General features: G+C 36.7%; 4 protein-coding genes, 2 long non-coding RNA genes, 1 other non-coding gene and 5 pseudogenes across 36 annotated transcripts; 6 read left to right on the forward strand and 6 right to left on the reverse strand.

Moving 5' to 3' along the window:
- The first annotated feature begins 270 nt into the window (after positions 1-270).
- On the forward strand, positions 271-4,035 carry LOC114284922 (thioredoxin-like fold domain-containing protein MRL7L, chloroplastic). Of its 6 annotated transcripts, none has more exons than XM_082865865.1 (6): positions 271-405; positions 1,540-1,755; positions 1,854-2,389; positions 3,270-3,351; positions 3,431-3,542; positions 3,637-4,035. In XM_082865865.1, exons 3-6 carry the CDS (start codon positions 1,986-1,988, stop codon positions 3,660-3,662), a joined length of 624 nt encoding a protein of 207 aa, XP_082721991.1. In that variant the 5' UTR covers positions 271-405; positions 1,540-1,755; positions 1,854-1,985; the 3' UTR covers positions 3,663-4,035. The 6 variants fall into 6 exon arrangements, with proteins under 6 accessions (XP_082721991.1, XP_082721993.1, XP_082721994.1 ...); XM_082865867.1 differs by having other exon boundaries at positions 1,600-1,755; positions 1,850-2,389; XM_082865866.1 differs by having other exon boundaries at positions 272-405; positions 1,600-1,755.
- A 659-nt stretch (positions 4,036-4,694) lies between these two features.
- LOC114302396 (putative disease resistance protein RGA1 pseudogene) lies at positions 4,695-9,975 on the reverse strand (annotated as a pseudogene).
- Positions 9,976-12,961: 2,986 nt separating this feature from the next.
- LOC145789423 (uncharacterized) lies at positions 12,962-25,665 on the reverse strand. The gene is made up of 4 exons (XR_014327252.1): positions 25,536-25,665; positions 16,283-16,450; positions 14,259-15,655; positions 12,962-14,126 (listed from the first exon to the last, which is right to left on the reverse strand). It is a non-coding gene; the product is annotated as an uncharacterized LOC145789423 (long non-coding RNA).
- Positions 17,565-18,402, forward strand: LOC114302676 (thioredoxin-like fold domain-containing protein MRL7L, chloroplastic). Its single transcript, XM_082865869.1, has 2 exons — positions 17,565-17,947; positions 18,218-18,402. Exons 1-2 carry the CDS (start codon positions 17,580-17,582, stop codon positions 18,231-18,233), a joined length of 384 nt encoding a protein of 127 aa, XP_082721995.1. The 5' UTR covers positions 17,565-17,579; the 3' UTR covers positions 18,234-18,402.
- LOC114321760 (uncharacterized) lies at positions 24,071-24,862 on the forward strand. Its single transcript, XR_014327251.1, has 2 exons — positions 24,071-24,193; positions 24,273-24,862. It is a non-coding gene; the product is annotated as an uncharacterized LOC114321760 (transcript).
- Positions 25,666-25,725: 60 nt separating the features above from the next.
- Positions 25,726-42,335, reverse strand: LOC145823954 (putative disease resistance protein RGA1; annotated as a pseudogene).
- A 5,550-nt stretch (positions 42,336-47,885) lies between these two features.
- On the forward strand, positions 47,886-48,409 carry LOC145823955 (thioredoxin-like fold domain-containing protein MRL7L, chloroplastic pseudogene; annotated as a pseudogene).
- Positions 48,410-49,217: 808 nt separating this feature from the next.
- Positions 49,218-49,870, forward strand: LOC114313971 (uncharacterized). The gene is made up of 2 exons (XR_014327253.1): positions 49,218-49,382; positions 49,477-49,870. It is a non-coding gene; the product is annotated as an uncharacterized LOC114313971 (long non-coding RNA).
- An 8,149-nt stretch (positions 49,871-58,019) lies between these two features.
- LOC114284932 (putative disease resistance protein RGA4 pseudogene) lies at positions 58,020-60,149 on the reverse strand (annotated as a pseudogene). The gene has a single exon (XR_014327254.1). The product of XR_014327254.1 is annotated as a putative disease resistance protein RGA4 pseudogene (transcript).
- An 11,184-nt stretch (positions 60,150-71,333) lies between these two features.
- Positions 71,334-75,897, reverse strand: LOC114284917 (kinesin-like protein KIN-12E). 4 transcript variants are annotated; one of them, XR_014327255.1, is made up of 7 exons: positions 75,822-75,897; positions 74,275-74,442; positions 73,462-73,647; positions 72,550-72,614; positions 72,272-72,389; positions 72,072-72,143; positions 71,334-71,788 (listed from the first exon to the last, which is right to left on the reverse strand). XR_014327255.1 is itself a non-coding variant. In XM_082865872.1 (7 exons), the coding sequence occupies exons 4-7, from the start codon at positions 72,571-72,573 to the stop codon at positions 71,758-71,760; spliced, it is 327 nt and encodes a 108-aa protein (XP_082721998.1). In that variant the 5' UTR covers positions 72,574-72,614; positions 73,462-73,647; positions 74,275-74,442; positions 75,822-75,897; the 3' UTR covers positions 71,334-71,757. The 4 variants fall into 4 exon arrangements, 3 of the variants coding, with proteins under 3 accessions (XP_082721998.1, XP_082721996.1, XP_082721997.1); XM_082865872.1 differs by having other exon boundaries at positions 72,272-72,342; positions 72,421-72,614; XM_082865870.1 differs by lacking the exon at positions 72,550-72,614 and adding an exon at positions 72,421-72,510 and having other exon boundaries at positions 71,334-72,143; positions 72,272-72,342.
- A 10,360-nt stretch (positions 75,898-86,257) lies between these two features.
- On the forward strand, positions 86,258-99,124 carry LOC114284921 (protein ENHANCED DISEASE RESISTANCE 2-like; annotated as a pseudogene).
- LOC145789426 (uncharacterized) lies at positions 97,136-105,733 on the reverse strand. Of its 21 annotated transcripts, none has more exons than XM_082865881.1 (7): positions 105,544-105,733; positions 105,136-105,268; positions 104,130-104,188; positions 103,938-104,026; positions 100,504-100,603; positions 100,354-100,415; positions 97,136-97,573 (listed from the first exon to the last, which is right to left on the reverse strand). In XM_082865881.1, exons 1-6 carry the CDS (start codon positions 105,598-105,600, stop codon positions 100,371-100,373), a joined length of 483 nt encoding a protein of 160 aa, XP_082722007.1. In that variant the 5' UTR covers positions 105,601-105,733; the 3' UTR covers positions 97,136-97,573; positions 100,354-100,370. The 21 variants fall into 21 exon arrangements, 5 of the variants coding, with proteins under 5 accessions (XP_082722007.1, XP_082722006.1, XP_082722008.1 ...); XM_082865880.1 differs by lacking the exon at positions 97,136-97,573 and adding an exon at positions 98,788-99,137 and having other exon boundaries at positions 105,544-105,732; XM_082865882.1 differs by lacking the exon at positions 97,136-97,573 and adding an exon at positions 99,639-99,915.
- Between the last annotated feature and the right edge of the window lie 38,446 nt (positions 105,734-144,179).

Consider the following 144,179-nt stretch of genomic DNA (forward strand, 5'->3'; position numbering starts at 1 on the left):
TGAAAATAAATAAATAAAAAATTAATATTTAAATTAATAAAATTAAAAATTTGGAATTTATTTTTTTATAAAATTATTTTTTTTAAAAATATTTTCTGTAATTTCTCATAAAATAAAAGAATTTATTTCTCACAATTTATTATTATTATTATTATTATTATTATTATTTTATTTTATTTTATTTCTTAACCAAACCTAATATTATTATAGAGATTATTATTATTATTATTTTATTTAATTTCTTAACCAAACCTAATATTATTATAGAGATTTTTATCATTTTCTCACCAACTTTAACCCCATGCAAACAGAGTCACTTCCCCCGTTGCTTCCCTCGAGCAGCTCTCTGCGTCGTTCCCCACCGCCTCCACTTTTAGAAGCCAAGCATTCATTCAGTGGTCTCAGGTCTCTTCTTCTCTCTGTTAATGGTTTAGGGTTGTTTGATTTTGTTTCTGCTGTTTAGGGTTTATGTGTATTAACCCAGTAGATGAGCACCAGCCGTTCATGATTCAGTTGGTTTTCATAGATGCAATTATTACTGTACACATTGATCATTGGTTGATATATGTTTTTGTTTTGCTGAATTTTTGGAACAACCCCTCATTCTGGGGATAGTTTTGCCTTGACTTTTATTCAGTTTTGCTGAGTTTTTAGGGGGATCATTTCAATTGAAAGGCACTGAATTTTTCTGATTCTTTGCTTTTCTGTTTGGGGGGTATGAAAGTTAAGTTGTAGGGTCATGTGTGTTTGGAGCCAAGCTGTGCTTTGTTTGCCCTTTTTGCCAACTAAACCAGTTTTCCTAGTGAAATTCAATGCCTAGCTACCTTGGTATTTAGTTCAAAAGGCAAGTAAATAGTCGTGCACAATTGTGTATGTGAAATAAGAGTAGTGATATACAAATCGAAAGCTATGCTGAAAGGTTATACTGAATGATTTGGCAGGGTTTTGAGCTATCGTCTCAAAAGAAGGAACTCATGGAGATGTCTTTAATTACCCAAAATAACACTGCCACGTCATTATGGTTACAAAATTCTGTATATAAATTCTGGTGGAATAGCATTTTCCGTGGAATAAACCTGTTCATTTTACTTTTTAACATTAGAGATGAGTTTTGATTTCTGTTGCATTTGTGATTAGCACATTCATATATTTGTGGGATCATTGTTGTTATCATAAATTTTATCCCTTGCGTGTTTTGTAATTTCTTGATTGTAATGTAATAGAAATGTATTGCTTTTATGTAGCATTTTTAACACCTCATTTCCTTCACCTATGATAATACTATAGCGGTTCTCATAATTAGGATAACAAACAAAAAATAAGTCATAGAGCTCAAAAAATGGATTGGAATGCAATAGGAAAGAAGCGAGTTTAAGAGTTAGAATTTTGGAATTTTTACCGATGCAGTTGCTGAAAACTCATTTGTTTATTCCTTTTTTTTTTTTTTGAATTTATACTTCTCTCTCTCTCTCTCTATATATATATATATATGTATAACTTTGTAGTCTTCATATATTCTTGCTTTGTGTTGTTATACAGAAATGGCACTACAACATATGATTGGGTTCGGACATTTTTTTTTCTCTTATCCGCTGAAAGAGAAAAATTTTAAAGATTCCCCTTATTCTTCCGTTGCTGCTACCACTACTAATCAGTTTAAGGAAAAAGGGTGGAAAACTGGTGTGCTTTCCTCAAGGATGGACAATTCTACCCCTGTCAATATCATCACCAAACTTTCTGAAGTCACCTTCCTGAGTGCGCCCCTTTATGTTATAATATCAATTGCTATAAAGATTATTTTAGCTTGCATATTCCTGACGTATATTTCCTGTGAATTTGATTATGAAAGGCAGGCTGGTGGTTTCACATTAAGCAAATTAAGAGCTACTAGAATAGCTGAAAGACTCAAGCCTGATGATGACGGGGGGGAAAAGGATGGAGAAGCATCTAGTGGGAGTGATGGGGAGGATGATGATCCCTTACTTATGGATGAGGAACAGAGGCAAGAATGGAGCAGGAAGATTAGAGAAGTGATTGATATGAACCCGGATGTCGAAGAGGAAGTAGACCCTGTCAAGAGGAGGAAGAAGATGCAGAAGCTTTTGGCTGATTATCCACTTGTTGTGGAGGAGGATGATCCTGATTGGCCCGAAGATTCTGATGGGTGGGGTTTCAGCTTGGGTCCATTCTTCGACAAGATTACTATAAAAAATGTCAAGAAGGACGATGATGATGAGAATTATGATAGTGAAATGAATTGGTGTGGCAAGATGACAGTTACATTCGTCCAATCAAAGACATCACCACCAGAGAATGGGAAGAGATGGGAAGAGACTGTGTTCAAGGACTTCAGTCCTTTGATTGTCTTTGTGCATAATCAATATAGAAGGTTAGTTTTCAGTGTTTTTTTATTTTTTTTCCAGGTTGCTCCATTTTCCCTCTAATTTCTCATTCCAGTTACTTTTTTTTTTTGCCCTGAACATCTTGGTTCTGAATTCTGACTGGATAAACATTCATCAGCCATTTGATATAAAGTATGAGTTGTCTTAGCAGTCTTGGGCAACGTTGCTTCATGTTCTTTTTGTTTCCTAGTATGGTTTGTAATTCTCATTTCCATTTGATGCCTGTGCATTGATGGATCTGATTCTCATTTTCCAGATTGGAAGTGATGTGATCTTCTGAAGTTCTAGTTGCTTCTGCAATGCTATGATCTTCTTCTTTTGGTGCCTTATACTGTATCTAATTACAAATTCATGGAGTTTCTCCTGTTAGTCTTGGTGAACCCGTGACTTTTCTATATATATTCCTTGGTAACAGCTATCCTTCTTGTGTACCAATTTTCAATTTATGTGATTGATGGCTATCTGGTTTACACATTGAATCTGTGTCCAATCTTCTCATTCTACTTATAGAAGTTCACTTCCAATGGGTCAATGCACATGGATTAATTGGTCTTCCGACCTTTCACACTTTTCTATATTGCTACTTTCGACCACTCAAGTCGAGTGTTCTTTCACAATTTCTTGTATGCTTACAGCAATCACTGTCTAATGAGGGAAAGAAAAATTCTGTTTGTTATCTGATTTCTAAAGGCTTGAGTCAATTAATTGGCGATGTTTATTGATGTTGATTTTCCATGGTGCATTGGAAGCTATCGGAATATTTTTAATGAGATGTCAAACTTTCACGATTGATTTTATAGCAAAAAATGCTAGATTTATTATGGAGTATATTTTTATTATTTAATGAAAACTTATGAATCTCTGCAGACCACTGGAAAATGAAAGGATGCGGGATGAATTGGAGAAAGCTGTAAATATCATATGGAACTGTCGGCTACCATCGCCAAGAGTAAGTAAAGCCATTTACTTATTTGTTATTCTCATCATCCCACCTTTTAACATTTATTTTATTTTCAACTACCAAACAGTGTGTTGCAATAGATGCTGTTGTTGAGCTTGATTTGGTCTTTGCTCTACAAGTGTCCATCTTCCCAGAGCTTTTCTTCACTAAAGCTGGAAAGATCTTATACTGTGAGAAGGGTAAATTTTCTAGTAAATAAATTATATTCTTGACACAGCCTCCGCCTTGAATCATAATGATTGTATTATATTTGATTTTTTTCCTGGTATTCAGCGATTCAAACAGCAGATGAGTCGTAAAAAATAATGGCATTCTTTTATTACGGAGCAGCCAAACTGCCTAGCTTGAATACCGTTGGAAAGAGTGAAGAACCAATCCCTACCATTTGAATCAATTGCGAATAGTGTCAGAAAGTTGTACATAACTATATATATATGTATGCTATGGTTTAGAGAATGAGGTTCTGGGTTAGCGATGCTGTGTTTACCATGTTGTTCCCCATACAGATCAATGGACACCATGAAAATTTAGCTGATATGTACATTCTAGGGGAGATTTATAACTACATTTAGCAATTGTTTGTTAATTTCAGTTTGAAAACTGAAATTTTTGTTATTTATGAACAAGATGAATAAAGAGTTTCTGTTTTTTTTTTTTATTTTCTCCCTCAAATAGTTTGTGTCCTGTTCTTTAATCCTTGATTTTGGTACCAATATAAATACTAGCTTGTTGCATTCATTACACAACCAATTGGTGTATGGAGAGGGCTCACATAAAAGGAAATTTCTCAGGGCCCGTGTATTCCTTGATTTTAGACATTTTCAATATGCTGTGCAGAGTTTCTAGTACCCTTTGAGAGACACAAGGGCTTATGAGTTCATGTCAATTTAGGCATTTGTAGCTTTGAAAATCCAAGAGGGGATTCGTATTTTAGCTACCAACTTAGCATTGGAACATTGGCGGTCGCCCCCCAATGAACACTTCATCAAGTGTGACCTGTGCAAATGTGTTCCACGTGGAGTTCCATACACAGTGACAATTAATTTGTAGAGTTTATGCAAGCTATAATCCACAGAACTCATGACACAAGTAAAAAGACTTCAAAAGTAACATTCTCACAAATAATTATCCGCAGAAATTGAATTTCAAATCATCTCAAACAATAAAAGGCACAAAAACCGGTCATATGGCATGCTAGAGCCCCCAATATCCACCGCGATGAACATTATTACACACTGACAAATATGGTCTACATTTAATCTTTATTTTGCAGAAAAGAAACTAACATAGCAGAGTTGGATAACAGAACAATTGACTTGATCCACCTCCTATTAGATAATCTCATGCCCATGAACAACCCAAAACCTTCCCACCAACAAAGCATCCGATGCCACAGCCACTTCAATACTAGCAGCAGCCATCGTGACCCAAAGAGCATGGCAGCACCTGCTGTTACAAAAGCAATAACATTACCTCCAATGACACAGAAAAACAAAAGAAAACAAAAACCTATAACGATGAAACATACCATCTTTGAATCATGGAGGACTCAATGAGCTCTGAAGTTCTTGGGTGAAGGTACTTGTCACGCTGTCATAGGTAACCACAAATTCATACCATTAGCAGTATAGAAAGTAAACTTTAGACATTTATGGCCATTTTGAAGCAAAACCAATCTGAATAGACCATCTTAGATAGGTCAGGTTAAAAATAAATAAATGATTTATGTTCTTCAAACATAATCAGGTTCAGAAAAACAAATGATTTGCCTTCTTCAAATAATTTGTTACATTAATTTGTCCTGCTTGTATATGAACTAGCTGAAGGTTAGATATGCTGACCACCATTTTGTAACGATTGTTCTCACAAATTATGTATGTATGCATCATTGATGAAACATAGGTAAGACGATGAGAGCTGTAAAAAAGCAAAAGCAACAGTCGACCATATTGATGGAAAGGAGCTTGGAAGAAGAAAATTTAGCTCAGATTTTGCTATTGTAAGGCCAGGTTTAAAACTGAATAAAGCAACCATTAGATGAATTCTTTTAATTCAAGTAGTTCGGATACACTTGAATGTGAAAATTTTCTTTGGGCAAGCTTTCTTTAAAAAACACAAAAAACAATTCAAAGAAAATATGTAACTATTTTTAACCAATAATTGTGATTGACAATGAAAATTGAAGTTCAATTATGAATCATGCAAAACATGTCAAGCTTGATCAATTTTATGACAAATGTTTGTCATAAGAGGTACTATTCATCACACAAGTCTTGGTGCATGATTACACCCAATGTCTTAGGATAGGTTTATTTCGCCATAAAATATCATGGTTAATACTATTTGAGATATATATCAAGTCTCATTATTTTCATACACATTGAATATTTTTGTTCTCTTTCTCTCTCTACATACACCTATACATATATATTCCTATATATATATATATATATATATTATGGTTGAGCAATTGATCAAAATTAAGGCTTGGGGTTATTTTTTTTGTTATATTCAATCCTTGTCTTCTTTTATTTTTGAATAAGGATAAAAGACAATTTAGTCCCTAAAGTATGCGATGTTTTTTTTTTAATCCCTTAAGTTTCAATTTTGTCATTTTGGTCCTTAAAATTGTCAATTTAGTCATAGGTCTAACGTCCATCTACATTGATAACAGGAATATGAATAAAATATAGTTTTGGTCCTTAAAATATTCATTTATTGTCATTCTAGTCCCTCAAGTTTTAAATTTTTTCATTTTAGTTATCAAAGTTGTCAATTTGATTATAGCTTAAATTAACAATTTTGAGAACCAAAATGACAAAATTTAAAACTTGATAAACTAATATGATAAGAAATGGATACTTTAGGGACCAAAGTTATCTTTTACCAAAAGATAAAATATTTTTCCAATTATCAATGTAAACAAACGTTAGAGATAGAACTAAATTGACTCAAATTGACAACTTTGAAGATCAAAATGACAAAATTGAAGGTTGAGAGACTAAAACTGTCTTTTATCCCTTGAATAATGATATACAAACATAATTTATATACAAAAAATCTATATATAATGGTATATTACATTTATATCCACTCATTAAAAACAAAATTTCATTATTATAATTCATAATTGTAAGAGTATTGTTGTCACATCATTTATGTTTAATCTTATACGAAAATTATATATATGAATATTATCTTTCTATATTTTTTTCTTTTTAAAGTTTACTCTATAATTAGTTCTTTATTAATATTTTTGTTGGAGAAAATATTTTAGTGATAACCAAACATCCATAAATAAAAAATAAAAAAAAAATTTGGACAAAATTACCTTACATGAAAAATATTTTATAACAAAACAAACGGAGCCTTATTGTTGAAATCTCAATCAATTTGAGATTAATTTGTTTAACAACTTCTACAAATTGCAAAAAATATATAAATTCAAATTTAGATACTGAACAAATTAAGGTGAATTTATTATTTGGTGAATTTTTTTTTTTAAAATTATTTATTTATAAATGGGTTACCCCTTGACTATTTATTTAATATAGTGTGTTACAGTTGTAAACCAACTAGTAATACAATGAGCAAAAGAAGAATCATATACCGTAATAATAGTGATTTCGGTATGTGCGCAATCTTATACCAATCCTCCCCCTTGCCCTTCTCACATCGCCTTTCCAGTTCATAGCAGTTGATAATGAGCAACGATTGAAGGCCTCGTAGCCCTTCCTCTGGCAAAGACTCGAGCTTTGGACAGTCTATGATCTTCAATGACTTCAATGTGACAAGGCTTGCAAGGTCTCCAGGCAACACTTTAAGCTCATAATAATTCTCAATCACTAGTGACTCAAGAAGAGTAAGGTTCCTCAGAAACTCTTTTGGAAAACAAACCGTCTTGCCATCATAACCAATAGTGAGGGAAGTGAGACCATTAAGATTTGATATTGAATTTAGTCCCGTGGTGCACTCGCCAACCAACGACAATTCTTTGGGAGCCGAAAGATGCGGGAAGCTCAATTTAGGACAATAAGCAATAATTATCTTACGAAGACGAGGGAACAACTCTCTTCCCTCCTCCCTTGACAAACCTTCCAATTTCGGACAATCGCGAACTGTGAGTTCTTCCAAAGATGGGAATCCTCCACCGCCAGGATATTCGTTTTCAATACACCCCACTACTTTCATTCCAGAAATTTCAAGGCTTTGTAGCAAAGGTAGTTGTCCAAGCGGTGGAAGTTGTAAGCAGTTGTTGCACCGGGAGAGCCGGATATTAACTACATTTTGAAGATCTGAACCCCTCATCCAGAGCGGGAATTGAGTACCTATGTACCCGCTTATGTCCAACTTCTTTAGGTTTGGATGAGGTTGAAGGGCTTCAAGTACTAGCTGAGATTTAACATTTTCCTGTGATTCACATTCAGCAAAACCACATGCCCAATTTAGTTGCAACTGACTAAGATTTTGCATTCCCACTAAATTGGCTTCTTTTGCATCCATCGGATTTCTCACTCTCTCAAGGTGCCAGATACAAAGTTCTCCTTGAAGGTTTAAGCATTTCAATTCAGCTAGGAGACTACAATCAGTGCTCTTACCCACAACAAATTCACTTAATGTCTTCAGGTTAGTTAGCTGCCCAATTTTTGGGGGCATCTCAATTAACCGACACCCTGACAGAAAAAGATGCCGGAGACTTCTCAGGTACATCATGTTCTGGGGCAATCTCTCAAGATTGTGACAGCGTTCTAGGATTAATGTTTGCAAATTCAAGAGATTACAAATTGAATCAGGAAGTCGCAAGAAACTAGAACGGGAAAGGTTCAAATACCTCAAATGTTTTGAGTTGCCAATTGAAGGTGGCAACGCTCCCACTCTGTCCGGTGCATCAAAAGCTCGCAGTGAACCAAACATTCTGAAATCACACAAAAATAAGTCATCTAGGAATAACCAATTTGAACGTTGTTGTCGTAATGTCCGTAAGGATACAACTTTGTGAAATGTGGTATGAAAATTTTCCTTACGCCCGTCAACCAATGTTAGATGATGAGCTTTTCCGTTGTATATATCACTTGAACTGTTAAACTCGATCATTTGACATTCACCCTTCATAATTGATTGGGCAAGATCGTGCACAAGATCATGCATCTTGAAATATACATGATTTCCGCCGTCCTTCACCTCTTGGAAAAAAGATACCAAACATAATTCATTCCAAATCTGATCACCAATATCTTCCGGTTCCCATCCTCCTTTGCATGAAATATAGCCATTAGCCATCCAAAGACGAATTAGGTCTCTCTTTCGAATTTGAGAACCCTTTGGGAAAATGGCACAATAAGCAAAACATTGTCTTGATTCCAATGGAAGATAAGAGTAACTTAATCTTAAGGCAGGCAAGATGGAATTTTTGTCCTGGGGTAATTTCCAAATTTCACTTTCCTTAACATGAAGCCACTCTTTTTCCTCACTTTTGAATCGCATTAGCCCTCCGAGGGCCTTCGCAGCTAAAGGCACACCCCCGCACTTCTTCACTATCTCCTTCCCAATGGCGACAAAGTTTGGGCGTTCTTCATTTCCAAGTCCAAATGCTCGTTGCCTGAACAACAACCAACAATCTTCTTTGGATAAAACTGACAAGCGATGAGGTGAAATAGTTCCCATGATTGATGCAACCTTATCAACACGAGTAGTGACAATAACGGAAGCACCTTTTGATCCACATGCTAGTGAATACTTGAATGCATCCCACTTGTCTGGATCTTCGTCCCACACATCATCTAATACAATCAGGTATCTTTTCCCATTCAGCATGTCGCGAAGCTTTCTCTGCAGTGAGTCTAGGTCAACTGCCTCACAAGCTTTTTCATTTGCAGATTCTATTGTTGCTTTGATCACCCTTTTCACATCAAAATCTTGAGAAACATAAACCCAAATTTTAGGATCGAAGTGGGGTTTGACCCTCTCATCATTGAAGGCCATTTGCGCGAGGGTTGTCTTTCCAAGACCGCCTATACCGAGTATAGGATACACAGAAACATCCTCAATATCACATACATCCTCGACCAGAAATTTGACAATCTTTTCTTTATCTTCATCTCTTCCGTAGAGTTGTGGTTCAGTGATAACGGAGCTGGTTTCACGGCTTACATCATATTCAACTCGTGTCACCACCACAACTCCCTCGGTCAATTGAAATTTACTGTGATTAGCAGCAATTGCATCTAACTTCTGTGTAATCTCTTTTATTCTGTTCCCTATTTTGTGACGAAACAAAACATTCTGAACAGGATAACAAGTTAACAAAGAAGTGCTTACCTTCTTGAGAGAACCATAACCTTGGCCTTTTAATTCACATCTGAGGGCTTCGGTTGCGCACTCATCCAAGATGTCATCTGCCTCGTAGGCTGCATCATTGAGCTCTTTCAACCAATTCTGTATAGCTTTGTCTTGCAGTTGCTTTTGCTCTGCATCTTCAAGGACAGCCTGGATGGTGAAGAGAGTGCTTGAAAGCTTTTTCATCTCCTTGTTTACTCCACAGAGCAATCCCACCTCATTTTGGATCAAGGAGTTGAGATTTTTAAGCACAAACGGAAGAAATGGAACAGCCATGGTCACTTGCTTTCTGGATTCAAGGTGTTAGGCTCAAAAATGAAATTGCAAATGCTTTGCCAAACTGAATGACCAATTTTTTTTTTTTACAAAGGTTTAGCTTTGGAAAATTCGCATGCGTGCCTATAAAGAAGTGTACATATATGTTTATGTTTCCAACATTGCTTTGTTAGTTGTAAGGACATGTGCATCCCACTGGTTTCATGGTAAGACTGTCCTACTCCTGCAGCAGTTCATTTTCGCTTGTCTAGCCAAGAAATAAACAATCTTTTATTTCTTTGAGGGGAATCTTGATATAAAAATCGTTGAATTTACACGCATATCAAAATTGAATTAACCAATAACATTTTCAATTCAAAATGGGTGCCATTTACTGCATTTGCTACCTAACTCCCGAGTAGAACCAGTGCTACTGTTAAGTTAATTATATTGGATTGTTTAGGCACAAGCAAGCGTCCAAAATTGCTTTGGTTCTTTGGACATGTGGTGTCTTTTACCGAGACAGTTGGACCTTACTTTTTCAACATGATCGACTCCTTTTTTAAAAAAAAAATTGATTTATAAATAGTATTTTTATGCATAAAATTTATCCAAAATAAACTGGCATTGATATTTTTGTAATTATAAATCATAATAGCCGGTGTGTTTGTCTCAAGAAAAATTTATTTTTTTTGCAAGAGCGCGACTTCATAATGTTTGCATCCCACATTGGTGGTAGATGATGCCCAAGATAATGGTACAAAATATTTCTGTTATGAAGAGGCATTTTGAGTTGGAGCTCAAAGGAACAAATTCGAAAAATTGATTGTAAGTTAGATCATAGCAAACAATAGTCTGGAAATGGAGAACTTTCTTTGTTAATTTTGTGCACCCTATATTGGCATTTTGGCAATCAGTGAGTATATTAATAGGTGAGTCAATCTTTCAACATTGCTTTGTTAATTTAGCATGAAAACTGCATCCCATTGGTTTCATGTGCACTACCCTAGCATCTTGGCAGTGTCAGTAATTATATTAATAGATGAGTCCATGTTTCAACCGTTAAACAAAAATAAATGATTTCTCATAAATAAATTAATTAATAAAAATAAAAATTAAATCAATAACGGTATAAGAATTTTTATATTATTTTCTCAATGTGAGATACGTTCACAGAATTGAAATCCGATTCCACTATCAACTAAGAGTTTTCAAATAATTACAAATGAGACACGAATGGTCTCACAAATCACTCTTAAATAAATTTCAAATAATTACAAATAAATAGAGCAAAGACCTCACCAAAGTAGATGAACCAATTATCTTCGAAACAAAGTATAGAGGACCCAAAATAATAGACCCAAATCAATCTCCACAACAAAACCTTCGAAGTTGCACTGAAAGTTCGCCCTACACAAATAAGATCGAACCAAGTTCGTTTCTTCCAGCCAAAATACACTCACAGTACTTGACAAATCAAACCACTGAATTGGTCCTTCTCACAAGCACACATCCACCGAAATATATCCATCAGCCGCTGCACTTTTTCGGAAAAACAAATACAATATCAAAAAAATAATGTTGATTCTTGGGCTTTCTATCAAAGTCTTAATTGTTACCAAACAGATTATTAAATATTTATTGGGGTTCCAAAAGTCAAATATAATTTACATCAAACCAAATTAAATATTTTTAATAAACTAATTGAGTCTCATACTCCACTCAGAAGATATCCCCAACAATTCTCCCTTTACCGATTTAGGTGGAACTATCAACCACATCTGCCAAAGTTTGACACTTCAAATGTTCATCTCTCGACAAAGTCTTAGTCAATATATCTGAAATATTATCATTCGTGCAAATCTTTTCGAGTTGTAACAATTTTAAATCTAACACATCACGAATCTAATGGTATCTCACATTAATGTATTTCGATCTTGGATAAAAAGTAGATTTTTTTACTCAAATGAATAGCACTTTAACTATTACAATAAAACACATACATTTCTTGCTTCAAACCCAATTCTTGCAAAAATTTCTTCAACCATAACTCTTCCTTGCAAGCTTCTGCAATGGCAATAAATTCAATTTTTGTAGTTGAAAGAGTAACACATTTTTGCAATTTAGATTGCCATGCCACAGCTCCCTTGCAAAATTCATTAAATACCCCGAAGTAGATTTCCTAGAGTCAACATCACCGGCCATGTAGGGATTTGTGAACCCATCAAGCAACGGCTTACCATTCCCAAAACACAAACACACCTTCAAAATCCCTCGAAGATACCTTAGAATCTATTTCACTGCTGCCCAGTGTTCTTTACCGAGGATTAGAGAGAAAACGACTCACTACACCAATGGCATGAGCAATATTCGACCTTGTACAAACCATGGCATACATCAAAGAACCAACCGTTGAAGCATAAGAAATTTTCAGCATCTCTTCTTTGTCTTTTTCACTTGTAGGATATTGATTTGAAATAAGCTTGAAATAACCTACAAGTGGACAACCAACCGGCTTTACTTTATTCATGTTAAACCTCTCAAGAACCTTCTCAATGTAGCTTTCTTGAGACAATCAAATCAGTCCCTTCCTTCGATCACGAACAATCTTCATACCAAATATTTATTTTACCGGCCCCAAATCTTTCATCACTACAACAAAAAAGGATTTTTACGGCACCAAATGCATGTCGTGGAAATGATTCTACGACGCGCAAGGTAAAGCCATATTATGACCAATCATGGAAAGTCATTCACTTTCAACAGCATGCCATAGTATGCCATTAAAACTTTTAACAGCGCATCTTACATGTCATGTTTAATTTTTCTACGACTACTTTTGAACGCCGTTAATTCAAGAGACAAATTACAACACTCATTACTAGTCATTAAATATTTAATACAACGGCCTATTCTGCCCGTTGTAGATTGTGTTTTTTTTTTCAACACGCTCTATTCTACCTGTTTTGTACAATCTAAAAAAATATTACAAACAAGTTTCATAAACATATGTATATATAAGTATCAATCAACCACCAAAATATTATTTCAAGCATCAAAAAAACTATTTATAAGTTTCGAACATCCAAAAACTGTCTGTACATTACAAACCATCCAAAAACTATGTTTCTAAACATCAAAAACTGTCCTCAACTTCAAAACCGTCCAAAAAGCTCTAAATCATCCCCCCCCCCCCCAAAAAAAAAAAAAACACAACTAATAGGGTATGTTTGGTTTGAGTTTTAGAGATGGGTTTTAGAAAAAAATTTCCAAAAAATTGTTTGGTTTGAGGTTTTTCTCAAAAAATTTTCAAAATCACTTTCTCTCTCTTACACATCAATCAATCACTTTTTCTCTCTCCTCTCTCCTTCTCAATCACTTTTTCTCTCACACACATCTACTCAATTACAACAAAATATCAAATCATCCCAAAGTCCCAAACTCCAAAACTACTTTCAAAATATACAACCAAACAAACCAAAAAATTTTCTAAAACAACTCTCTCAAATTTTTTTCAAAAACAACTCTCCAAAAAACAAACCGAACAAGCCCTATCTTTAAGTTCTAAACGGTAAAAAATATACCCAAATATCTTCCTGCGAGTGTACCATCATGGATTGATTCAATTGCATCAACACCGGGCTTGTGCCGCCCATATCTTTATATTAGAAAATTCCTAGTATCTTGAATTTCGTCTTCAGAAGCTTCCCTTCTTAGAGCAACCAAGCTTGAAACAACATCAGTAGAAAGAGTATATATTGGATCATAACTATGGATAAAATAATCCCACCTAATAAAATAAGATAGCAGCTCATACCTGCATGAATTAAACTGATTTTATTACTTCATAATAACAATTATAAAGTTAGCACTTAGTACTAATTTTTGCCTAGGATAGCTCTAATTCCAACTCCTACAAAAATTTTAGAGGTTGCCTCTTTGCCACATAGCAAGAAAGACATTTTATATTATTATCTACCAATCTCCTCCTGATCCTATGTAAATGTTTCCAAATTAGTTAACATAATTAAACCAAGAAAAATCATGTTGAAGAGGGAAGCAAAATGAGGCTCAAGACAAGAAAAGGAGGGAGAACAAACCCTAATGTTGAAAGAGACTTGATATTAGTAGCTTCCTTCAAACGTTCACCTTTAGCACTAGAAATCTTCTGCCTGTGATAAAAACAAAAACAAAAAAAGATAATAAATTAGTTGATAAAATTTTAGGTACATGATTTAATCCTGTTATCAAACAGGAGGGCTCCACTTTCTAATTATTCAGCAAACTTTATTCAATGATGTTACCTTTCAGAACCTGCTAAATCTACAAGATTAAGTTGAGCGAACAGGTGACGAGTTACCCCTTGGGATTCCCACTAAACACGAACCACCGATTAGAATTTAAACACCCAAATAAAAGCCACTGAAATAACAAAAACAACAAGACTGCTCACCTTACTTTCAATGATGCATGTAAACACACTGTGAGAACGGCAACTTGCTAGATTCATATTAGTGGCAGCTACGTTTCTGTTTGCTGCTCCCTGAAGCATGATTACATTAATGGAAAATAGGATAGGTACGTTTGTTCTTTGAAAGACAGACATGCACCAACAACATGTAGATCATCCATTAGTAAGCATATATTCTGAATACCAAAGCAAAATAAACTAGAAATTATTAAAGTTTTATAAACTTGAGCAGGAGATTGAGGAAATCAAAATTTATTGTGAACATATTAAATCTAAATCAGTATTGATGCCCAAATTACCAATTTTAGCTCACTGTTTTCTGAATTCCATTTTCGCTATTTTACCAAAAACAAATGATATGCTGCCAACAAAAGCCAAATTTTGCATCTTTATACTTGTAAAGGTTGGAAACCAATTTTCTTGCTTCATTCCATTCCTTCTCATTTCCAAAACAAGCAACTAAAGGCAACTATCAAACCTAATTATTCCAATTAACCATCACTACCATTTCAATAAAGAAACAGATCTAGATAGATGATCAATGACCTCTGACCAAGTCGAATTGCTGCAAGTCATTTAAAATATCAGATTCAATTCTATCATAACAAACTGAGTAAGTAGTTCTATACATTTGTATACATAAAATTTACTGACTTGCTGAGGTTGAGGATCAAGAATAAACAAGAAAATTAAGTGAAGCTAAATGCATACATGCACAAGCTGTTGAATAACATCCCGAATGCATTAGCTTGGTGAGTATCATACAAGAAAGCCTGCAATAGTTATTCATCTCCACAGTACGTGCAATATGAAATCACTTTAACAAATAATGACAGAACATAAATTTAACAACCTTGATTTCAATTAAACTTTCAACTTAAATTCATGGGATAAGAATACAACTAACTGCATTAGAATATGTAACAAAACAACCAAGAAAGTTCAGTTGGAGGTACATTTTACATAAGTCCCACATAAAGTTTGTGCTAACATAATTGGTGAGCATAGAAGAAATTGAAGACATGTATGAGTGAATAAAAATACCTTTAGATTTTTATATATGAATCCCTTAGTGTTCTGTAGGTGGTCAAGAAGTCTACCAGGGGTTGTTACTAACAGATTTACTCCTTTCACAATACGTTTTGCTTCTCCCCTGTGAGCTGCACCACCAACAACCATGCCAAGAGTCTGTGAATGATGATTAAGAAGGTCCTTTGCCATTGCATGTGTCTGCATAATTTCATTGGAAGATTAGTCCAGGTCGTTACTTAGAAAAAATGACAATCCATTATAATTGAATGCAACTAATTTGGAAGATGTATATATATACAGAAAGCAACAAGACCCCCAAAACAAAAGAAGTGTTATTAGAAAAGATGAAGTGGATTATCTTTCTTTTCTTAACGATTCAAACCAAATGGAATTAAAATCAGTGGAAGGTAAAACACGATTTTCAAAATTAGTAGAAAATGATGAAAAATAATTCTTGAGAAGAGCTTAGAAGATGATCTAACACAGACAACAAGAAGTAACTACCAAAAAATAATATTCTAAATGCGCTTTAAGATTGAGAAAGAGTTGAATTGATGAAGGAAAAATACTTCTATAATCAATATTAACCTTCTAGATTTATTATCTTCGCAGAAAGAAGGATAAAATAGGGATGGCTTTATTCTATAATGATTTTGTCTTTTCAATTTGCTTGTTTAGAAAGTACAAATATCACAAAAAGAGTTGTAATTGAGAGGATTATAGTGTAGGATTAATAATTGGAATCACATCACAGGCTATCTTGGGAAAAAGATTGATATTGATACGTAAAAAAAATAAAAATAAAATAAAAACCAGAATATTTACCTATATGGCAAGTTCCCTAGTTGGGCAGTTGACAATTAACCCCGCTCAGATTTGATGTAACAACTCCACAGCAGATATCAGAAAAGCAAGGGTCTTTCCAGAACATGTCCTTGCAGCTCCAAGAACATTTTTGCCTTCCAAAAGTGGCGGAATAGATCTGGCTTGGATCTGCAATTGGAATCAGAAGTTAACTCAGGGATATATGTTCTATCTAAGGATATCCATATAAGGTAAACAGTTATGACAATAAAAATATAACAATCAGCATATCAAATTTACATACAAATAATTCATGCTCTCTGTTTATAAAGAGATAGGTAATTCATTATGTTAAGAGCAAATTATGTTAACAACAATGATCAAACTTAAATATTCATTTACATACAGGAAATGTGTAATAACATCATGGAGTGCTAGAAAATTCAGTGAACTAGGTTTTTTTGTTTTCTGTCAATGACAATAGGTGAATAATGGTATGCCTCTTTTATAATACATGAGAACTAGGATTCCATTAATAGGTTGAGACTTAGAAAAAAGCATTTCAAATCTTTTCCATCACCTCCAGGCATATAATTTGGGCACATATATTTTCTGGATTTTAATTATTAATTCTCTAGTTACTACTAGAATGGGGACAAATGGAAAACAAACATTCATATATTTGTTTTTTTCCTTTGAAAACTGCAAGAATGTGAATATCTAGTTAGTAAACCATGTTAGTAGTATCTCAGGATATTCTTTCAGTCTCAAAATACAATGAATATGAGCTATGCGTCCTCTACAACCAACAGAGTACAGCATAAGGGCATTCAACAAGGAATGTCCCAGAACAGCAAATAGGGATCAAAACCAATCACAATGCTTCATTCAGCAACCAAATTTAGTTGCCACTTGACCTTAAGATATGTGACAAACAACCAAATCCAGCGTTCCTACCTTGCACAAGAAAACCAACACATTACATGGATTTAATAGATGGGAATCAACAGTATTCTGGCAATGGCAGTAGTTATTATTATTATGATTATGCAAGAAAATCTTGAAAATTAAGAGAAGTAGTCAACTTTAGTGTTGCAGAGAATGGAAGCATTTGTTTTGGGGTTGCTGTTTCTTTTACTCCAAAAATTGTTGACACGGAGATTTCTACCAATCAAGCCACTTTTTTTTTTTTTTGAACTAGGAAATGCCCTCAAGCTAGAAAGGAATGGGCAACTCGGTTACAATCAAGCCACCTTGAACTAGAAAATAGGCTAAAAAAAAAACCCCCCACAAAAATAGGGTTCCAAACACCATAAAAATGAGGTCAAACAGAGAAGTGATTTATATGAATCCGGATGTCGAAGAGGAAGTAGACCCTGTCAAGAGGAGGAAGAAGATGCAGAAGCTTTTGGCTGATTATCCACTTGTTGTGGAGGAGGAGGATCCTGATTGGCCCGAAGATTCTGGTGGGTGGGGTTTCAGCTTGGGTCAATTCTTCGACAAGATTACTATAAAAAATGTCAAGAAGGACGATGACGATGAGAATTATGATGGTGAAAATGAATTGGTGTGGCAAGATGACAATTACATTCGTCCAATCAAAGACATCACCACCAGAGAATGGGAAGGGACTGTGTTCAAGGACTTCAGTCCTTTGATTGTCTTTGTGCTTAATCGATATAGAAGGTTAGTTTTCAGTGTTTTTTTATTTTTTTTCCAGGTTGCTCCATTTTCCCTCTAAATTCTCATTTCAGTTGCTTTTTTTTTTTTCCCCTGAACATCTTGTTTCTGAATTCTGATTGGATAAACATTCATCAGCCATTTGATATAAAGTACTAGTTGTCATAGCAGTCTTGGGCAACGTTGCTTCATGTTCTTTTTGTTTGCTAGTATGGTTCGTAATTCTCATTTCCATTTGATGCCTGTGCATTGATGGATCTGATTCTCATTTTCCAGATTGGAAGTGATGTGATGTTCTGAAGTTCTAGTTGCTTCTGCAATTCTATGATCTTCTTCTTTTGGTGCCTTATACTGTATCTAATTACAAATTCATGGAGTTTCTCCTGTTAGTCTTGGTGAACCCGTGACTTTTCTATATATTCCTTGGTAACAGCTATCCTTCTTGTGTACGAATTTTCAATTTATGTGATTTGTAAGATTGGTAAAGAAAGAGAGAGAAAAGCGAGAGATTGAATGACTGATATATTCAATGTCTGTAATTGTACTTGTGATTTACAAGAGAATGAGCTCTCTCTCTTTATAGAGAGGAGAAAGAGACAATGGAGCACCGAAAGCATAAAGGCTCTGTTAAAACAATATAAAAACTATTGCTAAAGTTGAACGTGTGTGGTAGTGGGTGTTTGCCCTTTACAGCTACAAATGCACTATAGTACTATAGTGTGATGTATATTATATATTAACAGCCCCTTACAAACTCAAGGAGGGTAGGCATTGACCAAGTTGAGTTTGGAAACAAGATCACGGAAGTGCCCAGGAGGATGAGCCTTGGTGAAAATATCAGCAGGTTGATCGGCAGAAGCAATAGGGAGAAGATGAATAGTACCACGTGTAACATGCTGTCGAATGAAATGACAATCAATCTCAATATGCTTGGTGCGATCATGAAAAACATCATTGTGAGCAATCTGAATGGCACTCTGATTGTCACAATAAAGAGAGGTAGCGCCAGAAGAGGAAACACCCATATCAATGAGGAGCCAGCGAAGCCAGAGAAGTTCCTGAGTAGTATCAGCAAGAGCTCGGTATTCAGCTTCGGTGCTAGAACGGGCAGTGAGTGATTGTTTCTTGCTACGCCAAGTAAGAAGAGAATCCCCTAAGAAGAAACAGAATGCCGTGGTGGAGCGTCGATTCGTAGGATCCTTAGCCCAATCAGCATCAGAAAAGGCACGCTGTTCAAGAGAGGAGGAAGCAGAGTAGTGAAGGCCATGGAACAGAGTGCCTTTGAGGTATCGAAGGATGTGGAGTAGAGTAGTATAGTGGGGAGTGCGAGGAGCCGACATGTACTGACTAACAATGTCAACAGCATAGGCAATGTCAGGACGAGTCACTGTGAGATAGACAAGACTACCGACAAGCTGGCGATAAAGAGTAACATCATTGAGGAGAGCCCCATCGAGAGGAGTGAGACGAATCTGAGGATCAACTGGAGTAGATGTAGTTTTGCAATCAGTAAGACCAGTACGAGCCAGAAGATCGGATGCATATTTGGCCTGAGATAAATAAGAACCAGTAGAATCATGAGAGACTTCAAGGCCCAAAAAGTAGTTAAGAGTACCAAGGTCCTTCATCTCAAACTGACGGTGGAGAAAACGTTTGAGGTGGAGAATACCAGCTGCATCATTACCAGTGATAATCATATCATCCACATACAGAAGGAGAAGAGTGGTACCATGAGGAGTAGTCCATATAAAAAGAGCAGAGTCATAGGAGCTAGAGGTGAACCCAAAATCATGAATGGTAGAACTAAACTTAGCAAACCAAGCGCGGGGTGCTTGCTTGAGGCCATAGAGGGCACGCTGTAGTTTGCAAACCTTATGAGGTGGAAAAGTGGACCCGAGTGGAGGTTGCATGTAGACCTCCTTAAGAAGATTACAATTGAGGAAAGCATTTTTGACATCCATTTGAAAGAGCTCCCAGTGGCGAGCAGCAGCAACAGCCAGTAAACTGCGAACAGAGGTAAGCTGAGCAACAGGGGAGAAGGCTTCCTCATAATCAATCCCATATTCTTGGTTGAAACCCTTGGCAACAAGACGAGCTTTGTAGCGTTCAATAGAGCCATCAGAATGAGTCTTGATTTTGTAAACCCATTTGCAGCCAATCGCAGTTTTGCCAGGAGGAAGATCAACAAGATCCCAAGTATGAGTTTTGTCCAAAGCTTGGAGTTCATCAGTCATAGCTTGCTGCCAAAGAGGATTAGTACAAGCCTCACGATAGGAGGTAGGTTCATAAGTAGAAAAGGCAGCAGACCCAACAATATAATCATGAAGGTGGATAGGAGGTTGAGTTACCCGGTGTGGTCGACTCGTAGGAGGATCGGTGGGAAGAAGAATCGGTGGAGAAGGAGGTGGTGCAGGGAGAGGTGGACCGTCAGGGAGAGCAGTCTGGTCGGGAGCAGGAGTGAGCAAGGGCGTCTCAATGAAGGAGGAACCTGTAACAAAATCATCAGAGAAGAGATCTATGGAAGGATTAGTAAACAGTACATTAGTGGAAAGTGCGGGTAAGTGAAAGGAGGATAGGGAGGAAAACATTTGGTGCTCCTAAAAAACGACATGGCGGGAGATACGAAGACGTTTAGAGGGAGGGTCCCAACAGCGAAAACCTTTATGTTCAATTCCATACCCAAGAAAACAACAAAGACGAGAATGAGGTTCAAGCTTGGTGTGTTCATGAGATTGAAGGAGAACAAAGCAGGCAGAGCCAAAAACCCGAAGATTAGTATAGGGAGGGGGAGTGCCATGCAGACGTTCAAAGGGAGTTTGATTATGGATGATAGGGGTAGGAGCACAATTGATAGTGTAGACAGCAGTGAGGGTAGCTTCCCCCCAAAAGTTTTCAGGGCAGGAAGAAGAGAGAAGGAGAGTGCGAGTAGTGTCAAGAATATGCCTATGTTTCCGTTCAGCACGGCCATTTTGCTGGGACGTGCCAGCACAGGAACGATGAGGCAGTGTACCATGACTCTGAAGAAAAGAAAGGAAATCTGAATCCCGATATTCCATAGCATTGTCAGAGCAAAAAAGTTTGATGGATTTGGAAAATTGGGTGTGGATCATTTGTGCAAATCGATAATAAAGGGTTTTGAGTTCAGACCGAGTTTTCATGAGAAAAATCCAAGTAAACCGTGAAAAATCATCAATAAAAACAACAAAATAACGAGATCCCCCCATAGTAGTAGTAGGGGAGGAGCCCCAAATATCCGAATGTATAAGATCAAAAGGTGCACAGGAAACAGAAGTACTTTTATTGAATGATAAAGCAGGTTGTTTGGCAAGTTGACAGGGTATACAATCGAAAGTATCTGGAATTACATGACCCAATTGTCCACTAGAAACTAAAGACTTTAAGCGATTAACAGAAATATGCCCTAAGCGACAATGCCAAAGATGAAAAGAAGATAATGAGGAAGCAGATGCAGGAGCAGGGATCTGAGGAGAGTCAGGAACATGAAGGTGAATGAGCTCATAGAGACGTCCGTGCTTACAGCCGATCCCAATAGTCTGCCCCATCTGAGGGTCCTGCACCAAACAATGAGCAGCAGAAAATGTGACAGTGAGACCAAGTTCACATAATTGACCAATAGAAATAAGGTTTAAAGTGAGAGCAGGGATATGATAAACTTGAGGTAAAGATAAAGAAGATGTGGAAACAGCACCAATATGACGGACAGTCATGAGAGAACCATCAGCAGTTTGAATTGAGGGAATATGAGGAGATGAAGAGATGGAAGAAAATATAGTTGAACTGGAGGTCATATGATTACAACAGGCAGAGTCAAAATACCAAGAAGAGTTACCTGGAATCATAGACAAAGCAGTAGGAGGAGGTGTACCAGAGGGGGAGAGAAGGTGTTTGAACATGGCCTCTACATCCGTTGCAGAAAAGAGAGGGGTAGACGGAGCAGGAGACTCAGAAAAACCCTCAGCGGCAGCAGCAGCAGTGTGATGAGACTGATTCCCGGAATGAGACTGATTCCCGAAACAATGAAAGCTCTCCCGGGAAGAACCACCGCGAGAAGAGTGGCTGTTGGAGGATGAACGGGATGGATTGCGAAAACAATCCTGTTGCAGATGACCAGGACTAAGTTTGTTGTCGTAACGGCAGGTTCTGACGGGGCAATTGACCAGGAGATGTGTTGAAGAAAGGCCCCAATTCTGACAGTAGAGACAGACAGTGGTCTGCTGGGTGAATGATGGCCGGTACGGAGGAGTGGCAAGAACAGAGTCCACATGATGAGTTTGGAGAGTACCAAGACGAGGCTCCTCTGATAGCAGCTCAGAAATAGCTTGTTCCAGAGTGGGCAAGGGATGACGATGAAGAAGAGAGGCACGTACGGGCTCAAAAGATGAAGTGAGAGCCATGAGAAAGTGCACCAACCTTTGCTGATTACGATAAGCAGTAAATAAGACAGCATCTTCTCGGTGAGGCCAAGTCCGTTCGGAAAGAGCAAGCTGGTCCCAAACGGAGTACATTTGAGAAAGGAAGTCATTGATGGACTGACTAGATTCTTGGCGCATCCGATGAAGTTGGCTCTAAAGTTGATATTGATGAGTAAGACCAGTAGTCTGGTATCGTTCTTTCAAAAAATCCCAGATGTCTTTTGCAGGAGTAGTGACAGAGTCAAGCTGAAAGCGACCAAACTGAAGACTGATAGAGGTAACAGAAGTATTTCGAAACCAGGTAGTGATTTGGTAATTCTTACTGTCCCATTCCTCAAGTCGGTCTTCATATGTAGGAGTAGCAGTAGAAACAGTAGTTTCAGCAGTGTCTTTCACCGGTTGGGTCATATCCCTGGTGATAATTCGCCAGAGCTTCTTTCCTTTGAGGAAGGAAGACATGGCTTGGGCCCATAGAACATAGTTGGAACCATTCAAAATAACGGAGATGGGATGAGAGGCATCATGATGATCCATAATAATAGTTGAATAGGGCTAATTTGATAGGAATAGACCTGTAGGAGCAAAATTAGGTAAAACAGAGTGTACCAGTGAGTCCGGAAGGTCGAAAATAGCTAGGAAAGATGGGCTGTGCAGAGATGATGTCAACAGGATGGAAAATGATGTCAGCGGCGCACGTTAGCAGAGAGGGCGTGCGGCGTACAGTAGCAGAATGGCGCACGTGGGTGCACAATAGCGGAACGGCGCACACGCGACTCACGGTAGATGAATGGCGCATACGGGTGCACGGTAGCAGGCGCGGCGCACGAAAGAGCAGAGTGGAAGGCGCGTGTGAGCGTGGCAACGGAAGCAGAGACGCGCCGAGCAAAAAGGCGGCGCGTGGGAGCACGTGAGAGCATTTCTGGTGACGGGCTTGGTGCCGTTAGAATCGTAAGGAGATTCTGAGCTGTTTGGTGTAGTTCCACTGTGTACGGGACTAAGCACCAAAATTAAAGAATGCCAAAATTGTATTACTGTGCTCTAATACCATGTAAGATTGGTAAAGAGAGAGAGAGAAAAGAGAGAGACTGAATGACTGATATATTCAATGTCTGTAATTGTACTTGTGATTTACAAGAGAATGAGCTCTCTCTCTTTATAGAGAGGAGAAAGAGACAATGGAGCACCGAAAGCATAAAGGCTCTGTTAAAACAATATAAAAGCTACTGCTAAAGCTGAACGTGTGTGGTAGTGGGTGTTTGCCCTTTACAGCTACAAATGCACTATAGTACTATAGTGTGATGTATATTATATATTAACATGATTGATGGCTATCTGGTTTACACATTGAATCTGTGTTCAATCTTCTCATTCTACTCATAGAAGTTCACTTCCAATGGGTCAATGCACATGGATTAATTGGTCTTCTGACCTTTCACACTTTTCTATATTGCTACTTTTGACTACTCAAGTCGAGTGTTCTTTCACAATTTCTTGTATGCTTACAACAATCACTGTCTAATAAGGGAAAGAAAAATTCTGTTTGTTATTTGATTTCTAAAGGCTTGGGTCAATTAATTGGCGATGTTTATTGATGTTGATTTTCCGTGGTGCATTGGAAGCTATCAGAATGTTTTTAATGAAATGTCAAACTTTCATGATTGATTTTATAGCAAAAAATGCTAGATTCATTATAGAGTATATTTTTAGTATTTAATGAAAACTTATGAATCTCTGCAGACCACTGAAAAATGAAAGGACGCGGGATGAATTGGAGAAAGCTGTAAATATCATATGGAACTGTCGGCTACCATCACCAAGAGTAAGTAAAGCCATTTACTTATTTTTTATTCTCATCATCCCACCTTTTAACATTTATTTTATTTTCAACTACCAAATAGTGTGTTGCAATAGATGCTGTTGTTGAGCTTGATTTGGTCTCTGCTCTACAAGTGTCCATCTTCCCAGAGCTTATCTTCACTAAAGCTGGAAAGATCTTATACTGTGAGAAAGGGAAATTTTCTAGTAAATAAATTATATTCTTGACACAGCCTCAGCATTGAATCATAATAATTGTGTTATATTTGATTTTTCTCCTGGTATTCAGCGATTCAAACAGCAGATGAGTTGTCAAAAATAATGGCATTCTTTTATTACGGGGCAGCCAAACTGCCTAGCTTGAATACCGTTGGAAAGAGTGAAGAACCAATCCCTACCATTTGAATCAACAGCGAATAGTGTCAGAATAAAAGTTGCACATAACTATATATATATGTATGCTATGGTTTAGAGAATGAGTTTTTGGGTTAGCGATGCTGTGTTTACCATGCTGTTCCCCATACAGATCAATGGACACATGAAAATTTAGCTCATATGTACATTCTAGGTGAGATTTATAACTACATTAAGCAATTGTTTGTTAATTTCAGTGTGAAAACTGAAAATTTTGTTATTTATGAACAAGATGAATATGGAGTTTCTTTTTTTTTTCTCTCAAATAGTTTGTGTCCTGTTCTTTAATCCTTGATTTTGGTACCAATATAAATACTAGCTTGTTGCATTCATTACACAACCAATTGGTGTATGGAGAGGGCTCACATGAAAGGAAATTTCTTAGGGCCTGTGTATTCCCTGATTTTAGACATTTTCAATATGCTGTGCTGAGTTTCTAGTACCCTTTGAGAGACACGGGGGATTATGAGTTCATGACAATTTAGGCATTTATAACTTTGAAAGTTCAAGAGGGGATTCGTATTTTAGCTACCAACTTGGCATTGGAACACTGGCAGTCGCCCCCCTAATAAACACTTCATACCTGTGCAAATGTGTTCCACGTGGAGTTCCATACACAGTGACAATTAATTTGTAGAGTTTATGCAAGCTATAATCCACACAACTCATAACACAAGTAAAAAGACTTCAAAATTAACATTCTCACAAATAATTATCCGCAGAAATTGAATTTCAAATCATCTCAAACAATAAAAGGCACAAAAATTGGTCATATGGCATGCTAGAGCTCCCAATATCCACCGCAATGAACATTATTACACTGACAAATATGGTCTACATTTAATCTTTATTTTGTAGAAAAGAAACTAACATAGCAGAGTTGGATAACAGAACAATTGACTTGATCCACCACCTATTAGATAATCTTATACCCATGAACAACCCAAAACCTTCCCACCAACAAAGCATCCGATGCCACAGCCACTTCAATACTAGCAGCAGCCATCGTGACCCTAAGAGCATGGCAGCACCTGCTATTACAAAAGCAATAATATTACCTCCAATGACACAAAAACAAAAGAAAACAAAAACTTATAAAAGATGAAACGTACAATCTCTGAATCATGGAGGACTCAATGAGCTCTCAAGTTCCTGGGTGTACTTGTCCTATCATAGGTAACCACAAATTCATACCATCAGCAGTATAGAAAGTAAACTTTAGACATTTATGGCCATTTTGAAGCAAACCAATCCGAATAGACCATCTTAGATAGGTCAGGTTAAAAATAAATAAATGATTTATGTTCTTCAAACATAATCAGGTTCAAAAAAACAAATTATTTTCCTTCTTCAAATAATTTGTTACATTAATTTGTCCTGCTTGTATATGAACTAGCTGCTGACCACCATTTCGTAATGATTGTTCTCACAAATTATGTATGTATGCATCATTGATGAAACATAGGTAAGACGATGAGAGCTATAAAAAAAGCTAAAGAAGTAGTCGGCCATATTGATGGAAAGGAGCATGGAAGAACATTTAGCTCCGATTTTGCTATTATAAGACCAGGTTTAGAACTAAATAAACCAACCATTAGATGAATTCTTTCATTTCAAGTAGTTCAGATACACTTGAATTTGAAAATTTTCTTTGGGCAAGCTTTCTTTAAAAAACACAAAAAACAATTCAAAGAAAATATGTAACTATTTTAAACCAGTAATTGTGATTGACAATGAAAATTGAAGTTCAAATTATGAATCATGCAAAACATGTCAGGCCTGATCAATTTTATGACAAATGTTTGTCATGAGAGGTACTATTCATCACACAAGTCCTAGTGCATGATTACACCCAATGTCTTAGGATAGGTTTATTTGGCCATAAAATATCATGATTAATACTATTTGATGTATATATATCAAACCTCATTATTTTCATACACATTGAATATTTTTGTTCTCTTTCTCTCTCTAAATACATATATGTATATATATACCTATATATATATAGTTGAGCAATTGATCAAAATTAAGGTTCAAAGTTAAGGTTTGGGGTTATTATTTTTGTTATATTCAATCCTCGTCTTCTTTTATTCTTGAATAAGGATAAAAGACAATTTAGTCCCTAAAATATGCGATGTTTTTTATTTTAATCCCTTAAGTTTTAATTTTGTCATTTTGGTCCTTAAAATTGTCAATTTGAGTCAATTAGTCATAGGTCTAACGTGAGTCTACATTGATAATAGGAATATGAATAAAATATAGTTTTGGTCCCTAAAATATTCGTTTATTGTCATTCTAGTCCCTCAAGTTTTAAATTTTGTCATTTTAGTTATCAAAGTTGTCAATTTGGTTATAGCTTAAATTAATAACTTTGAGAACCGAAATGACAAAATTTAATAGTTGAGAGACTAATATGACAAGAAATGGATACTTTAAGGACCAAAGTTATCTTTTACCAAAAGATAAAATATTTTTCCCGTTATCAATGTACACAAACGTTAGAGATATAACTAAATTGACTCAAATTGACAACTTTGAAGACCAAAATGACAAAATGGAAGGTTGAGGGACTAAAACTATCTTTTATCCCTTGAATAATGATATACAAACATAATTTGTATACAAAAAATCTATATATAATGGTATATTACATTTATATCCACTCATTAAAAACAAAATTTTCATTATTATAATTCATAATTGTAAGAGTATTGTCGTCACATCATTTATTTTTAATCTTATACGAAAATTATATATATGAATATTATCTTTCTGTGTTTTTTTTTTCTTTTTAAAGTTTACTCTATAATTAATTCTTTATTAATATTTTTGTTGGAGAAAATATTTTAGTGATAACCAAACATCCAAAAATAAAAATAAATTTTTTTTTTGGACAAAATTACCTTACATGAAAAATATTTTATAACAAAACAAACGGAGCCTTATTGTTGAAATCTCAATCATTTTTGGAGAAAATATACAAATTCAAATTTAGATACTGAACAAATTAAGGTGAATGTTAATTTATTATTTGGTGAATTTTTTTTTTTTAAAATTATTTATTTATAAATGGGTTTCCCCTTGGCTATTTATTTAATATAGTGTAAACCAACTAGTAATACAATGAGCAAAAGAAGAATCATATACCTTAACAGTGATTTCTGGTATGTGCGCAATCTTATACCAATCCTCCCCCTTTCCCTTCTCACATCGCCTTTCCAATTCACGGCAGTCGATAATGTGCAACGATTGGAGAAATTCAAGGCCTCGTAGCCCTTCCTCTGGCAAAGACTCGAGCTTTGGACAGTCTTTGATCTTCAATGACTTCAATGTCACAAGGCTTGCAATGTCTGCAGGCAACACTTTAAGCTCACAACAATACTCAATCTATAGCGATCCCGGGTTTACCCTTGTTGTACAGTGATCCGGACATGTGTCCGTGGATGTTGGTAGTTGTTTATTATCTTGTTTACATCCCTCTTTACTCTGTATTTTGAGTTATAGGATGTGTTGGGCAGGTTTGTTGCTGGTTGGTTGAGTTTGGAAACCAAAACTAGTTGCCCAGATTTTGGCCTGTCCGCTCGAGCGGGGGTTTGGGCGCTCGAGCGGGGAATACACCCATCCAGTATTTCCTGTGCAGTGTTGGACGCTCGAGCGTGGGATTGGCCGCTCGAGCGGGGTTGTGTGAGTTCCGCTCGAGCGGGAAGTTGGAAGCTCGAGCGGAGACCTGGCTCTGTAAAAGTGCTGGGAGAGTGCATTTGGCGCTCGAGCGGGAGTTTGGCCGCTCGAGCGGGGTGTTTTACGCTCGAGCGGGAGACTGGGTTTAAGACCCGAAATTGTGACTTTTTCAAATCACTTTTTACTTTCTCTTCTCTCTCTTACTTTTCCAAAAACACCATTGTTGAGCCTCTCACTCTAGAACTCTACCTTCTCTCTAGGTTTTGATCTAGTAGGAGTGATTTGCTCATCTTTGGCCTTTACAAAAAAGTTGTTGATCGTCGAGGGCTTCATTTTAATCTGAAAATTTCGGGTTTTGGAGCACGTTGGGTTTTGTCATCTTCTTCTTTGGGGCTCCGAATTTGAGGTAGGGATATCCTACTCCTCTCTATGGATTTTGTCTTTAAATTTTAGTATTTTGAGATGTTGGAGTTGGTTTGGTAATTTTGTGAAAGTTTGGGGCTTTTGTGCTATTTTACAAAAGTTGGGATTTTATTTATAATAAACCTAGATGCATGTTTGGCATAGAGAAATGGAAAGAATGTTGAATTATTGATGAAAATGGGACCTAAGGGTTGAAATGTTAATTATGGGAATTGGCCTAATTACATTGTTTAATTAATTGGGATAATTAATTGAGAAGAATGAGGAAATGAAATGTTGATTAAATATCCATTGTGCATTTATTTTCTGTTTAGAAATAATTGCTTTGGGCTATCGGTGGAGGATAGTCGTGATTGTTGTAGACAATGCATGATGATTAGGCAAACTGAAACTAATCAATGGAATGTGTCATGGAATTTGACGGTTGAGATAGAATACATTATCTGTATGAATTGTGTGATGGTATATAGAACCAATGTGTTTGTATACGTTATGTGTAGAGGAGGAGATGGGGGATGTACTCCGCGGTTTAGGGGAAGATAGGGGATGTACATCTAAACCGGATAGTGTTGGGAGAAGATAGGGGATGAACTCCGTAGATACAGCTCATATGCTTGTCTAGAGAAGTGAAGATAGAGCTCATATGCTTATCTTTGTGAAGTGTGGATATAGCTTATATGCTTATCTGTGGATATTGTTGTTATACATATCTGTTGTAGAATGTGGATATAGCTTATTTGCTTATCTGAGAATGTGGATATTGTTGTTATACATATCTGTTGAGAATGTGGGTAGAGCTTATATGCCTACCTGTTGAAAAAGAGAAAATGAAAGGTAACTTGGACTCATAAGTCGTATGGCATAAATGTGTAATTTATGTGAATGTATCAGTGTTGGCCATCTATCAATTGCTAATGTTTTAGTCAATGTTCATGGTTGGTTTAGTGTATTTCTACTGGGCTGTGGCTCACCCTATATGGGAATATTATTTTCAGGTACAGGAAGCATGCCACCTCCAAGGACATAGCTTGGGAGGCTAGAGGCGGACATAATGTTGTCGTTTTACTTTTTGATGTATTACATGTAAATACAAGCCAAGGGCTTAATGTGTATGAGTTAGTACTCTTTTGTTGTAACCAAGTGTTAACTTGGAAAGCTGTAAGCCTGTAGGGCATTTGCTTTTGTTGTTAACATGTAATACTTTTTGTAATGAAACTCTCATGAATAGAAGAATGTGGAACTTTTGAATATCAACGCATGTCTTATTTAAGGGGTTTAATGCTATTATTTTGAGGGCGTTACAACTTGGTATCAGAGCGTACCGGGTTCGAATACTTTGGGTACGTGGGAAGTGATTAGGATCACAATGGGTTTGTCTCGCTTGATAGAGACTTAGATGTAGTATCATATGCTATGTGCTTACTTGATAACATGCTTATGTGACTATGTGGGTATGGGATTTAATTTCTAGAATGTTGATTGGATCCTTGGGTTTCTGGGAGTCTTGTTGGAAAAGCACTTGATCAATGCTATTTCTAACCGGAACTCTAGTAACGCCTCGGGACTATCATTATCCGGAAATGAAATTCGTAAGTGCTTATGTGTTTATGTGCTTACGTGGAGTGAATTACAGTTGTCCATGCATTAGGACGGGAGTGTTTAGTTTCGGCACAATTATGAGTGTGCTAATGTTTTGTGTTACCTTTATTAGGATGTCAGGACGAGGAAGAGGTGCTAGGCGTGGTAGACCTGCAAGGCAGGAAGTACCGTTACAGGGTGAGGTTCCGGCAGTGCAGGAGGGAGTTGGTCAGGCCAATGTGGCCGAGCCAGTGGGTCAGCAGGCCATGGGTGCCTTGGCCAGAGAGATAGCTGGAGCTTTGGGTATTCTTAGAGCTGGGAATCAGGCCGCTGAGGCAGGGCCTTCTTTCTTGAAGAGGGAGTTCTTCCGGTCTAATCCGGATGAGTTTATCGGGGATCCGAAGGAGCCACTGAAGGCTGATGAGTGGCTAGAGCAAATGAGTAAGACGTTCGAGATGCTTGGCATCGAAGATGGAGCACTGAAAGTGACCTTGGCATCCTTCCAACTGAAGGGAGATGCGGGTCAGTGGTGGAAGTACGAGAAGGCTCGTGTTGGTGGTACTTGGGAGGCGTTTGTAAATGCTTTTCAGGAGAGGTTTTTGTCTGCAGCAGCTAGGGAGAAGCTGAGGGATCAGTTTAGCCGGCTTAATCAGCAGGACTTGTCAGTGGCCGAGTTTGAGGCTACCTTTACTAGTCTGTCCAGGTTTGCACCTGAACTGGTGGCGTTTGAGGAACGCCGTTGCTATGAGTTTGAGCGGAAGTTGAGGCGGGGCCTCAAGTTGAGGGTTGGTGGGTCTTACATCCGAGAGTATAGACACCTAGTGGACGCTGCAGCTCATATGGAGCTCATGATGCAGGAGGAGGATGAGGCGCAGAGAGGCTCCAAGAGGAGCCAAGATGGTCAGGGTGATGGCAGGAGGCAGAGGGGTTCTAACCCTCAGCAGTCGCAGGGTGGTGTTGCTAGATCGACCTTTCCAGTGCCGAGTGCAGGCTCCGGGAGAGGTGGGCAGGGGGATTTCACCTGTTACAAGTGTGGCCAGTTGGGTCACAAGGTTTCTGTTTGCCCGCAGAAGGGTGGGGGTCAGAGAGCTGCTTCTTCTTCAGCTAGACCGCAGAGTCAGAGTTTGGGTAGGGGGCAGCCCTTGTCTTGTTATCAGTGTGGATAGCCTGGGCACCTGAAGAGGTTTTGCCCGCAGTTGAGTGCCACTTCGGGGACGTCTGGTTCTAGGCAGACGCAGGGTTTTCAGCCAGCTCAGTCTGTGCAGGCCTCGAGGGCCAATCCGGGAGCTTCGTCATCCCAGTCTGTGCAGCAGTCTTTTGCTCCGAGAGGTGAGCAGGTAGACCAGGGGCCTACGGGGCGCGTGTATGCTGTTACCGCGCAGGATTTAGTACCAGCTCCATCAGTAGTAAGAGGTACTTTTCTGTTTTGCAACTCGGTTGCTAATGTGTTGATAGACACGGGTGCATCTCATTCTTTTGTATCTGCTGCATTTGCATCTGTTTTGGAATTGGAGTTAGCACAGTTAGCATCTCCTATTTGTGTGGTATCGCCTTTGGGTGGTGAGTTGATCCTGAAACAGGGTGTTAGAGGATGTGATATAGAGGTCGCCGACTATAGGCTTCCTTTTCCGTTTGTTGTCATGCCTATGAAGGGTTTTGATGTTATTTTGGGTATGGACTGGCTATCGTCATACCGGGCTGTTATCGATTGCTACCGCCAGAGGGTTACGTTATGTACCTTGAGCGGGGAGTGGTTCCATTTCTTGGGAGACCGGGTGGGTAGTGTTTTGCCACCGGGGTATGATTCGCGAAGGCGAAGTGAGCTTAGTGGTCTACTTGCTAGCTTTGAGAGTAGTGAGTGTGATGAGACCCAGATTGTGTTGCCGAGGGTGGTTTGTGAGTATTCGGATGTCTTTCCCGAAGATCTTGTTAGTTTGCCACCTCACCGAGAGATAGAGTTCTCTATTGATTTAGTGCCCGGCACGGCGCCGATTTCTATGGCACCTTACCGTTTTGCTCCAGCAGAGTTGGTTGAGTTGAAAGTTCAGCTCCAGGAATTGCTCGATAAGGGCTTTGTTCGCCCTAGTGTTTCGCCGTGGGGTGCGCCGGCCCTCTTTGTTAAAAAGAAAGATGGTGCCTTGAGATTGTGTATTGACTACCGGAAGTTGAATCGGGCTACGGTTAAGAATAAGTATCCTATGCCCCGTATAGATGATTTGTTTGACCAGTTGAAGGGTTCCCGTTGTTTCTCTAAGATAGACTTGAGATCGGGTTACCACCAGTTGAGGGTCAGGGAAGAGGATATTCCGAAAACGGCATTCCGTACGCGGTATGGCCATTACGAGTTTCTGGTGATGCCATTCGGGCTTACCAATGCACCGGCAGTCTTTATGGACTTGATGAACCGGATTTTCCGGGAGTTCTTAGACCGATTTGTGGTCGTCTTTGTGGACGACATTCTTCCAAAGATGGGAATCCTCCACCGCCAGGATATTCGTTTTCAATACACTCCACTACTTCTTCCATTTCATCAATTTTAAGACTTTGTAGTAAAGGTAGTTGTCTAACTGGTGGAAGTTGTAAGCAGTTGTTGTTGGTTTTCTTTTTCACTGTATTTAAAAGATTTAATTCTATTGTGTACAAAACAACAACTAGAATTTAAAGAAATAAAGAAAATGAGAGAATTTGTTTGATTACAAAAATCAAACTTGAAATAATAAATAAATAAATAAAAACAATTTTATTTTGTTACAAAAACAAAATTAAAATCTGATTTAAATAAATAACAATAACACAAAAATTAATTAAATAACTTACTTGATTTAATTTCTTCGAATTATAATCTAATCAAGTCCAGTGTTTGACACTGTGTCCTTAAGACAGATTCGTCCTCTCTACGGTGCTTTCAGAATGTGGACGTCTATCTCCCAGGATAAAATGATCTACTACAAACAATAGCAGCACTACAAATTGTTTGTCTAACGAACACACAAAGTGTTTATACTCTCTCTGACAATAAAATAATGCAGCAAAATGAAGAGGATGTTTGCAGAATTATGAAGGACGAAAATTAGAGTTATCAAAATCCAAATGAGGGCTGTCCTATTTATAGATGGAATGGTGGCTCTAGGTTTTTGAATTGAACAGGTATGATACCTGTTGGTTTTGAATTTAAACAGATTTGAATCTGTTGGGTTACAATTCAAGCAGATAACAAAAACGGGAAGGGCCTTGTTTGGGTGTACAATAAATCCGGATCAGATTATTTCCGGTTTAATACGGGAAGGGCCCTGTTTGGATGTACAGAAAAACCAAACCAGTTTAATTTGAATTCTGAATTTTATTTTACCAAAAATAAAATTAAATTCAAATGTTTTTGACCCAAAAAGATTAGTATTGGGCCGGACAAGCCCAACCCAACCACACACCACGCACCCGTGCCCAAGCCCAGCCCAGCCTGCCCGCCCGCCCAACCGGACGGGCGGCGGCGGCGGCGGCGCGCGCGCGCGTGTGGTGGTTTTTTTGGTCCAATGGGTCTAGCCCATTTTGCCCATAACCTCTCCCTCTAAAACACTTGGGTACCCCTTGGGACACACCCCAAGTACCAAACTCATGCCTTATAAACCCTTTCAAAACCTCCCACCAAATCAATGTGGGACAAGCCTTATTCAAACCTTTAAGAAATTTCCACCAAAACTCCATTTCTATGGTGCACACTTTGGCTTCAATTTCCCATTCACTCGGTAATGGTTTTGAGCAACCAAATATACCACGTGAATCACAACGCGGCATAGAACGCGTTACCACTTTGACCCGTGAAAATTGACACACGGGGCCCACCTAAAAAATAGACCGAACTTAGGATAAAATTCTGGTTTTACCCAGAATTTATAACCATTTCCAACAATCCTCCACATGAATGGAATTTGATGACAACGGAAATGCAACAATATGCAGATTCATCAAAAGAGTATAAGTCGAAAATATCTTGCATCAGGATAGGTAGTTTTCGGCCTTGAACCTTCCCTAGTGATAACCTATCGGACTTACTGGCTAACCAATGGATGCGATACCTTGAATTGTTCAGCCGTTTGTGTAAGCCAAGACAATAGATTTCATACAAAATATCTTCTAACACATCGTGGTTCTCACTATTGTGTTCATTTTGGCCTTGAACGCACCTGGTTTTCATAAGTGTTTCTAGAGAATTTAGCCACTTCATTCTCATAGAACCGGCCCCAGTTCAACACTCATATAGGTGATTCTTATTGTGAGTATCTCCTTATACTCATCTTGATTTTATGCCTTAATCAAGATATAAGTAATCATTAAAAGCAAAGCTTATCCTTATACCCCTGCAGACAACATATGTTGCAGATATCACTCTCACCATAGGAATGGGTAGGAAATTTTAATCCCTTGGTGATTTCTGGCGAGCCATACATAACTTAGTTGTTCCTTTGAACTTAGTTCTTGGGATCTCCAGTCATATAAGTAGGGTTACCATTATGACGACTCTTATGTAATAGGCTTTAATCCCATCCCCTTCGATGAACTATACACTAACTCTTTTGTCAAACCTTTTGTTAATGGATCCGCAATATTCTCTTTAGATTTTATATAATCTATTGAGATTATTCCGTTTGACAACAATTGCCTTACGGTATTATGTCGACGGCGAATATGTCGTGACTTACCGTTATACATGTGATTTTGTGCCCTGCCTATTGTAGATTGACTATCACAATGAATGCAAATAGCTGGCATAGGTTTTGGCCACATTGGTATGTCTTCTAAGAAGTGACGAAGCCATTCTGCTTCTTCTCCTGCTTTGTCCAAAGCAATGAACTCGGATTCCATTGTGGATCGTGCGATGCATGTTAGTTTCGTGGATTTCCAAGAAACAGCAGCGCCTCCTAGAGTAAAGACATATCCACTTGTGGATTTTGAATCTTTAGTATCCGATATCCAATTTGCATCACAATAACCTTCAAGTACTGCTGGATATCGAGTAAAGTTCAAACCATGATCACGGGTGAATCTTAGATATCTAAGAACCCGAATGATCGCTTTCTAATGGTCTTCTCCGGGGTTACTAGTGTACCTACTCAATTTATTGATAGCATAAGCTATATCAGGACGAGTAATATTCATTAGGTACATTAGGCTTCCAATGATTTGGGAGTATTTTAACTGAGACACTGCATCACCTTTATTTTTCGATAAATAAAGACTGATATCTACAGGTGTTCTAGCTAAATTCAAATTATCCTTGATAAATTTATCAAGAATTTTCTCAATATAATGAGATTGAGATAATGCATATCCGTCAGATGTTTTAGTAATTTTCATTCCTAATATAACATCTGCGACCCCCATATCTTTCATATCAAATCTTTTGTTAAGCATTTGCTTAGTTGATTTGATCATGTTTTGACTGCTTCCAATGATAAGCATGTCATCCACATAAAGACAAACTATGACATATCCTTGGTCAGTGTTTTTAACATAGACACATTTGTCACATTCGTTTATCTGAAACCCATTAGTAAGCATTGCATGATCAAATTTTTCATGCCATTGCTTAGGTGCTTGTTTTAATCCATAAAGGGATTTTACAAGTCGACAAACTTTCTTTTCTTGCCCCGACACTACAAACCCTTCGGGTTGCTCCATATAGATCACTGCATTTAGATCACCTTTTAAGAAAGCTGTCTTAACATCCATTTGATGTATTTCTAAATTAAACAACGCTACTATAGAAATAAGCATGTGAATGAATGTTATTCTTGTCACAAGGGAATATGTGTCAAAAAAGTCCAGACCTTTCTTTTGTCTGTAACCTTTAACTACAAGTCGTGCTTTATACTTGTCAATTGAACCATCTGCTTTCATTTTTCTCTTGAATATCCATTTATATCCAAGAGGTTTAGAACCTGGTGGAAGATCCACCAATTCCCATGATTTTGCATAATGGATTCAATTTCATTATTAACAGCCTCTTTCCACAAAGGTGCTTCAGGACCTGTCATTGCTGCCTTAAAGCTTTGAGGTTCATTTTCTAACAGGTATGTCAGAAAATCTGGACCAAAGGATTTTGATGTTCTCGCTCTCTTACTTCGTCTTGGTTCATCATCAGTTAAATCCTGTTGGTCGAGACTATTACTAGTCTCTTGTGTTTGATTGTCATTAGTCTCTTGACTTTGTGTACAATCATAAGTTCTTTTCCCTGAACTTGATTCCTGTCCTTTCTTGTAAGGAAAGACATGTTCAAAAAACACAGCATTCCTTAACTCTATAATAGTGTTCACATTTATATCAGGTATTTCTGATTTATAAGTCAGAAACCGATATGCACTACTGTTCTGAGCATAACCAATAAACACACAGTCTACTGTTTTTGGTCCAATCTTAGTCTTTTTAGGAACAGGAACTTCAACTTTTGCCAAACACCCCTACACTTTTAAGTATTTGTAGGAAGGCGGTCGACCTTTCCACAATTCATAAGGAGTGTTGTTGGTTTTCTTGTGGGATATTCTATTAAGAACATAATTAGCAGACAATATTGCTTTCCCCCACAAGTTCTGTGGTAAGTCTGAACTTAGTAACATGGGTGCTGTAGTTTGGTGAATAATGTCATGTTGTGCACAAAATACATTTAATGGTGCATCATATTCACCACCCCTATCACTTCTAATATAAATCAATGAATTTTAAAACAAATTCAAGAAAAAACCAAAATAATTATGACTACTCAAGTCAGAATTAATGTTTTGACAAAATCATATCCTCATAAAAAATTTTGCCTAAGAATCAAACAATTCAAAAACCCATTTGATTGTATACATTCTTGCAACTCAATAACAAATAAATGTCACTGTCATAAAAATATTTGTGACAGAAGAAAATTAAATTATCTCAACTAATGCAAGAGATACACACCCATATTAATAAAATGGTTCATGGTTTAACAAATTCTACTACGCAAGTAAAATAATTATTAATGACATCTCATGTCACATAATTCAATAATCAACATAAAAGATTTCTTAAATTACTTCCCAATTAAACGGACCGATATAATTACATACATCTTCATGTTTAAATTTCTCTGGTATTTAAACACCCATTCAAAATTGATTAGTAATATTCAAATTAACCTGCTTATGTCCAAAGTCGACATAACAATTTATCATTCCAAATCACTTGAAATTATTGTGAAGAAATAACTTGAGTTGATATCATACATGCATATCAAACGCATCAACTAAAAATAATGAATTAACAAAATAAATTAATCATGCACGATCCCATCACTTGCATCATGAAATAAAAGGATTCTCAACTCATAAATAAAATCCAACGCATTTAAACTTTAAACTTCAAAATGACAAAACATACCTTCATTTAATAAGTTTGATTTGTACATAAATAAACAAATTAAATATGCATTAAAATGTTCTTGTGAATATATATATATATATATATATTTTCCGACTCAAGTGCAGAAACAATTCAAGACTATGAATCCACATTGTAATAAAAATAAAATTAGTTTGAAAAACTAATATTTTACTCTAGAAACAAATTCTTCCATGTATACTCACGATGAACTGTGATAAAGTCAAAATAATTAACACCTTTTCACAAAGGGTTCAAAAATAAGTGATCTACCAAACGAAACCATAAGTTACTTACAAAATTAACAGATTGTGACCGAGTCACAAAGTTACATGATTGATTAACAAAATTAATTTTATAGTTACTAAACCCAGAAAATAAATTACAATACAAAATAATTTTATATTCCTTGTTACTAAAACTAGTAAAATAAAATACCAAAATAATATCTGATTACAAAAATCAGAAAACCGAACCACAAATTAATTTTCTAGTTACTTAAACCAGAAAATAAATTATAACACAAAATCATTTTATTTTTCTTGTTACTAAAACTAGAAAATACTGTAATTTTATTTTCCTTGTTACTGAAAGTAGAAAATAAAATACCACAAAACTATTTGATTACAAAAATCAGAACAAACACAAAATAATTTTCTAGTTACCAAAATCAGAAAATAAATTAAAACACAAAATAATTTTATTTTCTTTGTTACTAAAACTAGAAAATAATATAATTTTATTTTCCTTGTTACTAAAACTAGAAAAATAAAATACCAAAATAATTTTCTGTAACACCAAATAATATTCTGCAATTGTTAATGACACAAGTATATTACTACTAGTTGTCAAATAAAAGAGACAGTATATTACTACTATCTGTCAAATAGCATAAATCACTATTTGTTTTTCCAACCAGAATATTAGTTTGAAAACACAGAAAATTAAATACAATGAAGATACCAAAAAGGAGTCTGTCTTAAGATTGTTGGTTTTCTTTTTCACTGTATTTAAAAGATTTAATTCTATTGTGTACAAAACAACAACTAGAATTTAAAGAAATAAAGAAAATGAGAGAATTTGTTTGATTACAAAAATCAAACTTGAAATAATAAATAAATAAATAAAAACAAATTTTATTTTGTTACAAAAACAAAATTAAAATCTGATTTAAATAAATAACAATAACACAAAAATTAATTAAATAACTTACTTGATTTAATTTCTTCGAATTATAATCTGATCAAGTCCAGTGTTTGACATTGTGTCCTTAAGACAGATTCGTCCTCTCTACGGTGCTTTCAGAATGTGGACGTCTATCTCCCAGGATAAAATGATCTACTACAAACAATAGCAGCACTACAAATTGTTTGTCTAACGAACACACAAAGTGTTTATACTCTCTCTGACAAGAAAATAATGCAGCAAAATGAAGAGGATGTTTGCAGAACTATGAAGGACGAAAATTAGAGTTATCAAAATCCAAATGAGGGCTGTCCTATTTATAGATGGAATGGTGGCTCTAGGTTTTTGAATTGAACAGGTATGATACCTGTTGGTTTTGAATTTAAACAGATTTGAATCTGTTGGGTTGCAATTCAAACAGATAACAAAAACGGGAAGGGCCTTGTTTGGGTGTACAGTAAATCCGGATCAGATTATTTCCGGTTTAATACGGGAAGGGCCCTGTTTGGATGTACAGAAAAACCAAACCAGTTTAATTTGAATTCTGAATTTTATTTTACCAAAAATAAAATTAAATTCAAATGTTTTTGACCCAAAAAGATTAGTATTGGGCCGGACAAGCCCAACCCAACCACACACCACGCACCCGCGCCCAAGCCCAGCCCAGCCCAGCCCGCCCGGGCGTGGTGGTTTTTTTAGTCCAATGGGTCTAGCCCATTTTGCCCATAACCTCTCCCTTTAAAACACTTGGGTACCCCTTGGGACACACCCCAAGTATCAACCTCATGCCTTATAAACCCTTTCAAAACCTCCCACCAAATCAATGTGGGACAAGCCTTATTCAAACCTTTAAGAAATTTCTGCCAAAACTCCATTTCCATGGTGCACACTTTGGCTTCAATTTCCCATTCACTCGGTAATGGTTTTGAGCAACCAAATATACCACGTGAATCACAACGCGGCATAGAACGCGTTACCACTTTGACCCATGAAAATCGACACACGGGGCCCACCTAAAAAATAGACCGAACTTAGGATAAAATTCTGGTTTTACCCAGAATTTATAACCATTTCCAACAGTTGCCGCACCTGGAGAGCTGGATATTAACTACATTTTGAAGATGTGAACCCCTCATCTAGAGCGGGAATTGAGTACCTTTGTACCTGCTTACGGCCAACTTCTTTAGGTTTGGATGAGGTTGAAGGGCTTCAAGTACTAGCTTAGATTTAATATTTTCCTGTGATTCACATTCAGCCAAATCATATGTCCAATTTAGATTCAACTGACTAAGATTTTGCATTCCCACTAAATTGGCTTCTTTTGCATCCATCGGATTTCTCACTCTCTTAAGGTGCCAGATACAAAGTTCTCCTTGAAGGTTTAAGCATTTCAATTCAGCTAGGAGACTACAATCAGTGCTCATACCCACAACAAATTCATTTAATGTCTTCAGGTTAGTCAGCTGCCCAATTTTTTGGGGCATCTCAATTAACAGACACCCTGACAGAAAAAGATGTCGTAGACTTCTCAGGTACATCATGTTCTGGGGCAATCTCTCAAGTTCGACACAGTATTCTAGAATTAATGTTTGCAAATTCAAGAGATTACAAATTGAATCAAGAAGTTGCTTGAAACGAGAATACGAAAGGTTCAAATACCTCAGATGTTTTGAGTTGCCAATTGAAGGTGGCAACTCTTTCACTCTGCCCCATGCATCAAAAGCTCGCAGTGAACCAAACTTTCTGAAACCACACAAAAATAAGTCATCTACTAAGAAGTAATTTGAACGTCGTAGTCGTAATGTCCGTAAGGATACAACTTTGTGAAATGTGTTATGAAAATTTTCCTTAAGCCCGACAACCAATGTTACATGCCGTTGTATATATTACTTGAATTGTTAAACTCGATCATTTGACATTCACCCTTCGTAATTGATTGGGCAAGATCGTGCACAAGATCATGCATCTCAAAACATATATCACTTATGTAGTCCTTCACCTCTTGGAAAAAAGATATCAAACATAATTCATTCCAAATCTGATCACCAATATCTTTCGGTTCCCATCCTCCTTTGCATCAAAATATAGCCATTAACCATCCAAAGATGAATTAGGTCTCTCTTTTGAATTTTAGAACCCTTTGGGAAAACGGCACAATAAGCAAAACATTGTCTTGATTCCAATGGAAGATAAGAGTAACTTAATCTTAAGGCAGGCAAGATGGAATTTTTGTCCTGGGGTAATTTCCAAATTTCACTTTCCTTAACATGAAGCCACTCTTTTTCCTCACTTTTGAAGCGCATTAGCCCTCTGAGGGACTTCGCAGCTAAAGGCACACCCCCGCACTTCTTCACTATCTCCTTCCCAATGGCAACAATGTTTGGGCATTCTTCATTTCCAAGTCCAAAGGCTCGTTGCCTGAACAACAACCAACAATCTTCTTTGGATAAAACTGACAAGCGATGAGGTGAAATAGTTCCCATGATTGATGCAACCTTATCAACACGAGTAGTGACGATAACGGAAGCACCTTTTGATCCACATGCTAGTGAATACTTCAACGCATCCCACTTGTCTGGATCTTCGTCCCACACATCATCTAATACAATCAGGTATCTTTTCCCATTCAGCATGTCGTGAAGCTTTCTCTGCAGTGGGTCTAGGTCAACTGCCTCACAAGCTTTTTCATTTGCAGATTCTATTGTTGCTTTGATCACCCTTTTCACATCAAAATCTTGAGAAACATAAACCCAAATTTTAGGATCGAAGTGGGGTTTGACCCTCTCATCATTGAAGGCCATTTGCGCGAGGGTTGTCTTTCCAAGACCGCCTATACCAAGTATAGGATACACAGAAACATCCTCAACATCACATACATCCTCGACCAGAAATTTGACAATCTTTTCTTTATCTTCATCTCTTCCGTAGAGTTGTGGTTCAGTGATAACGGAGTTGGTTTCATGGCTTACATCATATTCAACTCGTGTCACCACCACAACTCCCTCGGTCAAGTGAAATTTACTACGATTAGCAGCAATTGTATCTATCTTCTGTGTAATCTCTTTTATTGTGTTCCCTATTTTGTGACGAAACAGAAGATTCTGAACAGGATAACAAGTTAACAAAGAAGTGCTTACCTTCTTGAGAGAACCATAACCTTGGCCTTTTAATTCACATCGGAGGGCTTCGGTTGCGCACTCATCCAAGATGTCATCTGCCTCGTAGGCTGCATCATTGAGCTCTTTCAACCAATTCTGTATAGCTTTGTCTTGCAGTTGCTTTTGCTCTGCATCTTCAAGGACAGCCTGGATGGTGGAGAGAGTGCTTGAAAGCTTTTTCATCTCCATGTTTACTCGACAGAGCAATCCCACCTCATTTTGGATCAAGGAGTTGAGATTTTTAAGCACAAACGGAAGAAATGGAACAGCCATGGTCACTTGCTTTCTGGGTTCAAGGTGTTAGGCTCAAAAATGAAAGTGCAAATGCTTTGCCACATCTGCCAAAGTTTGACACTTCAAATGTTCGTCCCTTGACAAAGTCTTAGTCAATTTATCCAAAATATTATCATTCGTGGAAACCTTTTCGAGTTGTAACAATTTTAAATCTAACACATCACGAATCTAATGGTATCTCACATCAATGTATTTCGATCTTGAATAAAAAGTTGATTTTTTTACTCAAATGAATAGCATTTTGACTATTACAATAAAACACATACATTTCTTGCTTCAAACCCAATTCTTGCAAAAATTTCTTCAACCATAACTCTTCCTTGCAAGCTTCTGCAATGGCAATAAATTCAACTTTTGTAGTTGAAAGAGCAACACATTTTTGCAATTTAGATTGCCATGCCACAGCTCCCTTTCAAAAGTCATTAAATATCCCGAAGTAGATTTCCTAGAGTCAACATCACCGGCCATGTAGGGATTTGTGAACCCATCAAGCATCGGCTTACCATTCCCAAAACACAAACACACCTTCAAAATCCCTCGAAGATACCTTAGAATCTATTTCACTGCTGGCCATTGTTCTTTACCGGGGATTAGAGAGAAAACGACTCACTACACCAACGGCATGAGCAATATTCGACCTTGTACAAACCATGGCATACATCAAAGAACCAACCGTTGAAGCATAAGGAATTTTCAGCATCTCTTCTTTGTCTTTTTCACTTGTAGGATATTGATTTGAAATAAGCTTGAAATAACCTACAAGTGGACAACCAACCGGCTTTACTTTATTCATGTTAAACCTCTCAAGAACCTTCTCAATGTAGCTTTCTTGAGACAATCAAATTAGCCCCTTCCTTCAATCACGAACAATCTTCATACCAAATATTTATTTTACCGGCCCCAAATCTTTCATCACTACAACAAAAAAGGATTTTTACGGCACCAAATGCACGTCGTGGAAATGATTCTACGACGCGCAAGGTAAAGCCATATTATGACCAATCATGGAAAGTCATTCACTTTCAACAGCATGCCATAGTATGCCATTAAAACTTTTAACAGCGCATCTTACATGTAATGTTTAATTTTTCTACGACTACTTTTGAACGCCGTTAATTCAAGAGACAAACTACAACACTCATTGCTAGTCATTAAATATTTAATACAACGGCCTATTCTGCCCGTTGTAGATTGTGTTTTTTTTTTTTCAACACGTTCTATTCTACCTGTGTTGTACAATCTAAAAAAATATTACAAACAAGTTTCATAAACATATATATATATATATAAGTATCAATCAACCACCAAAATATTATTTCAAGCATCAAAAAAACTATTTATAAGTTTTTAACATCCAAAAATTGTCTGTGCATTACAATCCATCCAAAAACTATGTTTCTAAACATTAAAAACTGTCCTCAACTTCAAAACCGTCCAAAAAGCTCTAAATCATCCCCCCCCCCCAAAAAAAAAAAAAAAACTATTTTTAAGTTCTAAACGGTAAAAAATTTACCCAAATATCTTCCTGCGAGTATACCATCATGGATTGCTTCAATTGCATCAACACCCGGCTTGTGCCACCCATATCTTTATATTAGAAAATTCCTAGTATCTTGGATTTGGTCTTCAGAAGTTTCCCTTCTTAGAGCAACCAAGCTTGAAACAACATCAGTAGAAAGAGTATATATTGGATCATAACTATGGATAAAATAGTCCCACCCAATAAAATAAGATAGCAGCTCATACCTGCATGAATTAAACTGATTTTATTACTCCATAATAACAATTATAAAGTTAGCACTTAGCACTAATTTTTGCCTAGGATAGCTCTAATTCCAACTCCTACAAAAATTTTAGAGGTTGCCTCTTTGCCACATAGCAAGAAAGACACTTTATATTATTATCTACCAATCTCCTCCTGATCCTATGTAAATGTTTCCAAATTAGTTAGCATAATTAAACCAAGAAAAATCATGTTGAAGAGGGAAGCAAAATGAGGCTCAAGACAAGAAAAGGAGGGAGAACAAACCCTAATGTTGAAAGAGACTTGATATTAGTAGCTTCCTTCAAACGTTCACCTTTAGCACTAGAACTCTTCTGCCTGTGATAAAAACAAAAACAAAAAAAGATAATAAATTAGTTGATAAAATTTTAGGTACATGATTTAATCCTGTTATCAAACAGGAGGGCTCCACTTTCTAATTATTCAGCAAACTTTATTCAATGATGTTACCTTTCAGAACCTGCTAAATCTACAAGATTAAGTCGAGCGAACAGGAGACGAGTTACCCCTTGGGATTCCCACTAAACATGAACCACCGATTAGAATTTAAACACCCAAATAAAAGCCACTGAAATAACAAAAACAACAAGACTGCTCACCTTACTTTCAATGATGCATGTAAACACACCATGAGAACGGCTACTTGCTAGATTCATATTAGTGGCAGCTACGTTTCTGTTTGCTGCTCCCTGAAGCATGATTACATTAATGGAAAATAGGATAGGTACGTTTGTTCTTTGAAAGACAAACATGCACCAACAACATGTAGATCATCCATTAGTAAGCATATATTCTGAATACCAAAGCAAAATAAACTAGAAATTATTAAGGTTCTATAAACTTGAGTGGGAGATTGAGGAAATCAAAATTTATTGTGAACATATTAAATCTAAATCAGTATTGATGCCCAAATTACCAATTTTAGCTCACTGTTTTCTGAATTCCATTTTCGCTATTTTACCAAAAACAAATGATACGGTGCCAACAAAAGCCAGATTTTGCATCTTTATACTTGTAAAGGTTGGAAACCAATTTTCTTGCTTCCTTCCATTCCTTCTCATTTCCAAAACAAGCAACTAAAGGCAATTATCAAACTTAATTATTCCAATTAACCATCACTACCATTTCAATAAAGAAACAGATCTAGATAGATGATCAATGACCTCTGACCAAGTCGAATTGCTGCAAGTCATTTAAAATATCAGATTCAATTCTATCATAACAAACTGAGTAAGTAGTTCTAGACATTTGTATACATAAAATTTACTGACTTGCTGAGGTTGAGGATCAAGAATAAACAAGAAAATTAAGTGAAGCTAAATGCATACATGCACAGGCTGTTGAATAACATCCCGAATGCATTAGCTTGGTGAGTATCATACAAGAAAGCCTGCAATAGTTATTCATCTCCACAGTACGTGCAATATGAAATCACTTTAACAAATAATGACAGAACATAAATTTAACAACCTTGATTTCAATTAAACTTTCAACTTAAATTCATGGGATAAGAACACAACTAACTACATTAGAATATGTAACAAAACAACCAAGAAAGTTCAGTTGGAGGTACATTTTACATAAGTCCCACATAAAGTTTGTGCAAACATAATTGGTGAGCATAGAAGAAATTGAAGACATGTATGAGTGAATAAAAATACCTTTAGATTTTTATATATGAATCCCTTAGTGTTCTGTAGGTGGTCAAGAAGTCCGCCAGGGGTTGCTACTAACAGATTTACTCCTTTCACAATACGCTCTGCGTCTCCCCTATGAGCTGCACCACCAATAACCATGCCAAGAGTCTGTGAATGATGATTAAGAAGGTCCTTTGCCATTGCATGTGTCTTCATAATTTCAGTGGAAGATTAGTCCAGGTCGTTACTTAGAACAAATGACAATCCATTATAATTGAATGCAACTAATTTGGAAGATGTATATATATAGAAAGCAACAAGACCCCCAAAACAAAAGAAGTGTCATTAGAAAAGATGAAGTGGATTATCTTTCTTTTCTTAACGATTCAAACCAAATGGAATTAAAATCAATGGAAGGTAAAACACGATTTCCAAAATTAGTAGAAAATGATGAAAAATAATTCTTGAGAAGAGCTTAGAAGATGATCTAACACAGACAACAAGAAGTAACTACCCAAAAATAATATTCTAAATGCGCTTTAAGATTGAGAAAGAGTTGAAATGATGAAGGAAAAATACTTCTATAATCAATATTAACCTTCTAGATTTATTATCTTTGCAGAAAGAAGTATAAAATAGGGATGGCTTTATTCAATAATGATTTTGTCTTTTCAATTTGCTTGTTTAGAAAGTACAAATTATCACAAAAAGAGTTGTAATTGAGAGGATTATAATGTAGGATTAATAATTGGAATCACATCATAGGCTATCTTGGGAAAAAGATTGATATTGATATGTAAAAAAAATAAAATAAAATAAAAACCAGAATATTTACCTGTATGGCAAGTTTCCTAGTTGGGCAGTTGACAATTAACCCCGTTCAGATTTGATGTAACAACTCCACAGCAGATATCAGAAAAGCAAGGGTCTTTCCAGAACATGTCCTTGCAGCTCCAAGAACATTTTTGCCTTCCAAAAGTGGCGGAATAGATCTGGCTTGGATCTGCAATTGGAATCATAAGTTAACTCAGGGATATATGTTCTATCTAAGGATATCCACATAAAGTAAACAGTTATGGCAATACAAATATAACAATCAGCATATCAAACTTACATACAAATAATTCATGCTCTCTGTTTATAAAGAGATAGGTAATTCATTATGTTAAGAGCAAATTATGTTAACTGCAATGATCAAACTTAAAGATTCATTTACATATAGGAAGTGTGTAATAACATCATGGAGTGCTAGAAAATTCAGTGAACTAGGTTTTTTTTGTTTTCTGTCAATGACAATAGGTGAATAATGGTATGCCTCTTTTATAATACATGAGAACTGGGATTCCATTAACAGGTTGAGACTTAGAAAAAAGCATTTCAAATCTTTTCCTATCACCTCCAGGCATACAATTTGGGCACATATATTTTCTGGATTTTAATTATTAATTCTCTAGTTACTACTGGAATGGGGAAAAAAGGAAAACAAACATTCATATATTTGTTTTTTCCTTTGAAAACTGTAAGAATGTGAATATCTAGTTAGTAAACCATGTTAGTAGTATCTCAGGATATTCTTTCAGTCTCAAAATACAATGAATATGAGCCATGAGTCCTCTACAACCAACAGAGTACAGCATAAGGGCATTCAACAAGGAATGTCCCAGAACAGCAAATAGGGATCCAAACCAATCACAATGCTTCATTCAGCAACCAAATTTAGTTGCCACTTGACCTTAAGATATGTTACAAACAACCAAATCCAGCGTTCCTACCTTGCACAAGAAAACCAACAAATTACATGGATTTAATAGATGGGAATCAACAGTATTCTGGCAATGGCAGTAGTTATTAATATTATGATTATGCAAGAAAATCTTGAAAATTAAGAGAAGTAGTCAACTTTAGTGTTGCAGAGAATGGAAGCATTTGTTTTGGGGTTGCTGTTTCTTTTACTCCAAAAATTGTTGACACGGAGATTTCTACCAATCAAGCCACTTTTCTTTTCTTTTTTTTTTAAACTAGGAAATGCCCTCAAGCTACAAAGGAATGGGCAGCTCGGTTACAATCAAGCCACCTTGAACAAGAAAATAGGCTAAAAAAAAAAAACCCCCCCACAAAAACAGGGTTCCAAACACCATAAAAATGAGGTCAAACAGAGAAGTGATTTATATGAATCCGGATGTCGAAGAGGAAGTAGACCCTGTCAAGAGGAGGAAGAAAATGCAGAAGCTTTTGCCTGATTATCCACTTGTTGTGGAGGAGGATGATCCTGATTGGCCCGCAGATTCTGGTGGGTGGGGTTTCAGCTTGGGTCAATTCTTCGACAAGATTACTATAAAAAATGTCAAGAAGGACGATGATGATGAGAATTATGATGGTGAAAATGAATTGGTGTGGCAAGATGACAACTACATTCGTCTAATCAAAGACATCACCACCAGAGAATGGGGAGGGACTGTGTTCAAGGACTTCAGTCCTTTGATTGTCTTTGTGCTTAATCGATATAGAAGGTTAGTTTTCAGTGTTTTTTTATTTTTTTTCCAGGTTGCTCCATTTTCCCTCTAATTTCTCATTTCAGTTGCTTCTTTTTTTTCTTTTTTTTTTTTCCCTGAACATCTTGGTTCTGAATTCTGACTGGATAAACATTCATCAGCCATTTGATATAAAGTACTAGTTGTCTTAGCAGTCTTGAGCAACGTTGCTTCATGTTCTTTTTGTTTCCTAGTATGGTTTGTAATTCTCATTTCCATTTGATGCCTGTGCATTGATGGATCGGATTGAAGTTCTAGTTGCTTCTGCAATGCTATGATCTTCTTCTTTTGGTGCCTTATGCCATATCTAATTACAAATTCATGGAGTTTCTCCTGTTAGTCTTGGTGAACCCGTGACTTCTCTATATATTCCTTGGTAACAACTATTCTTCTTGTGTACCAATTTTCAATTTATGTGATTGATGGCTATCTGGTTTACACATTGAATCTGTGTTCAATCTTCTCATTCTACTCATAGAAGTTCACTTCCAATGGGTTAATGCACATGGATTAATTGGTCTTCTGACCTTTCACACTTTTCTATATTGCTACTTTTGACTACTGAAGTCAAGTGTTCTTTCACAATTTCTTGTATGCTTACAGCAATCACTGTCTAATAAGGGAAAGAAAAATTCTGTTTGTTATTTGATTTCTAAAGGCTTGGGTCAATTAATTGGCGATGTTTATTGGTGTTGATTTTCCATGGTGCATTGGAAACTATCAGAATATTTTTAATGAGATGTCAAACTTTCATGATTGATTTTTTAGCAAAAAATGATAGATTTATTATAGAGTATATTTTTATTATTTAATGAAAACTTGTGAATCTCTGAAGACCACTGAAAAATGAAAGGATGCGGGATGAATTGGAGAAAGCTGTAAATATCATATGGACCTATCGGCTACCATTGCCTAGAGTAAGTAAAGCCATTTACTTATTTTTCATTCTCATCATCCCACCTTTTAACATTTATTTTATTTTCAACTACCAAACAGTGTGTTGCAATCGATGCTGTTGTTGAGCTTGATTTGGTCTCTGCTCTACAAGTGTCCATCTTCCCAGAGCTTATCTTCACTAAAGCTGGAAAGATCTTATACTGTGAGAAAGGTAAATTTTCTAGTAAAAAAATTATATTCTTGACACAGCCTCAGCCTTGAATCATAATAATTGTATTATATTTGATTTTTTTCCTGGTATTCAGCGATTCAAACAGCAGATGAGTTGTCAAAAATAATGGCATTCTTTTATTACGGAGCAGCCAAACTGCCTAGCTTGAATACCGTTGGAAAGAGTGAAGAATCAATCCCTATCATTTGAATCAACAGCGAATAGTGTCAGAATAAAGTTGTACATAACTATAACTATATATATATATATGTATGTATGCTATGGTTTAGAGAATGAGTTTCTGGGTTAGCGATGCTGTGTTTACCATGTTGTTCCCCATACAGATCAATGGATACCATGAAAATTTAGCTCATATGTACATTCTAGGGGAGATTTATAACTACATTTAGCAATTGTTTGTTAATTTCAGTGTGAAAACTGAAAATTTTGTTATTTATGAACAAGATGAATATGGAGTTTCTTTTTTTTTTCTTTTTTTCTCTCAAATAGTTTGTGTCCTGTTCTTTAATCCTTGATTTTGATACCAATATAAATACTAGCTTGTTGCATTCATTACATAACCAATTGGTGCATGGAGAGGGCTCACATGAAAGGAAATTTCTTAGCGCCTGTGTATTCCTTGATTTTAGACATTTTCAATATGCTGTGCAGAGTTTCTAGTACCCTTTGAGAGACACGGGGGCTTATGAGTTCATGTCAATTTAGGCATTTATAGCTTTGAAAATCCAAGAGGGGATTCGTATTTTAGCTACCAACTTGGCATTGGAACATTGGCGGTCGCCCCCCTAATGAACACTTCATCAAGTGTGACCTGTGCAAATGTGTTCCACGTGGAGTTTCATACACAGTGACAATTAATTTGTAGAGTTTATGCAAGCTATAATCCACACAACTCATGACACAAGTAAAAAGACATCAAAATTAACATTCTCACAAATAATTATCCGCAGAAATTGAATTTCAAATCATCTCAAACAATAAAAGGCACAAAAACTGGTCATATGGCATGTTAGAGCCCCCAATATCCACTGCGACGAACATTATTACATACTGACAAATATGGTCTACATTTAATCATTATTTTGCAGAAAAGAAACTAACATAGCAAGTTGGATAACAGAACAATTGACTTGATCCACCTCCAATTAGATAATCTCATACCCATAAACAACCCAAAACCTTCCCACCAACAAAGCATCCGATGCCACAGCCACTTCAATAGTAGCAGCAGCCATCATGACCCAAAGAGCATGGCAGCACCTGCTATTACAAAAGCAATTATATTACCTCCAATGACATAGAAAAACAAGAGAAAACAAAAACCTATAAAGATGAAACGTACAATCTCTGAATCATGGAGGATGCAATGAGCTCTCAAGTTCCTAGGTTAGGGTGCTTGCCACACTGTCATAGGTGGCCACAAATTCATACCATCAGCAGTATAGAAAGTAAACTTTAGACATTTATGGCCATTTTGAAGCAAAACCAATCCGAATAGACCATCTTAGATAGGTCAGGTTAAAAATAAATAAATGATTTATGTTCTTCAAACATAATCAGGTTCAAAAAAACAAATGATTTGCCTTCTTCAAATAATTTGTTACATTAATTTGTCCTTCTTGTATATGAACTAGCTTAAGGTTAGATATGCTAACCACCATTTCGTAACGATTGTTCTCACAAATTATGTATGTATGTGTAGACACCCCATTTTTGACCGCCCTTAAGACTTGGGCACCACTGATGGTTTGCTCGGTGTTGAGAGATGTGCAGGGCAAAGATTCAATTTCTTTGGCAAGGAGAGAGGCAAATCCTTCAAAACACTTTGTTTAGGGGTTTGGAGTTGAAGAAAAGAGGAAAGGAGAGGAGAAAACTGGTCTGGGAAAAGTTCGGCATGAATCCGGGTAGAAGCAAGTCGAGCAGCCCTCGCTGAATCGGGCTTATCTATCTGTACACTTGGAGTTTAGCTATGGGGCCACCACCGTCGGAAAGCTTACTTCCGGGGCTTCATTTTGCACTCAAGAATCTCCTAGAGCCAAGTCCGGGTGGGGGAGATATGATCAGTTGAAGTCGGGCATCATCCCGGTTGGATCGAATCTGCGCGGCTTCACAGAAAAGGGCATAACTTTTTGCACAGAAGGAATTTTAATGCAAGGTTTGCGCCATTGGAAAGCTAACTTCCGGGGCTTCAATCTGGACATCCACCGGCACTTTTTTGACCTCACCGACCACCCATAGGCACTATGTTTGTGCCGGCCGGCAATTTATTGTGCCGACCGGCCATTTATTGTGCCGACCGGCACTTTTTTGTGCTGACCGGCAATTTTTGCTAGCCGACGACCTTCCGGAGCATTCTGCAGATTGAGTGGATTCCAGCTGTGCCAGCTGGAATGCACAGAATTGATGCCCCACGTGCATGTGTGTTTGTTTTGCACCTTGTGAGCCTTTGAACCCCTTAACCTTCTAGAAGCTTGAACCCTTTGGCCAAGCTTCTCCAAGAAGCTTGGCCAGCTGTTTTAGCTTCCTCTAGAAGCCTTGCACCCCCTTGAACCCCTTTGACCCTTTTCCTCTACTTAGCTTGTAAGCTAAATGCCTCCCTTGCTTATATATGCACCTCTCCTCCTCCTTTGTAGAGGTTAGAGACTTGAGGCAAAAAAAAAAACCAGAGATATACCATATATATCTGATATACATACATACAAACCTCCATCTCTCTCTATATCTCTCCCATTCAACCATCAAACACCCTTGTTCTTGGGCCATTTCTTCATCAACTCATAGCACAAGGCATCCAACGCCTATTCCAACAGCTTGAGGCTGTTCTCCAGAGCTTAGGAGCACCTAAACTTGGTCCAAGAGGTGCTGGTTCATTGGTCTACAAGGGTGAGTCCTCATCTTCCCTTTTCTAGCCTTTTTTTTGCTTCATATCTAAGCCATAGTTGCTTGCACTTTTGGGCTCCGACCTAAACTTCAAATCATCATATTTTGAGGTCCTCTTCATGTTTGATTGAGGACCTCTTGCTGTTTGAGGATAGTAGCTAGCATTTCCTTCTTTATCTCTCCTTTAGGCTCTAATCTTGCATGTTATTTTTGGCCTATGTGTAATCTGTTTTTGAGGATGTAGTAAACTGTAGATAGGCTTATTTTGAGCCCTTCTTCAACATTGAAGAAGGGCTCAACCCTGTTTGGGACTTCCATGTTGTACTCCCCTTTATATCCTCCTTTTGGTCCCATTTTTGTATGTCTTGGCAGCCCCTGATGTTGCTGTTTTTGGACTTTGGTCCGAACTAAAAACAGCCATATTTTGACCCCCTTGTAATGTTTTATTAAGGGTCTTTGGCTGTTTGATGAATGTTTTGCATACTTGCTTCTTTGGCCACCTTTTGGCCCATTTCTTGCATGAGAGCTTAGCCCTATCCATGTTTGTTTTTGGGGCTTTTACAGTTCTGTAAATGTGCATATTTTGGGTCCCTCTTCAATGTTGTTGAAGGGCCCTAACCTATTTGGAGTTAGCAGCTGTGAGTTGCTTCATAATCCCATGTTTAGGGCCGTTTTTGTATGCCATTTTAGCCCCATCTTTGCTTGCTGATTGGCCATGTCATAAACTGTAAAAATGCTTGTCTCAGAGCTGTCTTGCTTCTGTCTTCATGCTCCATGTCCATATTATGCATGCTTTGTATAGCTGTAAGCCATTTCGGGTGCCTAATTTCGCATTTCGGGAGGAATTCCATGCATCGGGCGTACTTTCGCCTCATTTCGGGGCTGTTTTGCCCCTCATTTTGCTTCTGAAATCCCATTGGCATGTTTGCATATCATTTCCATGCCATTGCATTGCGTATGCCATTGCCTCGGTTTGCGTGCCCGTGTGCACGCATTTCGAGGCACTCCATTTTCATTCATCGGCCTCTTATGTGAGTGTGGCTGAGGCTCTCTCATGTTAGTATAAGTCCATGTTGCATTCTATATGCCATTTTAGCCATTGCATTGCATATGCCATTGCCTCGGTTTGCGTGCCCGTGCGCACGCATTTCGAGGCACTTCATCTTCTTCCATTGGCCACTGTTTTAGGCCTATTTGGGGTTGCCTAATTCATGTTTAAGTCCATCTTCTATTTGGTTTGCATGCTTACCTTGCATGTTTGCTTGTAAGCTTTGCATGATTACATTGCATTGTTCATGTTGCATGATAGCTAACATGCTTAGGTTGTATTGCATCAACATGCATTCCTTGTCCCTTGATTTGGGTGATAGGGATTGGGAGTTTGTTTGATTGATTTGCATTGCATTTGAAACCAAAGTTGCATACTTGGTTCTTTGGGCCATCATGCATGGAAATGCGTGATTGGTGGTCCGAGAATCGAGGCACATGTCCCTTTGAGTCATTACAATGATAAGAGACATGGTTGGTGCATATATGCCTTGAAATGTGCTGCCATGCTTTGCCTTGTCCTCTGTTGCTGCGGGTTGCAGGTTCTGCAGGAATACTCTGCCGACCGGCAGTGTAAGGTGCCGGCCGGCAATCTTTTCTCTGCCGACAGCTTCAATTTTGTGCCGGTGGCAACATCTCAGTGCCGGTGGCAATTTCACCTAGCCGGTGGTGTCTCCCAGCATCCAAGGAAGCAGTCCTGAAATTTTGGCAGCCTCCAGAGGAGCACAGGAAAGAAAACAGAGGCAGCCTACGCATGGTGGCGCGCTTCCCGAGGCGGTTTACTGTTTTCTTAGAATAATTAATTTGTTAATTAATTTGTAATATTTAATTAGTTCGCGTAGTTAATTAATTTGTAATATTTATTTGGTTCCTCCGAGCGAGGGCATATTTGTAATAAGTGTGCGTGCGTGTGATGTATGTCTTCCAACCCCACTTCTTTCTTCCCTTTTATTTACCTGCTTATGATGGTAGATTAGGGCACATTTATTTTAGCATACCTTATGCTATACATGCGTGCATCCATGCATTTGTATTGCATGCATTGGGCTCGGTACATCACGCTAACTGCATTTGTACTTCAATTCAAAAATTGACTATGTGATAGTTGTGCATTTCTCACATGCCATGTTTAGGATAGCCGAGCCTATCTAAATTGCATCTTGTATGTGTTGCATTAGGCAATTTAACATGAACTACGACACGCACATTTTTGCTAACTAGTTTACTGTTTTGGCATGGAGTACTAGGTAAGCTTTTATGCTTTAGCATATCGCATGCGTGTGAATGTTGCCATGATAGCATGATCACCATGAGGCTAGCTGCTTATGTGATATAACTGCTTGAATGCCTGTGGATGGAGGTTGAATTACCTAAATTGGAATAATGCATTAAAACTGTGAATTTTAAAGCCCACTAGATAGTGGCAAAACCACCTTTTCTAAAAGCCCACTTGAGGGTGGCAAAATCTGCATTTTAGCCTACTTGCGAGTAGCAAACCATTTTCAAAACAAACATGAAATGTTTTGTTCCAATTTGGGCGATTTGGTCTATACTTGTTTGCTGCGCGCACAACATAGTAATTCTAGGCTAATAACCGGATTAAGAACACATAACGTTTTCAAAATTGGATATCACGGTTAGTAGAGGCCGGTTTTCGGACCGGGCGAAAGGGGGTGCTCATAGCTGACCTTCCCCGATCGTACCCAAGCTCCCGAGCCGAGACAACTCCGGTGATGACGGACATGTGGCCTTCGGCACCGAGTCAGGGTTTCCTAAATTCTCCCATTTTAAAATATTTAGGTGGCGACTCTGTATCTGGCAAAGCAGTCCATGTTTGGCACTACTTTTTCAAAAATCTGTTTCTCAAAACGATTTGCCAGATTTGGACTCTTTGGTTCAGATTAAAAACCGTGACACAAATCGAGTCCGAACTGTAGCGAGGCCCACGCGGGCACGTCTACAGTGCATCATTGATGAAAATAGGTGATGAGAGCAATAAAAAAGCTAAAGAAGCAGTCGACCATATTGATGGAAAGGAGCTTGGAAGAAGAACATTTAGCTCAGACTTTGCTATTGTAAGGCCAGGTTTAGAACTGAATAAACCAACCATTAGATGAATTCTTTTAATACAAGTAGTTCGGATACACTTGAATGTGAAATTTTTCTTTGGGCAAGCTTTCTTTAAAAAACACAAAAAACAATTCAAAGAAAATATGTAACTATTTTTAACCAATAATTGTGATTGACAATGAAAATTGAAGTTCAAATTATGAATCATGCAAAACATGTCAAGCCTGATCAATTTTATGACAAATGTTTGTCATGAGAGGTACTATTCATCACACAAGTCCTGGTGCATGATTACACCCAATGTCTTAGGATAGGTTTATTTTGCCATAAAATATCTTGGTTAATACTATTTGACGTATATATCAAGTCTCATTATTTTCATACACATTGAATATTTTTGTTCTCTTTCTCTCTCTACATACATATATGTATATATATATACCTATATATATATATTATGGTTGAGCAATTGATCAAAATTAAGGTTCAAAGTTAAGGTTTGGGGTTATTATTTTTGTTATATTCAATCCTTGTCTTCTTTTATTCTTGAATAAGGATAAAAGACAATTTTGTCCCTAAAGTATGCGATGTTTTTTATTTTAATCCCTTAAGTTTCAATTTTGTCATTTTGGTCTTTAAAATTGTCAATTTGAGTCAATTTAGTCATAGGTCTAACGTCCGTCTACATTGATAACAGGAATATGAATAAAATATAGTTTTGGTCCCTAAAATATTCGTTTATTGTCATTCTAGTCCCTCAAGTTTTAAATTTTGTCATTTTAGTTATCAAAGTTGTCAATTTGGTTATAGCTTAAATTAACAACTTTGAGAATCAAAATGACAAAATTTAAAACTTGAGAGACAAATATGACAAGAAATGGATACTTTAGGGACCAAAGTTATCTTTTACCAAAAGATAAAATATTTTTCCTATTATCAATGTAAACAAACGTTAGAGATAGAACTAAATTGACTCAATTTGACAACTTTGAGGACCAAAATGACAAAATTGAAGGTTGAGAGACTAAAACTGTCTTTTATCCCTTGAATAATGATATACAAACATAATTTGTATACAAAAAATCTATATATAATGGTATATTACATTTATATCCACTCATTAAAAACAAAATTTCATTATTATAATTCATAATTGTAAGAGTATTGTTGTCACATCATTTATCTTTAATCTTATACGAAAATTATATATATGAATATTATCTTTTTGTATCTTTTTCTTTTTAAAGTTTACTCTATAATTAATTCTTTATTAATATTTTTGTTGGAGAAAATATTTTAGTGATAACCAAACATCCAAAAATAAAAATAAAAACAAAAATAAAAATTTCTTTTTGGAAAAAAGTACCTTACATGAAAAATATTTTATAACAGAACAAACGGAGCCTTATTGTTGAAATCTCAATCATTTTGAGATTAATTTGTTTAACAACTTCTACGAATTGGAGAAAATATACAAATTCAAATTTAGATACTGAACAAATTAAGGTGAATGTTAATTTATTATTTGGTGAATTTTTTTTTAAAATTATTTATTTGTAAATGGGTTACCCCTTGGCTATTTATTTAATATGGTGTGTTACAGTTATAAACCAACTAGTAATACAATGAGCAAAAAGAAGAATCATATACCTTAATAGTGATTTCTGGTATGTGTGCAATCTTATACCAATCCTCCCCCTTTCCCTCCTCACATCGCCTTTCCAGTTCACAGCAGTTGATAATGTGCAACGATTGGAGAGATTCAAGGCCTCGTAGCCCTTCCTCTGGCAAAGACTCGAGCTTTGGACATCCTTTGATCTTCAATGACTTCAATGTGACAAGGCTTGCAAGGTCTCTAGGCAACAGTTTAAGTTGATGACAATTTTCAATCACTAGTGACTCAAGAAGAGTAAGGTTCCTCAGAAACTCTTTTGGAAAACAAACCGTCTCGCCATCATAACCAATAGTGAGGGAAGTGAGACCATTAAGATTTGATATTGAATTTACTACCATGGTGCACTGGCCAACCAACGACAATTCTTTGGGAGCCGAAAGATGCGGGAAGCTCAATTTAGGACAATAAACAATATCTATCTCACGAAGACGAGGGAACAACTCTCTTCCCTCCTCCCCTGACAAACCTTCCAATTTTGGACAATTGCAAACTGTGAGTTCTTCCAAAGATGGGTATCCTCTACCTCCAGGATATTCGTTTTCAATACACTCCACTACTTCTTCCATTTCATCAATTTTAAGGCTTTGTAGCAAAGGTAGTTGTCCAAGCGGTGGAAGTTGTAAGCAGTTGTTGCACCTGGAGAGCCGGATATTAACTACATTTTGAAGATCTGAACCCCTCATCCAGATCGGGAATCGAGTACCTTTGTACCCTCTTACGACCAACTCCTTTAGGTTTGGATGAGGTTGAAGGGCTTCAAGTACTAGCTCAGATTTAACATTTTTCTGTGCTTCAGATTCAACATTTTCCTGTGATTCACATTCAGCAAAACCATATTTCCAATTTAGTTGCAACTGACTAAGATTTTGCATTCCCACTAAATTGGCTTCTTTTGTAGCCATCGGATTTCTCACTCTCTCAAGGTGCCAGATACAAAGTTCTCCTTAAAGGTTTAAGCATTTCAATTCAGCTAGGAGACTACAATCAGTGCTCATACCCACAACAAATTTATTTAATGTCTTCAGGTTAGTTAGCTGCCCAAGTTTTGGGGGCATCTCAATTAACTGATACCCTGACAGAAATAGACGTCGGAGACTTCTCAGGTACATCATGTTCTGGGGCAATCTCTCAAGTTTGAGACAGTATTCTAGAATTAATGTTTGCAAATTCAAGAGATTACAAATTGAATCAGGAAGTCGCTTGAAACCAGAATGGGAAAGGTTCAAATACCTCAGATGTTTTGAGTTGCCAATTGGAGGTAGCAACTCTTTCACTCTGCCCGGTACATCAAAAGCTCGCAGTGAACCAAACATTCTGAAATCACACGAAAAAATGTCATCTCCTAATGGGTAAATTGACGGACGTTGCAGTCGTAATGTCCGTAAGGATACAACTTTGTGAAATGTGTTATTAAAATTATCTGCAGGCCCGACAACCAATGTTACATGATGAGCTTTTTTGTTGTATATATTACTTGAACTGTTAAACTCGATCATTTGACATTCACCCTTCATAATTGATTGGGCAAGATCGTGCACAAGATCATGCATCCCGAAACTTATATCACTTCTGTAGTCCTTCACCTCTTGGAAAAAAGATATCAAACATAATTCATTCCAAATCTGATCACCAATATCTTCCGGTCCCCATCCTCCTTTGCATGAAATATAGCCATTGGCCATCCAAAGATGAATTAGGTCTCTCTTTCGAATTTGAGAACCCTTTGGGAAAATGGCACAATAAGCAAAACATTGTCTTGATTCCAATGGAAGATAAAAGTAACTTAATCTTAAGGCAGGCAAGATGGAATTTTTGTCCTGGGGTAATTTCCAAATTTCACTTTCCTTAACATGAAGCCACTCTTTTTCCTCACTTTTGAAGCGCATTAGCCCTCCGAGGGCCTTCGCAGCTAAAGGCACACCCCCGCACTTCTTCACTATCTCATTTCCAATGGTGACAACGTTTGGGCGTTCTTCATTTCCAAGTCCAAATGCTCGTTGCCTGAACAACAACCAACAATCTTCTTTGGATAAAACTGACAAGCGATGAGGTGAAATAGTTCCCATGATTGATGCAACCTTATCAACACGAGTAGTGACAATAACGGAAGCACCTTTTGATCCACATGCTAGTGAATACTTGAGCGCATCCCACTTGTCTGGATCTTCGTCCCACACATCATCTAATACAATCAGGTATCTTTTCCCATTTAGCATGTCGCGAAGCTTTCTCTGCAGTGAGTCTAGGTCAACTGCCTCACAAGCTTTTCCATTTGCAGATTCTGTTGTTGCTTTGATCACCCTTTTCACATCAAAATCTTGAGAAACATAAACCCAAATTTTAGGATCGAAGTGGGGTTTGACCCTCTCATCATTGAAGGCCATTTGCGCGAGGGTTGTCTTTCCAAGACCGCCTATACCAAGTATAGGATACACAGAAACATCCTCAACATCACATACATCCTCAACCAGAAATTTGACAATCTTTTCTTTATCTTCATCTCTTCCGTAGAGTTGTGGTTCAGTGATAACGAAGTTGGTTTCACGGCTTACATCATATTCAACTCGTGTCACCACCACAACTCCCTCGGTCAAGTGAAATTTACTGCGATTAGCAGCAATTGTATCTATCTTCTGTGTAATCTCTTTTATTGTGTTCCCTATTTTGTGACGAAACAGAAGATTCTGAACAGGATAACAAGTTAACAAAGAAGTGCTTACCTTCTTGAGAGAACCATAACCTTGGCCTTTTAATTCACATCGGAGGGCTTCGGTTGCGCACTCATCCAAGATGTCATCTGCCTCATAGGCTGCATCATTGAGCTCTTTCAACCAATTCTGTATAGCTTTGTCTTGCAGTTGCTTTTGCTCTGCATCTTCAAGGACAGCCTGGATGGTGGAGAGAGTGCTTGAAAGCTTTTTCATCTCCATGTTTACTCCACAGAGCAATCCCACCTCATTTTGGATCAAGGAGTTGAGATTTTTAAGCACAAACGGAAGAAATGGAACAGCCATGGTCACTTGCTTTCTGGGTTCAAGGTGTTAGGCTCAAAAATGAAATTGCAAATGCTTTGCCAAACTGAATGACCAATTTTTTTTTTTACAAAGGTTTAGCTTTGGAAAATTCGCATGCGTGCCTATAAAGAAGTGTACATATATGTCTATGTTTCCAACATTGCTTTGTTAATTGTAAGGACATGTGCATCCCACTAGTTTCATGGTAAGACTGTCCTAACTTGATATAAAAATCGTTGAATTTACACGCATATCAAAATTGAATTAACCAATAACATTTTCAATTTAAAATGGGTGCAATTTACTGCATTTGCAATATAGTTAAGTGTTGTTCATCTTGTGAAATTAAATAAATAGATTTATGAAAAAATCAAATTATATACCAAGAACATATGCAGATAATTACAACTAAATTTCAACATAAATACACAAAATAATAAAAGGGTAAAGAAATGAAACCGAAGCCTGCACGGTAGCAGTTTCCTTAAAACAGATTTTGCCGCCTCACAGGTCGAGTGCTTGAGGAATCCCGGCGTCTGTCTCCCAGGATACGACGGTCAAAACCAGCTACGACAGAAGCACTATCTGTCTAGCTTAGCGAACAAAACAGTGGCAGCACTCTCTCATAGTAGGAACTTTTTGGCTAACTGACTAAAGAATGGAAGAAACAATTTCTGTGTTTGAGACTTGACAGGAGGGTCTCAATTTATACATGTATAGGGGAGAGAGGAAGAGCCTCCAGCCTTTATGGCTGTTCATAATGCACCATTAACCTCTGCAATAAAGACAGGAGTTACAAACCCCATTAATGCAGGAGTTACAAACCCCATTAATGCAGGAGTTACAAACCCCATTAATGCTCTATTAAACTCTGTAATAAATGCAGGAGTTACAAACTTCATTACCTTTTTTCCATGAAGCTAACTTCATGAGGTAATTTCTCATTCAAATCTCAATGATTTTTGGCCATTCTATCTGTGGTGTAAAGATCTCAATGCAAAGTATCTAGACCCACTTGGACCCAACACAATAGATGGTTGGGACCCACTTTAATCTTTAATTAAAGTCACCAAAAAACCATTTTTTCCAACAATCCCCCACATGAATAAAAATTGACCGAATGACTCAACAAACGAACACCGTTCAACAATAATGACTCAGAGAGAGTACAACGGACTAACCCCGACATCAGAGAAGGTAGCTTTTAGCTTTGAACCTCTCCCAATGAAAACCTATCGAGTTTACTGGCAGATCAGTGAATAAGACATCTTGAACTGCTCTACTGTTTATGTAAACTGAGACAATAGATCTCACACGGGAATTACTCCTACCACCATTCTGTTCTCACTGGTGTGCCCTGTGTGGCCCTGGACACTAGCCTGGTTCAGCGAGTGGTTTCAAAGAATCTTGGCCTTCCAATTCTTCTAGAAGCGGCCCCACTTCAAACTCACATAGGTGACTCTACTAAAGTATCCTGCAATACTTAGCTCAACAGCTTAACACATAAGAGTCATTAAAAGCTCAGCTTATCCTCTACACTTGCAGGTGTCACTGATAGAAGGAATGGCTGGAGGTTTAACCTCCTCAGTGACATACCACCGTTGCACGCAATTAGGTTGTCCCATTGAACCTAGATCTTGGGATCTCCAGTCAACTAGGTTGGGTTTCCATTCCGGTAACTTCCAAAGGCCTCAACTCCATTCCTTTTGACGACGTTCTGACTAACACTCGACTTAACCCTTTGGGTAGCGGATCCGCAATGTTGTCCTTAGACTTTACATAGTCTATAGAGACAACTCCATTTGAGAGTAGTTGTCGTATGGAATTATGTCTACGACGGATATGTCTAGACTTTCCATTATACATATTACTCTGTGCCCTACCAATTGTAGATTGACAATCACAATGAATACAAATAACTGGCATAGGTTTAGACCAACGTGGAATATCTTCAATGAAATGGCGAAGCCATTCTGCTTCTTCCATTTCTTTATCCAAAGCAATAAACTCTAATTCCATCGTTGATCTAGATATACACGTTTGCTTGGAAGATTTCCAAGACACGGCTGCCCCACCAAGAGTGAACACATATCCACTAGTGGACTTTGAGTCCTTTATATCTGATATCCAATTCGCGTCACTATATCCTTCAAGCACCGCTGGATATCGAGTATAATGCAGCCCATAATCCCGAGTGTAGCGTAAATACCTTAACACCCGCACAATGCCCTTCCAATGAGAAGCATCAGGATTACTTGTGTATCTACTAAGCCTGCTAACCGAGTAAGCTATATCTGGCCTAATACAACTCATCAGATACATTAAACTTCCAATTACCCGAGAATATTCTAACTGAGAGACACTCTCTTTATTATTCTTGGTAAAGTGTAGACTTAAGTCTACAGGTGTCGATGACACGCTCGTATCTGATCCACTAAACTTCTCAAGTATCTTATCAACATAATGAGACTGAGATAGTACAATTCCGTTAGAGATTCTGGTAATCTTAATTCCCAGAATAACATCTGCAATGCCCATATCCTTCATGTCAAACTTAGAGTTTAACAACTTCTTGGTAGTTTTGATCATTTCATCATTACTACCTATAATGAGCATATCATCAACATATAGACACAAATTGGCATAACCTCAGTCAGTGTCTTCGACATAAACACACTTGTCACAATCGTTAATTCGAAACCCATTTGACAACATTGCGTTGTCAAACTTCTCATGCCATTGTTTAGGTGCTTGCTTCAAACCATACAAAGATTTGACAAGTTTACAAACCTTCCTACTTTGCCCTGGAGCTGAAAATCCTTCAGGTTGCTCCATGTAGATTTCTTCATTCAAATCTCCATTTAAGAAAGCTGTCTTTACATCCATCTGGTGAATTTCTAGATTGCGCAAGGCAGCAATCGCAATCACCATCCGAATGGATGTTATCCTAGTAACAGGTGAGTACGTATCAAAGTAATCCAGGCCTTCTCGTTGCCTGTACCCTTTGATAACGAGCCTCGCCTTATACTTGTCAATAGACCCATCGGCCTTTATCTTTCTTTTAAAAATCCATTTGCAGCCTAAAGGCTTGCAACCTGGAGGTAAATCTACCAACTCCCAGTTGTGGTTCTGTAAGATGGAGTCAATTTCACTTTTACTAGCTTCTTTCCATAAGGGACTTTCTGGTGAAGTCACCGCTTCATGAAAAGTTTGAGGTTCTCCCTCTAACATATAAGTCAAGAAGTCCGGGCCAAAAGACTTTGCTGTCCTTGCCCTCTTACTCTTTCTTGGCTCATCTATCTCCTCAACTTGATTATCTAAGTGATCATCTATTTGATCAGCTATGTGATCATTGTCACTTTCAACCTCTTTCATGGAACTCGGAATTTTCAAAGAAAGATGCATTTCTTGATTCCATGATAGTATTCTTGTGTATATCTGGAATAGCAGACTGAATCACAAGAAATCGATATACACTGCTAAATTGTGCATAACCGTTGAATACAAAGTCAACGGATTTTTAGGCTTATCCTAACCCTCTTAGGTATAGATATTCCCGCCTTTTGCATGACACCCCCACATTTGTAGAATTTAAACAAAGTCTTTTGACCTTTTCCAAAAATTCATACAGGGTCTTTAAACAATTCCTTGTGTCACAATGATTAAGAAACTCTCAAAATCATATCACAGTAAATACATTCCCAGAATGTCATCAACCGAATTAGGCACCCAAATATATTTGATCCAACCTATCACTCTGAAGCCAATAGTCTTACTATTAGGAAACACAAATCCAGTGTTCAATAGTCTACTATATGGAACTTCATAACATGGCCAGTAGTCTTATCACTAGGAATCACTAATTTCTCAGCATGTAGTCAGTAGACTTTCTACTACTAGGAATCACAATGTCTTAACCTGTGATCAGTAGTCACTTTACTACTAGGAATCACAACGTCCTAACATAGGATTAATAGACTCTTTCATTACTCGAAATCAGCATGTCTTGACATATGATCAGTAATCTGTTCACTACTAGGAACCACAATCTCATAACTGTGTAGCCAGTGGTCTAACACCTCCTAGGAACCACCAGTTTTCTATCTCTGTGATCAGTGATCTTATACTCACTAGGAGCCACCAATTTAAGAATATATTTGGAATTTAAAAAATCCAAAAAATATTCACCCACTATAATAGGTTGTCTCATCTTTGCTTTCAAGCAAAGTCACATAGCACTCATATATGCTATAATTGACACAAGGATAACATACTAATTGCCTCTGATTAATTCAGAAATGTTATCATGCAATCTTATGATTTCCTTTAATCACACTAGATCTCTCTAGATCATCTTTTAAGAATCTCGCAAGGCTTAACGTTGTCAGGTGGAACAATATTTCTGTTTGTCACATTTTGAAGCCATTTCTGAAACATCACAACAGAATTTCACTTCTGTGATTCCAGAAATTAAACTTAACCCTTAGAAAATCCCTCAGATGGAAATTTAATTCAAAACTAGTCTCACCATTTAACCTAGAATCGAACATGGTCAGGAATGTTCCCAGGAAGACTGGAGGGTCACATCAGTCTCACTTAAAACCCAGTTAACCTTTTGACAAAACATCCAAGAGCATGTTGACTCCTAGTCCATGGGAAACAATTTTTAAAATTAAGATTTCCAGGGGATAAACCAGGTTATAACAAACCAATTTCCAAGCAAATAAAATTTGCTACCAGAATTATACCACTCATAAAAGTTAACCGGTACTCCCGGAACTGAGCCCATGATAGTTAACCGGTACTCCCAGAACTGAGCCCATGATTTCTGAATAAAAATCAGAGATATTTTAGCTAATGCTAAAATTTGATTTCTTTTCTCAAAACCACAACACTTTGGAAATAATCAGATTATAACCAAAGACTTTCTCCAATCACGGTTTTTCAACACTTTGGGAATAAAATGATTAAACCAAAGACTTCCTCAAACTCCAAAAGTTTGAAACTAAATCCGTCTTAGTTGTCATTTTTGAACAAATAAGAACTACTCTTTAGCCAAGGCTAAACACTTTGGTTTCTATTACAGAAAACCAAACCAAGTTCCAAACTTACAAGCAATTTAAAATTGCTACAACCAAATACATGCATATAAAATGCTTCTAATAATACAAGCAAATAAAACTTGCTGCTACAAATTGGTAAACAAACCAACTAAATCTCAAGCAAAAAATGCTTCAACATAAAGAAAAATAATCAATCCAATTAAATCACACACTATTCATGGAAATAACTTATGTGTATAACTCTAGAAAACTAGAAGCAATTTCACATGCACATTAGATAGTAAAGCTAGAAGCATGCAAAATCAAAATATACATATGCAACATTAGACAAATAGGATGAAACCAAATAAGTAGCACGCAGTTTATGTAAATAATTTGAATTATTTATAGGTAATAAACTAATAACCAAGCACTTCAAGTATATAACCATTCAACCATTAACATGAAAAAATTCTAAAGATTAAATCATGTAATCTAGTCTAGAAAATAATAAGCATGTAACAAATTAAAACCTAGAATAGAATAGAATTAGCATGTCAAAATTGCAACATCAATAAATTATATTTTATAACCTTAAAATTCATGCAAATCATAGAAGGGAATGACGAACCATACTCATAAAATAAGATCAGAGTAATACAATTAAGTATACAAATTATGATAGAGCATTCTAATTAGACTAAACAATTACAGAATCACATTGCATAATTTACAATCATTGAAATAGGGAGCAATTCCACAACAGTTCCTAGTAACATTATACAAATGTCTATATAAAACTATTCGATCAATTTCATAGGAAAACATATATGAAAAATCTATTTTAAGCTTGTTGTTCATCTTGTGAAATTAAATAAATAGATTTATGAAAAAATCAAATTATATACCAAGAACACATGCAGATAATTACAACTAAATTTCAACATAAATACACAAAATAATAAAAGGGTAAAGAAATGAAATCGAAGCCTGCACGGTAGCAGTTTCCTTAAAACAGATTTCGCCGCCTCACAGGTCGAGTGCTTGAGGAATCCTGGCGTCTGTCTCCCAGGATACGACGGTCAAAACCAGCTACGACAGAAGCACTATCTGTCTAGCTTAGCGAACAAAACAGTGACAGCACTCTCTCATAGTAGGAACTTTTTGGCCAACTGACTAAAGAATGGAAGAAACAATTTCTGTGTTTGAGACTTGACAAGAGGGTCTCAATTTATACATGTATAGGGGAGAGAGGAAGAGCCTCCAGCCTTTATAACTGTTCATAATGCACCATTAACCTCTGCAATAAAGACAGGAGTTACAAACCCCATTAATGCTCTATTAAACTCTGTAATAAATGCAGGAGTTACAAACTTCATTACCTTTTTTCCATGAAGCTAACTTCATGAGGTAATTTCTCATTCAAATCTCAATGGTTTTTGGCCATTCTATCTGTGGTGTAAAGATCTCAATGCAAAGTATCTAGACCCACTTGGACCCAACACAATAGATGGTTGGGACCCACTTTAATCTTTAATTAAAGTCACCAAAAAACCATTTTTTCCAACATTAAGTTAATTATATTGGATTGTTTTGGTTCTTTGGACATGTGGTGTGGCGTTTTTACTGAGACAGCTGGGCCTTATTTTTTCAACATGATCGACTCCTTTTTTTTTTTATTTTAAAAAATGATTTATAAATAGTATTTTTATGCATAAAATTTATCCAAAATAAACTGACATTGATATTTTTGTAATTATAAATCATAATAGCCGGTGTGTTTGTCTCAAGAAAAAGAAGTTTGTTTGCAAGAGTGTGACTTCATAATGTTTGCATCCCACATTGGTGGTAGATGATGTCCAAGATAATGGTACAAAATATCTCTATTATGAAGACGCATTTTGAGTTGGAGCTCAAATTCGTAAAATTGATTGTAAGTTGGATCATAGCGAACAATAGTCTGGAAATGGAGAACTCTCTTTGTTAATTTTGTGCACCCTATATTGGCATTTTGACAATCAGTGAGTATATTAATAGATGAGTCAATGTTTCAACATTGCTTTGTTAATTTAGCATGAAAACTGCATCCCATTGGTTTCATGTGCACTACCCTAGCATCTTGGCAGTGTCAGTGATTATATTAATAGATGAGTCCATGTTTCAACTGTTAAAAGAAAAATAAATGATTTCTCACAAGTAAATTAATCAATAAAAATAAAAATTAATGTAAAAAAATTAAATCAATAACGACACAAGAATTTTTATATGGTTTTCTTAATGTGAGATACGTTCACAGAACCGAAATCCGATTCTACTATCAACTAAGAGTTTTCAAACAATTATAAACGAGACACGAATAGTTTCACAAATCACCCTTAAATAAATTCCAAATAATCACAAGAAAATAGAGAAAAGACTTCACCAAAGTAGATGAAAAACAATATAGCGATCCCGGGTTTACCCTTGTTGTACAGTGATCCGGACATGTGTCCGTGAATGTTGGTAGTTGTTTCTTTCCTAGTTTGCATCCTCTTTACTTTGTATATTGGGTTATGGGATGTGTTGGGCAGGTTTGTTACAGGTTGGTTGTGCTTGGGAGCCTAGTGTTGCTGCCCAGAATTTTGGTCCTTCGCTCGAGCGAGGAGGTTGTCGCTCGAGCGAGAGTAGTGTTGCCCCGGTTCTGGACCTGAGAGTGGTAGTTTCTGGCTCGAGCGAGCTTTTCGTGGCTCGAGCGGTCTGGGTTTTTCTTCGCTCGATCGAGAACTTCTTGGCTCGAGCGAGAGTTTTCTGTGTCTGGTCGCTCGAGCGACCAATCCTTCGCTCGAGCGAGAGTGTTTTATATCAGCGGACAGCAGCGTCTAAAACATCACTTTTTCACCTCTTTTCTTTGAGCAAAACCTAAATCCGAGCCTCTCTCACTCTAAACTTACACTCTCTCTAAGATTTCATCTCCCTAGAGTGTGAATCTAGCCTAGGGCCTTTGTTAAAAAGATAGAGGGTGTTGAGAGCTTCGATTTAATCTGAAAAAGTTTGGATTTGGAGCAAGTTGATCTTGGAGTCTTCATCTCCTTTGTGGCTTAAACTTCGAGGTAGGGATAACCTACTCCTCTCTATGGGTTTTGTCTTTAAATTTTGGTATTTTGAGATGTTGGGCTTGGTTTGGTAATTTTGTGAAAGTTTGGGGCTTTTGTGCAATTATACAAAAGTTGGGGTTTTATTCATAATAAACCTAGATGCATGTTTAGCATGAAAAAAATGGAATGATTGCTGAATCATTGAAGAAAATGGGACCTAAGGGTTGAAATGGTAATTATGGAAAATGGCCTAATTACATTGTTTAATTAATTGGGATAATTAATTGGTGAGAAATGAGGAAAAGAAATGTTGATTGAATATCCATTTGTGCATTTATTTTCTGTTTAGAAATAACTGCTTTGGGCTATCGGTGGAGGATAGTCGTGATTGTTGTAGACAATGTATGTTGATTAGGCAAACTGAAACTAATCAATGGAATGTGTTATGGAACTTGACAGTTGCTGGAATACATTAATTGTTTGTATTGTGTGATTGTATATAGAACCAATGTGTTTATATACGTTATGTGTAGAGGAGGAGATAGGGGATGTACTCCGCGGTTTAGGGGAAGATAGGGGATGTACCTCTAAACCGGATAGGTATTTGGAGGAGATAGGGGATGTACTCCGTAGACAGAGCTCATATGCTTGTCTAGAGAAGTGAAGATAGAGCTCATATGCTTATCTTTGTGAAGTGTGGATACAGCTTGTATGCTTATCTGTGGATATTGTTGATATACATATCTGTTGTAGAATGTGGATACAGCTTGTATGCTTATCTGTGGATATTGTTGATATACATATCTGTTGAGAACGTGGATATAGCTTTTATGCTTATCTGAATGTGAGATATAGTTTTTATACATATCTGTGGAAATAATGATAGAGCTAGCATGCTTATCTGTTGAAAAAGGGAAAATGAAAAGTAATTGGGACTTGTAAGTCGTTGACATAAATATGTAATTTATGTGATTGTATCAGTGTTGACCAACTATCAATTGCTAATGTTTTAGTCATTGTCCATGGTTGGTTTAGTGTATTTCTACTGGGCTGTGGCTCACCCTATATGGGAATATCATTTTCAAGTGCAGGAAGCATGCCACCTCCAAGGACATAGCTGGGAGGCTAGTGGCGGGCATAGTTTTGTTGTTGTACTTTTGATGTATTACGTGTAATTTCAAGCCAAGGGCTTAATGTGTAAACGAGTTAGAACTCTTTGTTGTAACCAAGTGTTAACTTGGAAAGCTGTAAGCCCGTAGGGCATTTTGTTATGAGGTTAACATGTAATACTTATGTAATGGAATTCTAATGAATGAAAGGAATGCGGTTAGTTTAAATGTAAATGTATGTCTTATTAGATGGGTTTATTGTTATTATTTTGAGGGCGTTACAAACAAAGTCTAGAAGAACCAAAATAATGGACCCAAATCAATCTCCACAACAAAACCTTCGAAGTTGCACTGAAAGTTCGCACTAAACAAATAAGATTGAACCAAGTTCGTTTCTTCCAGCCAAAATACACTCACAGTACTTGACAAATTAAACCACTGAATTGGTCCTTCTCACAAGCACACATCCATCGAAATATATCTATCAGCCGCTGCACACTTTTTCGGAAAAACAAATACAATATCAAATAAATAATGTTGATTCTTGGACTTTTTATCAAAGTCTTAATTGTTACCAAATAGATTATTAAATATTTATTGGGCTTCCAAAAGTTAAATATAATATATAAAAAAATATTATAATTAACATCAAACCAAATTAAATATTTTTAATAAACTAATTGAGTCTCATACTCCACTAAGGAGATATACCCAACAATTCTCCCTTTATCGATTTAGGTAGAACTATCAACCACATCTGTCAAAGTTTGACACTTCAAATGTTCGTCCCTCGACAAAGTCTTAGTCAATATATCCGAAATATTATCATCCGTGCGAACCTTTTCGAGTTGTAACAATTTTGAATCTAACACATCACGAATCTAATGGTATCTCACATCAATGCATTTCGATCTTGAATGAAAAGTAGATTTTTTTACTCAAATGAATAGCACAATAAAAACAAATACCTTTCTTGCTTCAAACCCAATTCTTGCAAAAATTTCTTTAACCATAACTCTTCCTTGCAAGCTTCTGTAATGGCAATAAATTCAACTTTTGTAGTTGAAAGAGCAACAGATTTTTGTAATTTAGATTGCCATGCCACAGCTCTCTTGCAAAAGTTATTAAATATCCTGAAGTAAATTTCCTAGAGTCAACATCACCGGCCATGTAAGGATTTGTGAACCCATCATCAAGCATCAGCTAACCATTCCCAAAACACAAACACAATTTCAAAATCCCTCGAAGATACCTTAGAATCTATTTTACTGCTGCCAAATGTTCTTTACCGGGGATTAGAGAGAAAACGACTCACTACACCAACGGCATGAGCAATATTCGACCTTGTACAAACCATGCAATACATTAAAGAACCAACCGTTGAAGCATAAGGAATTTTCAGCATCTCTTCTTTGTCTTTTTCACTTGTAGGATATTGATTTGAACTAAGCTTGAAATAACCCACAAGTGGACAACCAACCGGCTTTACTTTATTCATGTTAAACCTCTCAAGAACCTTCTCAATATAACTTTCTTGAGACAATCAAATCAGCCCCTTCCTTCGATCACGAACAATCTTCATACCAAATATTTATTTTACTAGCCCCAAATCTTTCATCACTACAACAAAAAAGGATTTTTACGGCACCAAATGCACGTCGTGGAAATGATTCTACGACACGCAAGGTAAAACCATATTATGACCAATCATGGAAAGTCATTCACTTTCAACAGCATGCCATAGTATGCCGTTAAAACTTTTAACAGCGCATCTTACATGTCATGTTTAATTTTTCTACAACTACTTTTGAACGCCGTTAATTCAAGAGACAAACTACGACACTCATTGCTAGTCATTAAATATTTAATACAACAGCCTATTCTGCCCGTTGTAGATTGTGTTTTTTTTTTTTTTTTTTAACACGTTCTATTCTACCTGTTCTGTAAAATCTAAAAAAATATTACAAACAAGTTTCATAAACATATATATATATATATATATATATATAAATATAAATATCAATCAACCACCAAAATATTATTTCAAGCATAAAAAAAACTATTTATAAGTTTCGAACATCCAAAAATTGTTTGTACATTACAAACCATCCAAAAACTATGTTTCTATATATCAAAAACTGTCCTCTAACTTCAAAACCGTCCAAAAAGCTCTAAATCATCCCCCCCCCCCCAAAAAAAAAAAAAAAACTATCTTTAAGTTCTGAACGGTAAAAAATTTACCCAAATATCTTCCTGCGAGTGTACCATCATGGATTGATTCAATTGCATCAACACCCGGCTTGTGCTGCCCATATCTTTATATTAGAAAATTCCTAGTATCTTGGATTTCGTCTTCAAAAGTTTTCCTTCTTAGAGCAACCAAGCTTGAAATAGCATCAGTAGAAAGAGTATATATTGGATCATAACCATGGATAAAATAATCTCACCCAATAAAATAAGATAGCAACTCATACCTGCATGAATTAAACTGATTTTATTACTCCATAATAACAATTATAAAGTTAGTACTTAGCACTAATTTTTGCCTAGGATAGCTTTAATTCCAAGTCTTACAAAAATTTTAGAGGTTGCCTCTTTGCCACATAGCAAGAAAGACACTTTATATTATTATCTACCAATCTCCTCCTGATCCTATGTAAATGTTTCCAAATTAGTTAACATAATTAAACCAAGAAAAATCATGTTGAAGAGGGAAGCAAAATGAGGCTCAAGACAAAAAAAGGAGGGAGAACAAACCCTAATGTTGAAAGAGACTTGATATTAGTAGCTTCCTTCAAACGTTCACCTTTAGCACTAGAACTCTTCTGCCTGTGATAAAAAAATAAATAAAGATAATAAATTAGTTGATAAAATTTTAGGTACATGATTCAATCCTGTTATCAAACAGGAGGGCTCCACTTTCTAATTATTCAGCATACTTTATTCAATGATGTTACCTTTCAGAACCTGCTAAATCTACAAGATTAAGTCGAGTGAACAGGTGACGAGTTACCCCTTGGGATTCCCACTAAACATGAACCACCGATCAGAATTTAAACACCCAAATAAAAGCCACTGAAATAACAAAAACAAAAAGACTGCTCACCTTACTTTCAATGATGCATGTAAACACACTATGAGAATGGCTACTTGCTAGATTCATATTAGTGGCAGCTACCTTTCTGTTTGCTGCTCCCTGAAGCATGATTACATTAATGGAAAATAGGATAGGTACGTTTGTTCTTTGAAAGACAGACATGCACCAACAACATGTAGATCATCCATAAGTAAGCATATATTCTGAATACCAAAGCAAAATAAACTAGAAATTATTAAAGTTCTATAAACTTGAGCGGGTGATTGAGGAAATCAAAATTTATTGTGAACATATTAAATCTAAATCAGTATTGATGCCCAAATTACCAATTTTTGCTCACTGTTTTCTGAATTCCATTTTTGCTATTTTACCAAAAACAAATGATATGGTGCCAACAAAAGCCAGATTTTGGATGTTTGTACATGTAAAGGCTGGAAACCAATTTTCTTGCTTCCTTCCATTCCTTCTCATTTCCAAAACAAGCAACTAAAGGCAATTATCAAACTTAATTATTCCAATTAACCATCACTACCATTTCAATAAAGAAACAGATCTAGATAGATGATCAATGACCTCTGACCAAGTCGAATTGTTGCAAGTCATTTAAAATATCAGATTCAATTCTATCGTAACAAACTGAGTAAGTAGTTCTAGACATTTGTATACATAAAATTTATTGACTTGCTGAGGTTGAGGATCAAGAATAAACAAGAAAATTAAGTGAAGCTAAATGCATACATGCACAAGCTATTAGCTTGGTGATTATCATACAAGAAAGCCTGCAATAGTTATTCATCTCCACAGTACATGCAATATGAAATCACTTTAACAAATAATGACAGAACATAAATTTAACAACCTCGATTTCAATTAAACTTTCAACTTAAATTCATGGGATAAGAACACAACTAACTGCATTAGAATATGTAACAAAACAACCAAGAAAGTTCAGTTGGAGGTACATTTTACATAAGTCCCACATAAAGTTTGTGCAAACATAATTGGTGAGCATAGAAGAAATTGAAGACATGTATGAGTGAATAAAAATACCTTTAGATTTTTACATATGAATCCCTTAGTGTTCTGTAGGTGGTCAAGAAGTCCGCCCGGGGTTGCTACTAACAGATTTACTCCTTTCACAATACGCTCAGCTTCTCCCCTGTGGGCTGCACCACCAATAACCATGCCAAGAGTCTGTGAATGATGATTGAGAAGGTCCTTTGTCATTGCATGTGTCTGCATAATTTCATTGGAAGATTAGTCCAGGTCGTTACTTAGAAAAAATGACAATCCATTATAATTGAATGCAACTAATTTGGAAGATGTATATATATATAGAAAGCAACAAGACCCCCAAAACAAAAGAAGTGTCATTAGAAAAGATGAAGTGGATTATCTTTCTTTTCTTAACGATTCAAACCAAATGGAATTAAAATCAATGGAGGGTAAAACACGATTTCCAAAATTAGTAGAAAATGATGAAAAATAATTCTTGAGAAGAGCTTAGAAGATGATCTAACACAGACAACAAGAAGTAACTACCCAAAAATAATATTCTAAATGCGCTTTAAGATTGAGAAAGAGTTGAAATGATGAAGGAATAATACTTCTATAATCAATATTAACCTTCTAGATTAATTATCTTTGCAAAAAGAAGGATAAAATAGGGATGGCTTTATTCTATAATGATTTTGTCTTTTCAATTTGCTTGTTTAGAAGGTACAAATATCATAAAAAGAGTTGTAATCAAGAGGATTATAGTGTAGGATTAATAATTGGAATCACATCACAGGCTATCTTGGGAAAAAGATTGATATTGATAAGTAAAAAAAATAAAAATAAAATAAAAACCATAATATTTACCTGTATGGCAAGTTCCCTAGTTGGGCAGTTGACAATTACCCCCGTTCAGATTTGATGTAACAACTCCACAGCAGATATCAGAAAAGCAAGGGTATTTCCAGAACATGTCCTTGCAGCTCCAAGGACATTTTTGCCTTCCAAAAGTGGCGGAATAGATCTGGCTTGGATCTGCAATTGGAATCAGAAGTTAACTCAGGGATATATGTTCTATCTAAGGATATCCATATAAAGTAAACAGTTATGGCAATACAATTATAACAATCAGCATATCAAATTTACATACAAATAATTCATGCTCTCTATTTATAAAGAGATAGGTAATTCATTATGTTAAGAGCAAATTATGTTAACAGCAATGATCAAACTTAAAGATTCATTTACATACAGGAAGTGTGTAATAACATCATGGAGTGCTAGAAAATTCAGTGAACTAGGTTTTTTTTGTTTTCTATCAATGACAATAGGTGAATAATGGTATGCCTCTTTTATAATACATGAGAACTGGGATTCCATTAATAGGTTGAGACTTAGAAAAAAGCATTTCAAATCTTTTCCTATCACCTCCAGGCATACAATTTGGGCACATATATTTTCTGGATTTTAATTATTAATTCTCTAGTTACTACTAGAATGGGGGAAAATGGAAAACAAACATCCATATTTGTTTTTTTCCTTTGAAAACTGTAAGAATGTGAATATCTAGTTAGTAAACCATGTTAGTAGTATCTCAGGATATTCTTTTAGTCTCAAAATACAATGAATATGAGCTACGTGTCCTCTACAACCAACAGAGTGCAACATAAGGGCATTCAATAAGGAATGTCCCAGAACAGCAGATAAGGATCAAAACCAATCACAATGCTTCATTCAGCAACCAAATTTAGTTGCCACTTGACCTGAAGATATGTGACAAACAACCAAATCCAGCATTCCTACCTTGCACAAGAAAACCAACACATTACATGGATTTAATAGATGGCGATCAACAGTATTCTAGCAATGGCAGTAGTTATTATTATTATGATTATGCAAGAAAATTTTGAAAATTAAGAGAAGTTAAGTCAAGTTTAGTGTTGCAGAGAATGGAAGCATTTGTTTTGGGGTTGCTGTTTCTTTTACGCCAAAAATAGTTGACACGGAGATTTCTACCAATCAAGCCACTATTTTTTTCTTTTTCCTTTTTTTTTTTTTTTTTTTGAACTAGGAAATGCCCTCAGGCTACAAAGGAATGGGCAGCTCGGTTGACAATCAAGCCACCTTGAACTAGAAAATAGGCTAAAAAAAACCAGCCCACAAAAACAGGGTTCCAAACACCATAAAAATGAGGTCAAATAGATGGGAACCCATACCATTGACAGAAATTTATGAAAAGGTAACCATTGTCAAAAAGTCTTGCATAGCATGATATGACAAACTGTAACATTTTATAGAGAAACCACATTTAATTGATATAGATACCTCCGTTCGTACATTGAACAGGTAAATAATTACTATAAAACTTCAGGTGAAAGTCATGTTGAATTTATTCTTGGCTGAAAATAGATTACCTGGGACAAAATTTGCTGCTTGTTCCTAATTTGAGTCCTTGCTTTGTTCATGACTGAGTTAGGTGACTTGTAGAACCTCAGTATGAAAGAATAAATCGGATTAGAAGGAAACTAATAAAATATAATAAAGAAAAAAAATAGATGTGTGGTCTCTGGGTTTTCAAGAAACACAAAAAACAAATAACAATGGGCTCAAGTTTGTGTAATCTGACATATTTATTTATTTTTAGATATATTTTTTGGGGTTTTCATATTTCAATTGTATAAGCAAATGGGGTTTTCTTCAATCCACGTCAATCAAATTAATTACAGGAGGCAAAAATTAGAGGTTTAGCAAATTCAAGGTGAAGAAACTATTGAGAGGTTGAACAACGAAGGGGCAAAGATTTGAGAAGTTGAAAATTATAGTTAGGGTTTGGAATTGGGGGAACGAGAGAGAGAGAGAGAGAGAGAGAGAGAGAGAGAAAGAGAGAGAGTTTACCTGATACAAGAGGTTTGAAAATCGAGAGGATTAGCAATGGTACAGTGTAGGCAGTTCCACGCACTGCCACCGAACCTCCTTCATCTCTCCACCGAACCCCACTGCTGCTCCAATGCTGCTCTTGTTTCGTTTCGTGTTAGCCACCTTCTTCATGTTTGCTTTCTGCCTTGGTCAGTTCGCCGCCGACCTCACGGTGGGGAAACAGGGCGGCGCCACCACGGCATGAGACATTTTTGGTGGTGGCAGCCTAGGTTTGTGGTCATATGAATGTTGGAGAGAAAGATTTTTTTTTTTTTTAAGTTGTACCTTTTATAACAGCAATTGCGTGTCGTGAAAAGTGTAATATTTTAAACAGCTAGCTTTTTGTGCGTCGTAGAAAGTGTAATTTTTGAACGGCTGGCTTTTTGTGTGCCGTAAAATGTTTAATATTTTTAACAGTTGATGTACGCGTGTAGTGTATAATTGATGTATTGATGACATGCAATATGCACGTCATAGAAAATTTGATTATTTACAGCTAACATTGCAAGTCATAAAAAAATTATCGTTATTAGCATTCATAACCTACGCAATAGACACGTCGTGGTTGGAAAATTATTTACGACATGTAAAAAAAAAAGTCGTAAAAGTGAGAAACTACAACTTGCATATGTTATTGATGTGAAGCCGCAAAAACCCAGTTTTGTTGTAGTGCATAGCAAAAGACTTGCTCAACTCTAACTTTAACTTGTTGATCACGGTAGAATCTTGACCCACAATTAACATGTCATCAACATAAAGTAAAAGAATAATAAATTTGTCATCCGAAAATTTCTTCACAAACATACAATGGTCCGAAGTGGTTTTAGAAAAATCATTCTTCATCATAAAAGAATCAAATTTTTTGTACCATTGTTGTGGCGCTACCATACAAACTTTTCTTAAATTTGCAATTAAATTTTTCTTTCCTTTTTTCCACAAAACGGTTGCTTCATGTAAATTTCTTCTTCAAGATAACCATGAAGAAATGCAGTTTTCACATCAAGTTGCTCAATTTCAAGGTTCATACTTGCAGCCATGCCAAGTATAACTCGAATAGAAGACATATTCACAACCAACGGGAAAATTTCATCAAAGTCAACACCTTTCTTTTACCCAAAGCCTTTCACAACAAGGTGTACCTTGTACCTTAGATTCTTTCCATCATTTTTCAATTTGAAGACCCACTTATTTTTTAGAATTTTCCTCCCCTAAGGCAACTTCACCAAATCATAAGTGTGATTTCAAGTAAAGAATTTATTTCTTCATCCATGGCCTTTTTCCAATCACCTTTCTTTGCATGCTCAATTGCTTCGTAGTAACTCTTGAGCTCCCGTTGATTGGATATCAACACAAATTCATTGGGAGGATACTTTTTTAAAGGTTGCCGGTCCCTTATAGATTTTCTCAACTCAAGTTGTGGTGGTGGTTCTTGAGTTGGATTCTTTTCCTCAATTTCGGATTCAACTTCATTTGGGGTAACATCATAATCTACATCTTCAAAAGCTGGCTACACATCTCTCCCATTTTCATCATCCACTGAAGAAGAAGGGGATGGATCCTTGTCAATAAGATCATTAGTTTTTGGCTCCGATTGATCACCTTTGCCAAAATCTTCAATTGTTTGGCCTTCAAAAAGCACAACATCATGACTTCGAATAACTTTCTTGTCGATCGGATTCTACAATCTATAACCAAATTCATCATGCACATAGACAAGAAAAATGCATTGTTTTGACTTACTATCAAGCCTTGACCACTCATCCTTTGGAATGTAAACAAAAGCTCGACAACCAAACACTCTCAATGTGACACCCCAAAATATTTAAAATGTAATTTGTTTTAATTTAGGGATTTGTGGCAAAATGTAAATTAATTAACCATCTCGTCTTCCCTCAATCAACAATCTATATTTATATATATTATTTAATTATATTAATATAATAGAAAGTAAAAAAGAAAGAGAAAGATGGTGACAAAAAAAAGAAGAAGAAGAAGGAAAACATGTGTGGTGTGGTGTGCACCCTCGTGGTAAGCCATGAGGTGTAGTGAACTCACCTATAAATAGGTGAGTTCGAACTGAATGAAAACATGGAGAGAAAGGAGAGACAGTGTAGCAAAGAAGAAATAATATTAAGGTGAGTTTTATTATATTTTGAATTATCATAAATTATTTTATATAAATTATGTTTTATAAATTATATTAGTTTTTAAGTATGTAATTTGTTAAATGAACCCTATTTGTTTAAAAAGGAAAATCCAAAGATATAACTATTTATTAAATGTGTTTTGAATAATTATTTTGTAAGTACCACCACGGAGGTCCCATGTCTTGGGGTACTTAAATAACCATCGGCCCTCTGAATTGTCACTTTATGTGACCATCTATTCTGTTTTGTTATCACTTTAAATGATCCTCTATTGTCATGGATCCACTAACCCTCTGATTTCTGGTGTGGAGCAAAGTGTTGTGTGGAGCTAAGCGCTACACTATTGTGAGAGTCACCTCTAGAATTTGTATGAGCCACCTCTTGAGTCCATACATCTGTTATTGTAGACACCATGTTTTTGACTGTCCTCAAGACTTGGACGTCATTGTTTGTACACTTGATGATTATCCAGGTTTGTGTTTGTTTTGAGCGCCCGAAGTCTTCGGTGGAACGCCTTGTCTTTGAGCCTCTAAACCTATCTGTTTTGTGCATGTTTTTGGACCAAGAGCTTGTTGCCTCTTGCTTGGAGAGAAGGGTGACCTGTTGGCTAGCCCTGGGACTTGTCGGCCATAGGTTGTGTATGTCGGCCACTGGTGATGGCCGACGGCCACCAGTGGTAGGCGACAACCATTGGTTTCCTTTTTAAGATATTTGTTTGCCAGCTGTGCCAGCTGTTGCTCACTGAGCTGCATCTTCATACACGTGTATGGTAGGATGTATACAAGCTCAAACCTTGATTTTCTATATATAGGGGGTGTCCTCCCCTATTTTGGAGGGTTAGACATTTTAGACCAAAAATCTCTCTCTCTCTAGAATTTTCTCTCTCTCTTCTTATTTTGTGCCTTAAAGTCTAGTTTCTCTACACTTTTCCACATCAACCCTTGATCAAACTTGACCACAATTGAGCTGAGGTCCCTTGGAGTTGTGTTTGAGCTTTGGAAAGGGGTTTGAGCTTGAATTTGTGGCTGAGGTGTGCTTTGCTTCAAAAGTGAAGAACTTATCTCATTTAAGCTTATTGTGCATACTTGTTTTGCCATCTTTTTCTACTGTTTTAAGATTGTTTTTGAAGTGAAAGAAACTATATTTTTGAGGTATAAAAGTGATGGTTTGAGCCTTTGTAAGTTAGGGGGTTGTCCCCCCTTTTGCTCCTTAGCTTGTGGGGCTTTTTGTGTTATTTTTCATCACATTTAAATCATACTTTTTGGGCCTTTAAACCATTGAAATTCATATGTTTTTAGTGACAAAAATCTTCTTTTGAAGTCCAAAATTAGAGGGGTTAGCCTCCCCTCCTTGTTGTCTTGCTTGCATGTCTAGTTGCCTTACATGTTAGCATGTTTTTATAGCCTAACTTAGCTTAAGTCCAGCATGGTTTTGCTACTGTTTTGACTTGTTTTAGCTTTGTTTGGGGCTGGTTAAGTCCTTTGAGCTTTGTCTTTCATGTTTGTAGTGTTAATTCCTTCATTAGCTTGATATTGTAATGCTATGATCATCATTCTTTTGAGTTGAAAGCATGTTTTAGTGTTATTTTGCACTACATTTCAGCACTGAAATCTCTGCAATCTCCCTCTATACTTCACTTTTTTCGTTTGCTTTGAAAGTGGTTTTAAACCATTTGCTTGCTTAAGTGTGAAATTGAGACATTCATGCTTAATGGTTTAATCCCTTCGGGGGTTCATTATCAACGGCATGAGGTCTCTTTTATGCCCAAGGCACTTGTGGTTTAAGCCCTCTTCCAGTAGAGGATATTCACTTTTGGACTAATCAATTAAAAAATGGATCGGTAAGCTAAAATGTGTAAACAAAAATGAACAAGTAAAAGAGGCAAGATAAAGCATCTTCATGTTGCATTTCATGTCTTCAGATTGGACGTTAATTCGAACACAAGGAAAATGAAACGTTTCATACTCAAAGTGATGAAACGTGCCACTTTCCTTGGTCACCATCACCCTTGATCATGCATGATAGGGTAGTGGTTTAGTTGAGTCTTGTTTTGTACTCATTGAGCTTGTACAAGCTTGGTTCCTTAGCCATCATGCATGGAAAATGCTTGGTTGATGGTTTGAGGGCCAAGAATTACACTCCTTTGAACTTGTGTAATGATAAGGAGGGTAACAGCACACACACTCCTTGAGAATATACTGCTTTGCCTCTATTTGCTCTCTATTGCAACAAGAAAGGAAGTTCAGGGCAGGGGTGGCTGACGGCCACCAACAGTGGCCGACTGCCACCAATGGTAGCCAACAGCCACCATTGCTAGCCAACCGGCCATCAATGAAAAAGTTGCTCAGAGTGATGGAAAAGGGGAGCAGAGGTGCTCTGGAAGTTGGTGCAATTTTCAATGATAAAAAATGTGCAAACAGAGGCTGTAATGGCAAGGCGGTGGCATTTTCGAGTGGAGAAGCCGAACATCCATGCATCCCTCGCCCCTCGAGGCAATTTACTTGCTTTGTTGAATTAGTTAGTTGTAGCTAATTCTTTCATACAAGTGTTGTAACTATTTAGTTAATTAATTCATTTTGTAAATTAATTAGCTTAATTTGATTTGTAATATTTAATTAGCTTAGTATAGTTAGTTAAATATTGTGTTGCAATAATTTTTAGCTTTGCTTAGATTAGCTTAGCTTTTATTCATTTGGACCCCCCTTCGTGAGGGCATAATGTTGTAATAAGTGTGCGTGCGTGTGTGCATGTCTTCCAACCCCACGTCTTTCTCCCTTTTATTTAATCGCTTTTGATGGTTAGATTAGGGACATTTTTCAATTAGCATACCTTATGCTTGCATGATTGCATCCATTCATTTGTCTTGCATGCACCGAGGCTCGGCGTATCATTCAAACTACATTGCAATTCAATACTTTGAATACGTGTTTCAAAGCATGCTATCAAAGTGTTGCAAATACCATGATTAAATAACCGAGCCTATTTAGTTGCATCATTGCATGTGTTGCATTAGGCACTTAACATAGTTAGGATCATGCATTTTTCTAACTAGTTTTTGTTTTGGCTTGGAGTACTCGGTGAGTTTTATGCTTTAGCATACTTGCATAAGTGTGATCGCCATGTTGCCATGATTCGCATGTTTGCCATGAGGCTATGTGCTTACTTGATAAACTACATGAATGCCTGTGGATGAAGGCTTGTTGTTTGAATTGGAAACAATTCAATGAGTGTGAGTTTTAAGCCCACTTTGTTGTGGAAAAATTATGTTTTAAGCCCACTTGAGGTGGCAAATCTGTATTTTTAAGCACACTTGAGGTTGGCAAATTCAAACCATTTTCGAAAAACAAACGTGAGTTTAAGTTGTTCCAATTCTTGCAACTTTAGTCTATACTTGCTTGTGCGCGTCACATAGTAATGTTTAGGTAATAATCAAAACAAGAACACATAATGTTTATAAAACATCATATCATGGTTAGTAAAGGCTGATCTTTGATTGGGAGAGCGGGGGTGCTTAATTCATGACCTTCCCCCCTCGTACCCAAGTTCCTGAGCCGAGGCAACTTTGGTGATGACGGACACGTGGCCTTTGGCACGAGTCAGGGTTTCCTAAATTTCCCCAAAATAAAAATATTTAGGTGGCGACTCTGTATCTGGCAAAACAGTCCAATTTTGGCATTATTTGATTTAAAATCGATTTTCCAAAAAGATTTACTGGATTGGACTCTTTGGTGTTTATCAGTTTCACATTCCACTTGTGAGACTAGATTCAGAACCGTGGGAGTCCCAATTGTGAGGCCTTCTTTTCAAACCTTTTCCGAAAGGCCGGGGGCGTAGAAAAAGGCGAGCCCACAATTTCTAGTGACTCTGTTGAAGATTTAGAGAACTTGACTCGAACTCATGATATATTATTTTATTTACACTTATGTGTTTCTTTGCATATGTATTTGCACCGGTGCGCCTAAGTCACAGTGTTTGCCATCTACTATTCCTAAGCGATTTGCATGAGGCTTGTTTTTGAAAAGCTTACCAAAAGGCTGACCGGTTGCGGGCTCTGCCACGATGGGAACACAACCCTTGGATCTAGACTACCGCTGTACCGTTTGATCCTCCTTTCACTTTTTGGTGTTAGGAGCGAGTGGTATATTAGGTGGTCTTGCTGAGGCACCCTTTTGACCAATTGACCTAGTTGCATACCGGAAGCCGTAGAGACTATTCCAAACTAGGACAGGTTACTCACCCGAATGCAGGGTTTGTTTGAAACCGCTTGCTTGCGTAGTGAATCCCTAGTTCCTGACGAAATTAGGACAGGGTAACCCTACCCTATCATAGGGGTGTTTTGGCTCTCACTTGCTTGATACGTGCTTTTAGAGTGAAACTCTGCAGGAATGTATGCATCAGTTACAAGTCTAGGTATCAGTTTGAAGGTATCAGTTTTGGGTAGAAATCAGTGTTTGAGTACAGTTGTCTAGCTTATGATTACAACTGCGTGTTGTTTCTGTCTGAGTCGAGGTGCTGTGCGTTTTCTGATTTTTATTTCTTTTGCTTTATTTTTATTTTTGCAAAGTAGTCTTTCATGATTGCTTCAGACGAGGCAGTTACCCCCCAAGCACTCTGGACTCGTGTAAGGCGACTTTACCGATCTGGAGATCTGGTAAGAGGACAACTAGTGTTTGCTTCACTACCCCCGGTTACAAGACGAAGGAGAGTCAGGTATAACTCACCGGTTCGATAGTTACCTTCGTTTAGCGAAGTCCAATTTTTTGTTTCCACTTCGAAAAGAGAGTACACGCCAGTTTTGATAGATCAGCACCCCTTAGTCAACATGGAAGAAATGCTCCGCCAACTCCAACAGACTATTGAGAATATGCAGCTAGATGCTGCCCGCCAAGCATAAGTCACCGCCTGCCAAGCGGAAGTCACCGTCCGCCAACTGAAAATTGCAGCCCAGCCGGCTGAGTTGATCGCTAGGCTACAGTAACAACAACTGCAGCAAGCAGCGGCCTCTGCAACCCATCCACCTCCTGCAAACATTCCAGTACCTGAAACTCCTGCTCCCATAGCTATTGTCTAGGAAAATGCAGACATCCCAGTGGATCCAATTCCATCCCAGACCTCCAAAGCATCGATGTACCAAACAGAGGCCCCCTTTGAGTTTGAGGTCGACCCTACTGCACTAAAAGTGAGCAAGCTTAAGAAGCTCTTCAAAAGGGCACAGGGCGTCAATTCGATCCCAGATATAGAGGACGGCTATACTGATGCGGCGGTGACGTTGCCAGATAGGTTTAAAATGCCACATATAGACCGCTTTGATGGCTCAGGTGATCCCATGGGCCACTTGCGGCTATTTTCAAACATTCTGTGGCCAATGGGCCTATCTAGATTGCAGAAGTTATCCCTCTTTGGTCGGACGTTGTCGGGTATCGTGGCCATTTGGTGCGCTAAACTTGAAGACTCTGTAAAGAGGAATTAGGAAGAGATGGCTGAGGCCTTTATTACTTAATACTCCTACAACACACAGATCGAGGTCACAACTCTTGATCTCGAAGCAACTCACCAAGAGCTGAAAGAGGGATTCTCTGATTTTGTAATCCGATGGAGGGCCAAGGCCTCCATGATGACCATCCGACCCGCTGAAAAGGACCAGATCCGAATGGTGGTCCATAACCTGCAACCGAGACTACTACAGAAGATGATAGTCTTACCACTGTCAACATTTGCTGACCTCCATGAAAAGGGATGCAAATAGAGGATGCAATGAAGCAGGGTCTGATAGACCACGAGAAAGAGTAACCCAAGAGGGCTTTCACACGCAGTTCCAACGCGACTATCGACAGTAGTGCAGTTGCAAAGCCTACAGATGTGGGCATGGTCACCTCCACACCCAAAATCGCTAACCTCTTTGTCTGCAGAACCAATACAACCCCCCAAACTTCTAGCCATCAGGCCCGAGGCCAGAGGGTTTTCACCACACTCTACATGTCTCTATCTGCGGCCCTGAGGGTCCTAATCAAAAAAGGGCATTTGAAACCATTAGAACAACGCCCATTGCCCGATCCTCTCCCTCCTAAACACAACCTGGCCAAGTACTGCGCCTTCCACCAACAGCATGGTCATGATACCAACCAGTGCTTTAGACTTCGTCATGAGATTCAGGATCTCATTGACAACAAAGCGATAGTGCCTCCCGAGAAGCCCAATGTCACTACAAATCCTTTCCTAGCACATAACCAAACCCCTTCACCCCGGTAAATAAACCTTATCCAAACACTGGCCGTCCTTTACGACCCCAGTATATACATCACCCCTTCCCACCTACCTAAGCCGGCGCTGTTCATCCCGGAAAGCACAGATTTGTGCATGATGAATGTGTCCATATCCCAACCCAAACCTATGGTGGTGACCGTGGTAGATGAAGGCAGGGTGTCCTTGGTAAAGAATAGGGATGTTAGTTCAATGCCTGAGGGCTATATGGATTTATCTGAGGAGAAATACAACCCGTGCCGCTATATTGCGCCAACCACTCAAGCCAAACCAGAGTTGGAGTTGCCGACAGGAATGGAGATTAGTGCGGTCCAGGAGGATAGACCAGGCCAGGGATTGGATGACTTAGCTGACCTCGAGGAGGACATCAACAATCTGCAATTCTTCGATGAGCAGGATTCAGGAAATGTGCACATTAACTGGTTTGATTTAAATGGGTCAGCAGATAATTCGGGGTGGCTCAATGATGAACCTGATGTGGATGAGGGACTTTAACCAAAGCTGGAACAGCCGGAAACATGAACTGCTACAAGGGCCGGAACGGCCGTGGACAAGGAAAAGTTGCCGGAGAGCGCCTGTACTAAGAATTCTGCTCAAAAAATAGGCGACATAAGTACTGTGGACACTGAACAAGAAGCCGCACTGAAGCGGTTTGAATAGGAAAATGACGAGAATAGTCAGAAAGCTGGAAAAGCCAAGCACCTTGTGGGGGATGATTGTGATGTCAGATTAATTACAATGGAACCGGACAATTGTTTGTCGGTTGCCGAAGGAGTCTGGTGGGAAGATGATGATCTGCATCTTGCCCACACAGATGAGGATAGGGGTCAAAACCTACCAGACGACACTTGGTATTCTGAGGAAGTGGATCACATGTCTAGAAGTGGGCGATACTTCAAACCTCCACACTTAGACCAACCAGAAGAATCCGGAGAGGATAAGGAGGCTGAAAAATAGAAGGATAAACAATTAGAGGAAGAGTAAACCGGTACTTCATTCCAAAATTGGTTGCCTAAACTGGATTGAGCAAGCGTACAACACACCTTTTCCAAAAGAGTTCTATTCATTTGTGGAGTTCACCTTTCGATGAAGTGACGTATTATACCTTCTTTCCGACAGAGTTCCTTTAGCGGATCAATAATGTTCTCTCCACCGTTGTCTGATCTTAAGGTCTTCATTTTTTTGCCAGCCTGATTTTCCATCATCTTCTTCCATGTTGTGAAGATGTTCACAACTTTGTCCTTATTCTTCATTGTGTACACCCAAACACGACGAGAATATTCTTCAATAGATGTGACAAACCAGTGCTTACCTTCTAATGATGCAACTCTGGAAGGCCTCCATGCATCGGTATGCACATAGTTTATCTTTTCTTTTGTACAATGTATTGCTGTCTCGAACTCGACTTAGTCTGCTTTCCCAAGACACAATGCTCATAAAATGACGACTTACAATTCTTCAGACCATTGAGTAGACCTTGCGTAGCCAATCTTTGCAAAGCTTTCTCGCTGGCATGTCCTAAACAAATGTGCCAAAGCTTCGTGCAATCTGTGTCAACTTTGTCAACTTCTTCATTCTTTCTACTGCTAGTGGCTGCTCCACCTACAACTGTACTCCCTTGCTAGAAGTACAAATTCTTCTTTTTGTTTCCTTTCATTATAAGCTGAGTTCTCGATACTACTTCGAGAGCTCCACCTTTCAAGGTAATCTTAAACCTTTGGAAGCTAAAGCGCCCACTGAGATGAGTTTTTTCTTCAATTCTAGTACATACCGTACTTCTTTTAGAGCTTGAGCTGTTCTATCATGCAGATTCAATTGGATGCTTCCTATTCCCATTGTCTTGCAGGCATCGTTGTTACCCATAAGAACTATTCCACTATTTAACTTCTCAAAGTCAGAAAACCAGTCCCAGTTGGGACACATGTGGAAAGTACATCCAAAATCCATAATCCATTCATCAGAATAACACAAAAACGATGGAGCAATACAAACACAATCTGAATCTTCATTCTCTTGAGCAAGGCTGAGTATAGATGTCTTATTGTCAATATTCTTTGGACATTTAGCTTTCCAGTGTCCTTTCTTTCAACAAAGGGAACATTCATCTATAACAGGTATTCTTCTGGTTGACAGTTCCTTAGACATGGAATGAGATCTATTTTTGCTACTCTTGTTTGACCCCTTCCCAGATTGCTTCTTTTTTTTCAATCTTTCTTGTACAACTAAGGCTTCACTTGATGTGTCTTGATAATGGGCCTTCTTATCTTTCTTTCGGTACTCATTGTTATCCAATGTGTTAGACACATCTTCAAACTTGATTTCTTCCTTCCTATGGAGTAGTGTGGTAATCAAGTGCTCATATTCATCGGGTAAGAAATTCACCAGTAATAAAGGCTTGTCTTCGTCTTCAACTTCAACATTCAGCTAGAGTAGATCAGTAAGAATCTTGTTAAAGTCATTCAAGTGTTCAAACATCGAAATTCCTACTTTATATTGAAATCGGAATAGCTTTTTCTTCAAGTATAACCAATTCTCTATGCTTTTCTTCATGTGCTTGTCCTCCAACTTGTTCCAAAGATCTTTGGCATTTGTCTCTTTCATAACAAAATACTTCTAATCCTTTGCAAGACATAATCGGATGGTACCACAGGCTAGTTGGTTAATCTTGTTCCAGTCTTTGTTGGACATTTCTTCAGGTTTGTCCTCCAAAGCGATATCCAATTCCTGTTGGATGAGCACGTGTAAGACTTCGCATTGCCACATGCCGAAGTTGTTTGTTCCATCAAACTTCTCAACCTCGAACTTGGCACTGGAAATTGAAGTCTTTCTTCCTTGGTTACTTGATGAAGCTATTTCTTCAGCCATTCTTCTTCAAATATTCTGAAACCACCAAAAGTGCCCTTCTTCGAGATAACTAAGACAGTTTGGAATACCAACAACCTTGACAACCTTGCAAAATTCAGATGTGAATCTAAAGAAACGGATGGCGCGGTTGCATTTGGAACGGTCGATTTAGCTAGCGACTACTCTTCAAACATAAAAAAATCGACCCAAAAGTGCTCCCAAAACTAACGAAAATCTTTTAGGGAATATTTTGTTATTCAAGAGAATATTCCGTTAGTGTATTCCACTACACAAGAAATATTCTATTTTACTGACTGGGTTACTGACATGGCAGTTCTGCTGACGTGGCATTCAAAAGCTGACGTGGCGGTGGCATGGCAGGTGACGTGGCAAGTGAGGTGTCTCGGTTAACGATGACGTGGCTCTGGTTAATGCTAACGTGGCGATCAGTGGTGATATTGCAATGATGTCACAATCAATACATGGGACACATGTTGGTGTCTACGTGGCATGGCTTGACTGCGTAGCGGCTCGGCTTGGCTACAGTGCATGCGCGTGTGGCATGTGTGGCGAGTGGATGTGACTCGCCTTTTTCCTTCAGCGCGTGTAAGGCCCGTGATTGAGAGTGGGCCCATGCGCTGGTACTTAAGAGGCACGTGGAGGCACGTGCGAAGTTGCATTGACTTGATCTTTACATCGTTGGATTCCTTTCGACGAGACGAACCTCCTGGTGTCTTCAAAAGTTGATTTAATAACTTCAAAATCTAGGTAGATTCAGAAACAGAGAGAGAAAATGCTTTGTTTTAGCTAGGGGTGTTCACAATTCAGTTGCGGCCAGGGAACCTCCAATCCGCCATCTGTCCGCCAAATTGACAGATTGGAAAAAATCAACCCGCATCCGTCCGTTAGATTGGCGGATGGATGTGAATCGATTTGGCGGGTTCAAATGTTACAAATTTTTAACATAATACAACAATTCGTCAACAATTTTTTTTTTGGATAACAATCCAATTCAACATAATCAAAAGATTATCAAGTAAATTGTCAAATATCAATAATAAATACATATAAGAAAACCATGCATTATTAAAATTATTTCATTACTGTTTTTTTTATTCAAAAACTATTTAATTTGATTTTTCTTTAAAATGACAAAATTAAGCCTTATATTTTTCACACAAAAATATCAAATATCAACACTTGCCATTTGATAAAAGGATTTCCAAATTGACAACACAACAAAGTATTTAAAGTCTTTTTCAATTGAAAAAACAAACATAATATCTAAACAAATTGAAAACACAAAGTCTTACAAATTACTAGGGGTGCTCGCGGTTTGACGGTTCGATTGTGGCCAAAGGAACCTCAAATCTGCCATTCATTCAAAATTAGGCGGATTGGAAAAAATAATCCGCAACCATCCGCTCATCATCACGCATCCGTCTAAAATGCGGCGGATCAGTTCGATTCGATTCGGTTCGGTCGGTTTGGATGGATCAAAAAATTCGCTGAACACCCTTAGTTTTAGCACAATGAAGCTCTGATACCACTTGTTAGGCCAGGGAGCCATAGATTGATGCAAAGAAACACACACAATAGAGAAACACAAATAGAGTTTATGTGGTTCAACAATTGCCTACGTCCACGGACAACGGAATTCTATATATTTGGAGAGATTAAAATTTACTCGTAATTCTTCACCCCTCTCTTCTTCTTCAATTTAATTTTTGCATACCAAATACAATTCGTTACCTATCTATTTATAGGTTTCCTTCGAGGATAAGATGCGCAAGCGGTGACCTCAAAACACCGCATTTCAGACAAGTTCGGGAAGCTTCAAGGTGCCTCTGTTGTTGACCTTCACGAGCTTCAATTCAAGATGATTTTCTTTAGTTGCTTCTAGATCATCTAGGTGCTTCCATCTTAATCCTTCGAGTCTTTTTCAAAGAAGAGAAATCATTCTTCTCTTTTACTTTTTCTTTTCTTAATGGAGAAATTGAGACAACTTCCTCACAAATGGCACGCTTGCTTGGTCTACCAACAAATCTGACAAGTCTGTTATTGGCATGAAAATCACATTACAAGCGAATCCCATGTTGTATGATTCAAATAACACAATTGTGTGGCAGTCTTTCGATCACCCCACCAACACTTGGCTTTAGGGGCAAAATTTGTCTCTAGGACAAAAACTTGTTTCCTATGTCTCCGCTACAAATTGGAGTGCATGCCCATTTTATTTGTCTTTAACTAGAAATGATTTATGTGCTTTCATTGAATTTAATCCTCCACAAACATACAGGGCATTCTTTAATGGGATGCCATTCTACCCATTTACAACTGGACAACTTGAACTCTTTGTAGACTCATTTGGTCATCCCATAATGGTGCATTACATGTCCCAAACAGAATACTTTCAGTATATGAGATTAGACTCCGATGGGAATTCAAGAGTCTATCAGTGGATTTAGAGGATCGAGGGAGTTACTGCAGATATCCTAACGGATAATATTGGGGTTTGTGATTATCCTATAGTTCGTGGAAATTATGGGATTTGCATAGATGGCGATTGTAGCTGTCCTGTAGGAAATGATGGAAATTTAATCTATTTTAGGAAATCCAGTCATGGATTTAAAGAAGTGACCTAGCTATCCTGCCAAAATCCCCATCTTCAAGGTTTTTTGGAGCTTGATAGTGTTTTTTACTTTGAATTTGTCACAGCCCTTGCAAATACAAATGTGGAACACTGCAATGAGACATGCTTAAATAATTGCTCGTGTAAAGCTATGTTATTCCAATATGATTTAGATGTCTCACGTTGGAATTGCTCCTTGCCTTCCTAAATCTTCTCGTTAGTGAACATCCCAAAAAGGAATAATATTTATCTTCACTATTCGATGTTCATAAAGGTATAGAAACCATATCCACCTCCAAATAAATTGCACTCCCCTTCAACATCTTCAAGAAGGAGAACAGTTCGAGATGCATTAATTGGTAGAGTCATCATTATTTTTATATATACTTAAAATGTGCTTCTGTTTTGAATATTCAAGCCTTCTGAATTTTTGTAGGTTTAGTGTCCCCGAGGATGAAGAAGATGATTCTCATGCAAATTTCTTGGGGAGAACAACAATAGGAAATGGTTGCTTTTGGTTTCATTCATTTTGGCTTCTAATTCATTTGGTTTTATCCTTAGCTGATTTTTATAATCAATATTCTTTTGTAAGTCCTCCTGAATCAATATTTGACTGGACAGCAGAAGACTCAGATTTGTCAAACCAGAATACCAATAATCAAGCATTTTCTGGGAAACATTGGCGTCTTCTTCAATGCCAGAACAGTTAGTTAGTTTTCTTATTTTCTTTTATGTCACTGTTCAGCGCAGGAATGACTCTCATAATAGGTTATTGAGGTGAATGTGGATTTTTTAGTTAGTCACTGGCAACATTTTATCAGCATTATCACCATAATTGATAATTGGAAAATTCTATTCTTACATAGAATTTACACAAAAAACTTGACGAGAATGATGTGGCAATGCCATTATTATAATTAAATCCATCCTTAATGGTGTTTTGTTTTGAAGTGAAAGGTCCACAATGAGCCACGTCATTATGTATGAAAATTATGTATCAATTTTTTTGTTTGTATAGCATTACCCTAAAATTTTTAATTTATGTGGTTAATTGCAGGACTTCGCATTTTTGAAGAGCTTCTTGATGTTGATTTCCTTGTACAGATTTGTTTTCTGTTTTATTTTGTGTGGATAGCATGATCTAACCATGCAGCTTGTCGTGCTCATCATGCATATATATATATATATATGAAGCCAAAAAGCTGTAGTAGAGCAAGGGAGGGCTGTAGGGGTTGTGGAGGCTTCTTGTGAAGAAATATTTGAGCTTATGATGAGCATGGATACAACACGATTTGAGTAAGTATTCTTTTGTTTGTTATCAGTTTTTTAGGAGTTAGTCTAGATACTTAGTGGAATGGTGCTTCTTGTTGTATGTGACATAACCTATTTTTCTTTTTCATTTTTTACATAATTTATGACGGATATTTGGAAAGCTGTCTCCCTACAGTTTTCTTTCATTTGGACAGGAAGGCTTTTGCATGTTTATTTTAATTCTTTCTGTACATGCAAGTTCATGGTCTTTGGTGGTTATGTAAGTTGTATGCTCATGGTAGTTGAGTTTGTTTTGGCAAAACCAAAGATTTTGATTATCCATAATCTCTGCACCTATTCAATTGTAAATTAAGGGTAAGAAGTGTTCCAATCTTCCATACAGTTTCTTCATTTTTGATAATTTGCAAAGTTATTCATTAGCATCATTACAAAACAATTTTTAGTGGCATAGTCAAAGATTTAGAGCCTCTAATGTCAATGACTTCATGAGAACAACGGTATACAAGATATCTAAATAGATGGCAATCTAGTAGAGTAATTTTTATAATTGTATGTTTGTTTATTGTCCAAAACATTTGGTTAACTAGGTAACACCCCAATGGCTTAGACCGCAATTCCCCAAAAAAGAGACTTTAGTTCAATTCTCATTAACTTATCTACTTAAAAAAGGGGCCAGACCAGAACATTTTATACATAAGTAGATAGACTAAATGTCAGTTTTAACTGTAAATATTCTTGGCTAAATAATTTGGTTGAATTGAAGATGATAGAAACATTTTATTATCTCTTCTCTCTAATTATGTTCAAATGAATGTTGAAATGATTTTTCCTTGTTTTTAGTAATTTAAACTTGTACCATTTTGTAAGATTTTGAAACTCCTTCCTTTAAATCTTGAATTTTTGATATTCCATCCTATTGTCGGCTTTCAAAGTTAAAATGATTGGCAATCTCATTTGGCTTTCAGCACATTATGCTTGAAGTATTAGAGTGAACATTGTGCCTCTTTACAAAGTATTGCTATTAAAGTAAATATGCAAGCCACTGGGGTACTTACTTTCCAGTGAGGGACGCAGTACCTCTGTGTAAGGCCGTAAAGGCTTTGTGGTTCTGGATTCTAATAATTTCATGATCATGTTTATCATCTTAATGAACTTATGAAAAAGAAAATAGGTGTCATCTTAATGAGATTTTCCCTCCTCCTCCTCCTCCTCGTAGTTCTGGATTCTAATAATTTCATGGTCATGTTTATCATCTTATTGAACATATGAAAAAGAAAATAGGTGTCCTGGTACATACTCCATAATTTGTTGATGATTTTCTATTTATTAGAGATGTACCACAATTTGCTCCAATATATTCAACCAACCAATTGAGCTCGAGCGCTACTAGAGCTCTTGAGTTCAAAAGGAGCCCGATAGTGTCCACAGTTGATATAATTTATTCTTTTTGTATTTCTTCTCTTGATTTTCGTGCTGTGATATTTTTTGTGCTCTGTGTAGGTAGGACTGCAGTTTCCAGTATGGTAGCTTAGTTGAGAAGGTAGATGGTCATACTGCAATACTCTATCACGGACTACAGCTGGACTGGTTCCCAATGTAATTGAGTTAAACTTACTTGTTTATGCTTGTTTGGTTCCCAAGTTGTAGGTCTTTGTGTCTGCGTCTAATCTCTATGAAATTTTTGCAAGGCTTCCAAAATTTCAATGTTTTAGAAACACTTTCCAACTAGCTTTAGAAAATGTTTTAGAGCAAGTAGGAGACAACAGAGATCCTGATCAAAAAAATTTAATTGCAGTTCTCTTATGTCATGTATCTTTGTAATGGTCAAGCTACTAGTATTATTCATTTAAAAATGTTTTTGATGTTTGCTTCTTTGTGTCTCTATGAAATAGATGTAAATGTTTTACAAGTTCAATGCTTCCAAAAAAAATTCTTGTTTTTTAAATATTGGTTATTGAACTATCAAGAAGGTCCAATATCCTTTCTTCTTTATTATTTTTTTGAAAGGTAAAATAACATGGGTACTAATGGATTCTATTGCAGGTGTGTGTGGCAACGTGATCTTTGTTATGTGCGTTATTGGCGCCGAAACGATGATGGAAGTTATGGTAAACATGTCCAATGACCCTTTTTGTTTGCCTTACCCCCCCAACCCCCCCGCCACCCCCAGTTTCACCCCTAAATTAAAATTGCCCTTGTTTTTGTTTTTGCTATTATGCAGTTGTATTATTTCGTTCTAGGGAGCATGAGAATTGTGATCCACAGCATGGATTTGTGCGCACCCATGTTGAGAGTAACTTCCAAATTGTTTTCAATTTGCCTTGGGCTGAATTGGGGAAACAACTTTATTTTCTTTTCTTTTCTTCTCTTTTTGTATTTCTCCTATTTCTGTATGATATTCATATAACTTGTAAGCAATCTCATTATTGGTACTTGTCTTGATGGTCCCAGGTGGAGGGTTCAATATTTCTCCATTGAAACCTCAGAATGGGAGGCCTAGAACACAGGTTCAGCACCTCATGCAAATTGATCTGAAAGGTTGGGGTGTTTTTTACATTTCAGCAACATTGCCTCCTTCAGATGTTGAATAATGTTGCTGGTGAGTCTTATATTTAGTTATTAGTTGTTGAAGTTTGAAGTGCCATTCAGTTTGTATGGTTGTGATGGTCTGCATTGTATCTTTGGAGATGCATCAAAGATTTATATTAGAATGGTTGTTGTGACTTGTGAGAGCATTAGTTTGCTTTTGTTTTGTAAAATTTATCATTGAACAAATGGATAATTGAGTTTTTATATTGACGAAATGGTTTGACTTGCATAATTCTTGGGATATTATGGCCTTGGATTTCCAAATTTGAGAGAATCTCTTGACCAGGTAACTGCAGATGAATGATAATACTTGGGAAACTATTTAATTATTACATATATTTTGTTACTAAATATTTAATTATTACATATCCTTTGTTACTATTGTTTAGATTTATGGTTTTTGTTAACGTGTTGGAAGCTGATATTCAAAAACAAAACAATTCTCAATCTACGTCCCAAAATATTAAAGTTTGCATAGTACACTAGGAAATTGCTCTGTCCTCATTGTCTATCATTGTTATCTTTTCTTTTAGATTTTTTTTCTTCTGTGTTTGCCACATTGATTTTCTTCTATTATCTTTCTTTGAAGTTATTTTATTTTATTTATTTCTTCAATTTCAAATTTGCTGTCTAAATTGACACTTTCAAAATGAATTCTATTTTCTACTTTACTAAGTCCTCTTTTTTTTTTTTTTTGGTTGTTTCTTTTTCATTACAGGACTTCGTGAATATTTTTCTCAAACGGATGAAAGGAGTGATCCCAGTTATGGTTAATATGGCTTCAACCCCTATGTCTTCAAAGAAGAGTCAAAAGTTCCACAACTGTAGTACTTCTCTAGAACAAATAAATGCTGCAAATAAAATGGCGTGATGAGGGCCGAATACTCTGATGAGGATGATGAATTCCAAATACCTGACCCAGAGGTTTGCACTATACTTGTGCTACTATGTTTTTTGTTGACTCTTCTCTGAATTCTGTTTTTTTCTAATTTTCAGGCACGCGCAATGTGCCTTGAGAGTGATGTCAAAAAAACTGGTAGATGACAAAACAATTTTTGTTTTTCTAAGCTGTCTTCAAAACCTCAATTTCGGATTCAAGTAGAACTTCTACTGACAATTTTTTTCTTGCATTAAAGCTTTAGAAGAAGAATGCACTGATCAAATTGATTTATCCTGTTTCTTGGGTAACCTACGATGTGATGACCGGGATAATGGTCGTGACTGTTGAAGAATATCTTATGGGAACAACTTTAGAGTTCGTGGCAATAATTTTTATCATGAAAAATCAAAGGTCTGGTAATGTTTCCCTAGTTTTCTTCATTTATGTGCAATCTTTTTGCCCTATCAAACTTCATCTAATTTAGTGTTGCAAACTTGCAATATGTATTTGAAGATTTCTGCAGGCAAGCATCTAATGGAGCTTGTTGCTGTTGATTGGTTCAAGGACATGAAACGAATGGATCATGTTGCTAGGTGCTGTGGTTGTGCTGCACAAGTAAGTATAGAAGGCTACACTTTTGTCCTCATTTGGTATTTTCAGGTCTTTCTTTCATTTTCTATTTTTTTCATCTTTTCTGGCATTATACTCCTGTCCTCCCTGCTTCACTTTAATGCATGCCCTCTCTTTTTTTAACCTTATAAATCAAATTATATGTAGTACAATATTTACAAATAGGTCTTGCAAAGTGTGCCTTTAGAGAACATGTTAAGAGGGCTTTAAAAGATTGTGCATGCTTTAAAACACACACTCTCATACACAATGTACAATCTTTTTAAACTTTTTAACATGTGCCCTAAGGGAACATATTAACAAAAATCCTTAATAAATTCACTTCATCATACAGCCAACATGAAAAAGGGTATACTTGGAAATGGCCTTAAATTTGTTTACACAATCCTGTCGGTCCCAGAAATGGAATCTAGTCTCCATCCATGCTCAACGTGTTAATTACAACAAGTGTAAGTTAAATAGCCCCGTTTTTTAGTTGAAGTAGTGACCACTTGCTTAAACAGTTGTTGACAAAATTTCAATCAGTTTGCTTGAAGAATTTGTTTTAGAATTTAACATTTGTGGAATATTATAAGGTTGTTATTGATTGTTTTATAATGCTGTACCGTGCTAATAAACCTTTGTGAATTTCTGCATAGGTTGCCTCAGAAAAAGGATTTTTCTCCATAGTGATAAATCCGCAAGTAAGTCCTTTTATATAACTGATTTGAATGTTTAGTTGATGCATATGGAAGCTGGAATTGAAATAAAATTGTATTTTTACAGGTACTTGGTTCGACCCACTACAGTATGATTTTCTATTTTGTGATGAAGGAATTAGTACCTGGATCTCTCTTACAAAGGTGTGTTGATGGTGATGATGAGTTTCGTAATAGTAGACTGAAGATTATCCCATCAGTTCCCAAGGTATGCCGGTCTTTCTAATTTTTGGGCATTGCTAAGATTCATATGTCAAGTGAAGATAGCAGTTTTTATTTCCAAATCTTACCTGTGTGGTTCAGTAATCCATATTCCATAATGTTTTATATGACCATCTTCCTTGCAAAGGCTTTTCCCCACTATTTCATAACGTAGATACTTTTTTTGATATAGGCTCTGTTTGTTTCGTTGTAAAATATTGTGCTTGTAAAACCTTTTACATGAAAAAATTCTACATTCTTCTTATTTTCTGTGTTTGACAAAAATATTCTTCTTATTTTCTAATATTTTTTCCAAAAATATTAGACTTGTTGCTAAGATTTTTCTTTTGCCTACTGAGTGACACTGAACACACACACATTGAACCACCCCAATGTTCACAAAACCCAAGTCCCCCAACACCATTATCATTCCATTGAAAAAGAGCACCATTACCAACATGAACACTCAACCAACAATGTGCACTGATTTGTAAATTGACTTGTCAAAATTAGACCGGTTAGTTATTTTCCTTGATTTAGTGGAAATTGTTTTTACATGTAAAATGTTTTCCTTAAGTTATGTGCAACCAAACACCAACGGAACCATAATGTCAATTGTCAGACCATTTTAGGATGTGGTTTGCTAAGAACGTAAACATTTTTCAACATTTTGTCTCTAAGAAAGAAGGCATTGCTAATTGTATCATATTCATTTCTCTTTTGTCTTTTTCTCCCATTTCCTAGAACGAGTTGTTCAAGTGTGGAATTTTACGTTTTCACTTACCAAAAATAATTGTATTCCAAACTTCATTTAGACAAATAGTTTGCTTTTTTTTATGATAATTATAGGAAAAGTATAAATAATTTTGTTGTCTGAAGTTGGGTCTTGGGACTCCAGAACAAGACAAACTTGATATTGGGCTGCACTCTTGGGTCTGAGACATTGCGTACAGCAGTCCAACCTTTCCATCACTAGAGTGCATTGGATGTAATTTAGACTGGACAGTTTGCATTTATGCTGGCCGAAACTTGATGTGCAGCCTGGGATCACTATCACATGGGCTTCCAGTCCTTAGAGGTCTAAACATAGTGCACACTACACATAAAAGAAGACACAATTGTCTGATCAACTAGTGAACATATGTTGAAATAAATACATTTACAATTTTAATATCCATCTTTGGTGACAACAATTTTGACAGTTCGTAAAGACTTGAGATTGTTTATTGTTCTCATCGTTTGGGTGTTTGTTAGTCTCTTGGTTTTCCTTCCCTTTGACTTATACATGTGGTAACTTCCACACTGCTTGGGAATGGCTTATCTTAGAATTGAATTAAGTCCCCAAGCTCCTGAAATGGGGGCTCGTTATCTTGTGGATTCATTTCTTACTGAGTTATCGACCATGTAGGGTTCATGGATTGTGCGCTAGATCGTTGGAAACACCCTTTGTTTGCTAGGAAAAACAGTTGATTGCAACTATATCCGTGGTCCCAAGTACTTGGAAGTAATAATTATTCTTCCTTTTTGACACTAGAAGTTACCAATACTATAGTAATTACTTGTGAAAGAAAAAAAAAAAAAAGTTGCCTATAGTAGTGGTTGACTGATCTCAAGCACTCTTTTGGCAAAATAGAACATGCTTGAAGAACCAACTACTACTCTTAACATTGCGCATTTTCCCCCCCTGCTAGATTGGCGTTGACATTGGTTCTTCTACTGTGGCTAATGGAGTTTTGGGGCTCGTAATTGGCATGATTACAACATTGGTAGTTGACATGGCTTTCCTTTTATAGGTATGTATTTATTAATTAATAAGAATTACAGAAAAAAGGGAGCACAGTGATGGACTCTCATTTCCCTATTCTGATTTTGTAGATTGTGCTAGAAAATAACTTTGTAATCCTTTTGAGAGATTGGAGTTCATTTCATTAATGAATTGGGTCAGTTTTGAGACTTCTAATCGATTCATTTATCCCCCCCCCCCCCCCCCACCCCAAAAAAAAAAAACACATGCATATGGGTGGACCATTTGGTATTGTTTTAGCTTTCAAAATTTGAAAACTAGATACAAAAATACATTTGAGAACTGTTTAGTCTTCAAAAAGTGGCACCAGCCTTCAAAATTTTAGAAATTAAGAAAAATGTGTTTTACATGTTTTCCCTCCTCGCTCCCTTCCTCCCTCCCACCACCTTCTACCAACCCTCATCTCTGGCCACCGAACATTTATTTTGTTTTATTTTTGGATTTTAAATATTTTGAATACATATGCATACCAAACACTTTTTTTGTTGTTACCTACAAACAGAAAATAAGAAACTGATCATGTTACGAAACAACAAGCTTTCCACAAATGTAGAAAACAAGGGTGGTACACTTGGGTTTCCTAAGCCTTACTTTATTGTTGCAATACCATTTAATTTTACACAATTTATTTACATTGGAATCTATAGTTTTCATTTAACTCTTAATTTTACAAAATTTGTTTACATTGGGAACATATGATGGGAGTGGTGTGCAAATTATTGTTGCTCATAGGCAAACACAACAAATGAGTTGCCAGAGCAACTGATAGGTGTTGTTCGTGTTTCTCACATAGAGTTGTCATCTGCTATTGCCCGTAAGCTTGACCAAGATCCTTCAGACTAAGTTAAACCCATTCCTGCACTCCAACAAAATTGAATTTTTAAGGCTTGGAATGCATGCCGTAAAAACTCTTTCACGACATGCACACAAATGTCGTTATATGACATGCCATGGAAAGTTGAGCATCATTTACGACATGCAGGTAAAGTTGTAAAAGGTAATAAATTAAACATTAATGACATACTTTGTATGTCGTATATAATTTTTTACGACATTTTTGTCATGCCATAAATCATCAAACTTCCCATGGCATGATTTTGCATGCCGTAGAAGGTTATTTTGAATATATTTATGGCATACTTTGTATGCCGTAAAAGGTCATTTTAATATATTTATGACATACTTTGTATGCTGTATATAATCTTTTACGGCATTTTCTTACATGTCATAAATCATTACACGTTTTATGACATAATTTTATATGTCGTAGAAGGTTATTTTTAAAATATAATATACATACAAGAATATAACATTGCCTAACAGTATGCAGACATTAGCTTATAAAATGCAACCTGTGAACAAACCAAGCAGAAGCAACAACTATGAAGTAAGTAAAAAAATTTAATATTCATACACCAAACAACCTGCATACTAACTACCATCCTCAACGTCTATCATATCAAACTGATAACAATCTCAAACATACAAACCAAGAAAAGTATCTAAATCATAAGGTTCACTAATCTCTAAAATACATGTTACCTTTACACAAGCCCATAGCTTGTCTTTAACCTCTTCTGGAATATCAGGCCATCTCATTGTGGTTATTGGCACCATCTCTCGTGCCAAGATCCCTTATAAATTCAATTTTATGTTAAACGAGAAATAAAGTACCTCTCCACTCATCTTGCTACTTGACAATTTCAAGATTCAACTATTAATAAGAAAATTGGCATTCACAATAACAATCAGATCAACAACAATAAACCTGAGTCATTGCAGAGATAAGATTATCTAGCAAGTTATTTTTGAGTTGGAACTGTATGATTTAAACCTGAGTGTTTCTAATCCTATCATATTGACACATGTATTATTACAATAATCCATATTTGCAAAAATTAGATTGCAACATGGGATTAGTTTGTGATTCATAAACTAATAAGATTAGTTTGTTCTACAACAAATAGGAAAGCTTACACATCATTCACCATTATTCACTCAATAAAGTACATATCCAAGAGTTTTCACTCCTTTTGTGTGTAGAAGGTAGAAGAGTTTGATAAGAAGATTACCTACAATATGGATCATCTTACTTTGTTCGAATAAGTTCCAACGGTACACTTTCCATTGCCAGCTAATATTTGAAAATAAATAATTTTAGTTACAATAGATAGCAGCTATTGACAGTGATTAATGACTACCCTACGCGAACTGAGGCTTACCCACAGTTTAGGAGTTCTAGGATCAGATTTTGGATTCAACTTCAATAGCTTTGACTGGAAGGTAATGACGATCAAAACTTTGAACTCAGTTGAAAATGGACTGCAGACAAAATCAAAGAAGCCATCACATGCACTCTAGTTATGGCGTATAGATGACCTCAAGTTCAAGAAACAAGTAAAGCAAGCACAATAGCTAAAGAACACTATTAGAGAGCATGCACATGCATAAAGAACATCGCTGGCTACCATATATTGCAGGATTTCTCCTTAAATTAATGTCTAAATCATAGTTATCAAATCGAGAATTGAATCGTGAATCGAAATTACCTTTTTCTGAATCTTGAATCGTAAAGATTTAGTTATAATTTTTAAAATAAATAAAAAATATACCTAAACAATTAGATATTAAAGAATATATTATAAATATGAAATGTTTATATATAAATCATCTTGTTTTGAATGATAAATACATGGTGTAATAGGTACAACACACGCTTCTATGGCAACAAATGTGGGTCCAATTCTGGGTGTGCTCTATGATCCTATGCTATGATTTATAACAATCCATAGCTTCATATACTTTTACGAGTTAGAAAAAACAAAAATTCAAGATCCTTCATATGAGAAGTTTAAAAATTCAAAATTCTAATCAACAAAGTGAAATAAATTTAACACAATGTGCATTTTTATACACAAAATTATACCCATCACAAGATTTACAAATTCTAATTCTAACATTTGTACTTTGTGTCGAATCAAAAGTCTATATACCCTATATAAAAAATAGACTAACTTCATGTACAAGTCTAACTATATATTTGTGTAAAAAAAAAAACCCTTCAAAAACAAAATTTGGGTATGAAAATTCAAAAACTCTGAAACTCTTCAATCATTCATTCTTCAATCGGTATTAAGGAGGGGGCTACTAATAATTTTTTTTACAATTCATATAATCCAAATACTCAACCCAAAGGACTGAGTTCCTTTAGCAAATAGAGACAAGCAGAAAAATTGAAGACTTCTTGGTGTAGAGAATTGAATTGTACAATTTATATGCAATTCTTTCTTCCGTCGATTCACCCCCCAAATATGACTACTTGTCGGTGTATCGAACTGAATTATGCAATTCATATCATGGATAGTGTGATAACCGGGTACGTAAAACCGCCTCATCCCTCTTTGATTTATGTTGGGTTTACTTTTGTTAGAGTGTCGAGTTTAACTTGAAGTTGTCAACTGTTTGGGTTTGTTGTTTTTGAAAACTTTTCTCAAAATCCTTGTCCTTATTTATTCCGATGTCGAGTTTCACATATTTCAGGAGGCATGGGGTTGGATTCGGGAGTTTTCCATTCAGCCGGTAAAATTTTGGACTGGGAGGCAGGGCCGCACGTGCAGAAGAGGGGCCCCACGTGCGGGAAGGTTAGGCCGCCCGTGTGGAAAGTAAGGGTGGTCTAGGTGCAATACTGAAATAATTGCACGTGAAGCAACAGGTGCGGGGAAGGGGAAGGTTACACGTGCGGAAATGAAGGCCGCACGTGCGGTGGAGGCGTGTCGTACGTACGGGGAAAGGGGCGCATGTGCGGAAGTCTGCTAAGTCTGAAAATCAGCCTTTTTCTTTCTTCTGGGGTTGAGTTTATATCACGTTTTCATCATCCCTCACTCTCTAAAACACTTTTCTCTCCCTTCTCTCTACATTTCCTACACCAAACTAGATTAAATCCTTGATTTCTTTAAATCCATTAGAGTTTTGATCCTAGTCCCTTCATCAAAGTTGGATAACTTCTTGAGGGCTACGTTTTGTGCAGTGGAGATCAAGTTTCAACACCGTTGATTTTGGGGGTTTCATCTCACTTCTTCTTCTTCAAAATTTGAGGTAGGGATTTTCTTAGAGTTGTATATATATATTTGCAAGATTGTGTTGATTTGGAACTCTTTTGGGAAGTATAAAAACTTTGATTTTGGCTCATGTGTTGTGAATGATTGTAAAGGCGGGTTTCCATAATATTTTTTTTTTCTTCTAAAAATCCTTGAGATTGTGAGTTATATTCTTGTAGAGAAGTATTAGCTTGAAATAATTTCTTTCAAAATGAGGAGGAAACCTAGTTTATGGAAACCCTAGAAATTTGGAAAATTTTGAGAAAATATGGTGATGTTCTGAAATTGATATTTGACCAATATTATGACAAATGTTGACATGAGGAATTTCATGGTATATGAGAATTAGTGGGTTTGGAAGTTTGTTATTCAAAATATTGATATAGTCATGAAATGAGAAAGTTGACGGACATGCATGAAATGTGGAATGTGTTGCTCCTCGATAGAGATTGATGAGCATATATTTATCTTGTGAAATTCAATTGAAAGTGAGTTGGGAATTGTGATCATAAATGGAAAAATTGTGTGGAAGAATATTTTAATGCATTGATACATATTGCATTGACATTTCAATTCATATGATTACTACGAGTTTTGAATTGAGAAATTGAAAAATCTTGCATTGAATTGTTTTGTGGCAAATACGTTGGTAAGTCCGAATAAGGGGCGTAGATGAAATTGATTAAGTTGGCTTGAGTGTCTAGGGTGAAAGACCGAAAACACGCGCGGAGGAAGTACCACGTGCCGTCCAGTTAGCTACGGGTAAAGTGGGGGTTTTGGTAGTGCTAGTTATGCCTACTTGTAGACACCAACTTAGAGATTACCTGAGTCGTATTTACCGCCCCTTGAACTTGATGTAAAATTATTGAATTGTTAAATTTTCAAGTTTTCATTGAGTATAATGGTTTTCAAAAAGATGATAACTTGACTTTCTTTTAAAAGCATGGCATGGCATATGCATTTCATTTTGTGAGAATTGTATAAAATGTATACACTTTGTTAAGAATTTCCTACTGGGCTTTATGCTCACTCTATGGGATTTTGTGCAGGAAAAGATGTGGTGATTCCACCAAACTAAGGGCGTGGATGTGTATATTGAGAGCACAAGACTCTTGTTTTGTTGTGATTATATTTTTGCAAGCCAAGGGTTATATTTGTATGAGTTCGAGCAACCATTTTGTGTAACCGGGCTTAAGCCTTGGACTTTGTAACCCTTGAGGGCATTTGTTTATTTTTGAGTGGATGTTTTACATGCTATAGATTCATGTACTAGAGTCGTTGCATGTATATTCGCATGTAGAACTATTTTGTAAATCTCTTATCATTAAATATGCAAGTGTTGGAGATTTATTTTTGGTCTATCATATGGAGCGCTGATTGGTGTACTTTTATTGTGTATTTTTGTGGGGCGTTACAGATAGTATAATTCTAATAATAGAGGTCTAAATAAGCAATTAGTAGCAAATATTCTCTTATAACAATTGATAAAGAGAAGAGTAACCAGAATGCTAGGGCACAACAATAAGTTTTGGAAGTAGATATCTGTATCAGCAACTCACCTAGCATAAATTGTTGGACAAGTCAAAAGACGTGGAAGTATGATGTAAGTGAGTAGAGTTATATTATGGCAGACATCTCCATCAGCTATCTGTAATGAACGAAAAACTTTGTCAAAATAAAGGAAGAAAATAAAAATTGAAGAAGGCATAACAGAACTAAAATTGCTCGAAACAATATGAAATGTTACATGCCTGTGTAGTCTGAATTAAAGAGGTTTCAGTTATGATCCTTTCTCCAACCAGAATTGACTCTACACGAAGCAAGTGGATATCAATGGAATGAATAGGAATTGTAGTGACCACTAAGTGCCAATTTTACCAGTTACTCAGAAACCACCTAATCAACAACAACTATTGTCAATATGACAATCTTAGTGTAGTAATGAGCTAACTTTAAGAGGTCACTACCAAATGCAAAACAATAATGATCACGGTTTTGCTAAAAATGTATTAGCAGACCCTTCGACTTTCATCAACCTTCATGCTTATCAGTATTTATAAAAAACTATAACTACAAGGTTCGTAAGGACATGGAAGCTGGAAAAATGTTACTTTGGCCCTTATAATTCATAAAAACTAGAAAGAGAAGGGAAAGGAGAACAAGAAACAACCTGATCTTAGTTCAGGAAGTAATGAATGTCTTTGCGTGTCCTGAGTAATGTAAAATATGACCAGTTCAGGAAAAACTGGTTGATCAGGGAGACTACTTGAAGAAAACACCATGGCAAAATGAAAGCTAATTAAGTGCATTGATTATTTTGTACAGGAGAAATCAAGAAATAGAATATGCATATACCTTTTCACTCTCAATTATGAACTCCACAGTGGCAGACAATGACTTGTGCATGTATACCCTAACTAAGTCTATAGTTACCTAGGGAATGCAATTTTGTGTTTGAGATTTTGCATAAACCTGTAATGTGTTTGAGATTTTGCATAAACCTGAGTGTTTCAACAAATGATTGTCAAATGGTAAGGAAAGAGTACCATATGAAATTACAAAGAAACATCACAGAGAAACATCACAAAAAAATCACATAATTAATTCCAACCCATCATTGACAATCATTTCACCGTCATTTAACCTAACACACCAATTGCATCAAATACGAATGCTTGTAGAATGAAAGGAAACTAATTAAGTTAGAAACTCACAAAGAAATCAAATCCACGGAAGGGGCTCAGAATTAGAATCGACCTCCAAGCTCGAAGTTAGAATCAAACGCCAAGCTGGGAATCAATCGATTGGTGCTCGTGTAACTAGCATCACTGTGGCTCGGAAGCAATTCTTGATTAAGAGAGAGCGAGAGAGAGTGCGTGTTTCTGTGTGCCTTTCGAGAGAGAGAGAGAGAGAGAGAGAGAGAAAGTGAATTAAGAACATTGAAATAAAAATTAGAGACGGAATTGAAGGAATCAAGAATTGAAGACAATGCTGATATTGAAAAATACGACCTAATCAATCTATACTTGTGAAAATAAGTAGAGATTGAGATCAAAACAACGAAAGAAACACAGAATCAAGAGTGAAATTACCGAATAGAGAACAAAATAAGTAGAGATTGAGATCAAAACAACGAAAGAAACACAGAATCAAGAGTGAAATTACCGAATAGAGAACAAAAATAGCAGTGACAGAGAGAGTCTGAGATGAAAAGACGATCATCGATCAGCTTTGTCCCTCTGAAAATGTTTGCGAATTTGGTTGTGAAAGTGAGAGTCTGGTTTTAGTAACCAGAAGCTTTGGAGCTTCCACTGAATTTTGGAGGAATTTAGGAGAGAGATAGAGATGACTATGAGGATAATAATAAATAATTAATATGTGTTTTTGGGTATAATTGAAATTAAATCAGGAAACAATAGGTAAAAGGGTATATCAAATTTTAAGTTTTTCATAATTTATTTTTAAAATTAATTTATATTTAAAATTAGACAAAAATAATAAATTAATCACATAATATAAAAATATTTTATTATATATAATTTATATAAAAAAATGTCAAAAACTCTAAATAAATTATTAAATATTATACCAAATATTCATATGGGAGTGAAACTCATATAGATCTTATATTATGTAGAATATTTAATAATTAAAATTCTTAATATTGTTTAACTAACCTCTCTAATATGAACATAAATTTTAACATAATAATATATTTTTTATCATATCATAAGTAGTTTTCATTTTTTATTTAATATTAAACAGAGATTAATTTTATTTTGTATACCTCAAATGAGAATTAGCATATGTTCTGTGGGATGCAAACAAATGACAATATTAATAAATAAAAAATTTGTGATGCAAAGAATGTATAATTTTAATAGTATTAATAAATAAAAAAATAGGAGTAGAAAATTTTAGACAAAAAAATTTTAAGTATAAGTTTATAAATTATTTTTGTATTAAAAAAATCTAGATTATAAATAGAATATCTAGTTTATTGGAAAAAAAAAAAAAATTTCTCATATCTACTAGAAATTTATAAATATTTAAGAACATCTAGAATTTTTTTATTATTATTTATAAATCAAATATAATTTCTCTAGAGAATGAGAGGGTTTGGGACCAAAACATGTATGGATCTAGAATGAGAGGGAGCGTGGCGTAAGTTTTTTAATAATTTTTTTTTTACTTTTTAAATTCAAATAATTTACATATACTTAGAAGGAAAATATTTTTTAATTTTCTAAAAAAAAATCACTAAATTCAAAAAATTATAAAATTTAATATTTTACGACATGAAATGTATGTTGTCTTCAGTATAATTATTTTATAACATATTTTTGTATGCCATGAAAATATACAATTTTTTTGCGGCATACTTTTGCATGTCATAAAAAAATCGGATTGATTTTTTTTTTTTTGTAGAAGTTTTCACGACATTCATTAGCATGTCATGTAAAGTTATAATATTTTACAACATGAAATGTATGTCGTCTTAAGTGCAAATATTTTACGACATATTTTTGTAAGTCGTAAAAACATACATTTTTTATGTCATACTTTTGCATGCCATAAATATATAAATTAACAATTTACATGGTATGTATGCTGTTATTGACAAAACATTAACGGCTTGCCAAAAAAAAAAAAATGGCGCAGAATATACTAACTACGACATGCATTTAACGCAAGCCGTAAACATAATGCCGTAAATAGTTAATTTTGTTGCAGTGCCGACCTTTGCTAAAATTCATAGAGAAATTATTAGTCGACTAATGCATTTGTTTAAGTTCCCAGTTTTATCCATTCCATTTCTTTTTTTCATTGCCAATCTTTCAGAATAGGAATTTTGCATGGTAAGTAGTAGTACAGGGCAAGTTGTTGGTTCTTTTATGTCATTTTCTTTTTAATTTCTGTATTTCTTTTGCAGTCTATAGTTTCTGAATAACACAAGATGATATATAATACATATATATTATTCTCTCTCTCTCTCTCTCTCATGTTCAGGTAGAATTCTTGTTTGTGTTGGAAAGTGTTGGTAATGCACACATTACAAGCTTTTGTATGAAGGTATGTCTTGTTTAGATCATGAAGTTGCGGAGAAAGGAAAAAAATAAGAAAAGTGAAGAAATAAGTGTTTTGATAACATGAAAATTGAATGTATTAAGTGATAATCAATTAAGTTTGTTTGACAATTATAATTGATATGACTTAAAAATTTAAATGTCTCTTGTAATGTAGGTTAAAACTTAAAAAAAATTTAAGTTATATGAAATTTACTTAATTCTGATTGAATTTATAAATATTCATATAAATATCAATATACACTATTATAAACTCACTACCACCACTACCATCATGCTACTGATGTCGCCGCCACCACCACTACGCCGCCGTAACCACCATCACCACCACCACAATGATCACTACCGCTATGGCTACTACTACCACTACCACTACCATCACCACCATGTTACGGCCATCACTACCACCACCACCATCGCTACTACTACCACCACCACTACCATCATCATCATATCATCACCACTTCCATGACCACCACCATCACAATATAAAAATTAAAATATATAATTTGAAAATAATAAATTTCAAATTTAATTATATATATATCAAACAATTTACTTTTAGTTCAGTACTTAAATTTTATCAAACAGCTTTTTAACTTAATAAATTCAGTATTCAATTTTCAATACTTAATTTTTAATTTTTAATTTTATCAAACAGCACCTAAAACTAGTGATGTTTAAAATTGTTTCATTCATTTTCTTTTCCTTGATAAATCCTAATATAAGAACAATGTGATGCTTGGTTATTGGGTTGGTAAATTATTAAAACGGAGTTAGGTGTTTGTTTATATTTTGAAGTGGTAATGCCTATTGTGATGTATTTGATTATGATTAAAATATTATTAAAGAGTGTTGTTATTAGCACTTTATCAATTATTTTAGATTTCTTATTTTTTATTTATTTTTATTACAATAATAATCTCAAATGAAATTAGTAAAAAAGATATCAATAATTTTGGAATATCCCATCACACAATTAAGTCCACACATCTACTACATCATGAGTTGGGATTTATGAGAGCATTCACCTCCATCACTACCCATCCATCTTCTTCAAATCTCACATTCAAAATCTACTCACCCTCAAAACCTTAAAAACCTTGGCGGCAATATTCCGGCGGTAACGGTGACAACCATTTAATTGTCTACACTTCTCTGGCAATGACAATGTGTGGAAGTTTTTTCGACAATCACAGCTTCATGAGATGAGAGGAGTACAGCAATAAAAGTTCAGAGGAGATTCATAGCTTTGATGGTATTCTTAGCTTAGAGGAAATTGGCCTTATAAGGGTAAATTTCTTGAAAAAAAATAACAAAAATAATAAAAATTGTTTGTCATTTTTTTGGGACTGAATTCCCGAACATATGACCAAAATATGGGGGAACAAGCCCGAACATTGTTCATTTGTTCGAGAACAGATAATCAAACATTTCTTATTTGTTTGGAAACAAATAACTGAAACTTGTGGAGATTACAGAACCCACAAAACGGAAATTTTGAATCAACAACAAAAAAACCTATATTTATTTTCTCAGGTCATGGACAAGTATGTGGAGATGAAGTAGTAATCACTTTCGTAGTAATCACTTTCGTAGGTTTTATTAGAGTTTTGGGGAAAGAGGCTTTTTGGGGTGTGGGGGTGTGCTTTCAATTGAATGGGTGAAATATTTTCATAAGGATAATTTCAGAGTGTTGCTATTAGCACCCCATGAATTATTTTGAACCCCTCAATTTGTAACTTTTTTTTATTACAATAATAATCTCAAATAAAATTATTAAAAAGGACATCATTAATTTTGGAACACCTCATCTCACAATTAAACTCACACACCCCCTATACCCCGTACATCATGAATTAGAATTTATGAAAGCACTCACCTCTATCACTACCCATCCATCTTCCCCAAATCTCTCATTCAAAACTTACCTACCCTTAGAACCTTGAAAACCCTTTTGTGGCAATATTCCGACGGTAACAGTAACGATAACAACTATTTAATTACTTACATTTCTTCGACAATAGTTGAAGTTTTTTCAGCAACCACAACTCCATGAGACGAGTGGAGTACAACAATAAAAGTTTAGAGGATGTTCATAAATTTGATGGTGTTCTTAACTCAGAGGAGATTGGCCTTATAAGGGTAAGTTTCTTTAAAAAATTGGCAAAAATAATAAAATATATTCGTCATTTTTTCGGGACTGAACTCCTGAACATATGATCAAAATTCGAGAAATACAGGTCTAAACATTATTTATTTGTTTGGGAATCGATAATTAAACATTTATTATTTATTCGGAAACAGGTAACTGAACATTAATCATCGAAGAAAAAGATGAGACAACAAAGAGAGAGAGAGCATACCAACTGTGACAATGGTTAAACCAAAGAAAAGGATAAGGCGGCAGAGACAGTAATCACACTTGGCTCTTCTTCTTCTTCTTCGTGGGTTTTACTAGGGTTTTTGAAAGAGAGGTTTTTTTTTTGGGTGTGGGGGTGTGCATTTAATTAAATGGGTGAATTATTTTCACAAGGATAATTTTGGTCTTATTTGGGAGAGAAAAGAAATTTCAAGGGTTTCAAAATTTATAAGTGCGGGTCCAAAAAAATAAGAGGTCGAAAATAATAGATGTGGTTCTAATAGCAACACTCTAATTTTAGTATTATTTAGGGGAAGAAAAGAAATTTTCATAGTTTTAGAATTTATAAGTCAGGGTTCAAAGACATGGAGAGTTTAAAATAATTAATGAGATACTAACAACAATACTTATTATTTAATTGTGTTAAAAAATATAATATTAATTATGACTTAAAGTAATTATATTTATATACTCATTTCACTTTTTTAAATGTAATGATTAAAAGTGTGGATATTATGGCGCCTTAGTGGGATGACCTGGGTCAACTATTGAGAGGAATTGCGAAAAGATTTTTTTGTCAAAAAAATCCATCCACAATACTGGCCCTGTTTGGTAGAGTTGTGGAAAAATACTTATAGTTTATACCTAAACAGCTTATAACTTATAACTATGAACATAAGCTGATTTCTGACTTATAAATTAAGTATCTTCTGCCACACTCAAAGAATAAGTTGATTTCTGACTTCCAAAAAGCTATAAGCTATAAGCTAAACCAAACACATCAAAATAGCTTAAATTAAGCTGAAAGCTGAAATAAGCTGCTTTTAAGTTCTGCCAAACAGGCACACTGTGACAAAACAGTGAATGTTTTAAGCTGAAAATAAAAAATCACAAGATGTTACACTATTTTATATTAAAATAAATTAAATAAATTACATTTTTACTTTATTTAAAATTTTATTATAGTCTTTATTGTTTCAAATTGCACAACTTGTTTTTCACATTTTAAGTTAAGTTACATCATTTTATATAAAAAAAAATTGGATAAATTAACGTTCGTAGTTTATTCAAAATTTTACTTTAGTCTCTATGTTTCAAATTATACAATTTGGTTTTCACATTTTACGTTGAGTTTTAATTTAGTTCTTCCATTTAAATTGGATGTTAAAATTAACTATTTTGAGATACTTATCAATCTCTTGAGGTGTGTATGTCAAAAAATTAACATAAATTTCGATGTAAAATATCAAATTGAAATTAGATTTGAAGTGAGGAAAGTAAATTATTTAAATAGAAACAATAGGGAGTCAAAGTTAAATTTTGATCGAGTTCTAGGAGAGAAAAATGTAATGTATCCTAAAATAGTTTAGAATTAGGCTAAGAACACAATAGAGCACAAAATCATTTATAGAAAATATAATAAAAATTGGGATTAAATGTAATTGTAGAGAGGCTCACATTAAGAATAAATCTCAACTTATAAATATACTTTATGCAATTAATTCTACGTTTTAGTTATGTATTGGTAGTATTAGTGAAAACTTACTACAAAAAATTTATGTTTTACTTTTGAAAACATTGATTGAAACAGGGACAGTCTTATTGAAATAGTGGAACATGGGACAACTAATTACAATTCAGTGAAAAAAAGTTTTGAGAATTAGGAGAGGGATGGAAAATTACTTTTGAGACCTTCTATTTGCACACAATAATTTATTTCAATTCACACCATTTCTCACTTCACATATACATTTTGGTTTATTTTTACACCATTTAATTTTCATAATACTTTCATCCTTCAAAATTTAACCCTACATTTTTACATTTCCCTTTAGAATCTTGTTTAGATGGATGTGAATTTCAAATTTAGAGATTTGAGTTTAACATGTCAACTTTGGTGGCAAAATGTTAGATTTAGATTGTTATTATCAAACATGATAGAATTGCGCACACATTGGGTGGGTAACGATTGCTAGCCTAACTTATTAGAATTAAATTGCACGTAACATTAGGGATTAAATAGAAAATTGAACTATTCATTTTTGCTCACATTATTTTAGGATATTAAAAGAAAAGTAAAACAATTTGTAACAAAAAAAGTTTAAAACAAATTCAAAATGTGTTGCTTTGGTAATGCACCTTACATTGAAGCATAAATTGAATATTATTTACATAAACATGTTGTATTAGCGCCGTTTGGTAAAACTGTGGAAAAGTGATTATAAATTATAACTCAACAGATTATAACTTACAGCTGTGAACATAAGCTGGTAAGTTGTTTGGTGCAATTGTGGGATTATGGATTTAAGTAGCAGAGTAGTGTTTGGTAAATAAATTGTAAAATAACTTTTTGCTGTGTAATTGTCATTTTTGCCCTTATGAACATAAAATTTGTAATTTTGTCATTTTCTTCACTTTAAATTTTGAAATAGTTATTTCATTAATGGAAGTTGATATAATTAATACCTAATTTAGTACATTTTTCCATCACCTCAATATATATATATATATATTAATATTGAGTTCACAAAGGAACAAGAAAATGTCATTGCAATAAAAATACAATAAATTACTATTAAGGCAATAAAAATAAAACTTCCTAGATATTTAAAGAACTAATTTCGTTTGCAAATTGATATACAAATATTATGTCTCCTCACTTCCATCTCGTTGTCATCACTTGCAACATGATTTCCATGGCGTGCTTGTTGAGACGAAGATCCTTCCTTTTCATTAGGCACATAATCTGTAAATCTATCATAGGAGTCAAATGCAACATCGTGGAACTCACTTCGTTGGATGAAATTATGAATTGTCATTGTTGCACAAACAAGTTTGTCTTGGGTCGACCACTTGTAGTTTGGTGGGATATCCTTTATCATCGGCCATCTTGCTTTCCAAACCCCGAACATTGAATATGCTTGGTGGAATTTTTCTTGTGCATTTTGGGGGGATTGACCATGTTCAAATTGAGCTAGATGGTATCTCTCTCCTTTGTAAAATGCAAGATATTCTTTCATGTTTGGATACCCAGCATCCACCAAGTAAAACTCATCTATTTTAAAATTTCAAAGTGAAATTAAAGTAAGCAATTATAAATGTAAAAATAAATATGAAGATGTAAGCGTGGTGCGTCTACCGTAGCAATCAAATATAAAACAGTTACCTCCTTGTGGTTTTGGAAAATTATAACTAGGATTCCTAATTGTATCTAATAAGATCCGAGTATCGTGTGCACTTCCTTCCTATCCTGGCAAGCAAAATGTGAAACACATATCGAAGTCACATGCGGCCATTATGTTTTGAGTCGCATACCCCTTTCTACCTATTAAACGAGGTTGCTTATCTAGAGATATATATGCTTTGATGTTTGTTTCGTCAATTGCTCCAATACAATCCTATTACAAAATTTAGAATAAAAATATATTTATTCATTATTACAAATACCCTAACAACATTAATTATATGTAACACCCAAGTTCCGCTTGTAGTTAATTATTACCTTGAAATGAGGATAATATCTGCGGTTGCTTCTAATATATGGATGCACACCATTTCTCGATTGAGGCCTTACCCAATCAATAGACATCATTGTAACAGCTTTTAACATCAGCTTGAAGTATTTTGCAATTGTCTCTCTGGAATGTTAAAATCTTTCATTTCTGTTTCAAATGTCACTGCAAAAAATATACAAAAATATTGCAACATGTTCCTAAATCGAGACTTTTTATCTAGTTTCAAGGCCATAGTTATTCTGTAACAAATCACACAATTGATAAAATACCTCTCTTTCCATTAAAAAATTTTCAAATATGCTTGTCCGATTCCCTTCTTGTAATTCTACCATCCACTTCTACCCTGTTAGAGAAGATGTCCTACATGGTTCTTTTGTCAAATAATTTGTCACATATGTCACTGCAATTGTTGCCGTCGTTGCTAAGAGCATATTATTATTTTGTTAGGTTTGCGATGTGCTACCTTCATCTTCAGATTCTTCATCATCATGGTTATCTTTCCATTCATCTTACCACTGTTACTCATCTCCAAAATACCTACTCATTTAAAGGCTTCTTATTTACTATTATAATAATGAAATAAACACACAATAGGACAACTAAATTTCAAGCAAGAGAGATGAAAAATTGGTGAACCATTCGTTGAGCTTGCATATTATGCACACTAATTTTATTTATATTTCAGTTTTGTTTATGAATGTATTGTAATTGTACACTAATTTTTTTTTTATGAATGTATTTTATTTATATTCATAGGTTCCATAGATTATTTATTTATTTATTTTTAAAACATATAAATTAGAACAAACAACAACAACAACATGTAGATTACACCAATCTAAGCCTGAATTTGGAACTATTTAGTCAGATTTAACAAGTATCTTATTAACTTTTGTTATTTAAGGAATAGTAATTATGGAAAAATAAATGATATACAAAATTGTCATAGGTGCATTGCCAATACCATAGATTCCAAACTCTATAACTAAATAAGATATCTTCACACATAATTGCAAACCAAATTACATCTGGGCAACAAACCAATACCTAAAGAATATGAAAAATTACAAACATAACTCAGAGCTTAAATGCCAAACCACATTGAAATACATAACTAATGCACTATTGGAATGCAGAGAAACTAATAAAAATTGAAAGGAAAAAAATTATACCTTGAACTTCAAAATTTGAACTATAAAATTTTAGTTTCAAACCCAACAAATAAACAAAAATGAAATGACATTACTTCAACCAAACATAATAATATTACTCTTTGATTCAGCTAAACGAAACGGTGGGTATAGAGCTTTTGCAAATTTGAGGCAAAACCGATGAATCTACTAACTTGTGAAGCCAATGCTCGACATATGATAGCAATAGACAGCAAATTAACACAAATATATGTACACACATATCTGTAAAAAATGAAGGGTTTTAGAGAAATTTTGAACACAACGAACCTGAGTTGTGGGAGAGTCGGAGCTGTGAAAAAGAGAACCTGAGCTTTGGGAACTTTGGGCTAGGTACCAATTTGAAGATGACTTATTCATAAGTGTATCTTGAACAAATGATACCAAAAGAGAGATGAAACACATGTACATATATATATATATATATATACTTAAAGGCACCTACCATTCATCATCAGTATTCAAATGAATGCCACCTACCATTCAAATAATAGCTAACTAATAAATATAGCATCTGAGAATAGTAACAATGACAGCCACCTAATAAAAATAAATGCCACGTACTACCCAACCATTCACCTACCATTCAACTAATTATGATAGCCACCAAATAATTGAAACTTCCAGCACATTACTCATAAATAAAAGTGCAGCATAATAAAAGTCCAACATACTCATAAATAATATTAATAAAAGTCCAAATAAAGGTCCAACATAACAGTCTAGAAGTAAAGGTCCAAATAAAGATCTTAAACATGAAATAATAATAAAATTCAGTATGAATAATAAGACTGCCATATATCCAGAAGTAATTAGTCGCGATAGCCTGTGCTGGTCTTCTCCATCTCAATCTCCAACTTCATAAACCTCAGCCGAACATCATTGTAGACGCCCCATTTTTGACCATTCGCAAGACTTATGCGCTTGGTTCGGAGTACTCAATGATGAAGTTGCATCGTGTGTATGATTCGAATTCTCAACAAAGGAATCTAAGTTCAAGCTCTCGAAACAATACCAAACCTTTCATATTTACACTGTTTGTACCCTAGAATTTTATTTTTGAACATTGTACCACCCTACATTGAGTTTAAAACAGAGGAACAGGGGAGCACATTGGGGGCCGGCTGACTTTCTTTGGCGAGAAACACTGTTCTGGGCAGGAGCCCACCAGCTGTCTATTTTTGACGATATTTTTGACCTATTTTGCTCAAATTCTATAAATACGAGGTCATATCTCTATTTTGAGGGTTGAACAATTTCTAGAGAGCATATATACACCCTTGAGAGCTCCTTCTTTACATATAAGCTACCTTTGAGCTAACCTATCCCTCTTGAATCATATCTATACACCATAAACCACCTTAGATCATCACCTTAGAGCCTTGGTTGAGACTTGTGAATCACAATTCAACCTTGAGAGTGTACTTGAACCAAGTTTGGTTTACAACCAAGAGCTTGTCTTTTTCAAGAGGTATAAGCTTACCACCTTTTCTCTTGCTTTCATTTCTATCTCTTGCTAAATATTTTTTGTGTCTTTGTGTTATTTTGGATCCATTTTAAGTGTTTGAACTTGGGTTTGAAAAGCAACCAAAGGTAAAAAGGTTTAACACCCTTTCTCATACCTTACTTCATAGCTCAAACCTTTGTTTTACACTCTTTTCTTTGGTTTCATTCTCCAAATCCATCTACAGAATTCAAAAACAACTTCATGTAGCCCATGGGAAGGTTCAAACTAGCCTTCAATTCAACAATACTAACATCCACACCCAGTAGGATTTATTTCAAACTTTCGAACTTTCGAATTGAGTCTCACAGATTGAGTTTCATAATTATCCTAGTTGTCCCCACACATCTTTTTGACCATGCTAGCTAGGGTCAAGGTTGGTTGTTGGCAAGCCATGGATGGGATTTATGGTATGAAATGGAAAACTATTGTAGTCAGGGAGAGGTTTATTGACAGCTTTGGAATTTTCAGGTGGGGTGATGACCTTATTGTCAATCAGGTCTTGAATTTCATAACAAAGGCGAAGGCGAAAGCAGCGGTCAGTATGATGACCGTATTGCTAATGGAATGTGCAATATTGGGTAGGGTCATGTCTAGGTGGGAGAGGATTGGGGAGAGGTCGAGGATTAAGCGGTTTGAGATCCCCTTTTTCTATCAGTACCTTCAATGCACAGGGTGGGCTCATATGGAGATGGGCGAAGGTTCATTTTAGGAGGAGGGAGCACTAGTTTTGGAAATATTAGAAAATGGGTTAGCGGGTGTTGGCCAGGTATTCGTGGGCTTGGGACTGGAATCAGGATGTGTGTTTCTGGTAAAGCATCCATTTTCATTGTTTACCCTCTAATTCAAAATGCTCTTATCCTAAGCAACAAAAGTATCATCCACAATCTTCACAACAACTGCGAGCACTTGCTGCTTGTTCAACCCTTTAACCTTCAAAGTCTCAATAGCCCATCGAAGATGTACATAGGGATCAATACTTGTCCCGACTTTGTTCTTGCCACTTGTTTGTACTTGGCTAAGGGATTGGGTGGCTATATTGAAGCGAGGCTCATTTGTTGTAGATATGTCAGTACCCAGACTTGAGATAGCTTCGGGTTGGCCCTTTTCAACTATAGCTCACCACAAGATTGGGAAGCTTTTTGATGGGATTGAAACCCCAAATGTTAAATCTACTACCGTTCCTTGAAGGTCTTCAATCCTTCCCAACATCTCAGCAGTAGTGGGCTCGGCCTTTTGGTGCTCTTGGTGTACCCAAATCGATTGGGTGCATCCATCATACATAAATCGGTACTTTCAACAATGAACACCTTTGGCTTGGGTAGATAGACTGGGGTGATGTATATGTTGGGATTGAAGGTAGGTGGTAGTGTATGGATGAGGTTAAGGTGAGAATAAGGTACTTGGTTGTGGATGGGAAGTGGGTTGGTGATAACATTGGGTTCTTGAGGTGGAGCTATTGTCTGGTTGTCGATGAGATTCCGAACCTCATGACGAAGGTGGTAGCTGTAACGCCCTCAAAATAATAACATTAAACCCATCCATATAGAGACATGCATTGATACATAAAAGGTCCACATTCATCTATTCATCAGAGTATTTCATTACAAAAGTATTACATGTTTACAACAAAAGCAAATGACCTACGGGCTTTACAACTTTCCAAGTTAACACTTGGTTACAAAAGAGAGTGCTAACTTAATTACACATTAAGTCCTTGGTTTGAATCTATATGTAATACAATCAAGGAAAATAAGATAACAAAGGTATTTCTGCCTCTAGTCTCCCAAGCTATGTCCTTAGAGGTGGCATGCTACCTGTACCTAAAAATGATGTTCCCATATAGGGTGAGCCACAGCCCAGTAGAAATATACTAAACCGACTATGAACAATGCCTAAAATATCAACAATTGACAGGTGGTCAATACTCACACTCCCATTTACATCTTATTACAATTCCACGACAGCCCAGTCTACGTTACAATTCAATTTCCATTTCCTATTCAACTTTAAGTTGAAAATAAGGCTCAGTACTCTAGCCAAAACATTTGATGAGATTATAGTTCATCACTAGAACACCTTCGAAATTCAAGACGGATACACATTTTAGTGTTGTACCAATAACACATAGACCACTTCCATACTTCACAAACGATGATGATATACATTTCAGTGCTATATCAAATCAACCAAACATTTCAATAGATAAGTACATAAGCCATGCCACACTACCACAGATAAGCATATGAGCTATATCAACATTTCAACAGATAAGCATATGAGCTATATCAACATTTCAACAGATAAGCATATGAGCTATATCAACACTTCAACAGATAAGCATATGAGCTATATCAACATTTCAACAGATAAGCATATGAGCTATATCAACATTTCAACAGATAAGCATATGAGCTGTATCAACATTTCAACAGATAAACATATGAGCTGTATCTTCACTACAACGGGAGAGCATATGAGCTACAACCCTGGGTCCATCCCCCATCTTCCCCTAAACCGTGGAGTACATCCCACATCTCCTCCCATACACAAGCAATGCATATAAACACAGAATCATATACGTAATCAACCAATACATAAAGTTAATGTATTCTATCAACCGCCTACACTTAAGGCATATAAACACGTTGGTCATATACACAATCCATCAATACATAAAGTTAATGTATTCTATCAACCGTCATATTCTATGACACATCCGATTGATTAGTTTTAGTTTGCTTAATCATCATGCATTGTCTACAACAATCAATGCTACCCTTCACCGGTAGCCCAAAGCAATTATTTCTAAATAAGAAATAAATGCACAAATGGATAATATATCAACATTTCAATTAGGTGAGCAACAAATGATCTAACTACACCCTTTAGTCTCATACATTCCCAATTTCAACATTTCCAATTCAATTTCTCATTTCCTTTAATTAATTATATGCATTAATTAATTAAAACAATTAGGGCAAATTACCTTAATTAACAAAACAACTCTAAGGTTCCATTTTCATCCACAACCCATCATCAAACTCAGTTTTTTACACCAAACTTGCATATAGGTTTATTTCAAACAAAACCCCAACTTTTGTAAAATTACATAAAAGGCCCAAACTTTCTTGAATCTACCCACAACACCCAACATATCAAAATGCTAAAATTTAAAGACAAAATTCATAAAGAGGAGTAGGATATCCCTACCTCAAAAGATGGCACTCAACGGAGAAGACGAAGAAACTCAACGTGCTCCAAAGCTCAATATTTTCGGATCAAATGATAGCCCTCGACGATCAACCCAACTTTTAAAAAGACCAAAGGTAAGGAGAACACCCTAGCTAGATCAAACCCTAGAGAGAAGGGAGATTCTAGAGAGAGAGGCTCTCAAAAATGGGTTTTAGAAAAGTAAGAGAGAGAGTGCGGATGTAAAAAGTGATTTAAAATAGCCTAGCTGTCAACTGATATACGACTCTCCCGCTCGAGCGGAGAACACAACGCTCGAGCGTCAAGGACAAAAAGCTAGGTACGCTTGAGCGCAAGAAGGCCCGTTCGAGCACCAAGACACAAGAATAAAGTACACCCGCTCGAGCACAAAAATCAGTCCGCTCGAGCGTAGATTTCTCCCTCCCAGAACTTACACAAAAAAGTACCACACGCTCGAGTGCTAACAAGTCCGCTCGAGCGCGACCCGCTCGAGCACAAGAAACCTACTCGAGCGTAGAAAACACATCTGCAGAAGTTTTGCAGAGGCATGAAATACTGAAACTGTGAAAACCCCGCTCGAGCGCAAGAAGACCCGTTCGAGCGGACCGTTAAAAAACTGGGCAACAACAATGGGAGCCAAAGCTCTACCAACCTGAAACAACCGAGCCCAACACATTCTAAAAACTCAAACAAAAGAGTTTAAAGGTTGACAATACGATAGGTACAACTACCAACTCCACGGAACCGCGTCCGGAAAACAACAGAACAGAAAAGGGATAACCGGGATCGCTATAACCTCCCCCATTAAAGAATTTCATCCCCGAAATTAAGGATATGCCAAAACACAAGGCCAACAGATTGTACAACACCAACACCCGAGTACTAGGAGAGAAACTATTCTCCCTACAAACCTTCGATTCACTCTTACCAAGGAAAAGACTAACCAAGGGAACACGTTTTAAACGACAACACTATAGGTACGAAAGCCTTAACAAAACCAAACCTTCCCCGAAACAATTCACCAACAACCGACTAGCACCCCAAGCTAAGTCACTACTCCACAACCATAATTTCCAATAAAAGGATAATCAAGGCGAATCTTCTACGTTAATAAAAGGAAAACATTTTCTTGCTCATGAGACATTTCAAAATAAACCTTGCATTTTCGACGCAAAACTCAAAAGTTTTGTAAACATTTTTCACAAATACGGTGCTATCCAAAACACATAACCATCCGTAGTTTATTTGCCAAAAAGATTCATTTGGAATTTCTCAAAACCCTTGATTTAGATCAATTTCTCAACAACGCCTTTAGATGGTCCAACCACTAGAAAATTTTTGTTTTCCATTTATTTCCGAAGAAAAACACTACCAACAACCATCACTCACACAGTGATGCCATAACCACCATGAAACACAGCATTTCTATAATGATAGTTAATAGAAATAACAACAACACTATCAACACATAAGGCATAAGAAATTCATGGTTTTGCGATTTTATTCCGCCTCCATTAACTTAACCAATTTAAAATCATAAACATGGCTCAGAACCTGGCCAACAATTAAGAGACTACATCTCGCCTCAGTAATACCTCCTTAATACACAAGTGATACACATTATAGTGCTGTATCAATATCAAACCAATCATCATACATACAAAATGTATAAAAAGCCAATCATTCACAATGATCAATCAATACATATATTAGATGTATTATTCCAACCGTCAGATTCAACGACAAAACATGTTCGATTAGCTTCAGTTTTCCCTAATCGACATACAAAGTCTACAACAAACGAGACTAAACTCAAGGTGACCAATGCCAACCCAAAACCCGATACTGACAAGCTGACTAATCAACTCAATAAACTCTACACTCAGTAATCCACACACTGATGTGCCACTCAAACCACTAACCCCAACCATGGAGTTCTCTACACAAACCACAAACTTTGGAATCTCACCGGATCTCCTAATATTAAACCGCATCAACACTGCGTCTAAGGGAATCACCATCCCCCGCCATGGCTATCTAGCAAGCCTGCTCACTTCCTTGACCAAAGACCGACGTGGTCAACCTCAATCACAACAACCCAAACACGAAGGGCCACTTTGACCAACGCTATACTCATTACTTTAGAACACGAACTGCTCTTCCTTCAAAGAATGCTGCCAGCATCCACTCACAACCCAAACCCAACAATTAATAACCAATCACAATACGAACACTACCCTTATGCAACCAATGGGGTCGCCACGGACTCACTAACTAGCAAGGCCCAAAACACGAACCAACATACAGGTACCATTCCTACTAACTCGAGATACAAATCTCACATTCCCTCGAACATTCTCACATAACCTTGCCACCACCACGCAGCTCTCGCAACCATCACATCTAACCATCACATCAAATCTCCACATCTTACTTGTCACTCATCTCAAGAGTACCATCAAGAGGCCCGGCCTCCGTGTTGAACTACTAGTCAAAACTACCGCTAGGCAACCATCATGAACCAAACCCCGACACCACTACAAGTCGCCGACAAGGCTTTCAAAGATTCACTCTTCTAACTTTCCAGAGGAGTAAAAGTCCTCGCCTCCCTTGTCGTTAACCCACATCTTCATCCGCAAACACCATACCACTGTGACTCCATCCATGGGTCACACTCTAACCACAGGCTATATACCTAATTAACCCTTCTGATAACATCCTCTGACCTGACCAGTGCTAAGGTACGAACCTATCACATTCGATCCAAATAAAGGAATTTGAAAACTTGGGAGACACCCATTATACTACTGCTCGAGATATAGTACCAACTGCTTACAATACATCACTCCCGATAGAACAACCACAACCTTATATAGGGACTAACATCCCCTCACTTAAAACGGCCAATCAGTACACCTGCAATCTCGGCAACGTTACTTACCACAAGGGTACAATTCTAACCTTAACAAAATTATGCACTATGTCCCCGTAGGACACCATATTAAATACGTGTTACCTCTAGTATCAATCGCACATTTCACATCCTCTCGAGTTCACCTGACAGTAGACCAAAATCTATACCACGCACAAAATTTTAAATGGGTAATACCCATGAAATTCCACACACTCGGTAAGTAAAACAGTTCTCGCTCCAATATTGCCTTGGCTAGGACACACACCCCTCGGTGGTTCTTCCAAATTTTGAAAACATGGCTCCTCAGCCCTCATCTTTCCCAAATCAAGTCACACGCATAATAAAAATGCATTAATACCAAAAATTTTATGGTTTCACAGCAACTTATTACATTAATAAAACTTTTGAGCTACAACATGCTCCAATTCACCCACTCCAGGGAAATTAACAAACAAAGGATATATGTATATATATATATATATATATAGATAGATAAACAAACAGTTTAGATGTTTCAACATTCCCAAAACACATTGGTTACACGACAGAACCCAATGATCACAAAACAATAATCCACTGATTACAAAACGGATTAGTCAAAACAAAACCATCCCATCGGTATTACTACCACTACCGTCCCTTGCTGGACCGCTGAAGTTTGTCATCCCCGAACATAAGATAACCTACGAGCTTATAAGCCACGGACAAGAACTACTGACGTGCCCCCCTCTGTCCACACCTGGAACAATTACAGACTTCCCCAACTGGGGTTTGGGAACTCGACTCTACTGAGGCCCTCGCAATCTGGCCTGCTAGTCCCCCAAAATGATACTGTTCCTGCCCAGTCGAATGAAACTGAGCCTGGCTAGGTTGTAAAACCCCTAAAGAAGCCCCCAGCTGAGTACAGAAACGTCGAATGCGACCCGGCTGATTACACATCCAACAAGTAGGCGGTGCCTGAGCACGAGACTGGCTCAGAACCTGGGCTGATGAAGACCCCAGCAACTGCCTCCCCACTGAGCATTTGATCGGCCCAAAACCCAGCTGGTTAGATGATCCTGGTGGTACAACTACCGGTTGAACTGCTAACCCTGCCTTCTTCCTCTGTGGGCAACCCGAAACCTTGTGGCCTAGTAGACCACATTTGAAACAAATGACACCCCTCTGTTTACGTTCTCCCGAACCCAAATCCGACACTGGAAGGGTAGTTCTAGCCCGACCTCCCTGTTGCTGGTTTAAACCCCTCTACCTCTTAAAAGACCTACCAACATCCTGAGTCACGGGAGTTGCCGAGATGGCTCCCTCCCCACTCTGCCCCATTGCTAGCACCGCAACCTCTACATGGGCAGCTGCCTCAACAAGCACACTATATCTTTTATGCCAGGACCCCGCTATCCTTACACGAATGTCGTCACGCAGCTTACTCTCAAACTCGAAACAACGCAAGTCCTCCGTCTCCACCAATTCTGGAGCAAACCTCGACAGGTTAGCAAACCATCTTTCGAACCGCACCAAAGGTGTAGTACCTTGGCGTAACTCCACAAACTGTTTTCGCAACTCTTCTCGAGCGGAAGGAGGGAAATCACAACTTCCTCGCCTAGGCATCCTAGTAAAAGTAACAGAGACACGTTAGCACACTCATACATGTGCCGAAGCTAAACACTCACGTCCTAATACATGGACAACTGTAATTCACTCCACGTAAGCACATAAACACATAAACATTTACGAATTTCATTTCCGGATAATGATAGTCCCGAGGCGTTGCTAGAGTTCCGGTTAGAAACAGCATTGATCAAGTGTTTTTCCAACAAGACTCACAGAAACCCAAGGATCCAATCAACATCCTAGAAACTACATTCCATACCCACATAGTCACATAAGCATGTTATCAATTAAGCACATAGCACATGACACTACATCTAAGTCTCTATCAAACGAGACAAACCCATTGTGATACTAATCACTTCCTACGTATCCAAAGTATTCGAACCCGGTACGCTCTGATACCAAGTTGTAACGCCCTCAAAATAATAACATTAAACCCATCCATATAGAGACATGCATTGATACATAAAAGGTCCACATTCATCTATTCATCAGAGTATTTCATTACAAAAGTATTACATGTTTACAACAAAAGCAAATGCCCTACGGGCTTTACAGCTTTCCAAGTTAACACTTGGTTACAAAAGAGAGTGCTAACTTAATTACACATTAAGTCCTTGGTTTGAATCTATATGTAATACAATCAAGGAAAATAAGATAACAAAGGTATGCCTGCCTCTAGTCTCCCAAGCTATGCCCTCAGAGGTGGCATGCTACCTGTACCTAAAAATGATGTTCCCATATAGGGTGAGCCACAGCCCAGTAGAAATATACTAAACCGACTATGAACAATGCCTAAAATATCAACAATTGACAGGTGGTCAATACTCACACTCCCATTTACATCTTATTACAATTCCATGACAGCCCAGTCTACGTTACAATTCAATTTCCATTTCCTATTCAACTTTGAGTTGAAAACAAGGCTCAGTACTCTGGCCAAAACATTTGATGAGATTATAGTTCATCACTAGAACACTTTCGAAATTCAAGACGGATACACATTTTAGTGTTGTACCAATAACACATAGACCACTTCCATACTTCACAAACGATGATGATATACATTTTAGTGCTATATCAAATCAACCAAACATTTCAATAGATAAGCACATAAGCCATGTCACACTACCACAAATAAGGATATGAGCTATATCAACACTTCAACAGATAAGCATATGAGCTATATCAACATTTCAACAGATAAGCATATGAGCTATATCAACATTTCAACAGATAAGCATATGAGCTGTATCAACATTTCCACAGATAAGCATATGAGTTGTATCAACATTTCAACAGATAAGCATATGAGCTGTATCTTCACTACAACGGGAGAGCATATGAGCTACAACCCTGGGTCCATCCCCCATCTTCCCTTAACCATTAACCGGTTTAGAGGTACATCCCCCATCTTCCCCTAAACCGTGGAGTACATCCCACATCTCCTCCCATACACAAGCAATGCATATAAACACAGAATCATATACGTAATCAACCAATACATAAAGTTAATGTATTCTATCAACCGCCTACACTTAAGGCATATAAACACGTTGGTCATATACACAATCCATCAATACATAAAGTTAATGTATTCTATCAACCGTCATACTCTATGACACATCCAATTGATTAGTTTTAGTTTGCTTAATCATCATGCATTGTCTACAACAATCAATGCTACCCTCCACCGGTAGCCCAAAGCAATTATTTCTAAACAGGAAATAAATGCACAAATGGATAATATATCAACATTTCAATTAGGTGAGCAACAAATGATCTAACTACACCCTTTAGTCTCATACATTCCCAATTTCAACATTTCCAATTCAATTTCTCATTTCCTTTAATTAATTATATGCATTAATTAATTAAAACAATTAGGGCAAATTACCTTAATTAACAAAACAACTCTAAGGTTCCATTTTCATCCATAACCCATTATCTAACTCATTTTTTTACACCAAACTTGCATATAGGTTTATTTCAAACAAAACCCCAACTTTTGTAAAATTACACAAAAGGCCCAAACTTTCTTGAATCTACCCAACAACACCCAACATATCAAAATGCTAAAATTTAAAGACAAAATTCATAAAGATGAGTAGGATATCCCTACCTCAAAAGATGGCACTCAACGGAGAAGACGAAGAAACTCAACGTGCTCCAAAGCTCAATATTTTCGAATCAAATGATAGCCCTCGACGATCAACCCAACTTTTAAAAAGACCAAAGGTAAGGAGAACACCCTAGCTAGATCAAACCCTAGAGAGAAGGGAGATTCTAGAGAGAGGGGCTCTCAAAAATGGGTTTTAGAAAAGTAAGAGAGAGAGTGTGGATGTATAAAGTGATTTAAAATAGCCTAGCTGTCAACTGATATACGACTCTCCCGCTCGAGCGGAGAACACAACGCTCGAGCGTCAAGGACAAAAAGCTAGGTACGCTCGAGCGCAAGAAGGCCTGCTCAAGCACCAAGACACAAGAATAAAGTACATCCGCTCGAGCGCGAAAATCAGTCCGCTCGAGCATAGATTTCTCTCTCCCAGAACTTACACCAAAAAGTACCACACGCTCGAGCGCTAACAAGTCCGCTCGAGCGCGACCCGCTCGAGCACAAGAAACCCGCTCGAGCGTAGAAAACACATCTGCAGAAGTTTTGCAGAGGCACGAAATACTGAAACTGTGAAAACCCCGCTCGAGCGTAAGAAGACCCGCTCGAGCGGACCGTTAAAAAACTGGGCAACAGCAATGGGAGCCAAAGCTCTACCCACCTGAAACAACCAAGCCCAACACATTCTAAAAACTCAAACAAAAGAGTTTAAAGGTTGACAACACGATAGGTACAACTATCAACTCCACGGAACCGCGTCCGGAAAACAACAGAACAGAAAAGGGATAACCGGGATCGCTATAGTAGCAACAATCAGTGCCATGACCGCACTGTTGATGGTACGTACAGTATTTGGTGGGGTTAGGTCTAGAGGGGAGTGGGTTAGGAAGAGGTCGAGGATAAAGGGGTTTGAGATATCCTTTTTCCATCAGGACATCTAGTGCGTTGGTTAGGCTCATATGGAGGGGGGTGAGAGTTCTACCTTGACCTCGGGTTGGGCTGGCTATTTGTGGGTTGGTATTAGCAAAGGGGTTGGCCATATTGGAAGTGGTGACGGTGTTGGTTTTAGTGAGTTTGGAAATAGTGCTACCGCTAGCATTTGTACTCCCAGAAAACACCATCCTTGTTGGTTCGCTTGCTCTAGAAATAATCCCCCTGTTAAATGCGCTCTCAATCTGAATCCCTAGTTCATACAAATTTTTGAAAGTGAATAGTGGAGCGACTATTAACTTTTGCAACATATCAGGCTCAAGGTTCTGTACCACTATCCGCACTTGGTCCCTCTCAGAAGGTCGATCTGTTATTTGGGCTGCCTTTGCTCTTCACCTTGCAACAAATTCCACAAAAGGTTTTTTAGGATTCTGGTGGGTTGTTTCAAGCTCTTGGGTGGTCATTTCAATTTGGCTATTAGAAGAGTACTGATTGACAAACGCCTCAGCCAAATCTTCCCAGTTTTGCTTCACTTTATCCTCCAACTTAGCGTACCAAGTGGCTACTATACCCGACAGGGTTCTTCCATATAGAGAGAGTTTTTGAGGCTTAGTTAAACCCATCGTTTTAGGGCATCCAAGAAAATTCAGATATCTCCAGACCCGTCGAAATGGTCAATGTGTGGCTTGTTGAATCTGTTTGGAAGCCTTACGGCAGCTTCGGTGTACCCATCCTCAACGTCGGGAATGGAGTTAAGTCCCTGTGCCTTTTTGAATTACTTCCTAAGGTTAGTAATTTTTAACAATTTTGGGTCGAGATCATTAATATCAAGGGGATAAAGGCCCTCAGTAGGCTGCACCAAGGGTCTGAAAACTCGAGCTCAAGTCAACTCTTCTCGAGGATCTGGACCTTGCAAATCTTTAACTGGCGGAGGTGGGTCAAAGTTCAGCTGGGGCTCCGGGACTGGATGTATGGTAGATGCCCAAACAGGCGTTGCATCTCAGCAATGGTCTCGTCCTGCATGACAATTCCCTGGTTTAGGGTCGCTATCATGGCCACAACTTCTTCTAGACTCTGTGCCATCATGGGTCTGTTGAGTTGGCAATTGGAGAAATGGATGTGTGTAACCTAAGAGCTGACTAACAAGGATTTTAACCCGGTTACACTTGATGTATCTGAATTGGATGTATTTGAATTGGATTAGTCTAGATGGGTTTGACGGGATTGGGCTGTTTAGAATGGGTCTTTTGGCATTAGATGGATTTTTTCTAAGTTGTCCTTTAGGGATCAGATGGGCTGGACCTTTGCTGAGTGGGTTCTTTTCTGGGATTGGATGAACTGGGCCTTCACTGAGTTGAGTATGGCTCCTTTTTGGCTTAGTCAGACCTAGCATTAAAAACAAATACCCCATCAGATCAGGATATCGGGTATAATGGTCAAAACAAAGAAAGATACAAATTTGGGCACTGGTTCTGGTTTTGCTGAAAATTCACCCATGTCAAACTCAAACCCCTGGATTTTGACCCAAATTTTGATTCTGATATGACCCTCAAGTTTGAAAAGAATTGCCTTAAGATTAAGACTCTCCCAGGATTGCATCACGCATTTCTAAAGATTTCACATTTTGCACAAAAAGCATTCAAAACTCCCTTATAAGAGGTTAGGGTTTCCCTGTCTTAGCTTTGGAGGGATCTAGGGTCTCACTACTTCAAGCAAGCAGTTTCACAAAATCTTGCATACAGGTGAGCATCATGTCCTAAGTTGGAATAGTCACTGTGATTTTACTATATGCAGTTATGCCGATTGGTCAAAAAGGGGTACTTGGTACAGCGGCAATCCAGATCCAAGGGTTGTGTTTCCAACATGGCAAAGCCCATGACCGGCCAGCCTTTTGGCAAGCTCTTTAAGCAAGCCTCTGGCAAGACGTCCAGGAATAGCAGATGGAAAACACAGTGACTTAAAGTAACAAATGCAAATGCAATACAAATAACATATATATGTAGATAAAATTTTCACAGCATGAAGTTCAAGTCAAGTTCTATAAATCCTTAGCAGAGTCACCAGAAACTGTAGCTTGACTCTTTGTGCTCCTTTCAGATACGATAGCCCTACAGTTTGGATTCCCATGGTTCTGAATCTGATTTCACAAGTGTAATGTGAAAGAGATAAACACAAAAGAGTCCAAATCCAGCAAATTTTTTAGAAAATCAATTTTGAATCAAAATGCCAAAAATAGACTGCTTTGCCAGATTACAGAGTTGACATCTAAATATTTTGGAAAAATTTAGGCAACCCGTGACTCGTGCCAAAGGCCATTAGTCCATCATCACCAAAGTGTCTTGGCTCGGGAACTTAGGTACGAGAGGGGAAGGTCATGAATTGAGTGCCCCACTCGCCCAATCAAAGATTGGCCTCTACTAATCATGATGCAATTCTTATTTACATTATATGCTCTTGTTTCGATTATTAGGCTTACTTTCCTAGGTGATACACACAAGTATAGACCACTTTACAAAATTTAGAAAAAATTGATGTTATGTTTGTTTTGAAAAAGTGTTTTGAAAACACGTCACTTGAAAAAGTGAGTTTGTATGTACATTAATCAATTTATTCCAATTTAAGTAAAAGGCCTTCATCCACCGTTATTCAAACAAGTATATCACTTAAGCACTTAGCCTCATGGAATCATGCTTTGATGTCATGGCAACAATCACACGCATGCAATATGCTAAAGCAATAAATGCTCACCTAGTACTCCGTGGCGAGCCAAAGAAGATAAAATAATTAGAAAAATGCATGGCCCTAAATATGCAACATGACAAATACAACACATATAAAATGTAACTAAAAGGTTCGGTTACTAATATGGCATATGAGTCCATCCAAGACATGCGATATAGCACGTAGTCAAGGAAGTAATAAATGACTATGTTATTAGAATGATGAACCGAACCCTTATGTATGCAAGGTATGCAAAACAAGTGAATGCAAGTTCATGGAAGATGCTAAGTAAATATGATGTTACCATTATAAGCGGGTAAATAAAAGGAAGAAAGAAATGGGGGTTGGAAGACATACAACTTATTACATATTTTGCCTTATCCAAGAAGGTCTGAATGAGTGTCCAAGTATCCGAATTAACTAACTATTACAAATTCAAATGAATGAATTAAAGAACTAACTAGCTAACTACTTATTACAACAAGGATAATAATGAGAAATAAACTAGCTATCTAAGTTAACTAGCTATGACAATTACAAATAAACAATAATAATAATTACAACAAGACAAATTACAACAAGAATAATTACAATAATTAACATCAAACAATAGCATGGATGCACAATGGTTACATGCACAGTGTCCAGAAACTGCTCTATCTATCCAGACTTGCTCTGTTTCACCTTCAGTCACCGCCCTCTACTTTCTGCAAAACACTCTATTTACCAAACATTGGAGGCTGACGGGCCTTAAATGAGATCCGACCAGGTCCAAAAAGAGTCAGTCGTGCCCTAATTTTGTGTCAAAACTGTTTTTGTGCTCTAAGGTGAGAGCAGTGCAGACAGAGCCTTTCTAGGCTCTGTTTGTCCCTTTTGCTCTTCTTTGTCATAGAAATTCTCAAGAGAAGAACGAAGTCGTTTCCAAAATCATTAATGAGCAAGTTGATTGCTTGATAATTTCGGACATGATTTTGGACAAAAATCAATGAATGTAATGAAAAACAGCCACTCATCCCTCCTATCATTGAGTGAGCTCAAAGAGAGAGGTAGAGACGCCGCTTCAAGATTCATCAAAACATCATGGATTGATGTATGACGACCCTTGACATAATGGACTCGGCATAACGTCCGGCCAAACCCAAGCAATATAACTCATTTTCTTTATGTTGGTTGGTTCATTTTAAGCCAATTTTCTTAGTCCCTTCCATTCTTTAATTCATTTTTTCAAAGTGATAATTAAGTCCACTAAATGAGAAGAAACATCAAACGAGAGGTGATCTTAAACATGAAAGAGAGACCATGATGTTGACGATGAACCTCCGTAGAGATTAAGCCATTAAGCATAGGTCTTCTTTTTATGCTTTGAATAACCATCAACAGGTTGAAATAACTCTCAAACAAAAGAAGAAAAGAAGAAAAGAGGGAGGTTTCAGAAATGAATGCTAGATTGCTTTTAAAATGATACTCTTGACATGAAAATTAACTAAAGAAAAGCTATCAAGGCATGTGTAACACAACACAACAAGTAAGATATGAGGACTTACATCACAACAAGCTATTTATTCAAAGCATACACTAATTAAATAAATTAAGATAGCCCTAAAATAGCACCTAATATGCAAAAATCAGTGATGAAAAGTGCATGAGAAAAGTCCAAAAAGTTAAACAAAAAGCAAGGAAAACAAGGCTAGTAAACAAGAACAAGGAGGAATGGCTAACCCCTCCACTTTTGAGACCTCAAACCATTTGTTTTAGCCCTTTTTTAAACTCTAAAAATCATGTCCTGTAAATAGTTGTTGTGAGTTTTATTTTCTTTGTCTTTTCTTGCGTTGTTGCGTCAGTTAAGTCTTTTCCTTTGAGTCACTCTCGTGGAGTCAAGTTTTGATCATTTTGTTGTGCCTACAGTAATGCATGTGTGACCTTTTAAAAACTAAAAAAGGTTTGAATTTTTTTTGTTTTTTGTTTTTTTGAATGAGATTCCGTTAATAAACTCAAGTATTGAGAAGGATCCTCCAAATGGTATGAGTGGATTCTGAATTATCGGTGCAAGGTCCTTCATGGTTTCCAAATCTTTAGTTATTTCTTTTGCAAACTTGCGAAGATAGGTTTAGCATCGTGTGTGGTATTCTACATTGTCCTGGGAATTCTCTTCACCTTTAGGCGATCATTTTGGCAAGCACAAGATGGCTTTCAAACTTCACCATCAAAGAAATTCTCCTCCTGGTGTTTTCATTGCTTCAAAAAGAAATGGATAAAAGAAACCAAAAGAAAAAAAGAAAAAGAAGAAGAAAAAAAAGAAGAAGGAAAAAAAGAAAAAAAAAGGGGGGAAGAAAAGAAAAGAAATCAACCATCAAGCCAGGGGTAGTTATTAGAATGAAATCCAAGCAACTATGAGGAAATGAACTTTTGTCCGAATCCAGGGAGGCCAATGCAAGGAAGTACCACATTGCAAGAAGAACCAACTTTGAAAAGGAGCAAAAGAAAAGAAGAGGACATGCATAATAGAATGGAGAACCAAGCTTAAATCAAGATGAAGCTAGTTTCGATGTTAGGGCAAGGATGACTATTGATCAAATTCACCGCAAAAGTTATAACGCTATCCTTGAGAGGCTCGCTAGGCCAAAAACCCGAAAGGGTGACCTAGGCAAAAGTTAGAGCATGAAAAATGAGAAATCAAATACATAGAGCTCGCAAGGTTGAAAACCCGGGCGACTTTGGCAAAAGTTAGAGCGCAAAAGAAGAGTGTCAACACCCGAGTGAACCTCAGCTATGAACTACGTTGACCTAATTTCCATTCTTGGGATACGTAGACAACTTCATCCTAAAGTTCGGTCTCAACCATCCATCTCATCCATCTCGACCTAATAACCTTGCCCAATTCGCATCGTCTGCTTCACATCAATCCATGAGCTACATCAACTGTTGCGCATATCATACTTGCGTTGGGTAAGGAGGAACTAGCTTGAATCAACAAGTGTAGAAATTTTCAAAACTCGAACTTATCAATAGAATCTCTAACTTGAGCAACAAAAAAGAATCGAAACTTGGGTTTTGCAAAATTGAGTTCTAAAAAGAACATGAGTAATACTAGGGACACTATGAATGATCAGTTACCTTGAGAGGTTTTTCTGCTTTTGGGTCAATTGTGGGTTTTGTTGTGTCATGCCCAGTATTTGTCTCAGCCTGCAATCTTTATAGAGTCACAATAATGTGTCTGTCGCTCAAAAGCGCTCTTCATCGAGTCACCATAGTGTGTCCATCGCTTAAAGTTCAATAGAGTGACATGGTCAAAATTCCATACACGAGTGTTCGCTTCGAACTCAAAAACAAGTCCATGTGTGGAATTCATAAGCAAACTAAGAGTGCCCATACAAGGGGCATCGCATTCATGATCATCACAAAGTATTTGTGAAGAATCCGTTACTACTTTGGAGGGGATTGGAGTAAGTTCTTAACATGCTAGGACAGAAAAGAAGCATGAGTGTGATTGGTTGGCAACCGTTCCAGGATCTGATGATCCTTATTACATGTGCCTGCATAATGTTAAAAAATGTGGTCAGTGTCTGGACACTAGGGGCACTTTTCAGTACATCTGATCAGGCCATCTATCGAACAAGGGGCATGAATCCAACCGGTGGCCAGTGATTGGACACTAGGGGCCATTTTCAGTATATCTGATCGGGTCATCATTTGAACAAGGGGCATGAACCCAACCTTTCTCTCATTCTGCTAAAGCCATTTGTCGAGCACTTTTCCCTAGATTGGGCTAGCTCACCCCTCTGATTATTCTAATATGATTCAGCTTTCGAAAGTTGTCTCCAACCATTTCAAAACTCTCTTGGGATTACCATCTTCCCTCTAATTAATACATGTATGCATGCATGCTCATACACTTTGGTTGATTTGAACTGCATGATTGGTTACTCTTGCTCTTGACTTTGTTCTGTACTTAATAGAGTTTTGTTGAGTTGCCTCCTTTTGTGTTATATTTCAATGAGTTGTGGTAAGTTGCACTACATGTATTTGATAAGGTACATGATGCACTACTCTGAGTACTGCTCATTTCCCTCTGCATACCATGTATTACCTTGTATCACATTATTTTGTGCACCCCGTATCGCACTGTTTTGTACGCCTTGCATCGCACTGTTTTATGCATTCTACTTGCATCGCATTGTTTTGTGCATTCACCCCACGTAGCACTGTCTTGTGCACCCTATATCACACTATCTTGTGCACTTTACATTGCACTATTTTGTGCACCTTATATCGCACTATCTTGTGTACCTTGCATTCCACTATTTTGTGCACTTTGTATTGCACTATTTTATACACCTTGAGTTCACACTATTTTGTGGACGTTATATCGCACTGTTGTGTGCACTTTGTATAGCACTATTTTATCCTCTTTGTATCGCACTGTTTTGTGCACCATGTATCACATTGTTTTGTACAACTTGAGTTCGCACTGTTTTGTGCATTCACCTTGTTTTGCACTGTTTTGTGCACGTTGCATCGCACTGTTTTGTGCATTCACCCTGTACCACACTGTTTTGTGCACTTTGAGTTTGCACTGTTTTGTGCACTTTGTGTCACATTGTTTTGTGCACTTTCATAGCAATGTTTTGTGCACCTTGCATTGCACTGTTTTGTGCACTTTGAGTTCACACTATTTTGTGCACTTTCTATCGCACTGTTTTGTGCACCTTGAGTTTGCACTGTTTTGTGCACCTACAGAGTACTGTTTTGTGCATTCACCCTGTATCGCACTATTTTTTGCATTCCCCTCATCACATTGTCTTGTGCATCCAAATAGCATTGTCTTGTGCACCCACATAGCACTGTTTTGTGCACTCGTTCACCCCGCACTATTTTGTGCACCTCACCCACACTATCTTGTGCACTCATTAGGTCTAGAAAACCTTAAATCCTCTAAAGGTGTAATTTCTTTGGTGTTTGTTGTGCCGGAATGACTTTAGGCGGTCTAGTATAGCCACTTAACTGTATTTGTAGTGAGTTCCTAGGAGACCAACTGAGATGGTGGAAACTAGAGTTTGTATGACAATGCCTAGAACGCAAAGGTTCAGAATTTATGAGACTAAAGCCTAGTTTAAATACCTAGGGGTGTATCCTCGGCTTGAAAGCTATATGGCAGCCCCATAGGTTGAGGGAGCTTGTATGTACCTCAATTTTGGATATTGAACCAACCTAGTTTGTCACCCTATTGGAGAATAGGGAAATTTGCAAACATGGCTAGGAAGAAAAGTAGTACCTGTGGTTTGGAAGTGCAAGATGAAGGAAGAAGTCTTGAAACCAAGAAGAAGAGGAAGATCCACATCAGCATAAGGTGAGTCATCACCAATTGCCCCAGTAAGGTACTTTCTAAGAGCCCTACTTCCTAGCTGCTACATCATAACTATTATTATCTAGTACTTCTACCATATCATATAACATCTATCGCATGCGTCTACTGCATTATCCATTACATACATTACATCATACCATTTTATCACCTGCATTCCTTCCATGTTAAGCTTAGTTTGGTATGTGTTCATACCTTTCCCTCATTGAAACATAGTTCTGTCATATGTAAGTACCCATGTTGCACTGATGCCAATATTGAGGTTGTCAGCACCTTTTCTGTGTTAGACGTGGTTTGGTTTGTGTCCATGCCCTTTCTAGATAAAACGTAGTTTGGCCTGTGCCCCGTATTCACTTTATCTACTGTATCCATTGCATTGTACTTTACTTTGTCTTGTTGCATTCAACATTTAGGATTATTATCTTTCCCTAGCAAATCATTCCTCACTTATATCATACCACCCAATTACTTGTACTCTTTCTCTTTCTACGAAAAATATAGTTTTACATGTGCTCGCACCCCTTTCACATTAAAATATGGTTCTATTATGTGTAAGCATCCATACTACGCTGAGGCCAGTATTGAGGATGTAGGCACTTAGCTTGTGTTAGGCGTTGTTTGGCTCGTGCCCACTTCTTTTCCATAGAAAACGTAGTTTGATTTGCATCCTCATTCCTTTATGATATTTGTGTGGTACACACTGCTCGTGGCTTAGATTGCTTACATTATATATCATTTGCATTGTTTTGTTACATTGTGTATCATTTGCATCCTGCCCTTGAACTACGCTGGTTTGATTCCTTGCAAAGGGATACCTAGGCAACTTTCAAGTTCAACCAACTGCATCTGCATTTTGTTTGTCTGCCCAAGTCTTACGGCCTCATTAAAGTGGGTCGTCTCTGGGCTTTGACATTCACTCATGTTATTTCATAACTTCGAGCTCTGTCAAAGAGGGGCAACTGTAGACATCCCACTTTTGATCGTTTACAAGACTTAGGCGCTTGGTTCGAAGCACTCAATGATGAAGTTGCCTTGTGTGTGTGATTCAAATTCTCAACAAAGGAATCTAAGTTCAAGCTCTCGAAACAATTCCAGACCTTTCATATTTACATTGTTTGTACCCTAGAATTTTATTTTTGAACATTGTGCCATCCTACATTGAGTTTAAAACAGAGGAACAGGGGAGCACATTGGAGACCAGCCATGCTACATTGGGAGCCAACCGTGGCCATTGGGGGCCGACCGGCTCTCTTTGGCGAGAAACACTGTTCTAGGTGGGAGCCCGCTAGTTGTCTATTTTTGAAGATATTTTTGATCTATTTTGCTCAAATTCTATAAATACAAGGTCATATCTTTGTTTTGAGGATTGAACAATTTCTAGAGAGCATATATACACCCTTGAGAGCTCCTTCTTCACAAACAAGCTACTTTTGAGCTATCCTATCCCTCTTGAATCATATCTATACACCATAAACAACCTTCGATCATCACCTTAGAGTCTTGGTTGAGACTTGTGAATCACAATTCAACCTTGAGAGTGTACTTGAACCAAGTGCTTGTCTTCTTCAAGAGGTATAAGCTTACCACCTTTTCTCTTGCCTTCATTTCTATCTCTTGCTATCTATTTCTTATGTCTTTGTGTTGTTTTGGATCCATTTTAAGTGTTTGAACTTGAGTTTAAAAAGCAACCAAAGGTAGAAAGGTTTAACACCCTTTCTTGTACCTTACTTCATAGCTCAAACCTTTGTTTTACACTCTTTTCTTTGGTCTTCAAATTGATTTTCAGAGTTTAAAAAAGGGCTAAAACAAATGGTTTGAGGTCTCAAAATTCTGGGAAGACAGAACAGTTTCTGGACACTGTGCATGTGAGCATTGTGCATCCATGCTATTGTTTGATGTTAATCATTGTAATTATTATTGTTGTAATTAGTCTTGTTGTAATTATTATTATTGTTTATTTGTAATTGTCATAGCTAGTTAACTTAGATAGCTAGTTATATCTCATTATTATCCTTGTTGTAATAAAGTAGTTAGCTAGTTAGTTCTTTAATTCATTCATTCGAATTTATAATAGTTAGTTTAATTCGGACACTTGAAAACTCATTCAGACCCTCGGAAACTCATTCGGACCCTCTTGCATGAGGGCAAAATATGTAATAAGTTGTATGTCTTCCAACCCCCATTTCTTTCTCCCTTTTATTTACCCGCTTATAATGGCAACATCATATTTACTTAGCATCTTGCATGAACTTGCATGAACTTGTTTTGCATACCTTGCATACATAAGGGTTCGGTTCATCATTCTAATAACATAGTCATTTATTACTTCCTTGACTACATGCTATATCACATGTCTTGGATGGACTCATATGCCATGTTAGTAACCGAACCTATTAGTAACATTTTGTATGTGTTGCATTAGTCACGTTACATATTTAGGGCCATGCATTTTTCTAATTATTTTATCTTCTTTGGCTCGCCACGAAGTACTAGGTGAGCATTTATTGCTTCAGCATATTGCATGCGTGTGATTGTTGCCATGACATCAAAGCATGATTCCATGAGGCTAAGTGCTTAAGTGATATACTTGTTTGAATGCCGGTGAATGAAGGCCTTTTACTTAAATTGGAATAAATTGATTAATGTACATACAAACTCACTTTTTCAAGTGACGCATATTCAAAGCACATTTTCAAAACAAACATAACATCAATTTGTTCCAAATTTTGTAAAGTGGTTCGTACTTGTGTGCATCACCTAGTAAAGTTAGCATAATAATCGGAACAAGAGCGTATAACGTAAATAAGAATCATATCGGGATTAGTAGAGGTTGATCTTTGATTGGGCGAGTGGGGTGCTCAATTCATGACCTTCCCCTCTCGTACCTAAGTTCCCGAGTCGAGACACTTTGGTGATGACAAACTAATGGCCTTTGGCACGAGTCACGGGTTTCTTAAATTTTTCAAAAATAAGGTGGCAACTCTATAATCTGGCAAAGCAATCCATTTTTGGCATTTTGATTCAAAATTGATTTTCCAAAAGATTTGTTAGATTTAGACTCTTTGTGTTTATCTCTTTCACATTGCACTTGTGAAATTAGATTTAGAACCACGGGAGTCCGAACTGTAGGGCTATCGTATCTGAAAGGAGCATGAAAAGTCAACCTACAATCATTCGCAAGAAGTGTCATGAAGTACTCACGACGCTTGTCTCTTAAGAACAATCTTGTAGCCCCATACATACAACTCATCATCTGGGGACATACCAGGGATGCTTTCTAACTTCACCGAACATTCTACAATTGAAGGATATCTTGATGAGGTTTGTGTTGAAGTTACTGAAGATGACTCAACCACATTGACTATAGCCTAAGTTGGTCTTCTCCATCTCAATCTCCAACTTTAGAAACCTCAGTCGAACATCATCCGCAGGAAGTGTCATGAAGCATTCACGACGCTTGTCTCTTAAGAACAATCTTGCAATCTATACATACAGCTCATCATCCGGGGACACACCAGGGATGTTTTCCAACTTCACCAAACATTCTGCAATTGAAGGATATCTTGATGAGGTTTGTGTTGAAGTTACTGAAGATGACTTAACCACATTGACTATATGATCAAGTGTTTTGTTAAGCAAAACTACACTAGAAACTTTATTTTTTGCCTTGCTCTGGTTTGATGAACCATCACGTTTTTTGTTTAAATTAGAAGGATGAACCACCTCCAAATCAACATCATCATGAAATTTAGCATCATATGGGGTATGAAATTCCTCTCGAGTCTCATCAGTGTTAGGAATAAACCCTGAGCTAGGGGTGTATGCCCATTCTCCTGTAGCAGCTGCATCTGAGAATAGTATGCCTAGGTCTTCAATGAATTGCAACGACATATGCCAAAATTTAGTAGCATCAGGATACCTCTGCAACAATTACAAAGGAAAATTTAACAGTTTGGCCTATTTAAAATTTGGTATGTTAAAAAAAAAAAACATAATATGTACATTAATCAATTCACTTACCTCCAATTTATTGGTCCCCCACTTATCAGATACAGAGATAGCTCCAGTTAATATATCATGGCCTATGCCTGTCTCACCCCTTAAAAGATTATTCCACAAAAGCCAATCTTTTTTCAAAACATCCTAATGATTTTTCATTTGTACTCGTTGGTATGCTTTTCCAGTCGTAGTTTTAAACTTTGTTATCACATTTTCCCACCCGACCCTATCTAAGTGTGTACCAAGTTTGTGTCTAGCCTTCACTTGCTCAACACAAAGCTTAATAAAAATTTCATTTGATTTTGCATCCCAATGAGCCTTAACGGATGGTACTTGAGAGGATTTTCCCTTGTTCTTTCTATTTTCAGATTGTGTTTCTTCTTGGGTTCTCATTCTATGAAAGAAAAAAATTCTTTAACACATACTTATTCATTATTGCTTGCATTAAAACATAAGATTAGTACAAAATAACCATACATGGCAACTAGGATAGACATATCAACATTCATTGGGTACATAGCTTAGCACAAAAACACCTGATTTAGAAGCCACCTACAATCATTTGAAGAGTAATGCAACTGACTGAACAATACAAATTGTGAGCAAATCCACAAGAAGCAACTTCTTGAATGTTAAGGATTGCTCAAGCATTTGGTTCTTTACTTTTAGTCCTACAGTCTCGATGTTTTGATTTTGATAAACCATTCTCTAGTTCCTCTGCCTCTCTACCATCGTCACAGATTTTGGGGTACACCACCTCCAAAAATGACAATTTCTCATCTCACAAATGACGTACATTCTCCCTTTAGATAGCTTGTCAGACTCGGTAACTCTTATGGCAGCTCTTACACCACAATCACATTTCAAAGCCTCATACCTCAAGTCCAAGGTCTTAGCACTGGAAGAATAGTTACTAGAGGATGACACGCCTCTGCATTAATTAGGAAGAATTCAATTCAAATCCTCTAAAATTGATTGGGAAGTTAATTGTATAATACATTTCATTTGGTCATTTTCTCATTCAATTTTTATGAAAAATGATTGAGATAATGCTTGTCACACAACTGTAGGCACACACCTTACATATGAACCCAGAAAAGACCAAAACAATAACACCCATCATCAGAAATGAAGTTAAATAAAAGGTCATCTTCACCCTACACCCATCTCTCGAATTTGTTAATTCCTACACCCATCCTCACCCTTCATAGCATCTAATGAACTAAACATTAATTCATTATCATACCTAAACATTAATTCATTATCATAGCTAAACATTAATTCCTAAACATTTTTATAATAGATTTGTTCAAAATATCACTACAGCCAACATATAAACATTAATTCAAAATATAAACTAAAGTCCACAATTTGCAATGAGACAGGAATTCATTAATTCATTATAAACTAAAGTCATCATACCAAAACAAACAACATAGTTTGAAATGAGACAAAATATAAACATTAATTCATATCACCAATGAACTAACTAAAGTCCATAGTTTGAAATGAGACAGAGGAATTCAATAAAAATACAAAAATAATCAATAACTTACATATGTTGTGCACTTTGGTCTTAAATTCTCATCAAGATAGTCAAACAAACACCATAACTAGCATATGTTGTGAACAACCAGTTTAGTTGCAAAGACAGTCAAACAAAAACAAACCCACTTATCAGCACACCCAAAATTTTTAACCATTTGGTTGGCACCCAAAAACAAAGAACCCCAACTTCAGTAAGAGAAATGAAATTAAAGAAACAAAATTTTTGGTAATTAACTTCTCATCAGAACAATCAAAAACAAAACATTGAACTACCCACTTAGTTACCGAAAAAATTAGGACAATTGCAATGCAAAATTGTCAAGATTTCCTTCAAATTCTCGCCAACCAAACAGAAAATAAACAAATTGAAAGATAGACAAGAAGAAATACCAAAGAAAGAAAAGAAAAGAAACCTGAATTCCTAGAGAAGAATAGGGATTCCGAGAAGGGAAAGCAAGAACCCTAGAATTTTTTTCTTGTATTGTTTTGTTTTATTTAAATTCTTGCAAAATATGGAGGGGTATTTGGGGGGTGGGTAAGACTAGGAAGAGAAGGTAACAAAACATGACGGAGAGCCCTTTGTTAGCCATGTTTGCTAGAGTATCACACCATTTCACAGTAATTAGAGAGAAAAAGGAGAGAGAGAGAGAGGGAAGAGAGAGCTCAGTAACAACTCGCACACACAGAGCAACCAAAAACAAAAACCCTAAATCGATGTGTATATATATCTATATATAACAAACAAAGGGCATGATCAACGGAAAATAGGGGTCCAAACTGAACGATCGGCTACGATCTTGGAGACATGGAGGAGTTCATCGTCGGTCGCCGAGAGGAAAGGAGAAGAGGAGAGGAGAGTGTAAGAGGAGAGGAGCTTGTTAGGGCAACATAGAAGAGGGTTTATATAATGGAAATTCTGTAATTTTTGAAGTTTTAGAGGGGCATTTAAGTCATTTCAGGCCCCCTTACCAGCTACGCGCATAAGTTGTTTCAAATATGCATCCCCCGAGCTGTTTTGGCCCCGAAGCTGAAAATACCTTCAAATAAGCTATAATCTGATAATTTAAGTTGCACCAAACACAATATTATAGCTTAAATTAAGTTAAAAGCTAAAATAAGCAATTTATAAGCTGCACCAAACAGGCACATTATGCGCCCACACGCTTATGACATGCATGGGTTATTGGAATCGGTGGGTCTGACATTAAGCCGTTGACTATACGATTAGCAAGCCATTGATTCACAGATTGAATTCGGTGAATACCATCAAAAGTAGGGTATTTCAAACCTACAAATAATGTAAAGAGAGAGCAATATAAGAAAATTGAAATACTACGATTACCTTAAATAAATAAATAAATAAGCCTAGATTAGAATAATGACATAAAAAATGATAGTTATAAATCATTTTGTAGCATGAAAACATCTAAAACACCATTTGATTATCCATGATTTATTTGGACAAGAGCTATTTGTATTTCAATATTAATGGAACTTTGTTATTTTTTAATATGTAAGTAGTTGTATATAGTTAAGAGAATAAGTTGAAAATATTATGGAAAAATGAGTAGTAATATCAAAAAAAATTGTAATATAGATTGAAAATGGTAAAGTTGATGAAGGCAATAATGATAATTACCTAGTTTAGTGTAAGTGGTAAGCAATTCATGCATTGGGGTATAAAGATCCACATATGTTAAGGCAGCTTCTGAAAGCTTTACCCTTAGTTTGTTCACCTTTTCTTTGAGTTGTCTATTGTATTCACTGGACATTTCATTCATAAAGGTATAATATTTGTTTTGATCTTGAGTCCTAGGCAATTCCCCAATCAATCTGCTAGCAAATCCGAAACAACCAATTGGGGCTGTGTTTTGTATCCAGAATGCCCTTGCCCCTTATTGATACAAAACCTGCAATATATAGTATAAGAAGTGCATTCACACCTATATTATTTTTTTAAACAATGATCCAAAACAACAATGTCTATACATGAAATTTTCATATTATCAATTCCAATTGTAATTAAATATAGTACAACTTACTTTGACTGCTACAGCAAATTTGTTAATTATATTTGGAATTTGAGCTCGAACATCAAGTTTTATTATATAGCAAAGGGTAAGATCATTTTTACCGATATCAAGAGTGTAAAGAGCCTTGAAGAAGTCATCGGGTTTGGGGAGTCTACTTGTATTTGTTTTCTTAGCTGAAAGATAATTGAAACTATCATGTGTCAAATATTAGTGAAACAAACTTTTTGCTAGGTCCCTTAGTCTTGTCAATCCCACGAACAAACTTGTTTATCGAGTTGTAATTTTCCTAGTTATTTTGCCTTGCTCGCTCGAGTGAAGGAGTCCTGGCTTGAGCGAAGATGTCCTGCTTCCAGAAGTTGCCTTTGTCTACAAAAGTTCTGGGAAGGAGGATTATACGCTCAAGCGAAGAAAGCTTGGCTCAAGCAATTACACTTAAGAAAAACACGCGTATTTGGTTCCTCGCTCGAGCGAGAGAGTCTTCGCTTGAGCAACCTTCGCAACCCCTATTTGCTATAAGTACTTGTTTAAGTCTGATTTAGGGTTATGTTTTTTAGATATTCTTTAAGGGTTTTAGGGTTTTCTTTTGGGGTTGTTTTGCTGGTTTTCCTTGATGTTTGATTGACTATTGAACTCATGTTTTGATAAGCACACATTAAGGAGTTTGATTATTCATCTTTAAGAGTGTTCTTCTTCGGTGGAATTTGAAGATTCAAGTGCAGAGGAGTCGAAGGAGTTTGATGCTGTGTGCAGTCGTTGATTCGACAATGGATGTTGTGGATTCAACATCAATCTGATCAGTTCTGAGATGAAGGTTATGGTGAAAGATATGTAGAATATTTAAAGACAAATTGGCAACGTTTGGGTAATTTGTTTGGTATCTTTGTAATCTTTATTTCTTCAGTAGTGGATTGATTTGTGGCGTTTCGCTCGTGATTTTTTTATCACAATTGGAGGTGCTCCAATTGTGATTTTTCTACGTAAAAACCGTTTGTGTCGATTTATTATTTTTTGAAACAACAATCTAAATCACGTTCGTACGTGCTTGATGATTTAGATTGTTAGTTTTAATTGTTTGGGAACTGGTACAATTAAATCTTGATCTAATCACGAATCACTTAGGTTTTTGAATTTGGTATCAGAGCAGGTCACTCTTTATTTTTATCAAAACTATAGAAGTGTGATTTTGTGTGATTGGTGATATGGATTCAATTCGTGAAGGTAACTCGACTCATAGACCTCTGTTACTTAACGGTATAAACTATTCTTATTGGAAAGCTTGCGTGAGAGCATTTTTAAAATCTATCGATGAGAAAGTTTGGCACTGTGTGATCTATGGGTGGAGTGAACCTATTGTCACCATTGATGGTGTTGATATTCCTAAACCTCTTGATAAATGGGACGCATTCGATTATCAAAATTCAAGGTTGAATAGTAAGGCTCTCAACTCCCTCTTTTGCTCCATCACACTGGAAGAGTTTCGTCGTATTTGTACTTGTGAGGTAGCAAAAGAGGCTTGGGATATTCTTGAAACTATTCACAAGGGCACTACTTCTGTTAAAAGGTCAAAACTTCAACGTCTCACCTCCGCTTTTGAAACTCTTTTTATGCGTGATGATGAGACATTTGATGATTTTTATGCTAAACTTAGTGATATCGTGAATTCCTATTTCATACTTGTTGAAAAAATCCCTAAAGCTAAGTT

Source organism: Camellia sinensis, chromosome 4 (assembly GCF_055761805.1).
Source record: "Camellia sinensis isolate YWXY chromosome 4, ASM5576180v1, whole genome shotgun sequence".
Lineage (NCBI taxonomy): Eukaryota > Viridiplantae > Streptophyta > Magnoliopsida > Ericales > Theaceae > Camellia > Camellia sinensis.

Excerpts from the sequence above, each read along its gene's own strand:
- LOC114284922 (XM_082865863.1), top strand. The coding sequence starts at position 1,542 with ATGGCACTACAACATATGATTGGGTTCGGACATTTTTTTTTCTCTTAT. Across the intron at positions 2,390-3,269 it reads GTGCATAATCAATATAGAAG|ACCACTGGAAAATGAAAGGA; the intron begins GTTAGTTTTCAG and ends GAATCTCTGCAG. Across the intron at positions 3,352-3,430 it reads GTCGGCTACCATCGCCAAGA|TGTGTTGCAATAGATGCTGT; the intron begins GTAAGTAAAGCC and ends ACTACCAAACAG.
- LOC114302676 (XM_082865869.1), top strand. The coding sequence starts at position 17,580 with ATGAGGTCAAACAGAGAAGTGATTTATATGAATCCGGATGTCGAAGAG.
- LOC114284917 (XM_082865870.1), bottom strand. The coding sequence starts at position 73,638 with ATGACAAAGGACCTTCTCAATCATCATTCACAGACTCTTGGCATGGTT. Across the intron at positions 72,511-73,461 it reads TCATATGTAAAAATCTAAAG|GGAGCAGCAAACAGAAAGGT; the intron begins GTATTTTTATTC and ends ATCATGCTTCAG. Across the intron at positions 72,144-72,271 it reads GATTTAGCAGGTTCTGAAAG|GCAGAAGAGTTCTAGTGCTA; the intron begins GTAACATCATTG and ends TTTTTATCACAG.
- LOC145789426 (XM_082865881.1), bottom strand. The coding sequence starts at position 105,600 with ATGATCGTCTTTTCATCTCAGACTCTCTCTGTCACTGCTATTTTTGTT. Across the intron at positions 104,189-105,135 it reads TTCTAACTTCGAGCTTGGAG|AGTCAATTCTGGTTGGAGAA; the intron begins GTCGATTCTAAT and ends TGCTTCGTGTAG. Across the intron at positions 100,604-103,937 it reads TGTCCAACAATTTATGCTAG|TCCATTTTCAACTGAGTTCA; the intron begins GTGAGTTGCTGA and ends TTTTGTCTGCAG.